At 40.1% G+C, this 121,896-nt stretch overlaps 1 protein-coding gene across 1 annotated transcript; it reads left to right on the top strand.

Moving 5' to 3' along the window:
- Nucleotides 1-59,759: 59,759 nt before the first annotated feature.
- Nucleotides 59,760-112,549, top strand: RRP15 (ribosomal RNA processing 15 homolog). Its single transcript, XM_043924227.1, has 5 exons — nucleotides 59,760-60,179; nucleotides 71,227-71,501; nucleotides 73,963-74,060; nucleotides 76,422-76,623; nucleotides 111,123-112,549. Exons 1-5 carry the CDS (start codon nucleotides 59,984-59,986, stop codon nucleotides 111,255-111,257), a joined length of 906 nt encoding a protein of 301 aa, XP_043780162.1. The 5' UTR covers nucleotides 59,760-59,983; the 3' UTR covers nucleotides 111,258-112,549.
- The last annotated feature ends 9,347 nt before the right edge of the window (nucleotides 112,550-121,896 follow it).

Genomic DNA, 121,896 nt, shown 5'->3' on the forward strand with positions numbered 1-121,896 from the left:
GATAACAGAAAACACTGGGAAGTCACCACAGAGAAATTCACATACAGAAGTAGCCCTGAAAGAAACACGCTTGTTTGAAGGACACATTTTTTTTTCCTTTCAAGCCGAAACATTTACAGAACAGCAATGCAAGTAGGAATTGCTTTCAAGAAATAACTGTTAAAGCTAAAAAGCTACTAAAATCGTATATTTCAGATGGCCAAACCGAGAATTAGAATCATAAATTGGCCTGTAACATTCTCAGAGAGCATGGTTCTCTGTTTCATTATTTTTAACCACATGCAGAAGGGGGAAATGCAGTCATATAAATTATTAAGCACCATTGCTTTAGATTTAGGCTGCAAAATACGTTGATATTCCATAGATCCTAAAGCGTGGAGCTCTTAACGGTATTTCATATAACACTGCAGATAAGAAATTTAAATAATGAAACGGCTTCTGAACCCACTGCTCTGACCCGGGCTGGATGATGCATGCTCGTGTCTACAGGTGAAGGTTCTTCGTAGGAAGGAAGCCTGCCAAGCCGGGTACCCAATGACACTGCAGATCCATATGGGCACAAGGTGCGGCTAGCCAAAATCATGGAAAGATCAGAATTTAATACAACTAACTAAAATCAATAAAAATGAATGATCCCCCATACCCTCAACCCCCACCACCGTCATACAGACTACGCAGTCTTCACGGTCATCATCTTCCTGGATAAAGGATATTTATCAAAGCAACTTAGAAGTCATCTGTCTTCTAGAATATTGCAAGCCAGGAGCTGGTACTATATAGTGATTAGCCTATGGCCAGTGAGGTCAACATAACTGGTTTCAAGTCTCAGCTTTGTTGTTTTTATATGTGTCTTAGGCAAGCTTTTTAACCTTCTAATATTCAGTGGGTTTATAATGGAGATAATAACAGTACCTGCTTCTTCAGATTATTGGGAATATTAAATAAGATAATTTATGCAAAACATTTAGTATAGTTCCTGGTCATAATTGGCCTTCCCAGATGGCACTAGAGGTAAAGAACCTGCCTTCCAATGCAGGAGATGTAAGAGATGTGGGTTTGACCACTGGGTTGGGAAGATCGCCTGGAGAAGGGCTTGGTAACCAACTCCAGTATTCTTGCCTAGAAAATCCATGGACAGAGGAGCCTGTTGGGCAGCAGTCCATTGGGGTTGCAAAGAGTCAGACAGTACTCAGTAAGTATTGACTATTCTTACTGGCTAATGCTGCACTGGCAAAGTTGTTTCAATGTATCTGAGACAGTGGTACCTAGAACCCATAAATATGAGTTGTGCCATTCACAAGAACTATTCAAATGATCATTCTGGGCTTGAGCCTTTCAGTGGCATCTATTGCTACTGTACCCTTAGAAATAGTTTTCCAACAGCAACACAGAAATGTTCACATGGAGATGAATGCTTATCTACCTCTCACAATTATTTTGATGGCTAGACAAAAGGGACTCATCAATTCAGTAAGAACTGTCCAATATGTGTTACATTGTTAAACTGTCATGCCTGTACAATTTGAGTTTCATTGTTATGATCCTTAAATATTGTTCTACCCCCATGGAAGTCATGATAATTATCCCAAATCTGTCCAGGAACTACAAGATCAACACGATACAGCTCTATAACTAGCTCTGCTACTTACAGAACGTCACAAAAGATCCTCAGGGGTATTCTACCACTCAAAATATAATTTAAAACTACTGAGGTGCTTTAGGACTTTTCTCAGATCCAAATGCAAACCTAATAGAAGGTCTGGAGGAATTTGCTTTTTGTTTTCGGCCACTCACTAATCAAGGAAAAGTGGAAATTTGCAGGAACCTTGAGGATCATCTAATCCAACCACCTTGTGTTAAAAATGAGGAAATAAGAATCAAGAGAGGAAGCTATGGGGAATTCCTTGGTGGTCCACTGGGTAGGGCTCCAATATGCCACTACAGGGAGCATGGGTTCGATCACTGGTCAGGGAAGTAAGTTCCCATTAGCCCTGTGGCATGGCCAAATAAATAAATAAATAAAAATAAAAATGACCTAGCACTTAACATTCATTACACTTAGTTGGTCTGCTTCCATGTTTGTGAAATGGGAATAATAATAATAATAATTTTTAAAAAGAGGAAGCTGTGTTTCAAGGAGCCAAGATTTAGATGGAATTTTTTTGTGGGCTGAAGGCATAGTTTCAGTGATGTGGGCGACTGCTGAAATATCCAGGAAACTCCACACATGGAGAGTTCATACTATAGAACACAAAGTATAAATCTGTATTCATCCCTTTTGTTTGATAGTCCAAAGAATAACTTAATTGCCCTTTATATGTTAACACAAATACATGTTCTTTAGTTTCTTTAAGATAAAGCATGACACCTGATCCATAGAACTCTCTTTATATACAGCATTTATGTGCATACATACATCAAGCATTCCCTTTTTCCTCTTGCTATTTCTATTTCTGAAGTCTCCAATTAACCTGTGAGATATTAGGTTCAGAAACATCTTTCCCCATTTTTAATCACCTACAACATATGGGGCATGCTTGTGATAGGTTCCCGTGATACACCACCAATGAATGAGTTCTAAAGGGAAGCATTTAAACTACTAAAGCCAATGGGCTATGAACTCAGAATTCTTAGAGGTCTTGGGAAAAAAAAAATTTTTTTTTTTTGTTTAAGGGAGACCCGAACAACCAAAGGGCAACAATTTACAATATGACCTTGGATAAGTCAATTAACCTCTTTGGATCTGGGTTTCTTCACCTGTAAAGGGTAGAAGCTGGCCAGTGAGATGTCTAAAGAGTCTTCCAGGTCCCGCCATTCCACAATGCTGTGTCACTTCATTACCGTGATCTCTCTGTACAGTGTTAGGTTATAGCCTTCACCCCTGCTAATAGCCGTTCAATCTTACTTCTAAAAGCCAGATCCCGCCGGTGTTGCTGGTGGCAGAGGTTGCACTGCTTGTTTCTAAAGCGCAGTGGAGAATTCAGTGATGGGGAACAGATGAGGATAGATGCCCCTGTTATAGCCGCAGCTGGGAAGCAATCTCCACCCTTGTACGGAGGGGCCCTTTGCTTCAGGGCTGGGGGTACTGGAGACAGCAGGAAGGAAAACAACCACTGGCAGGACGATGCCAGCACGACAGCTTCGTGTTTTGGGATGTCTTTTGCTAGCAGAACACTCCTCTCTAGTGAGTATTTTGGTCTGGAAAAAAAAAAAAAGAATATGTATCTGTCCAGTCTGATAGAGGCTTCCTTCCCATTTGGCAAAGCACAGAAATGGGTCCTGTGAAATCAGACAAGTAGACAATCTCCCCTCTGCCCCGTCCCTGGCTCCTCGCTCCAACTGAGATAAACAGCCAGCATCACGAGTTTTTTGCTCTAGCCCCAGAGACTCTCAGAGTGTTCAGAGAGTAAAAAGAAGTAAAACTTCTCTCCCAAGTCATAAAACTGGCATGAATTGAATGCCTCCACAGCAGAGAAGCAAAAAGGAGGGAAGAAAGTTGGTTTAGGCAAGAGTAGTGTGAATATTCAACCCAAATAAATCTTATTAGATGAGGAGAGAGTAAATGAAACAGCCAGAGGCAAGCAGAACAGGAAGACGCTAGAGTTGAATTCAAGAAGTTGAGGATAAAGTTCACTGGCAAAACAGGGTTACAAATAGCAGTTGCCTCCTCAGACAAATCTAATGACTCACCCAAAAGCCTAGAGAAAAGAGTCCAAGTAGAAGATTACCAGAAGTGACGACCTCCTCACCACCATGTCCTTCCTAAACACCCAAAGCTTCCCCACTAAGACATTAATGATATGATTGGATATTGGTTGCTCAGTCATTAATAATGCTGACTATTTAGCTGCAAGAATAAGTAAGGCATGAGAAAAGCATGCCTATTCTGAGAGAAAAGGATAAAAGAAAATCTCTTAGTGATGTCAATTTCAAAATTGAACAATTCCAAATGATCCCTCCTGTTCCTTTTGAAGATCACCAATTTGCTCGGAAAGGTTTTTGTGTGTGTGTTTGTTTTTAATTTAATAACAGGTTAGAAATCTCCTTGCTCATGTCCTGAACATTTTTTATCCCATTATCTTTGATATTATTCATTCATTCATTCTCTTATTCTCTCATTCTCATAATGAAACTTGAGGAGACAAAAATAATAATTAATGTAGGGTTCCTATCTTTTACTAGATTTATCAAGCTTATACCTCACTCAGACAGCAGAAGATTAGAATACTAGCTCTTTTTATAAGCCAACTGTGGGCAAGAAAACTCTTCAAGCTTCACTTTCTTCAAAAATAAAAGCTTCAAGCTTTAGTTTCTTTAAAATAAAAATAAGAAAAAAATTCTAACAGAGTGTTTTTTTAATGAGATTTTATTGGAGTGTATTTGCTTTGCAATGGGGTATTAGTTTCTGCTCTACAGCAAAGTGAATCAGCCTCACATATACATAGATCCCCTCTTTTTTGGATTTCCTTCCCATAGGTCACCATAGAGCACTAAGTAGAATTCCAGTTGAGCTATTTCAAATCCTAAAAGATGATTCTGTTAAAGTGCTGCACTTAATATGCCAGCAAGTTTGGAAAACTCAGCAGTGGCCACAGAACTGGAAAAGATAAGTTTTCATTCCAAAGAAATCAGTTTTCACTCCGAAAGAAAGGCAATGTCAAAGAATGTTCAAAGTGAAAGTGAAAGTCGCTCACGCATGTCCGACTCTTTGCGAGCCCATGGACTATACAGTCCATGGAATTCTCCAGGCCAGCATATTGGAGTGGGTAGCCTTTTCCTTCTCCAGAGGACCTTCCCAACCCAGGGATTGACCAGGTCTCAGAATGTTCAAACTGCCACACAACTGCACTCACCTCACACGCTAGTAAAGTAATACTGAAAATTCTCCAAGCCAGGCTTCATCAGTACATGAACTGTGAAATTCCATATGCTCAAGCTGAATTTAGGAAAGGCAGAGGAACCAGAGATCAAGTTGTCAACATCCGGTGGATCATAGAAAAAGCAAGAGAGTTCCAGAAAAACATCTACTTCCTCTTTATTGACTATGCCAAAGCCTTTGACTGTGTGGATCACAATAAACTATGGAAAAGTCTTAAAGTGGGAATACCAGAACACCTTACCTGCCTCCTGAGAAATCTCTATGCAGGTCAGGAAGCAACAATTAGAACCAGACATGAAACAACAGACTGGTTCCAGATTGGGAAAGAAGTATGTTACAGAGTATATTGTCACCCTGCTTATTTAACTTCTGTGCAGAGTACGTCATGAGAAATGCTGGGCTGGATGAATCACAAGCTGGAATCAAGATTGCCAGAAGAAATATCAATAACCTCAAATATGCAGATGACACCACCTTTATGGCAGAAAGCGAAGAACTAAAAAGCCTCTCGATGAAAGTGAAAGAGGAGATCGAAAAGGCTGGCTTAATACTCAACATTCAAAAAACAAAGATCATGGCATCTGGTCCCATCACTTCATGGCAAATAGATGAGGAAACAAGGGAAACAGTGACAGACTGTATTTTCTTGGGTCCAAAATCACTGCAGATGGTGACTGTAGCCATGAAATTAAAAGACGTTTACTCCTTGGAAGAAAAGCTATGACCAACCTAGACAGCATATTAAAAAGCAGAGACACTACTTCGCCGACGAAGGTCCATCTAGTCAAAGCTATGGTTTTTCTAGTAGGCATGTATGGATGTGAGAGTTGGACTATAAAGAAAGCTGAGTGCTGAAGAATTGATGTTTTTAACAGTGGTGTTGGAGAAGACTCTTGAGAGTCCCTTGGACTGCAGGGAGATCAAACCAGTCAATCCTAGAGGAAATCAGTCCTGAGTGTTCATTGAAAGGACTGATGCTGAAGCTGAAACTCCAATACTTTGGCCACCTGATTCGAAGAACTGATGCTGGGAAAGATTAAAGGCAGGAGGAGAAGGGGACACCAGAGGATGAGATGGTTGGATGGCATCACCAACTCGATGGACATGAGTCTGAGTAAGCTCCGGGAGTTGGTGATGGACAGGGAGGCCTGGTGTGCTGCAGTCCATGGTGTGGCAAAGAGGCAGACAGGACTGAGTGACTGAACTGAACTGAACTGGGAGCACTGGGTAGGGTTCCCTGAGCTACACAGGTTCTCATGCGTAGGCTCCCATACGTTGTCTATTTTATACATAGTGCCAATAGTGTATTTAAGTCAATCCCAATCTCCCAATTCATCCCACCCCTCCTTCCCTCCTTGGTGTCCATATATTTGTTCTCTACATCTGTGTCTCTATTTCTGTTTTGCAAATAAGATCATCCCTACCATTTTCAGATTCCACATATGTGTTATGATATAATATTTTTTTTTCTTTTTGACTTTCTTCACTCTGTATGACAATGTCTAGGTCCACCTGTGTCTCTACGAATGACCCAATTTTGTTTCTTTACATGGCTGAATAATATTCCATTGTACATATATAACACAACTGCTTTATCCATTCACCTGTCAATGGACATCTAGGTTGCTTCCACATCCTGGATATTATAAATAGTGCTGCAATGAACATGGGGGTACATATGTTTTTTTTTGAATTATGGTTTTTTCTGGGCCTGTGTCCCATAGTGGGATTGCTGGGTCATATGATAGTTTTTTTTCTAAGAGTGTTGTACATAAAATGCCTGGAATAGTCCTTGGTTCACAATGGGAGCTTAATAAATAAAAAATTATTATTTTAAATTATTTATTTACTTAATAATAAAATTTCATTATTATTAATTTAATTATTATTTTGTAGTGTACTTTTAGCTACCTTACAATTGTGTACAGAGTTCAACTTTAAGTTTTCAAGCACAAGAGAATAGGTTATATTATATCTGTAACAAATCATCATGATTTTCTTATCAGTTTCAAAACTGCAAAATCATTAGAACAGGAAATGTTAAATTTAGCTGAAACAATTCAGGTAGTCTGTCACCAACAGGAACATTAAAGACAAATTGTCAGGAACAATAGTACTTGTTACCATTTATTGAGCTCTTACTATACATAAGATCCATGCTAAGGAATTGATATGAATCGTTTCCTTTCATCCTTTATAAAATCCCCTATGGAACTGGTATTTTATCCCCATTTTTCAGATGAAGAACAGGGATGCTATGATGGGGAGTTGCTTGTAAAAATGCATTATCCAAATTTACATAGTTAGTAGGCAAATAAACCGAGATACGAAACTACGTCCCTCGGATGACAGTTTTACACTTGTACACAGTATTGAATGTCTAGTATTCTTCTGAAGAAATGCAGCATTTTAAGAATTCAGAGGAGAAGGGAATTTGAATCTTCATCACAAGACCATCTTTTGAGAAAAATAACTCTCTCAGTCTAGTAAAATGCTTATGGAGCCCAAAATACACTGCTTGTATTTTAATACTAGCGTGATCATTGTCTAGGTGGGTGATCTTGGGCATATAACTTCTCTGTGCCTTGGTAATCCATCTTCAACATAGGGTAATGAGATAATAATAATACATATTTCATGAAGTTATGAAGATTAAATAATTAATATATGTAGGATGTTAAGAACAGTGCCTTGGCACAGAATAAATGCTCAACAAATGTTAGCTGTTGTCATAGTCACTCTGGGTTGTTACAACAAAATACCATAGACAGTGATGTATTGTGCTCAGTCATGTCCAACTCTTTGCGACCCCATGGACTGTAGCCCACCAGGCTCCTCTGTCCTTAGGATTTCCCAAGCAAGGATACTGGAATGGGTGGCCATTTCCTTCTCCAGGGGATCGTCCTGATGGGATGGAACCCGTGTCTCTTGTGTCTCCTGCATTGACAGGCAGATTCTTTACCACTAGCGCCACCTACTTTGGATTATAACAAAATACCATAGATGGTGGCTTAAACAACCAGCATATATTTCTCACAGTTCTAGAGGCGGGGAAGTCCAAGGTCAGAGCGCAGGCAGGTTCAGTGTTTGGTAAGTGTTTTTCTTCTTGGTTTGCAGACTTATTGCTCTATCCTTGCATGATAAAGAGAAGGCTCTTTTCTCTTCTTCAGAATGGTGAGTACCTAGGGTCACACAACTTGCAGGGAGCAGAGCCCAGTTTGATTCCAGCATCTTTGCTCTTAAATGCCACACCGCAGTGCTCTTTTATAATTAAAGAGACAGCCTAAGTCTCTGACAATTCAATGGCTGTTCGTATAAACTATAATTGATGAGGATATTCAATGAGTGCTGGATGGCACTGTTTAGAAATTTGGTTGTCATATTCATGAGCATTTCCTCAGTGAGAAATAACAGTTGTTGAACCTCTGTCTCACCAAGGACTAGAAATTCATGGCACCAAACCGTTGCACTGCCCAGTCCGATAACTCAAGCATATCAGCTAGCTGGGTTTACACAGAACAAGCAACTTGCTGATTTACTGGTCTTTTCACACATCAGTGAATCGTTTGGAGTATGAAGCCATGACATGATTCAAAGGCATTGATAGAGCTTGTTTGAGAAGGCACAGATAGCTTCTGTTTGGAGGGGGAAATATGTATAGGTAGTCTAAATCTCAATTTGACCTTTTCAGCAAGTATTACATTTCCCAAAGAAAGTCTAAGCAAGCAGAAATTTCTCTAAACAGAGTAACTTAGAGAGGTGGCAGGTAAATTTCCAACTTTTATACAGCATCCTATACACAGGTGAGCAAATTAAGGCTCTACTCCTTTTGTCAATAGTGTGAAAGTATTTTCTTTCCTTTTCAAAACTCTTGCAATTATACCATTTATAGGCTCACTTTTCGGAGAAGGCAATGGCACCCCACTCCAGTACTCTTGCCTGGAAAATCCCATGGACGGAGGAGCCTGGTGGGCTGCAGTCCATGGGGTCACGAAGAGTCAGACATGACTGAGCGACTTCACTTTCACTTTTCACTTTCATGCATTGGAGAAGGAAATGGCAACCCACTCCAGTGTTCTTGCCTGGAGAATCCCAGGGACGGGGGAGCCTGGTGGGCTGCCATCTATGGAGTTGCACAGAGTCGGACACAACTGAAGTGACTTAGCAGCAGCAGGCTCACTTTTAGAAGTTATCAAAGAGAGCATGCCCCAAGTACAGTACTCCCAAGGCAGATAAGAAGTTTCCTAGAAGTCAGAGAACCTTCCTTGCTCTTCTCATATTTCCATATTTCCAAACACTCATATTTCCATTGTCCCGTATAGTCTGGTTTTTGGGCAGCATCTGCACACACAAGAGGAGATTCTATAAATGTCCCAAATCAAATGCCTCGTTTGGATCATTAAATCATTTGTCTCCAATATTTTTTTTGTTTATTGTTTATGTGGGAAGGATCCATGCTTCAATTCTCTACTGCATTCTAAATATATGCACAGGACATGAACAAAAATTCACATGGAGTGTTACTTTCAACCTTTAAGTCTCGAGTTGCCCCAGGGTAAGTTAGTTCTTCACTTGAGTTCAATCCTGTGTTGAAACTGCACGAGGATAAATGCAAATAACACACAGGCTGAATGGTGATCAACAACGTTAGAGGGGCTTCCCTGGTGGCTCAGTAGTAAAGCATCTGCCTGCCTACTCTTGAGACACAGGTTTGATCCCTGATCTGGGAAGATCACACATGCCATGGAGCAACTAAGCCCAAGTTGCTTAATGTGCCACAACTATTGAGCCTGTGCTCTAGAACCTGGGAGCCGCAACTGCTGAGGCCACGTGCCGCAGCTCCTGAAGCCTGAATGCCCTGGAGCCTGTGCGCCCCAGCAAGAGAAGCCACCACAGGGAGAAGCCTGCACACTGCGGCAGGGGAGTAGCCCTCACTTGCTGCAACTGGAGAAAGCCCGTGCACAACAATGAAGACCCAACGCAGCCAAAGATAAAAAAAAAAATATATATATATATATATATGTTTTGAAAAAGCTTGAAATGAGAAAAGTGGATCTAGAATAGAATGCCATTCACTTTATCCATTCACCCTCAATTTATCCTCATGAAAACTGGTGTAAATGCTTTTCAACAATTTGGAACTTCAGCAGGGAGAAAATCTATTAAGCTGCCGGGGAGAACTGGTCTTCTGCCATCTACAGAGCTTAGGTGCTCTGGGCAAACTTAAGATTTCTCATGTCAGTCACTTACTCACTCATCAGAGTCTAATTTAGCGAAATTTTGTGGATCAGTTATTGAAACCACACTCAGTTCATAAGCATAAAAAATATAGTTAGTATGTGCCAATCCTTGTACATATTCTATAGCAGTAGAATATACATCTAGATGAATTCTGTCCCATGGAAATAAAATAGGAGCCACATGTGTAAATTAAAGTTTTCCAATAGCCATTTGAAAAGAGTAAAATGAAACAGATGAAATTCATTTTAATATCATATTTTGTTGAGCCCATATATCCCAAGTATTCTCATTCCAATATGCGATCAATATACAAATCATTAATGAGGTATTTTATATCTTTGGTGCCAGGTCTCAATTCTGACTAGCTGTATTTCAAGTACTCAAGAGCCACACGTGGTCAGTGGCTACCTTACTGGGAAGCGAAGCTTTAGATCAGCAGTTCCCAACCTTTTTGGCACCAGGACTGGCTATATGGAATGCAATTTTTCCATGGACCTGGTGGAGGAGGGATGATTTTGGGATGATTCAAACACATTACACTTATTGTGCAGTTTATTTCTATTATTATCACATCACCTCCATCCCAGATCATCAGGCATTAGATCCCAGAGGTCAAGGACCTCTGCTCTCGATCATCAAAAGGAGGCTAAAAATCATTAAGTAAAGTTAAAATAAAGTACCTGTAGTCCAGTTTTATTTGACTCATTATTGTTTAGTTTCTACCTTAATTATATATACTATTATCCTAAAAATAAGGTTCTATGTAAACAGGAATCTATTCTCAGCTGATAAAGTCAAACTATAATGAATTTCTTTTCATAAGATCAAAGTTCAAGGATATTTCTATGGCTCACAAATGTTCTCAAGATTTTGTATTATAGTTAACAAAATGTTCCATAAAAAGTTAAAAGTGAGTAATATGGATTAGTAGTAAAGTAGCTATGTTTGATTGCTCTTCATACAAAAATAATTTACCAAATAAAAATCTTTATTATGCATACCTAGTAATTGTACAATTCTACTTGTAGAAATTTATCCTAAGGAAAGAAATTCAAAAGTATATGTTAAATGCTTTGCCTACAAAAATATTTACTTCACCACTGTGTATAAGAAAATAAAATTGTAGACAATATAAATGTCCAACAATATGAGAATGATTACATAAACTGTGATACAATAGACTATGATTCAAATATTCAAAATTATTTTGTAGATAATATGTATTGACAAGGTATTTCTGTACTTTGTTTGATGAATGAAACTGTTTACTGTTTTGCTTTTTAAGTATACACGTATATACAGTTTATGAGGTTCTCACGGCAAGCATACTCGGGTGGTTTGCCCTCCCTCCTCCAGTGGATCACATTTTGCCAGAACTCTCCACTATGACCTGTCCGTCTTGGGTGGCCTTACACAACATGGCTCATAGCTTCACTGAGTTACGCAAGCCCCTTGGCCTCGACAAGGCAGTGATCTGTGAAGATGATGGCATGCTGCAATCCATGGTGTTGCAAAGAGTTGGACACACCTGCGTGACTGAATAACAACAACAATATATATAAAAACATTAAAAACTGGCAGAATATTTGCTGTGATGTTAGTGACTCTGCGTCATAGAATTACCACTAGTCTTTCCTTTTTGCATATTTGCATTTAAATTTTTTCTCTAATATCTATTCTTTGATAAAACAAAATCAATAATTTAAAAATATATGTATATTTTTCTCTATTATATTTTTAGAAAGAGAATTAACAAAGAAATTGTACACCTGAGTTTTTTCTTTGACCCAAAGAACCCAAATGTACACCTTATCAAGGGGAAAACTAGCACAAAATTTAATTGGAATAACTAAAATACTAATAAGTCAGTTGTTTGGAGAAAAAAATGCCCTCTATAGATTCATGGATGTCAGGAATCCACGCCACAACTAAGACCTGGGGCAGCCAAATAAATAAATAAATAATTTCTTAAAAAAGGAACAAGCTACTGATAGGAGCAAAATCAAATATAGCTCAAAAACAATGTGATGAGCAGAAGAAGTATGCATCCTACATAATGACATCTATGTAATATTCTACAACAAGCATACCACGTTATAATGACAGGGTGGATTCAAAACAGCTGGATAGCCACGGGCAGCTGTCTAGAAGGAGGCATGAGGAAGGGTGAGTGATAACTGAATTGTTCCATAGATCAGCTGAGGTGGTGGTTATATTGTTGGAGAATTTCATCAAATGTCATTGGACTGAGCACTTAAAACGTGTGCACATATGAATAATAAAATAAGTTTGCAATTAAAATTTTAAGAAAGAGTAAGAGGGCAATGATCACTTCTATTCAGACTGTAGTTACTACATGTGCTTGTGTGATAGCTTCTGGTTTCTTCAACCTATTTTACAGGTACAGGTATTTTAACTCTTTGTTCATGCTCAGGATGAACAATGAAGTGTCTCTGGATGACCGTTTTCACTGAAGAGCTAGTATTAAGTGAAAATATAGATGAGGATTTGCAGTCCACTCACACTTCTCTGTCATCTACAAACATTTTATGAATTTTTGGCAGGTATTCAGTGGGGACAAGTGATTTTTCAAAGGGTAAACAACTAGTATATAAGATTCAGCACATTACACACATTTCATGGTCTCTTTACTCATCTTGAACTTGATAATTTCTGGAAATTTTGAATTGAGGGGTTTCTGGTTACTTTCCAATGACATTTAACAGTTAGACTTAAAAATACAGAAGAAAGCATTATAAGTTTTATCCAAAATGATTATGGCCATCATTTGAATAAAATACAGATTTCGCAAGCTGTAAAGCATATCATTACTACATACTGGCCTAAGTAAGGTTTGGTTCACAAACTATAGAGCTCTAACCAAGTCATTAAATCTATCTAAAAGGGCCTCATTTGAGAAGCAATAAAATTTTTAATCATTTTATTATTAAAAGAGTGTTTAATATGTAGCTAATTAAATGCCAAAGGCAGGTTATCTGAGTTTAACCTTCAAAAAGAAAATGATGTATCAAAGTCTGCCTCTGGCATCATGGGATAGAAATGTCATCCTCGTAATCATTGCGTGACAACTAGCTGGTGGCCTTTTCTAGAGCTATAGTTAAATTACCTGATTAAATTAATAGCCATTTAGATGTTTTAGGAACTGCACAGACCTATACTAAATGAAAATTAGGTCCATTACATTTTCTGAGTGGGCTAGATAGACTCTAAAATAAAACACGTATGCCATTGCCCACATTGCTTAGATTAAGCAATTAAAAGCTCTTTCTAAAAAGCGACTAATTCCCTATAAAGTACAGGCAACTGGATTTATACTAATGACCAGAGGTAAGTTTTTTTTTTCCTGCTTATTTTTCCCTATCCTCAGACAAATTCTGTGTTTATTTTAAAATAAAACATTAAATTTGAACCTATTGCCTAAATATGTAGCTAGATAGCTATTTGTAACTATATTTCTACAAGGCAAGGAATAATAATTACACATAAGTAAAACAGTAAATTAGAAAGTAAAATAGAAAATCATCCTAATTGGGAATCCACCAAATCATTATTGAAGCATTCTAAGTAACAGTTTTTAAATAGTCTTTTAAACAGTTTTTAAATAAAATATTTGGAAAGGATACAGAAAGAATTCATGCCTTCTTTCCTTGCTATGTTAATTCTTTCATATGAAATCTGAATCATCAAGTAATTAAATATGTCAGAAAATGCAAACAACATATTTATTAACTTACTCAAGAAGTAAGCTACTATCTCCTCTATATGCCTCTAGTTGCAAATGAATACAGACTGTGTGTAAATTTTAAGGACTTAAAGTGTGGTCACTGCTATGTGCTGAGTACCCAGAAAAGCATCTAACATATAATAGGTATTCTGTAAACATTTGTTGGATTGAAAGTAAGCCTGAAATATTTTCTCAGTTTTAATTAATGACATTTATTTAAAAGTCATATTGACATATCATGACCCCTTATTTTCACAGAATGCTATAAATTCAATATTTGGCAAGGAATTTTCAGTCCAGTGCCATTTGGTAGGTAACTATTTAATAAATGAACTGCATGGATGTGGGGGCTTCCTTTATTTATAATTAAGATTTTGCTCAACTTCATTTCATTTCATACTTATCAAAGATGCAAGGTTGTATCCTATTCAGCGACTTTAAGGGTTCAAAATAGATACAAACTCAACAATATTTCTTAGAATCCTTCTTGTAGCTATAAAGCTTAGATCTACTATAACATCTGGTAGTATTTACAGATAAATTTCAGCTGTGATATGTTCATTATGTTTTAAACATTAAACAGAAAGAACCAAGGCAGCATTGATATGAATGTGTAAACAAATCACTCTTTGGGAATCAACAGTGCTTATATCATAATTTGGTGGAATGTGAGTCAGTCTTTATTCATTGAATCCTCATTTATTGGGAGGCTTATGGTGTGTTTGCATTGCACTAGACACTTTGTAGAAATGCAAAGAGTAATAAAACAATCAATGTCTTTACTCTTGTGTAAATAAATAATCAACACTGAGTATGAAAAAGTAATCAAAAATGTACATGAGCAAAATGAGAAATGTGGACAAAGTACAATGACTAGAGACAGAAACGATGAACTCTCCCATGGATGATGGAGGCAAGCTGGGAACGAAGTCAAAAACGAAGACAATGTCCAGAATTATTACATGACAAAATTAAGATGGAAACTTTTTTGTGATTATGTCAAATCCAAAAATATACCCTAATCTATGGTTTTATTTTGTTAAAACCTGCTGATCATTTTTGGATGGCTAGCCAAGAAATCAAAACCTTTGACTGACTTTGGTTGTTTGTTGACTTTCAGAAGTATTTTGTATGTGTTTTATGGGGAAAAGGGTTTCCCAGGTAGCTCAGTGGTAAAGGGTCTGCCTGCCAATGCAGGAGACTAAAGTTTGATTCCTAGGTCAGGAAGATCCCCTGGAATAGGAAATGGCAACCCGCTTCAGTATTCTACCCTGGAGAATCCCACAGACCGTGGAGTCTGGCGGGCTACAGTCGGTAGGGTCATAAAGAGTCGGACAGGACTTCCTTATTGAACCACTGAGCACACAGCCATGGGGGAAAGAGAGGAAACTCTGAAATAAATCTCTGCAATCTGTAAAACTATTGTTTGATGTTCATATTGAACAGTAAAACTTTCTCTCATCTTATTGTGATTCTGTTTGCCTGTTTGTGAATCTGTCAAAAGATTTAGAGATTCCTAATGATTTTACGAGTTGAGTTGACAAGGGCAATGATGAAGTAGTTGTGTTATCTCTTTTTCTTTTAGTGATCAACCTCCATAATTACTCCATATCATGCTCTAAGTTGTCTTTGAAAGGTTCTGCCTAATAGAAGTTTCCTCCCACAGTTCAGTGAAAACAACTGCTAGGTGTTACATCAGATTTTTTTTTACCTGATTACCTAACTCACAAGTCAATGCTGAAAAATGTCTGTTGAAAGATTAATAAATAAAAAATTAACATCAGATGAATAAATAATTGGCATGTTCTTGAATTCTGGCTGCACATATAAGATGTTTTATAGATATTAGCTATAGTGACTCACTTGTAGAACTGGAAGAGAATATTGGAGACGATCATTTCTTTTATAACTAAAACTCACTCCTCCCATCCCCGCACCACTACCAATTTATGTGGTGGAAGTCAGAGAAAAGGCAGTGTCTGTTCTTTTTAAAGGAAGAGTAAGTACTTGGGAAGTTTGGGCTTTCACACTTAAAAAATTCATTAACATGGAGGAAAAAAGCATAGGGTATAAAGAAAGAAGGAACTGTTACTTTTGCTTGTTCTAAAGTAAAAGTAGCCTGAAGTTTTCCTTTGAATGTTATAGTATGGCTCTATAAACTGTAGAAGTCATCCATATCTATGATGATTCAGAAAGTGTTTTGAAGAGCTGTGAATACAGGTTGTCAAAATAGAACAAAGCAAGCAAAATCTTCACTTTACAACTGATTGTGTTGGTCAAGAATTTTGAATCTTTTATAATTATAAAATGTCAGCACGAATGTTAGTATTTGATTTACTGGCATTCTCATCCTTCCTCACACAAGTATATTGTGATTTTTAAAAATTATAGGATGTCACATTTTTGAAGCTAAAAGTGACCTAATGTTATCTGTTTCAAGCCACATCCCTTTGGAGCTAAAAGTTACCTGATACTACCTATTCCAATCCACATTCCCCTCTTTAAAAAAAAGGTTGAAGGAAAAAAAAAATTAAATTTAAGTCAAGAAGTCAGCTTAGGGACTTGCCTGGTGGTCCTGTGGTTAAGACTCCACCCTTCTGCTGCAGGCTTCATGAGTTCAATCCCTGGTTGGGGAACTAAGATCCTGCATGCAGCATAGTGCTATCAGGATAATAACAATTATAAAAATTAGTATTAGATTTATTATAATAATTATGTTATGTTTATTATTTATTATAATACTTATAATTATTGCTATTGTTATTATATTTTTAAAAACATTTTTAAGTTCCCTAATAACAGAACTTGCCTTCCTTTTTTTAATTAAGTAAAAATATAATTGAAATTTTAAAGCTTTAATTTGAAATTAGGTAACAGGCCATTATTTTGACCCTTTAAGTTCCAGGGAGCACTCTCAGCATTATCAGAACTTATAGTAAATATGCTATCTTTAAATCTGTTATTCAGTTGGCATGGCTTGAGATTTCTGTTAATTTTAAGCAGGAGCCCTTGCTTTAGCTTCTTAACTTTTCTTTGCCTTAACTTTTCTTTTGTCTCATAGGAAGTAAGTGCTTCAGCTTCAGTCTCCAAGGTCCCTGCCAGTATTTCTTCTCTGATTATAGCTTCTGTTGGATTTTTCTTCTACAAAATACTTCTTTTCTTATCCTCAAAATGGGTGAGGGGTAAAACCTATTTTCTGTATTTATCCTGGAAGTGTTTCATCCACTGAGCTGCCATTTCATTATCCAAAACTTTCTAGGAATTTCTCTTTAAAGTGACTTTTGAAGTGGAGAGTTAGAATCCATAATGAACATAGGGAAAGAGCAAGTTTAACCACCACAAAGGCGCAGGTCATGACAATGTAAAAGGATCTTGACATACATGTGTGAGTCCTCAGGTGCATCCAATTCTTTGCGAGCCTATGGACTGTAACCCGCCAGGTTCTTCTGTCCTTGGGATTTTCCAGGCAAGTTACTTGAATAGGTTGCTATTTCCTCCTCCAGGGGATCTTCTTAACCCAGGGATCAAACTTCTGTTCTGCGTTGCAAGCGGATTCTTTACTGCTAAGCCGTTGGGGAAGATCCAGTGTCACAGATACTAGTAGTAAATATCCAAGTAAAGATGCCACAAACAGCAAACATTTACTGGGAAGCTACTCTAAGTTCAGACTCATTTCCTTTTACTTAATCTCTGCGATGATCTCATCTATATCTGGACTTGAAACTACCACGTATGTCGTTAATTCATCGTACATCTTCTCTCTGAGCCTTGGATCTGCACATATTGGGAAGAATGTCCACATGTTTGTTCCACGGGCACCTCAAATACACCAAGTCCAAACTGTCCTTTCTACTCACCTTCTAGTCCCTTCCAACATTTCTCACCCATGTAAATAGGGCTACTACACCCTCCACCTTCTCATGCAATAAACATGAATGATCCTGAGGATAAGCAAAATGGAATTAGAAAAGCAGAGATAGAGAGTGGAAGATGGAGAAATGGGTGGGGAGACAGGCAAAAGAGTTTGACCAGGCATGATAGGATAAAAAGGTTTGGAATGGGAAATAGGTATGCCCACTTCATAAATGAATGAATGAATGAAGAGCTGTGTGCATGTAATTTATGCATGTGTAGTTTATTAAGAAAAATAAGACAAAGAAGAAACGGTGAAGGGAAGCATATTGATGCGCTAACTCTTAAGTCACCTAAAGACGCATGCTGTTATTAGTTCTTTTTTTAACAAGTTCATAGAAAGGTAGGCTCACTTTTATTAAAAGGGTGAAGAGAAGGTAAAATCTGAAAATTGCTACCATTTTCACACTAATGGTGGCTTGGGTCAATGTGGTTTGAGGCAAGGAGTGACAATGAAACATGCTTTCATTTACTGGGGACTCTTCTCTCATCCTCACTTGTGAAGTTTTGTGATAAGTTTTTCAAAAGGTTTGGCGTATCATACTCAGTTCTTTTTCCCTGTATCAAAACATTTGCTGACATGTCCAAAAAGGTGATATGGGCAAGCTGATCATTTTGTAGAGAATCAAATATGTTTCTCTGCCAGTTGATCAGTAGATACGAATTTTAAGTTGCATTTTATACTTTGTTATCAAAAATTACCACAAATGATTTCAAATATCACTCCCACACTCGTAATTCTCAGAATGATAAGAGGAGCCTGTCTCTTTCATACATTGAGAGTTGCTAGTTTTATGTTCCTTACTTGATCATAATCTCTGGGAAAGCAAAGGCCATGCCTTATTCATAATCTATGAGCTAAAGTTAGAGCAAAACCAATGCAGTTTCCACTCCAAGAAGTTTATCATAGAATATGTGGAGAAACATATGTGTAAACAAACCGCCATACAAGTGTTAGGTCAGTGGGTCTCAAACTTGGCCATGCATGATGATCACCTGGAAGTTGTGTTAATCCACATATTACTGGGGCCCCACTACCAGAATCACTAATACAGTAGGTGTTAGGTTGTAATAGGGGAAAACTTCTATATTCTATTACAAGTTAATCACCTCCTATAAGCTTAAATTCTACATAATGGTCTATCTCCAGAAACCCTGCCTCCCAGGTAATGAGGGTTAAGGAAAAATACCTTGTATCGCTCACAGGAAACATCCTGATCTGTGAATGGCTACAGGAAGAAAGAAACTAACGCATCCTCTAAAGAGTGTGGCTGGAAACACGTCTTCACTCCCCTCCTCTTTTAGTTTAAAAGAAGCCCGAATTCTAACAAGGGGAAGATGATCCTTCAGGACCCTAGTTCACCACCTTCTCAATCTGCTGCCTTTCCAAATAAAGTCACTATGCATTGCCCCAATAACCCTTCTCTCAATTTACTACCCTGTCATACCATGTTTGGACTTGGTAACAGGGTGATGCTAAGCCTTTGAATTTTTAACCAGTGATGCTGATTCTGCTGGTGTAGGAACCGTACTTTGAGACTAAAATACGGTGCCAGTGGTGGTAGGTGAGCTTATATTCACTCCCAAATAATCACATTCTGGTTCAGTCAGTCAGTTCAGTCTCTCAGTCGTGTCCGACTCTGCGACCCCATGAACCGCAGCACGCCAGGCCTCCCTGTCCATTACCAACTCCCGGAGTTTACCCAAACCCATGTCCATTGAGTCGGTGATGCCATCCAACCATCTCATCCTCTGTCGTCCCCTTCTCCTCCTGCCCTCGATCTTTCCCAGCATCAGGGTCTTTTCAAATGAGTCGGCTGACTTAAAATTTTAGAATTGAAAGGGAATTCTGAGATCTTCTTATTTAATCTCCCAAACATTACGTAACACAAGTCAATAGTGGTAGAACTTGAGCTTCATACTCCAGAACCAACTTCTCTCCACCATCTTTTCTGCTTCTTAGATGAGGTTTCCCAGATCTGGTACAGTCCCCCACTGGCATCCTGCCTTTGTGTCTCCCATATAAAATAGCTACAGCGGAAATAATTAAGGAATAGTGGAAATCATCAAGTTCTGTGTCTATAGCAATCTCAGAGGGTGCTTATGGATTTTATTCCATCACTAGAAACAGAAAAAAATGCACATACATTAGTTTGATTTTGGTCTCTTTGCTCTACTTTTAGAAGAAAAAAAATGAGTATGAAAATGCGTTCTTTCTGAGATTTTTCTCCCAGGTGTTTCCCTCTTTATTTCTCAGGTAAAGTAGACTGCCATCTGAATAGGAATATAAGGCCGCCCTGGCCTTTTTCACCTGCCATTATGCAGAGTCCGTTTTCCACCAGTTAGGATTTAGTGCATCTTTGGTGAAGCCTGACAGGTACACGGAGGGTCAGCGGAGAGAGGCTGGAGGAAGGTAAGAGGGCTAAGAAAGCAGCCGTCTAATTTACGGTCTTCAGGACCATGAAAGCACAGTATGCAGGTAAGGTCGAGGGTGCTGTCACGGGGCCTAGCCAGGCCTCCACAAACTACAGGGTTTTATTTCATTATCCTGTGACCTGCACGGCACTGCACAAAAGGCCCACTCTAGGGCCAGAGCTAATCTACTCTGACAGAAGAGGACAACCACTGCAGAACTCTGCCGCTTCCCTGCCCGATAACCAGGAGGCCAAATGCAAGCCACTGCACTATAGCGCTTTAGAGAAGCTTCGTGACCAGTGAGGGCATCCGGAGCTTACAGTCAGGCTCTGACTCTGTGACTTCATAATTGTGACCCTAGTGCTGCCTCGATGTTCGGGGCACGGGTTTGGGGTTCACATGTTGATTCTCCCATTTGTGAGCTGGATAACTTTGACTTCTGCCAGCAATGCACAAGATCTGGGTTCGATCTCTGGGTCAGAAAGATCCCCTGGAGAAGGGCATGGCCACCGGCTCCAGTATTCTTGCCTGGAGAATTCCATGGACAGAGGAGCCTGGCGGGCTGCAGTCCACGGGGTCACAAAGAATCAGACAGGACTGAGCGACTAACATACAATATACTTTACCTATCCTCAATTTCTATAGGTTAGGCTGATCAACTTGGCAGAACACAATAATGAAAAAATTCACACCTTGATCTAGTCATGACGATTACTGGAATAACCAAGGAAACAGTTGCAAACGTGTTCTGCAAAGGAGAGCTTAACAAAATGTGAAGCATGCATGCTGCTGCTGCTGCTAAGTCACTTCAGTTGTGCCCGACTCTTCGCGACCCCAGGGACTGCAGCCTTCCAGGCTCCTCCGTCCATGGGATTTTTCAGGCAAGAGTACTGGAGTGGGGTGCCATTGCCTTCTCCAGAAGCATGCATGGTTTCCTTATCATCAGTTCTTATTCTTCTCTTGACACAGCTCACCTCGGAATAATGTAAAAGTCACAATAAAGGTAGAACTAAAGCAAAATAATTAATTTCATGTGCTGTTTTGCTATCGATGACACATGATATTACTTACAGCAGGTCCGAAATAATATTTTACAATAAAAAATTCCACTAACATTAAAGAAATGCTACCTAGACTCTGCAAACCAACTTCCTCCTTCAGATTGGTCTGTGTATCAATGAGTTCTTCTGCTGGTGGACAAGGAAATAAAGATATCAGTGCATTCATGCTTTCCTTTGTAGATTTGAAAAGAAAATGATCCGTGGGGATGTTTTTGATCTACAGTGAAACATAATATTCCGCTCAGGAGTTGACATTAGCATCATTATATTGGGGAAGGGGGGCAGGTGGGGCCCTGCATATTTTTTCCTTGTTTCCTCTCTCATCAACTGGAAACATGACAATGTTAGCACCTTATGTTCTATCTGGTATATAAAAACCAAGCATCTCGGCATTTTTGAGTGATAATTCAATGGAATTAAATTACACTCATGTGACAGCTCAACTTCACTAATGAGGTAAGTTTCAGTAAACTGTTGACAGAACTGTCTGGAAGGTTTCTTTAATTTACCAACATGTAACAACATGGGAAAAGCATTAGTCAACTAGATGAAGATGAATAAGCAGTGAGGTCTAAGGGTATTTTACATTAATACCTGACAACCTGAAAGGGTTTTTGTCACCTGCTCTATTTAGCCCAAGGCAGGCATAGAATTGCTGGTACCCGTTAGTGTGATTGACTTCCCAAAGCAATGAAAGGAATTATCTTGAAGAGGGCTGAGTGGAAAAAATGTCAGGGAAATTTCTTTTCCTTCCAGTTAACAGGAAGCATGTTCTTTGCAAAGCAGGAGAATGGTTGCACTAAAGTTGAAAGAATGTTTCAAATCTTTACAGATGGCTTACAAGAACACATTTCATTTTTCAAATGCTTTGAGTTTGTCCTTATAGATGAAAAAAATTTGTATGTATTTCTAGCCTAGTGTTGATTGGGAATAATGGAAGGTTATCCTTATGCAACTAAGTAATTTATTCCAAGGCGAGAAAAGAAAGAAAACATAGGAAACATGAAAGAACAGTAAATAGGAGACAAAAAAAATGCTTACAAGGCATCAAATGCTTATTGAAAGCAATCATTTGCATTCTTTGAAAATTGACCTGAAACTAATCTTGTAGTGTCTGGCAAGCGATATGTTTAAAGAGAAAAAGTAAATTATCTAAATGGATAAACACAGCAACCATTAGGGGGCGCTACAGATTCCAAAATACTATTTACATACCAAAGTCTACCAGTTTCAGTAGCCTCAGAGACAAAGAACACACACTTACCCTTACCAAAAGGGAAAAGTGGGCAGGATAAATTAGGAATTTGGGATTAAAATATACACAGTACTATATATAAAATTGATAATCGGCAAGGACCTACTATTTAGTACAGGGAACTATATTCAGTTCAGTTCAGTTCAGTCGTTCAGTCATGTCCCACTCTTTGCGAGCGCATGGACTATAGCATGCCAGGCCTCCCTGCCCATCACCAACTCCTGGAGTTTACTCAAACTCATGTCCATTGAGTCGGTGACGCCATCCAACCATCTCATCCTCTGTCGTCCCCTTCTCCTCCTGCCTTCAATCTTTCCCAGCATCAGGGTCTTTTCAAATGAGTCACCTCTACGCATCAGGTGGCCAAACTATTGGAATTTCAGCTCCAACATCAGTCTTTCTAATGAACATTCAGGACTGATTTCCTTTAGGATGGACTGGTTGGATCTCCTTGCAGTCCAAGGGACTCTCAAGAGTCTTCTCCAACACCATAGTTCAAAAGCATCAATTCTTCTGCACTCAGCTTCCTTTATAGTCCAACTCTTACTTCCATACGTGACTACTGAAAAACCATAGCATTGCCTATATGAACCTTTTTGGCAAAGTAATGTCTTTGCTTTTTAATGCACTGTCTAGGTTTGTCATAGTTTTCCTTCCAAGGAGTAAGCATCTTTTTATTTCATAGCTGCAGTCACCACCTGCAGTGATTTTGGAGCCGCGCAAAATAAAGTCAGCCACTGTTTCCACTGTTTCTCCATCTATTTGCCATGAAGTGATGGGACCGGATGCCATGATCTTTGTTTTCTGAATGTTGAACTTTAAGCCAACTTTTTCACTCTCCTCTTTCACTTTCATCAAGAGGCTCTTTAGTTCTTCTTCACTTTCTGCCATAAGGGTGGTATCATCTGCATATCTGAGGTGACTGATATTTCTCCCAGCAATCTTGATTCCAACCTGTGCTTCCTCCAGCCCAGCGTTTCTCATGATGTACTCTGCATATAAGTTAAATAAGCAGGGTGACAATATACAGCCTTGACGTACACCTTTTCCTATTTGGAACCAGTCTGTTGTTTCATGTCCAGTTCTAACTGTTGATTCCTGACCTGCATATATGTTTCTCAAGAGACAGGTCAGGTGGTCTGGTATTCCCATCTCTTTCAGAATTTTCCACAGTTTATTGTGACCCACACAGTCAAAGGCTTTGGCACAGTCAATAAAGCAGAAGTAGATGTTTTTCTGGAACTCTCTTGCTTTTTCGATGATCCAGCGGATGTTGGCAATTTGATCTCTGGTTCCTCTGCCTTTTCAAAAACCAGCTTGAACATCTGGCAGTTCATGGTTCACATATTGCTGAAGCCTGGCTTGGAGAATTTTGAGCATTATTTTGCTAGCATGTGAGATGAGTGTAATCACGTGGTAGTTAGAACATTCCTTGGCATTGCCTTTCTTTGGGATTGGAATGAAAACTGACATTTTCCAGTCATGTGGCCACTGCTGAGTTTTCCAAATTTGCTGGCATATTGAATGCAGCATTTTCACAGCGTCATCTTTTAGGATTTAAAATAGCTCAACTGGAATTCCTTCACCTCCACTAGCTTTGTTCATAGTGATGCTTCCTAAGGCCCACTTGACTTCACATTCCAGGATGGCTGGTTCTAGGTGAGTGATCACACCATCATGATTATCTGGGTATTGAAGATCTTTTTTTGTACAGTTCTTCTGTGTATGCTTGCAACCTCTTCTTAATGTCTTCTGCTTCTGTTAGGTCCATACAATTTCTGTCCTTCATTGAGCCCATCTTTGCATGAAGTGTTCCCTTGGTATCTCTAATTTTCTTGAAGAGAGCTCTAGTCTTTCCCATTCTATTGTTTTCCTCTATTTCTTCTATCTAGTATCTCATAGACCTACTATCTAGCACAGGGAACAATATTAGCATCTTATAATAACCTATAATAGAAAAGAATCTAAAAAACAATAAATACGTGGGTGTATGTACAACTCAATCACTTTTCTGTACACCTAAAGCTAACACAACTTATAAATCAGCTATATTTCAATAAAAATTTTAAAAATAAATAAAATATTATGAAAAATAGTTTTCTCCATACCTAATCATCCTAGTCACGTTAATGTAGCGACATAGTCTCAAGGGAAGCTGTGCCACAAAGAAGATGCAGAAGCAAAGACAGAAATAGTTTCTTACTACACCTGCTGGCCGGAAAACTCAAAACCACTGAGTTAATCATAAGAATTAGGAGAAAAAAGAAGGCATGATACCTTTACCTTTTTTTTTCCTGGATGTGGATCATTTTTAAAGTCTTTATGAATCTGTTACAACATTGCTTCTGTTTTATGTTTTGGTTTTATGACCCCGAGGCATGTGGGATTTTTGGCCCCCCCACCAGAGACTGACCCTGCACCCCCTGCATTGGAAGGTGAAGTCTTAACCACTGGACCACCAGAGAAGTCTCTAACTTGAGTATCAAACACATTAAATAGGATTGTCAGTTTAGCTAGCCCAAACTATCAACTAATCCATAAACCACATCTGTTTAGCTTTGAGGGAAGAATGAAGTTTATTGGGATTCTTCACAGCAAGTTACACTTCTCATTTCATCTTGATATGACAAATATTCTAGTGATTTTGCATTTTCAGAATACACAGTGATTTGTCAGAGGCCCTTGCAAGACAATCCCCAAGAAAAAGAAATGCTAACAGGCAAAGTGGGGAGGCCTAACAAATAGCTGAGAAAAGAAGAGAAGTGAAAGGCAAAGGAGAAATGGAAAGATATACCCATCTGAATGCAGAGTTCCAAAGAATAGCAAGGAGAGATAAGAAAGACTTCATCAGTGATCAATGCAAAGAAACAGAAGAAAACAATAGAATGGGAAGGACTAGAGATCTCTTTAAGAAACTTAGAGACACCAAGGGAACATTTCATGCAAAGATGGGCACAATAAAGGATAGAAATGATATGGACACAACAGAAGTAGAAGATATTAAGAAAAGGTGGCAAGAATACACAGAAGAACTATACAAAAAAGATCTTCATGACCCAGGTAACCATGATGGTGTGATCACTGGACTAGAGCCAGATATCCTGGAATGTGAAGTCTAGTGAGTCTTAGGAAGCATCACAAACAAAGCTAGAGGAGGTGATGGAATTCCAGCTGAGTTATTTCAAATCCTAAAAGACGATGCTGTGAAAGTGCTGCACTCAACATGCCAGTACATTTGGAAAACTCAGCAGTGGCCACAGGACTGGAAAAGGTCAGCTTCATTCCAATCCCAAAGAAGGGCAATGCCAAAGAATGTTCAAACGACACCATAATTGCACTCATCTCACACGCTGGTAAAGTAATGCTCAAAATTCTCCAAGCCAGGCTCCAACAGTACATGAACTGAGAACTTTCAAATGTTCAAGCTGGATTTAGAAAGGGCAGAGAAACCAGAGATCAAATAGCCAACATCTGTTGGATCATAGAAAAAACAATAGAGTTCCAGAAAAACATCTACTTCTGCTTTATTGACTACGCCAAAGCCTTTGACTGTGTGGATCACAACAAACGATGGAAAATTCTGAAAGAAGTGGGAATACCAGACAACCTTACCTGCCTCCTGAGAAATCTGTATGCAGCTCAAGAAGCAACAGTTAGAACTGGACATGAAACAACAGACTGGTTCCAAATTGGGAAAGGAGTACGTCAAGGCTATATATTGTCACCCTGCTTATTTAACTCCTATGCAGAGTACATCATGAGAAATGCCAGGCTGGGTGAAACACAAGCTGGAATTGCTAGGAGAAATGCCAACAACCTAGGATTTACAGATGGCACAACTGTTACCATAGAAAGCAAAGAGGAACTGAAGAGCCTGTTGTTGAAAGTGAAAGAGGAGAGTGGAAAGGCTGGCTTAAAACTCAGCATTCAGAAAACAAAGATCATGGCATCCAGTTCCATCACTTCATGGCAAATAGATGGGGAACCAATGGAAACAGTAACAGACTTTATTTTCTTGGACTCCAAAATCACTGCAGATGGTGACTGCAGCCATGAAATTAAAAGATGCTTACTCCTTGGAAGGAAAATTATGACCAAGCTAGATGGCACATTAAAAAGCAGAGACATTACTTTGCCAACAAAGGTCCATCTAGTCAAAGCTATGTTTATTTCAGTAGTCATGTATGGATGTGAAAGTTGGACTATAAACAAAGCTGAGTGCTGAAGAATTGATGCTTTTGAACTGTGGTGTTGGAGAAGACTCTTGAGAGTCCCTTGGACTGCAGGGAGATCAAACCAGTCCATCCTAAAGAAAATCAACCCTGAATATTCACTAAAGGATTGATGCTGAAGCTGAAGCTCCAATACTTTGGCCACCTGATGCAAAAAGCCAACTCATTGGAAAAGACCCCAATGTTCGGAAAGATTGAAGGTTGGAGGAGAAGGGGACGACAGAGGAAGAGATGGTTGGATGGCATCACTGACTCAATGGATATGAGTTTGAGTAAGTTCCTGGGAGGTGGTGATGGACAGGGAAGCCTGGCGCGCTGCAGTCCGTGGAGTGGCAAAGATTCGGATATGACTGAGTGACTGAACTGACTGACTGATTTGCAAGACAGGCTAGTAGGAAGATCATTGTGCGTGCTTAGTCGCTTCAGTCGTTTCTGATTCTTTTCGATCTGTTGGGCTATAGCTCACCAGGCTCCTCTGTCCATGGGAGATTCTCCAGGCAGGAATACTGGAGTGGGCTATGTATCCTCCTCCAGGGGATTTCCTGACCCAGGGATAGAACCTGCATCTCTTATGTCTCTGGCACTGGCAGGCAGCTTCTTTATCACTAGTGCCACCTGGCAAGCCCAGGAGGAAGATCATGGAAAAAGAAAAAGAAAATCACCTAAAAAGAAATTTAAAAAGAAACTGAATTTTCACAGTTTCAGCTGTCACCTCTAAGTATCGACCTGAGTGGTAACAAAGGTGTGAAAACCATTCAGTGTTATTGTCAACACACACATATACATCTATAATTTCAAACTGAACCGTGGAGTAAGACGCAAATTCTGCCAATGGAAAAGCTCTAGGTTGGTCTGAACATATTGACAAAGGATCTGCTGGACAGAATGGGAAGTACAACAAAAGGGCCAGTTAATTCCAGAGATGACTTCTTTTGCTGGCCTCAGATACTACCTCCGACTCAACATTGTTTCCAGTCTCTAAGAAAATCCTAATAACAATAATTGCTAAACTCTTTCCCATGTTCTGTTATTTACAAAGACTCCTATCAGTTCATTTGCTTCTGTGAGATAGGTAGGGTCAGTATTTTTATAAAACCTGACAGACGAAGACGCTGACTTCGGCAACTCCCCAGAGTGCAAAGCAACTGAATAAGTTGCAAACTCAAGCCCTGGGACTCCAGATCCTAGTACTTTTATTTTATTTTTTCCACTGAGTTGAAATGTCATGGAACATCTAGGGGCAAAGTTGCAGGTTTTGAGGTGGGCTGGTACATTCCAAGTGGAAACTGAATATCCCAAAGGGCTTTGATCTGAGTGGTCCTCATAAAGAATTCAAGAGAATGGATTCCAGCCTTCCACAGTCAGACTAGGCACAGGGAGACAACTAACTTGATTCCTTCCTTTACTTTTCTCTTAACTATGTAAAAAACATGTGCCTAGAGGGTTCCAAAGTAGGGAAGGCCAAACATTCTTTTTGAGTTCTTTTTTCCCTCGCTCTATTACTTTTTTATTAGTAGAAGCAATATAACAAAAATATGAGTAACAGTATTTGTAGATTTTTCCAAATATCTGTTATATAAATTTCTAAAGTAGAACCACTGGGTTCAAAGATATGAACATTTAATGTTTGACATATAGTTAAAATGCTTTCCTTTGAAATTCTTTTATTTTTTGAATTGAAGTGTAGTTGATTTATAATACCGTGTCAGTTTCAGGTGTAGAGCAAAGTGATTTGGTTTTATATATATTCTTTTTTTTTCTATTCTTTTCCATTACAGTTTATTACAAGATATTGAATATAGTTTCCTGTGCTATACAGTAAAATCCTTGCTGTTAATCTCTTCTATGTGGTAGTATATATCGGTTAATTCCATACGTGAATCCTTTCACATTATAGAATAATATAAAGTTAACAATAAAAGCAAATGAGCAACAGTGAAAGAAATGGCTTCACACCTACAAAATATTTTACCATAAGATCTCAGTTGAAAATGCTTATCTGAATAGTAATACTTTTCTCACCTAACAAGGTATATATATATATATACATATATATATATATATATATATATATATATATATAGTGGTTGCTGAAACTTGAACCTTAGCTAGTTATAAGACAGTTCTAAACAGTGTTAGGTCAAACGAATTGCCTGGCCATTATTCTGACTAGGTAAAAATAGCCAAGTCATAGATTGTTGGAAACGGTTTTAAACTAAAAATGAACAATCAAATTTTGTCTGGGATTGACTCAGCTATCGAGTCATTTTGTAAAATCTAAATAATATTAATAACTAATGATAGTTAAATTTTTTTGACTGCTTAGTGTGAGCCAGAAACTGCATTTACAAACGTTACATAATTTCGTTCCCGTACAGTTACATGAATGCCGATACTGTTACTAGCCACATAGAAAAGATGTAAAAAACAGACTGAGTGCCTAGGTAACTTGTCCACATTATACAGCTACTAATCAGCTGAACTATCACTTGAATCCAGGTCTGTGGTGTTCCAGAGTCTAAACCTTTTACTATGTCCACTTGACTCAAACTTAGCCAGATCCTCTGTCTCAGCTAACTTCCTAATGTTCTGCTATATTCCTAATTCTGGTTATCAAACCCAAAGACAGCTTACTTTGGAAAGATAGAATTAAGTTAAATCAACTGAGAGCAAAATGGAATACATACTAACAGGAAAGCCTGCTTTCTATAATGAGGAAGTTTGGCGCCAAGCTGAGTAACCAATGCATGACCAGGAATTGTATCAGAGTGATTCTTTTCAAATAAGAAATTAATCTTCTGGATATACTTGAATTCAAACATAAAAATGTATTACAAAGAATTTAAAATTGTGTGTCATAGGAAAAGACAAAAAATTTAGATGGAGCCAGAAGAATAAATAAATTATGACAAATACATACAAGAAAGTACTGGCAACCTCAAAAGAAATTAGACATATAAGTGTATGCTAAGAGATCAGTCACTAAGACATATAGTTATGTGAAAAATCAAAGATCTGACTAGCATGACCCGTATGTTACCAAGTGGATCTCAAAATATAGACATACAAATTCATACAAAATAGAATATCACTGGGAAGAGCTACAAGATCCTGGCATTGTCTTTGAAGACAGAGTACTTCAGGGTAACCTACTATTTCCCCAAATATGTGCTTGGCCATCAACACACCCAAGTGTTGGACTGAGGTTACAGACTGCAACTCCTGGACAGCCCGCCCAGTGGATTAATTGTCCACAATCAGCAGGAACATTTCTAGGTGAAGTGCAAATTGCTTTCCCTCGTGCTTGACCCTTCCAAGCCATAATGATAACTGCTGCTGTGTTGCAAGCGAGGCTTATGAACAAAGCAAGGGTTAGCACCTTCCCCTCAGGAAAGCCACCAAGAAGCAGGGACTGCACGCATCTGATTGTGACAAATGCCCATCTTACCTGCTAATCAGTGCCTAGTAGTAGCTATCTTGTAATCTCACCAAGGCAGAAAACATCACACCGCTCAGCTCAAAAACACACACACACACACACACACACACACACACACACACATCAAATCTTCTGCTTCTATATATTTCTGTTAACAAATGAAATAGGTTCAATTTTAATCATATGAGCAGTCAATCAAATATCAAATTGAAAACAATGAACTACAAAAAGCCTCCTCGAAGTCACTTAGCATTGATAAATTAGTAATGTATTATTAAATTATTCATATCTTTTTTTCTTCAGACTATAATGATATACTGTACACAGCACTGATAATTTACTTAGGCTGAGTCCATTCATTTAATTATGCTGCTAAACTTGGTAGGCCAATTGGTCATCATGAGAGTTTCCAGGCAAGCTAATCACAAATATATAGAACATGTTCCTTATTGTCCCCAGCGGCTAAGTGCTAAAATGCTATTTAGTGCTCAGAAGGTTAATGTCCTGCTTATGTAAATTGTCCAATTTAACATTCAGCAGCAGTATCATAAATTCTGGCTCCAGGATTTCATTAAACGTATGTTCAAACTAGTTGACCTTAAAGGTTAACAAGCACAAGTTAAACAGGACAATTATTTAACTCACTTCTTATCAAGAGACTGAAGTGTACTAGCCATTTAATAGCTCTGCAGACTCACAATTAGAATTCTTCGAAGGTCTCTGATAAAATGGCAGGTCATGAATTTTCATAAGGATGTCAGATAATAACTATTTATAGGCACTTGTTTTTCTTTCTTATAAACTTAAACTTTGATCTTAACATTCAATTAGAAATAATTCCACAGAGAAGGACTAGGTGACTCAAGTTGCTAGGGTTCGCCTTCATTTGGGTGTGCAGGAGGACTTAAAACCTCATCTCTGCCTTGTCATTCATGGAAATTAACATGAAAGTCAGGGCCTCTCCATTAAGGGTGCAGAGCTCAGATGAAGCACAGAACCCAACACTGAGAAACAACATCACCCACTGGTTTGGGACATTCCACTGAAACGTTTGATTTTTATCTTATAAGACCCCCAAATGTCTATTAACCTCTTGGAAAAAAAATGCATTCACCTTTGCATTTATATTATGAGGGGTTTTAATACAGTAGCAAGTTAGAGGATTCAAGATGTCCTTTTCCTCACCAGTCTGGTTTCTTCTTCTACTCTCCTTGAGCGTTATTTTTGTGAAAGGGGAGCGAATCACTGGACATGCTCAATATGGCTCTGCTCCCTACGCTGGGGTGAAGCTTGCAGCAATGTCCCTGGGCTGACATTTCCAGGTGCTTCTCTCTGCATCAGGATCAGGCAGTCGCTTCGGGGATGCATTAAATTGGTAACCACACAATCTCAATATTGGACAGCCACTGTCCACCAGGAAAAGGCCCAGAAGTGTTCTCTCCTTGCACGTTTAACTGCTCAGACTGCAGGCTCTTTGGAAGATAAAGCAGCAAAGAAGAACAAATGGGACTTTATTAATAAATCATGAGCTGAATTTCTGTTAGGAGCTGAAATGGAGAAAAAAAATGTGTCCGAATTGCCTGTGGGTATGTTTATGAGGGGTGTGATAAATAATTTTTAAAATTTTGTAATTTACCTTTGGTTAAAGTAATTAGATGCAATGATAGAAAAGGAATAGATAGATAGATAAATGTTAAATAATACCTATGCTTGACCCAGTTCCTCTTTGTGCATTTCTCATTTGCCCAGAGGTTACTTATTTTTAGGAGCTGTTTAAAAAAATGATATAAGGAAGATATATTTTCTAGCATGAAAATATGTGACAGTGTTTTATATCCTCTTGTGTTGCTCTTCATCCAAACTTCATCTTTTGAATATTGGCTTCAAATCCTGCCTGAAAGGGGACATAAATAAAGCGAAATGGCTAATGGACTAAAAACACTTATGATCAGGTTTTCATAACTAACATTATTGATAGCTTCTCCCTCGCAGGCACCCACATTCAGTGCAATATCCATTTCTAAAGTAAGATTTAGAGCTCTATTTGCAATAAAAAAAAAGCTAGCACATGCAAATAAAGAATGCTAGAGTGAGGCCAAGAATGCACCCCCTCCCCCTCCCAAGAGATGGGGGAAAGACCTCTTTCCAAAGCAGAACTGACCAAGGGGGACACAGAACTCTTTTTTCAGATTTCAGATGTGGCTGTGCATTTAATGGTGCTCTGGAAAAGTCTTCAGGGACAGGAAATTGTTAAGTCCTGAATCTGGAAGCAACCATTGCTGTCTTCTCAGTAGCATTAGTATTTGCACTTGGTCAGGTAAATAAATCTGCATGTCTGTACATTGAAACAATAACAAGATTGCCCTGCAGTAAATGTAACATAGCGCAAATAAGGAAGCAGGCAAGATGGGAGTATTTTCAGGGAGTCTGGTGATTTCCGTGTCCATTTTCATGTGACTTTCCTGTTGTCGTTTTTCTTTTTACTCCAAGGATTTCTATTTTAGAAAAGAGAGTGGAAGAAAAGCCTTTCCGATGACTGGAAATTTATTTTGTGTTTAAAAATTTTTTTATCAATAACTCTCTCTTTTAAAATATTCTATCTTAGTAACAATAAGAGGATACTAACAAAGCAGAAAGTTTTTTATCTGCTTCTTGCTATTTAGATGTGATTTAGGGAGTCACAATTTTCTTCTCTTTTAGTTCTTACTGTTCCCATCTCAGCAGAAAAGAATTTTTTTCTTCAAACTCTGTACTTTATTATTTAAAATTAAAAAATTAAGTTCAGATTGACCTTGGGTGGCTTCAGCCTGCAGTGACTCAGAGCAGGGCTTGGGCTGCAGGTCAGAGATTGAGGATGGGTCACAGCGGTGAGGGCATCAAATTCCAGCCACTAGACCAAAGGTCAAGGCTGAGGTCCCTCAGCTTGGCAGAAATGAATTCCCTCAAAGATGAAAAGTAGAGAAATAAGTATAGTATGTATTAGGAGGAATAAAAGCACAGGAGATGTGGACAGATTGAGAGAGAGAGAGTTGCTGAGTCGTGCTCTCACGACATTTACATGGGGCATTTCTTCTGGGTTTCTTTTGGCTGATCATTTGACTTGCTCGGTTCTGAGTCCATATTTAGTATATCTCAGGATCCTCCCATGCATCTCTCAGCCAAGATGGGTTCTACAGAAGAAGCATATGGGCAAAGCATCTCTTAACATTACTTCCCTTTCGACCTCCAAAGAGCCTTTCTGCGCATGTGTGGGCGGGGAGGTCTCCTGACTTGAGATTGAGAACTATGTGGTCTGAGCAGGGTCCAGCCTCCTCTCTCCACTGTCCTGCTATTCTTGTCTTGGTGTTTCAGTCCACAGGGAATGAAACTCCAATTGCTTTACTCTTGGGGGTTGGTGGGGAGGGGAATACCTACCTCCTGCCTCAAGATTACAAAGAAAACAGTAAATCATGGCCTTATTAAATTAATTCAAAAGAGGACTGGATTTGTGGGACTGATATAGTTACTCAGGTCTACAGCTTCTACTATGGAAGAATCCCCTCCTTCAATTATATTGGAAATCTGAAAACAGTAGAATCCAGTATATGGTCCCCCTGGGTCCCTTCCCCTCTTGGCACTGTCTATTAATACTAGAGATTATCACTTCTGTACTCTAAAGAATAAGGATGGTTTCAAACTATACAGCAATCAATAGCAAAACCTCTCTACCTCCCTTCAGAATCACATGGTCCTGAAAAGTATTAGTGAGAAAGAAAAATGTTTTATACAGGAAATGGCAAAGATTTCAAGCCCAAGTGCTGGGACATAGTTGTGAGTCCCTATTATCTTCCTCTCTTTTGTCTGAATTTGAGAATAACAGAGAATGAAGAATGACGTGAAAAGGAGGATGTGGAATCACTGCACACTCTTCGTAAATGGCATAGTCGTTGCTCAGAGGCAAGCTGAGGCCTCACTGCTGATGACAGACACCACCCAGATGCCAGATGCAATTGATGCTACCTGGGAGCAGGGGGGTGTGGGGCTGGGAATGATGAGAGAAGTGTGACCCTATCTCCCCACTCCCTCACCCCACCCACTCCCACCTGTTGAGCAAAGAAGGGCCAGCAGTCCACATTGCAAATCCAACCTGCTACAGGCCAGCGCTCATCCAGAGAGTGTCCCTAATGGGAGAGACAAGGGGATACTGAAGTGGATGCTCAGCTCAAGGGGACACTCAGGTCATGGGACAGCGAGGGTGGTGAAACACCAGGAATGAGTGGCGGCTAGGTGAAGAACGGTGGAAGGCACGCTAGCCTAAGAGAAGGAAGGAGGTTGTCATGAGTTGAACTGTCTCCCCCAGAAGGATCCGCTCAAGTCCTCATTTTGGTCTCAGTGGTGTGAGCTTATTCAGAGATAGGGTCTAGGCAGATGAAGTCAAGTTAAGGTGAAGGACTCAACAAGGCCCTACTCTGCAGCACGGGGAACTCTGCCCGATGTCCTGTGGCAGCCTGGATGGGGCAGAGGCCGGGGGAGCATGGATACGTGTGTAAGTAGGGCTGAGTCACTTTGCCGTGCGCCTGGAACCATCACAGCACTGTCAACTGGTTACACGCCAACACAAAATAAAAGGCTTTGATAAAATTAAAAAAAAAAACCACAATAAAATGGTCAGGTTGTACGGGATTAGAGGGTGCCCTAAATCCAATAACTGGCGCTCTTATCAAGAGAGAGAAATTCAGAGATACAGAGAGAATATCACGTGATGACGGAGGCAGGGAACAGAGTGGCATGTATCCAAGCCAGGGAACTCCCAGGATGACAACCTCCCACCAGAAGTTAGGAGAGGGACATGGAACACCTGTCTCAGAGCACACAGAAGAAACCAGCCCTGCTGACACCCTGATTTCAAATGTCTGGTCTCCAGTATGATGAAAGAATACATTTCTGTTAATTTAAGCCGCCATCTAGTATGTGGTACTTGGTGTCAGCCCTAGGAAACTAATTGTTGTTGTTCACTCGCTCAGCCATGTCTGACTCTTTTCAACTCCATGGACTGCAGCACACCAGGCTCCCCTGTCCTTCACTGTCTCCCAGAGTTTGCTCAACCTCATGTCCATTGAGTCAGTGATGCCATCCACCCATCACATCCTCTGTATCCCCTTTCTCCTCTTGCCGTCAATCTTTCCCAGCATCAGGGTGTTTTCCAGTGAGTTGGCTCTTTGCATCAGGGGGCCAAGTGATTGGAGCTTCAGTTTTAGCATCAGTCCTTCCAATGAATATTCAGGATTGAATTCCTTTAGGATTGACTGGTTTGATCTCCTTGCAGTCCAAGGGACTCTCCAGTACCACAGTTTGAAAGCATCAAACTAATACAGGTAGGAACTTGATCTCCTTCCTTGCTCCCAGTTCCTCCCAGCAGTCCACTGGGTCAGAATGTGCTTGTATCTTGCATACTCTCCTGAACAGACCCCTCAGATCAACTGGCACTGATTACACTAAACGCAAGGATCACCACTCAGAAGTCCCGAGGTCCTTTCTCAAACTGGACCTGCCCCTCAGTCAGCGAGGCCACTGAGATTTGATTTTGTTCTAGTGTCTGAGAACAGATTTTCAACTTCTATTCATTTCTCTTTCTATCCCCAAGTTAAAAAGTAGTTCTTAGCTTTTCTCCTGCTTCTCCCATATCTTTCTCTAAAAGCAGTCCTTGGCTTGCTTGGGCCCACTTCCCACTCATCTTCTAAAAGTTTACCAAATATCATACTCTTTATGGTTGGCAGGAACAGGCAAATGTAACTGTTTGATTGCATTCAGAGCTTAGGTTTGGAGCTTAGACACTTTTGATGGAGTTTAAGGGAAAATGAATCTGGCAGTTTCGGTTAGCCTATCCCCAGACACTACGTCATTGTCTCCTGCAGGGCTGATGCCTAAGAGCTTTTCAGACAAGATTCCCTGGCAGTAGCACTCAGTTTAAGGTTAGATAATCATAACCACGTCAATTTTGGCAACATGTGCAATTGCCACTATCTGTATCATCCACAAATTACAGTTAATGACTCCAAAAGAACAGGGTTTGGAATTATGAAGGGCAGACCACTTTGTATTAGGTTTCTAATGCTCATGACTAGTCCAGGGCTGGATTGACATGACATGAATACCGGGACTAATTTTTTTCCCATAATATAACTATTCAAACTAAGTTACTAATGACATAGCATATATACATGTATATATCTTCTTGACACCACTACAATTATTCATATACTGTATACATAACTCTTATAATATCTTTTCCCCAAAGAATTCTTTAAAAATTTTTTTTTTGCTTTTTACATGATTTTAAAAGTTACTCTCATCTACAGTTACTACAAATATTGGCTATATTCCCCATGTTGTATAATACATCCTTGATACTGTCTTATACCCAATAATTTATACCTTCTCCTCCACCCCCACACTGGTAACCACTAGTTTGTTCCCTAAATCTATGAATCTGCTTCTTTTTTTTGTTTTGTTTTATTCACTAGTTTGTTTTATTTTTAAGGGTTCACACATAAGTTATATCATACAGTAGTCTTTCTCTGTCTGACTTACTTCATTTAGTATAATGCCCTCCAGATCCAACCATATTGCTAAAAATGGCAAAATGTTGTTCTTTTTCATGGCTGAGCAGTATTCCATTATAGATGTGTGTGCTTCTACTTTATCCATTTATCTCATGATGAACACTTAGGTTGCTCCCATATCTTGGCAAGTGTAAATCTTGCTGCTATGAACACTGGGGTACATGTATCTTTTTGAATTACTGTTTTTGTTTTTAAAAGAACTCGTTTCAACCATTTAAGGGGAACAAAATACCTTGTTGTATAATTTCCACTTTGCTAACTTGCATGACTCTGCTTCCAAAAGTCAACTACAGTTAACAGCCAAAGCATTTCATGGAACTTATAAAACCATCAAACCCTTCACAACTAATGAGGGAGGTCTCATTTACTTAAATTTAGGTGTATAGTTGTGAAAATGAAACATAGTTTTAAAGGTCTCCTTCTGCTATGTAAGTTTTCCTCTGTTAGATAACTTCTGTGTAAAACTGAATACTCTTTGCCGTTAACAGGGGTGCACAGGGATTCATTAAAGAACAGCCTGTTATTCCGGGGGCTTCTAAGTAGCTGAAGGGAGAGGGCGAGAAACAGAACCATGGGCATTCCTTTTGCTTCGCCTATGTGGCTCTTTCCCTCTGCTTTTTCTTTTTTGTCTGTGCTGGGTCTTCCGTGTGGCCTTCAGGCTTCTCTAGTTGTGGCTCTGGGGTTTAGTTGCTCCAGGGTATGTGGTACCTTAGTTCTCTGACCGGGGATCAAACCTACAACCCCTGCATTGGAGGGCAGATTCTTTTTTTTTTTTTTTTTATTAGTTGGAGGCTATGGAGGACAGATTCTTAAAGGCTGGACCACCAAGGAAGTCCCTCTCCTTTCCTCTTATAAACCTCCTTCTTATACCTCATAGATTAGCCACCTCATAGACAAACAGACATTAAGTGAAGGCAAGCATGAAACCATTTAAGGCTGTGATATGAAAGAAGGAGTGTGAACTTGGAAGGCTGGAAATCCTAGCACATCACTTTGTAAGCTGTGACCTTTGGCAAGGAAGTTTATTCATTCATTCAGCAAATATACAATGACCACCCACTCTCAGCTGACCACTGGAGTTATGACAATAACAAAGTCAGGTATGGGCCCTTCACTCAAAAGCTTTCACTCTATTTAACTATCTTCATTGGAAAAGACCCTGAGGCTGGGAAAGATTGAAGACAGGAGGAGAAGGGGATAACAGAGGATGAGATGGTTGGGGGCATCACCTACTGGATGGACATGAGTTTAAGCAAGCTCTGGGAGCTGGTGATGGACAGGGAAGCCTGGTGTGCTGCCGTCCATGGGGTCGCAAAGAGTCAGACACGACTGAGCAACTGAACTGAACTGAACTGAACTACCTGCTCCAAAGCTCAGCTTCCACCTCTGTTAATTCAGTGTAATAATAACACCTAATTCATGGAGAAAGTAGGAGGGAATGGATGAGATACAATAGGTGTGAAGGAATTATGAAGCCCGGTAAAGTTAGCTATTATTTCCACTGAATAGGAAGTTCTTCAAGAGTAAAAAGTATTTGCTATTTACTTTGGTATCCCCTGCACCTTGCACAATGCTTGGCATTTAGTAGATACTTAGTGAAAAAATGGTTGTATGACTATGAACACCAATAGAGATCAAATTAGTCACTTTCTCTTCTGCTCTGGACAAATGATACAGCACTTTGAATGATATACCAGGGGAGAGCGTGTTGTGTTCACCTTAGTATTCCCCTCACCCTTCTTTACCTGACACAGTTACTGGAGCATAGAGGGGGCTTGCAATGTATTTGAGCAAAATGTCTGCCAGTTAATAATCATTTCAAATAGAAAACTTGAGAGGGGGAGGGTCAGTACTCAGCCATGTCTGCATCAAGCTGCCCACAACCTGTGTCCACCACAGCCCTCTCCACCGACCGGCTGCCAATACTCTAGATTTTAGCTTCCACTTTCTTTTTCTTTTTTTGGCCACACCACATAGCATATGGGATCTTAGCTCTCCCATCAGGTAAAGATTTCAGAATCAGCCCTAATTAGATTTGAAAATGACCCTAACCACGCCTGTTAGTATATAAGAGATTGGGTGGACACTGGTCAAGGTTTCCCTGTGAAAGGGACTCCTAGAGAAACATTCAGATGATGTGTGAGGGGAATTTTAGGGGAGAGAGTAATAGCCTTCAGAGAAAATAACAGACACACAGGACTGAAAACGGGAAAGATGGAAAATTTGTGAAATAAAAATCGAGCACGCTTGAAGAATGAGTCAGGAAGAGAGTGGTTCAAGATGAGGGTAAGGGGTGGGCAGGGACTAGGGCTGGGTTGGCAACCTCTGCGCTTGACATTTGGGGCCAGAAAATTCTCTGATGTGGAGTTCTTTCCTGTGTCTTTGCTTTTTGGTCGGTCACCAAGTCGTGTCTGACTATTTGTGACCCCGGGGACTGTGGCATACCAGGTTTCTCCTTCCTTCACTGTCTCTCAGAGTTCATTCAAACTCGTGTCCACTGAGTAGATAATGCCACCCAGCCATCTGATCCACTGTCACCCCCTTCTCCTGCCCTCAGTCTTCGCCGGCATCAGGGTCTTTTCCAAAGGCCTCAGATGGCCAAAGTATCAGAGCTTCAGTTTCAGCATCAGTCCTTCTATTGAATATTCAGGGTCCTCAGGCTTGTGGATGTGTAATTGAGCAGGACACCTCTCCCCTCTTAACCTCTGCCTTTGCTCCTCTCTGTGGTACCTAGATAAGAGTGTTTGATACACATTTCCTGAGTTGTTTTGCAAATGTGAAAACCCTGGAACCAAACTGAAGATGTTAACTACTTGTTGACCTGAGCACACAGCCCCAGGCCTTCTGGAGCCTAAGGACTGGTGTCATAAACCCCTGTGACCCCATGCTGTTTTCTCACCATCAGCCAATCAGACAGTTGTGCAGGATCTGAGCTCTGACCCGGTGACACTCCTTTCTCATCTAGCTTTGTTGAAAGCTAGGGGTGGTGGGGTAGAGTGGAGGTGGAACTCAAGGCTGTTTTTGGCTGGGGGGTAGGAGGCATCCCAGGTGGCACAGTGCTAAAGAATCCACCTGCTAATGCAGGAGATGCAAGAGACGTGGGTTTGATCTCTGGATCGGGAAGATCCCATGGAGTTGGAAATGTCAACCCACTCCAGTATTCTTGCGTGGAGAATCCCATGGACAGAGGAGCCTGACAAGTTACAGTTTATGAGGCTGCAAAGAGTAGGACATGACTGAGCACACACACATACCCTGACAGCTTTTTAGGGCACGAGCCACCTTATCTCCTTGCAAGGCCCTGCAGTAAACCTTTTTCTGCTCCCAGTTCAGTTCAGTTCAGTTGCTCAGTCGTGCCTGACTCTTTGTGACCCCGTGAACTGCAGCACACCAGGCCTCCTTGTCCATCACCGACTCCCAGAGTTTACGCAAACTCATGTCCATTGAATTGGTGATGCCGTCCAGCCATCTCATCCTCTGATGAGATGCTCCAGACTCCGATGCTTCAGTTTGCTTGGCCTCACCGTGTGTTAGGTGTATGAATTTGCATTAAGAGATGGTTAGAGCACAAACACTGGATGCCAACAGCCTGCCCCAATGGGATGGCCACAGCCCTCTCTAGATACCGCCAGAAGGCTCCTTGAGAGACAAGCTTCTGAGAATCAGAACCACTGGGCCCTAGGCCATGGCAGGGCCTTGCAGGTCACACAAGGAAGTGTAGGAGATCACTATGACCTGACTTGCATTTTGAAGAAATTACTATCTGCTCAATCTATGCAGAGAGACCAACTGGGAGGCCATGGTAAGGAGTCCACTCAAGGGCAGTGGAGGTTTTGACTAAGATGGTGGCAGTCACATGGACAAAAACTGATAGAGTCAAGGGATGTTAGGGAGTAGAATCCAAGTAGTATTAATAATCTTGCTCTGCATCTTTTTTTTTGACCATTTTCACTGTTCTATTGGACTCTACTCAATGCTTGAGGAAACATCAGCAGAGCAGGTCTTCTTGTTAATACCTGTCTGATTTCAATTGGTTAGATCCTTTTCCTGACTCAGGAGCCCTCCTTGCTTACTATTTATTGCTATAATTTCTAACTGTGAAAGACACGGCTTGCATTTTCTTTTGAAGTGAAGCCCAGGTCATACATGCCCCTTTTGATTATCTTACCTGTCTTTCCTGGGGGCAGGATTACCAAAAGGTTGCCGAAGCAGTTCCCATCCTTCCATTGATCCCCATTTTACAAGGAAACTCAGGGAGAAATCCCAAGTTTAAAGGGGAAAAAAATTACCATGGATGAGTCTACCACAGTCTGAGCACTTGCTGAAGTCAACAGAATTGCCTTTTGGTTATGTCACAGAAAAATCAACAGTCATCAGACTATATTTATTACCCTATTTAGTGGATTTCAGTAACAATCTCATTATGACCCCCCTCACACAGTATAAGGTCTTTTCCATTAGTATAAGGAGGAACAAAAGGTCAGCGCTACCCTGCAACGTCCACCCACTAATTAGAGAGAGAGACCCTTTACACCGTGAAGCTGAACATAATTGGGCCATTACCTAATCCCATTATAAGATAAAAAATACACAATTTCATTTTTGTTGGTTTTTCTATCAGTGAGACACAGATCATCAATGGGTCTTCAAGGCGCAGCAAGACTATTAATGATGGGTTTTCTAAGTGTGAGTTTCCAGCTTCAGTATGCTATTTCTATGCCTCACATTAAAGAAACTGAATGGACAAGTCACCATTTGGGACCTACTTCTGATCCAAAGCCATTGTAAATATCTAGTCTTACCACGGTGAACCCTATTCAATGGCAAGTTTAGGAAAAAATACTGATGCTGAGAGGAAAACTCTTCAGTAAAGGCACCAAGACTTCCTTAAAGCCAACCATATTCCAGGAACAATTTAATAGCACTTCTTCCAAAAAAAAACCCCTTGGGTAAATATGTGCTGTGCTGTGCTTAGTCACTTAGTTGCTCAGTCATGTCCAACTCTGTGCAACCCCATGGACTGTAGCCCGCCAGACTCCACTGTCCATGGGATTCTCCAGGCAAGAATACTGGAGTGGGTTGCCATGCCCTCCTCCAGGGGATCTTTCTGATCCAGGGTTCAGTTCCTGGGTTGGGAAGATCCATGGGTAAATACACACAGAGACAAAGTCATGGTACTTACTTCAACCTAGAGCTGTATGAACACAACTAGATTAGGACCTGGAAATCTGATCTCAAGTCACTAGAGAACCACTAGCTTCGTGGAGACAACTTCTTTGGAGTTGAAGCTAGCTATGAATTCTGTTGCAAACTCCCACATTCTCCACCCTTTCCTCATCTTCTGTGCAAAATCAAGACCCAAGGGCACTGAGTTCAATACTGTTGTTGTTGCCAAATGTTGCCCAGTTTCCATCTTAAAAAACTTAAATTTCATGTTTTCTATTTTCATATGAATGAGTCTATTGGAAATCACAAAATGAACAAAGTTTGGAATAAAATTAGAAAAGCAAGTAGGCAATGTGCTCTATCTTACCTCAAGAAATATTTGTGATGATAATGGCCATTTTTTGTTTGTTTGTGACAATGACTAAAGTTAGACTTGATTAAAAAAAAAGGACTATCCCTATTTTTTTTAAAGGAAAGTTATATCTATTTAATACCACAACAGCTTCTCAAAGTTGTTGTTCAGTTGCCAAGTCATCTCCAACTCTTTTCAACCCCATGAACTGCAGCACACCAGGCTTCCCTGTCCTTCACTGTCTCCTGGAGTTTACTCAAATTCATACCACTGAGTCAGCGATGCTATCTAACCATCTCATCCTCTGCCACCCTCTTCTCCTTTGGCCTTCAGTCTTTTCTAGCATCAAGAACTTTTCCAGTGAGTCATCTGTTTCAATCAGCTGGCCAAAGGATTGGAGCTTCAGCTTCAGCATCAGTCCTTCCAATGGATATTCAGGGTTGATTTCTTTTAGGAATGACTGGTTTGATCTCCCTGCAGTCCAAGAGACTCTCAAGAGTCTTCTCCAGCACTATAGTTTGAAAGCATCAATTCTTTGGTGTTCAGCCTTCTTTATGGTCCAACTCTCACATCCATACATGACTACTGGAAAATCCATAACTTCGACTATATGGACCTTTGTCAGCAAAGTGATATATTTGCTTTTTAATACACTGTCTAATGTTGTCATAGCTTTCCTTCCAAGGAGCAAGTGTCTTTTAATTTCATGGCTGCAGTGATTTTGGAGCTCAAAAAAATAAAATAAAATCTGTCACGACTTCTCAAGCTGCGTATGTGCTAAGTTGCTTCAGTCATGTCCAACTCTTTGCAACCCTATGGACTATAGTCCGCCAGCCTCTTCTGTCCATGGAATTCTCCAGGCAAAATTACTGGAGTGGGTTGCCATACCCTTCTCTAGGAGATCTTCCTAACCCAGGGACAGAATCCACATCTCTTGGGCTTCCCTTGTGGCTCAGCTGGTAAAGAATCTGCCTGCAATGCAGGAGACCGGGGTTCAATCGCTGGATTGGGAAGATTCCCTGGAGAAGGGGAAGGCTACCCGCTCCAGTATTCTGGCCTGGAGAATTCCATGGACCATAGAGTCCACAGGGTTGCAAAGAGTCAGACACGACTGAGTGACTTTCTCTTTCACTTTCGCTTATGTCTCTTACATTGCAGGAGGTTTTTTTGTTTTTGTTTTTTTTTTAATCACTAGCACCACCTGGGAAGCCCACTCAAAGTAGTGGAGTCCAAAAAACTGGAAAGGTACTATTTCAGTAGAGCCTGAAAAGGACAACCTTCTTAGCCGTGGAGAGGCAACTTGGTGCTGAAGAAAGCATGCAGAGCTGGGAGTCAGGCCCATGAACGCTGGACAGTTCCTCTCCCTTCGTGGTCTTGGTCATAATCGGTATCAACCCACTCAAGTCTCATACATCTCAGGCTTTGTCAGGCATTAAAATTCTATGACTGGGGACTTCCTTGGTGGTCCAGTGGTTAGGACTCCATGCTCCCACTGTCAGGGGCTCAGGTTTGATCCCTAGTTGGGGGGCTAAGATCTCACAGAGCCATATGGCCAGAAAAAAAAAAATGATTAACAGAAAAAGAATTCACAAGATTACATGCTTCTTGTAATCCTCCATGGCTTCATATGACCATGAGAGGCAGAGGAGAAACAAACCCGCTTGCTGAGAAAGGGGAGGTTGGCTTTGGGTGATTTGAGTCCCCTAATCTCTCTCTTAACTAGAGAACTCAGTCTCCAGACACTGCATATTGGCGTCCTTTTCTGCACAGACCTGAGATCATTCTGAAAATAGGCATGTTTTTCTCACACCATCAGGCAGCAAGTGCTCAGAACAAGACTGAAAGACTATACAAATCTCTCCATTGTCTAAAAGTCAGGATTCTTGTTATGACCCATCTGTGAATCAGAGATTCAGAAAAGAGAATCCTTGTTTTCTGTGACAAAGAAGTCTGAAGGCTGAGTGGTGAATTGTGCCGCATGCTGAGTCCATATTTTGAACCCAGCAAGTGCAACCAATCCCCATAAATTCAATAAGAAATAAACACTGAAAAACTCTGTAGGGTAATAGCATCAGTCCTCTGTGCTTAGCATCCTTTCCAGGTACTAAGAGGGAAACACATTCAGTGTTGAAATGATGCAGTGAAATGGCAGAGAATCTGAAGACAAAAGCCTTATAATATGACATTTAGAAGAGAAGTAATAAATATAATTATGCTCCAAATTATATTTAAATATAATTTTTTCTTTATATGCATCCTCTCCAAAATTATTACAGTGAAATTTTATTTTCTTGTAAAAATACAACAAATTCCATTTCGAAAACATAGAAATAGTAAGCAAATCTGTGCAAGCTGAGAAGTCACTCAGTTTTAATTTGTATTTTTTCAAAACTTTATGCATAGATTAATGACTTTGACTTGTTGTGCCAAAAATTTACATGTTTTTTGCTAAGCACAGGAGAGGTGGCTCTTATATTACAGCATTCAAATGCTCTCTTACTCATGTGTGTGTGTGTGTGTGTGTGTGTGTATGTGTGTGTGTGTGTGTGTGTGTGTGTGTGTGTGACATCATGGGGCAAATGAGAAGACTAGGAATAAAAACCACAAAATCCCAGCCTTCAGTGTCATAGCACTTGGCATTATATGAATATTTGCCTGCTGCTGCTGCTGCTAAGTCGCTTCAGTTGTGTCCGACTCTGTGCGGCCCCATAGATGGCAGCCCACCAGGCTCCTCCATCCCTGGGATTCTCCAGGCAAGAACACTGGAGTGGGTTGCCATTTCCTTCTCCAATGCAGGAAAGTGAAAAGTGAAAGTGAAGTCGCTCAGTCTTGTCTGACTCCCAGCGACCCCATGGACTGCAGCCCACCAGGCTCGTCTGTCCATGGGAGTTTCTGGGCAAGAGTACTGGAGTGGGTTGCCATTGCCTTCTCCAGAATATTTGCCTACAGTACTTAATTGTGCAATTTACAAAAGTGGGGCAGGTGGTTTTAAAATAACTAGTTTAAAAACATTATATCTTTGCAGATAAAGCTGAATGTGGTCATCTTTACTGAATCAATGGGATGGTGTTAAGGAAATTATAATTACAGATTCAATAAAAATAGAACTTAAATACAAAAGACTATGTACTGTGTGCTCGGTTGCTCAGCCATGTCCAACTCTTTGTGATCCCATGAACTGTAGCCTGCCAGGATCCTCTCTCCATGGGATTTTCCAGGCAAGAATACTAGAAGTGCATTGCCACTTCCTTCTCCAGGAGATCTTCCCAATCTAGGGATTGAACCCCTGTCTCTTGAGCTGCATTCTTTGCAGGCAGATTCGTTACCACTGTGCCATCTGGGAAGTCTATGTACTACACATTTCTATTTATATGAAATTGTAGAAAAGGCAAAACTAGGGTGTCTAAACGGCATTCAGCTGTTGTTAGGGCCTGGTGGCTGATTGAGGGGATCTAATATAAAGGAACACAAGAACACTTTAGGGTCATATCTTAATTATTGTGCTGACATAATTCTATTCAAGCACTCATTAAACTGTACTTTTAAAATTGGTTAGTTTTATTGCATGTAAATAATACCTTAATAAACATAATTGAGGAGGAAATGGACAAGATTTGCCTAAGCCTATTTAGGCTTTTGAGGCAAGATCTTAGGTTCTGGAGAGGGGACAAGCGGCAGCATTTACCACACATGGTAAAAATTCCATGAATGATCTGTAAGAGATTCATTAACTGGCATCTTCCTTGTTTATTTCTTGGTGGTTGATGGCATTTTGTTCACTCAGTCCCATAAGAATATAATCTCCACAAGAATGTCCTAACTTGTCTTGTTCTTAGCCTTGAAGTGAAAGTCGCTCAGTCGTGTCCGACTCTTTGCAATCCCATGAACAATGCACTCCATGGAATTCTCCAGGCCAGAATACTGGAGTGAGTAGCCTTTCCCTTCTCCAGGGGATCTTTCCAACGCAGGGATCGAACCCAGCTCTCCTGCATTACAGGCAGATTCTTTACCAGCTGAGCCACAAGGGAAGCCCAAGAAGAGTGGGGTGGGTAGCCTATCTTTTCTCCAGCAGATCTTCCTGACTCAGGAATCGAACCAGGGTCTCCTGCATTGCAGGTGGATTTTTTACTAACTGAGCTATCAGGGAAGCCCAGTTCTTAGCCTTAGCCATATTTTAAGCACTTAGGAGTCCAGCATATAAAAAGTACTCCCCAAATATTTTTTGATTGATTGAAATCAATAAATACATAAGATAACTTCAGGTTCCAGTAAGTGCTATAAGGATTCTTTATAAGGAAGGTTTTCAATTAAATTTGCCCAAACAAAGTATTTTCTGCATGGTGAGTCCAGATAATAATTTTGAGATATTAATTTATGTTTTTCTCTCTAAGCTCCTCCCTTCTCTTTATTTTTTAAAAATTATTTATTTGGGCTTCCCTGGTGGCTCAAATGGTAAAGAACATGTTTGCACAGCAGACCTGGGGTTGATCCCTGGGTCAGGTAGATCCCCTGGGGAAGGAAATGGCAACCCACTCCAGTATGCTTACCTGGAGAATCCCATGGACAGAGGAGCCTGGTGCGCTATAGTCCATGGGGTGGCAAAGAGTGGGACATGACTGAGCAATTAACACTTTCACTTTAATTTTCAATTAAACTTAGCTGAACAAAGTATTTTCTGTATGGTGAGTCCAGATAATTTTGAGTCATTAATTTATGTTCTTCTTTCTAGACTCTTCCCTTCTTTTTATTTTTTAAAAATTATGAATCCATTCTAGTGAGATGGATGAAACTGGAGCACATTATACAGAGTGAAGTAAGCCAGAAGGATAAAGACCAATACAGTATACTAATGCATATATATGGAATTTTTAAAGATGGTAACAATAATCCTATGTGCAAAACAGAAAAAGAGACACAGATGTCCAGAACAGATTTTGGGACTCTGTGGGAGAAGGCAAGGCTGGGATGTTCTGAGAGAATAGCATTGAAACAAGTATACTATCAAGGGTGAAACAGACCACCAGCCCAGGTTGGATGCATGAGACAAGCGCTCAGGGCTGGTGCACTGGGAAGACCCAGAGGGATGGGATGGGGAGGGAGGCAGGAGTGGGGATCAGGATGGGGAACACATGTAAATCTATGGCTGATTCCTGTCAATGTATGACAAAAACCACTACAATATTGTAAAGTAATTAGCCTCCAACTAATAAAAATAAATGAAAATAATAATAATAATTTACTTTAGAGGCATCGTGTGGTATTCTGGATCTCAGTCCCCAGTCAGGGATGGAACTTGAACCCCCTGCAGTGAAAGCTCAGAGTTGTAAGCATTGGACCGGCAGGAAGTCCCATCCTCCCCTCTTTTTAGTTGCAATAAGGTAACTAGGCCTTTGTATTTTACTGACCCTGAGACTTACAGCATGATAAGCAAGTTGCTGGGAAGAGAGGGGAATACCTTTCAGTGACAAAGGAGAGAAGAGAAATATCCTGTGGACTGGAAACAGGGAGTTACCCTAAGGTAGCAACAAGGGAATGCTGTGACTGGATGAGAATGTATCACCCCCAAGCCAGCAGACCACTTTTCCCAGGTGAGATGGCCCCTTGCCTAGATTGCTATAGGATTTCATAATTTCTCAGTGAGTCCATGTCTACCAAAAAAAGACTCTTGAGCTGTATCTGAATTTTGCTCCTTTTACTAGCTGGTGATCGGATTAGCTCCATCATGAATGCGTCTCCCTGTTTCCCCCCCCCGTTACCCCGTCTCACCCAGACACTTCTCCTGTGCTGCTTGGAAAATCTCTGATCTGATGCCCTCTCTCTTCTGCCATCCTCTCAAACCCTCCTCCTGGGCCCTACATCAACCAAACCCTGCCGTCAGCAAATTTCCTATATCTCAACCTCTTCCCTCAGGATTCCTTTTATATCCTCTTCATGTGAAATTTGACGACCTTAGAAATCTCTTATAGGGAGGCTGCTTTTTTTTTTTCCCTCCGGTCACACCTGATGTGGCCAAAATATTCTTCTTGCTCCTCTTTGCCAAACCCGCTTCTCCTTTTTAACACCACGTCTTCCTGGGACTTCCCTGGTGGTACAGTGGTTAAGAATCTGCCTGCAAAGGTAGGGGACACAAGTTCGATCCCTGGTCTGGAATGATTCCACATGCCGTGGGGCAATCAAAGCCCGTGTGCTGCCACTACCGAAGCCTGCGTGCCTAGAGCCCGGGTTCCACTATGAGAGAAGCCACCGCAGGGAGAAGCCCTCGCACCACAACTAGAGAAAGCAACAAAGACCCAGTGCAACCAAAAACAAATAATAAACACTGAGAACCACACCTTCCTGAAACATTTGCTCCCATTCACCTTGCTCTGTCATCCTTCAATCTCAGCGCCTCATTCATTATGGGTTTTAGCACCTCTTACCATCACTGGTGACTTCATGGCTCTGAACCTTATTGAATATCAGAGTGAACTGAAATGCTTCCTGAAAACACCAGGGCTGGTGCCCTCTCCCCAGAGATGGGGGTTTAGTGATCCTAGAATAGGACTCATCTCTCAGGAGGAAGAGGATCCCCCACCTCAGTGCTCTCCTATCTGCCCCAACGAAGGCAGTAGTGCACCAGTCTTCCTGTCCAGTTCAGTTCAGTCACTCAGTCATGTCTAACTCTTTGCGATCCCACAGACTGCAGCATGCTAGGCCTCCCTGTCCATCACCAACTCCTGGAGTTTACTCAAACTCATGCCCATTGAGTCAGTGATGCCATCCAACCATCTCACCCTCTGCCGTCCCCTTCTTCTCCCACCCTCAATCTTTCCCAGCATCAGGGTCTTTTCCAGTGAGTCAGTTCTTCCCATCAGGTGGCCAAAGTGTTGGAGTTTCAGCTTTAACGTCAGTCCTTCCAATGAACATTCAGGACTGACTTCCTTTAGGATAGACTGGTTGGATCTCCTTGCAGTCCAAGGGACTCTCAAGAGTCTTCTCCAACACCACAGTTCAAAAGCATCAATTCTTCGGCACTCAATTTCTTTATGTCGAACTCTCACATCCATACATGACTACTGGAAAAATCATAGCCTTGACTAGACAGACCTTTGTTGGCAAAGTAATGTCTCTGCTTTTAAATATGCTGTCGAGGTGGTGTACAAAGAACAGGGAACCGATTTTCCTTCCAGTGCCTGATGGGAGTAGGCAGTGCTTCGAGGCCTGCCCATGGTGTCAAGGGCTACGTGAGGAGCTGCTGTCTGCCCCCACTCTGCCAGGCAGTGCCCTGGTTTCCTCACCAGGACAGTGCAGCAAAGCCCAGGAGACAGCAGCACCTCCGCTCCCATCTGGCAGCGAGGAGGTGGGACAAGGCAGAGGGAGGCGGGAGGAGGGCAGGTCTAGGGTCCGTGGGGTCCAGCAGCCACAAAGCTTATGTCAAATCTCTACTCCCCCTTCCCTGACGTCAGCAGTGCCCAATAGTGAGCTGAGCTGACACCTCCATTCAGAAACAACTGAGCGACATGAATGAGTTCTACTTTTGCTGGAGTGAGATCAGAGGATTCAGCAGGAAGCAACACACATGGCTGGTTGGCCCTATGTTACACCTCAACAGGGGCACGGTCAGCTAAATAAAGAAGATTAAACAGGATCCAGTCTTATAAAATTCCAAATATTCAATAGGGTCTGGAGTGTCACAATATTATACCCTAACTGTCCAAAATACAACTTTAAAAATAATAACAACCAGGAGCATTTACACCTCGAGTGAGAGAAGCAATCAATAGACTCTGAGATGATGATGATTCAGATCTTGGAAGTATGACAAAGATTTTAAAAAGAGTCATCGGGACTTCCCTTGCAATCCAGCATTTAAGATTCTGCACTTGCAATGCAGGCGGCGCAGGTTCAATCCCTGGTTGGGAAACTAAGGTCCCACAGGCTGCACAGCATGGCCAAAAGTAAATAAATAAAATATATTTTAAAATAAATAGAAACATTCCTCACAAAATGCCTCAACAATAACTATGAATTTCTTGAAACAAATAAAAAAATAGAAAATCTTGAGAAATAACTATGTTATTTTTTAAAAGGAAAAGTGGAAATTATAAAACAGAAAAACATTGGGTTGGCCAAAAAGGTTATGTGGGTTTTTAAAAACGGTTACAGAAAAACCCAAATGAACTTTTTGACCAATCCAATCCAATAGTCAAAATAAAAAGCCAGCTGGATTCGTTTAATAGTAGATTGGATACAGTGGAAGATAGAAGAAGACAGACTATATTAATATCAGGTAAAGTGGACTTCAGAGCAAAGAAAGTCACTAGAGACAGACATTACACTAGAGACAGACATTACATAATGATAAATGATTAATCCACCAGGAAGACATTGACAGTCCTAAATTGGTGCATATCAAGTAACAGAGACTCAAAAATACCTGAAGCAATAACTGATGGAGCTAAAATCTTGATTCTGGGTATGTCACAGATTATTTTTGAGCCACTATATCCTTATTTGTCAGAGGATGAGATGGCTGGATGGCATCACTGATGCGGTGGATATGAGCTTGGGCAAACTGCTGGAGATGGTGAGGAACAGGGAGGCCTGGCGTGCTGCAGTTCATGGGTGGCAAAGAGTTGGACACGACTGGGCGACTAAACAACAGCAACAACCCTTGTTTGTAAGATGGGATTATTAAACACCTGTCACTTTGCCTGGTACAAGGGCTCGTAAATAGAGCACTGGAAATCTTAGCTTCCCACGGCCATGTGAGAAGCCTTACAAAATGGTTCAGATCACCTGACCTGTTTTACTCAGAGGAAGTCTCTCCTTGCACCATAAAGCACCTCAGGATTCAGGCTTCAGCTCAGAGAAGTCAGGGCTGTTCCAGCCAAGGGCTGCATGGCCTCAGCAAAGTTGGGTTTCCAGTTCCTGGCATGGCTGAGTAAAGAGAGCACTCTTCACATCCCAAAGGAGATTCAGGTGCCCAGCTGGCTGTTGGTCTTGGTAGCAAAGCCTCTGGTTATGTCAGTGTAGACTTCAAAGACCACCATGTCTGCCTAATAGGCCAGTAGGAAAGCCCCAGCCCGCAAACAGGAAGGCTGACAACTAATGCTGGCCAGACTCAGGGCAGGCTCCTGGTACATCCTTCCCTACCCAGGGCCCTCCAGGAGTGGGCAGGTCTCAGTAAGTGCTGGGAACCCCAGGGAAGAGGCAAAGGGGATGGGGTGAGGACTGTGGTCTCTATGTGGTTGAGTCTTCCTGCAGCTCGGCATTCGTTCTCCTCTGTGGAAGGGGCATGGTCCCGCCCTCTCAGCCTGATGATGAAAATATTCCCCCTGTGGCATTCCCACCATCTCTTTGAGATGGATGAGATCAGAGAAGAGATTTCTACTTTGAAAATACGCTATGAGCACAATCTTGTTCCCACCTACTCTGACCTCAGATTTAACCAAGATGATACTTGCTTCCTTTTGAAACACTTTTCTCCTTTGATTTCTTAATTTCCAAGTTCTTTCTACTTTCTGGCTATACATTTTCATGCATGGACTCCTCATCTCCTAATACTGGAGTTTCTGCAACCTGAGCTGTAGCCTCCATTTTTCTCTTCCATCTGGAAAAGCTCCGCCATCCCAGGATGTTAAAACCCACCAATAGGAGGTCTTCTGTTATCAAATTTTAGACCTCATATCTCTAACCCTGGCCTCTCTCTTGAGATTCAACTACTTATTCAACATTTTGACTTAGCTGTCAAGATCTTAAACCTGATAAGTCCAAGTAGAAACAACTGACTTTTCCCATGAAGCTGTTCTTCCCAGCCTTCCCCTTATCAGCAAATGACACCATCATCCACTTAGCTACTAAACAGAAAAATCTAGGCCTAATTTCTAATTTATTGTCCCTCACTTCCTATATCCAAACCACCAACAGCTGTCTCCATATCTAAAATATACCCTTACTATGTCAATTGTCATTTATCTCCACCCCAGTCTGAATGACCATTATTTCTCACATAGAATTTTAGAGTTGCCTCCTAACTGGTCTGTGTATTGGCACTCTGATCCCCACATTTTCCAAAGGAACTTAAAGCCTCTTTGAGAAGTGAGTTCTGATCCTGTTATTGCCCTGTTTAAAACAGTACCATGCCTCCCCACTTTTCTTGACATAAATTCGAATGTCTTTGCCATGACCTATAAGGACACATTTCATCTAGCCTCTTTTTAACCCTCTTATCTCAGCATGTCCTGCATCTCCCCTGCTCACTATGCTTTTGTTCCTCAAAAGAGCTTGCTTTCTCCTGAAAATTTTTCCCCAGATTGCCACATGACTGTCTCAGTCACACCATTCACATCCCAGCTCAAATGTCATCCTTTGGAGTTGCTCTGACCTCTATCTAAGGTACTCCACTTCAGCCATTACCCTATCCCCAAATCAGTCTCTATTACATGACCCTGTTTTACTATCTTCCTGACACTATAATCTGTAGCTATTTATTTTATTTTTTTATTTACTTATTTATTGGTGTCTCCCTCACATAGAATGTAAGCATCAATAAGAACAAGGACTTTGGTTGTTTTTTTTAGGAATCCCTGGTGCCTCAAACAGAACCTAGTGCCTGGTAAGCACTCATTAAATATTTGATGAATAAATGAATGAACGGATGTCATGTCTGGGAAGGCTAGAGCCTGGGACCTTACCACTGGACAATCACTTGTCTTGGATGATGAAGCCATTCAACTTCAGAAGGATGAAATAAGAAGGCCAAGCTCTTAAGACCTCTTTCATCTTTATCTCTGGTCTATTAAGGATGCGTAGATTGAGTTCAACTGTCACCATGGAGAGGAAGCAGCAGTTCCTTGTATAATGCTCGGGACGCACTTGATACTAGCACCAGTGAGCATCTGAAAGTCTAGAAGGATTGAGGAAGCCCACTTTCATCTTTCGGTTGCTTGATCATTCAGAAATCCAGGGCAAATTCTGTCACGGCTGATGACTACTGCCTAAGAGACTGTTAGCTCCCACAGGGAGGTGAGTATTTAATGGGAAGGCTTTATGCAAGGTGGAATACATCTTCTTGATGCATGATAGTAGCCATCTTACTAATGCGGGCTCTGAGACCAGGAGTCCAAGAGTAATTTGTTCAAATGAAATAATGCCTGTTAGTCTTGCCAGTAGGCCCCTGCTTCGTGGTTTAACACCAACCGAATGATGTAATCAGTCCCTTTCTTGTTTACAAGGGTGTTTCTAAAGAGGCAATCTAACATTGCCTCAGTCTGATTACGAATAATGAAGCCACTGCTTGGGTCTGAATTCTACCACTGGCAGAAGTCCAGTGCTAGAGGAGAAGAAAGACAGAGGGAAAGCTATCCTCCTCTTAAGATGTTCCAAAGGATTCAGAGGCATGTGTCCATTTTAAAATAATTTTATTCATTTATTTTTGGCTCTGCTGGGTCTTCATTGCTGCACAGGCTTTTCTCTAGCTGTGGAGAGTGGGGGCCACTCTCCAGTTGCAGTGTGCAGGCTTCTCATTGCAGTGGCTTCCCCTGTTGCAGAGCACAGGCCCTAGGCATTTTGGTCTGCAGCAGCAGCAGCATGTGGGCTCGGTTTGTGAGGCTTCTGGGCTCGAGAGCACAGGGTCAATAGCTGTGGCTCATGGGCTTAGTTGCACCATGGCAGGTGGGACCTTCTCCGATCAGGGATCCAACCCTTGTCTCCTGCATTGGCCAGTAGATTCTTTACCACTGAACCACCAGGGACACCCTGAAACGTGTCCTTAAAATAAAGATGATAAGATTCAGAAACAGCCACATGAACAGGAGTTTGGAATACGTGGGCTTTGTGGGGAGTTCCACTTTTTCTTTAGAAAGCAAAGTTACCTGGTTTGAGAGGAAATGGTGTTCTAGTTAGCTGCTCCTTCAGTTCAGTTCAGTTGCTCAGTCGTGTCCGACTCTTTGCGACCCCATGAATCGCAGCACGCCAGGTCTCTCTGTCCATCACCAACTCCCAGAGCTTACTCAAACTCATGCCAATCAAGTCGGTGATGCCATCCAGCCATCTCATCCTCTGTCGTCCCCTTCTCCTCCTGTCCCCAATCCCTTCCAGCATCAGGGTCTTTTCTAATGAGTCAACTCTTCGCATGAGGTGGCCAAAGTACTGGAGCTTCAGCTTCAGCATCAGTCCTTCCAATGAACACCCAGGACTGATCTCCTTTAGGATGGACTGGTTGGATCTCCTTGCAGTCCAAGGGACTCTCAAGAGTCTTCTCCAACACCACAGTTCAAAAGCATCAATTTTTCGGCTCTCAGCTTTCTTCACAGTCTAACTCTCACATCCATACATGACCACTGGAAAAACCATAGCCTTGAGCAGATGGACCTTTGTTGGCAAAGTAACGTCTCTGCTTTTTAATGTGCTATCTAGGTTGGTCATCACTTTCCTTCCAAGGAGTAAGCATCTTAGTGAATTTCAAAAGCCTTAAGGTGACTCACATGAATGATCATTACAAGTAATTTCTTCTGTCCTTAGCATCAATCTCCAGAGGCATCTAAATTCCATGAGTCCTCTTTTCCCACAAAGGAAGACTCCTTTTCTGTGTTCAGAGTCTTTCTATACAGAAGAACTTGTGTTCATCTTTATATTCTTTCTACTCTGCTATACTCCAAAAAAAAAAAAAAAAAACAGAGTTCAGAACCAAAAATTATTATTATTACTATTAATTTTAGATCACCCTATCTAACTAACTTTGGAACTAACTAACTAACTTTTCCGCTAACTTTGGAAAAGTTATCAAGTAACTTTGCATATCAGTATTGAATAATAGATTTTGGGTGAAGAGGGGATGGTTTGGGAAAACAAAGCCTTCCTGGAAGTGTATTCTATAATAGCATAGAAATGTAAGTTGAAAAAATTTTCAGAGTTTATTTAGTCCCTTATTTTTAACATGAGGCAATTGAAACACATTTACCTCTGTGAAAGTAAGCAACTTGACTAAGGTCATATAGTATATCTAGCGCAATGCTTTCTGGATACAAAGAACAGAAAACTTGACTTATTACAAACTTCCTAAATTATGACTCAATTTATCTCACTAAAAGTTAGGATAGATACATGGTGAGAGTAAGTGGCTCAGTGGTAAAGAATCCACCTGCCAATGCAGGAGATGTGGATTGGACCCCTGGGTGGGGAAGGTCCCCTGGAGAAGGAAATGGTAACCCACTCCAGTATCGTTGCCTCGGAAATCCCACGGACAGAGGCCCCTGGCGGGTTACAGTCCACAGGGTCACAAAAGAATCGGATATGACTTAGTGACTAAACAACAGCAACAGCAAAATTAGTTTTCTTGGGCTGTCATAGCAAAATATCACAGACTCAGTGGCTTAAATAACACATGCTTATATTCTCACAGTTGGATGGCTGGATGGCATCACCGACTCAATGGACATGAGCTTGAGCAAGCTCTGGGAGTTGGTGATAGAGACAGGGAGGCCTGGCGTGCTGCAGCCCATGGGGTCAAGAAGAGTTGGACATGACTGAGTGACTGAACTGAACTGAATTGAAGAGGCTTTGAGATGCCAGCAGGGGTGGCTTCTCCTGAAGTCCATCTCTTTGGCTTGTAAGTAGCCACCTTCTCTGTATATGCATCACTTCTGTCTTCTCTTCTTTTAAGGACACCAGTCCTATTGGCTTGAGGCCCACTCATTCGCTGTTGCTCAGCTGTTATTCATGTCTGACTCTTCCTACCAAACATTGGCTGCAACTTGCCAGGCTCCTCTGCCCTTTACCATCTCCTGGAGTTTGCTCCAAGAGGCCCACTCATATGCCCTGATTTAACTTTAATTATCTCTTTGAAAGCTCTATCTCTAAATATAGTCACATTGGCAGTTAGAGTCTCAACTTATGAACTTTGGGAACCCAATTCAATCCATAACGGTGAATACAGTTGGGCCTGATGTTTTCTATTTAGGGAGACTACTAATTATTGATTCTGTTTATTTAATAGAGAGCGGCCTAGTCAGACTGTCTATTCTTGTGTGAATCTGGAGAAAACACTTTTAAAGAAATTGGTCCATTTAATCTAGGTTATCAAATTTGTGAGCATAGAGTTGTTCACTGTATTCTGTCACTATCTTTTTTACATTCATAGGATCTAATGATGTCCTCTTTTTTGTTTCCAATATTAGTAATTTTTGAACTTCTTTTTCTCTTAGCCTGGCTAGAGATTTATCCAGAGAAGCAGCTTTTGGTTTCATCAATTTTCTTTTTTGAGATGCTTGTTTCAATTTTATTGATTCCTGCTCTAATGCTTATTATTTCTTTTCTTCTATTTTGATTTAATTTGCTTTTCTCTTTCTAATTTCCTAAGGTGGAAACTTAGATGATTGATTTTAGAGATTTCTTCTTTTATATGCTTATAAATGTATGCATTTGATGCTATAAATTTTCTTCTAAGCACTACTTTTTCCTGTATCCCACAAATTTTGATAAGTTGTTTTTCATTTTCATTTAGTTCAAAATATTTTAATTTTTCTCTCAAGATTTCTTCTTTAGCCCATATGTTATTTAGAAGCTTGCTGTTTAATCTTTACATGTTTTTGGATTTTTCATTTATCTTTCTGCCATTGATTTCTAGTTTAATTCCATCGTGATCCAGGAACAGACATTGCATTATTTCTATTCCTTTAAATCTATTAGGGCTTCCCTGGTGGCTCAGACAGTAAAGAATCCGCCTGCAATGCAGGAGACCTGGGATGACCTCTGGGTTGGGAAGATCCCCTGGAGGAGGGTTTGCAATCCACTCCATATTCTTGCCTGGAGAATTCCTATGGACAGAGGAGCCTGGCAGGCTACAGCGCTAATTTATTAAGTTGTGTTTTATGGCTGAGAATGTGGTCCATGTGATCTTGAGAGGAATTCTGCTATTGTTGGATAAAGGAGTCTATATATAGCAATTACATCCTTTTGGTTGATGGTGCTCTGAATTCAACTGTGTTCTTCTTCCTGATTTTCTGTCCCCTGAATCTCTGCATTTCTGATGGAGGTGTGTTGACATCTCCAGCTATGATTGGTGAACTCATCCACTTCTCTTTGCAATTCTAATAGTTTTTGCCTCACATAGTTTGACAGTTGGTGTTAGGTAAATACACATTAACAGTTGTTATGTCTTCTTAGAGAATTATCTTTTTGTGATTATATAATGCCCTTCTTTATCCTTGATAACTTTTCTTGCTTTGAATTGTGCTGGTGTGAAATTAATATAGCTACTCCTACTTTCTTTTGATGTGACTTTTCTTTTCCTTCTCTAGTGTCTTTCAAAGAGCAGGTTTTTAACTTTGATAAGGTCTAATTTTTCAATTTGTTCTCTGTGGATCATGTTTTTGGTGCTGTACCAAAGAGTTTGCCTAACTCAAGGACACAACGGTTTCCTCCTATGATTTCTTATAGAAAATTTTGCCTAACTCAGGGGCACAATGGATTTCTCCTATGGTTTCTTATTCAAAATTTATAGTTGTATGTTTAGGCCTACTCACTTTTGAATAAATTTTTATGTGTTGTGCAAGGTATGAATTGAAGTGCACCTTTTTGCACCTGGATATCCAATTGTTCCAACAACACTGGTTGGAAATACTGTCCTTTTTCTGTTAATGTGACTTTGCACTTTTGCCAAAAATCAATTTTCCATATACATGTGTGTATGTATTTATTTTCTGACTTTCTATTTTGTTCTGTTGATCTGTTTGTCTACTTGATGGTAATACTACACTGTATTGGTAGCTGTAGGTTTATAATGCTTTGAAATTATACAGTGCTAACTCTTCAACTTTGTTCTTCTTTTTCATTTATTTTGTTGTCCTAGGTTTTTTGAATTTTCATAAGGATTTTATAATCAGCTTGTCAATTTCCACAAAAAGTCTGTTGGAATTTTGCTTGAAACTTCAATAAATGTATTGACCGCTTTGGGAAGAAGTGATAATAATGTTGCATCTTCTGATCCATGAACATGGTGTGAAAGTGAAAGCGTTAGTCAGTCCTGTGGGAGGACTCTTTTGCAGCCTCATGGACTGTATCCCCACCAGGATCCTCTGTTTATGGGATTTCCCAGGCAAGAATACTGGAGAGGGTTCCCATTTCCTACTCCAGGTAATCTTCCTGACCCAAGGATCCAACTGGAGTCTCTTGCATCTCCTGCATTGGCAGGCAGATTCTTTATAACTGCCACCTGGGAAGCCCCCTTAATACCTCTCACTCTTTAAAAAATGAATAACCTTTAGTGGGACTTTTAACAGTGCTGTAGGCTGGCAGGGACAGTAGTTGGGAACTGATAGTATTTCCATCACAACATCCATTCTAACTTTGTATCAGTCAAGGCAATCATGAGATGGATACCACTTAGGAAACTGATCACAAATTTTAATGTAAGTTTGAGCTCTGTGGCTCAGACAGTAAAGAATCTGCCTGCAATGCAGGAGACCTGGGTTCAGTCCCTTGGTTGGGAAGATCCCGTGAATTCCACAGAGGATCGGAATAACAAGGGACTGGGCTAATAAGTGAAGAGAACTCTAAAGAATATAATAATAGCAGTTAAAAGAAGCAGAGAGATACAGCACCCAAAGAAAAAGTGTGCTCCCTCCCCCTTTAGAAATTTTGGGTATTAAAAAAAAACAAGAAGAAATGCTCTTCCAAGAAAATGCTAAGCTTTCAGAAAGCCTTTAGACTATGTCCGGCCTATGGAACACGATGTAAGAATATGCTACATTATCCCTTCGACTCATTAACTTTGTGAACGGTATTTGTCATTCATTCACTTATCGCTTCTAAAAATGGATGTCCGAGTTCCTACCTTGGGCCAGGCCCCGTTGCTGGCCTTGGGGGTAGGATGGTGAATGAACTATGGTCCTTACTGACGAGGAGCCGACAAGTCAGGGAAAAGAAGTAGCGGCGGATTGTGGTAGCAGCTTTGGGGAAAGCGGGGCGCCCGGGAAAGCAGGCGACAAAGGCTGACCTCGGGGAGAAGCTGGCCCCGGGAGGGAGGCAGGGGCACCTCGCCAAGGGCAGAGCTGTTCCAGCCTCGGTCTACACCGCGCGGGCGGAGCTAGGTCCGAGGCAGGAGGATGTGGCTGGAGTTCTTCACACCCAGGACCCCGGGGAAGAAATCCAGATTCTTGTCGGTGTGCAATTGGAAGCCACTCAGGGGTTAATCACAGCGAGATTTATCTGATCCGTTTTAAGTAAGATCTGGCGTGTTATGCATCTTTGCTGGTGGTGATCCGGGCAGAAGGGAGGACATTCTCATACTCTTAATTATCATCCCACCGTGCGAATTTCCTCGCTTCCTATCTTCTAACGCATTTAGTGGGCACGTTCGGGACATTCGTCGAGCCCCATAAACAAACAAGAAATAAGGCGGCAGATACGGAAGCGGCCACCGGGGGAAAGTGGACTGGGTCGGGTTGGGGGCAGAGTGGGGCGGCGGGCCAGGACCAGGGCGAGCTGGCAGACTCAGCGGAGAACTGACACTCACTGATTTATTATTATTAATTATTATTATTATTTATTGGAGCCGGTAGCTCGGGAAGACAACCAACAAGTCCTCTTTCCCCGCATTCTGAAGCTCCAGCCATCGATCGAACTCCCGCTAGATGTCCCTGCCCCGGAACCTTGTTACACCGGAACTTTGTTTTACTGGAATCTTGTTTCAGCCGAACTAGATGCCGAAGTTCCCGTTACTGCCGGACGCAAATGTAACGGGCCGCTTCCGGTTAGGAATCATGGCCGCGGCCTTTGGGGACTCACGTGTGAGTGCGGGGAAAAAGCTGAAAAATTCACTAACGAAGAAGAAGAGGATGAAAATGGTAGTAGCATCGGAGCTGGGAGATAAGGACAAAGACGCTTCCGATAATGAAGGTAACGTACCTGGGCTGAGCTTTGGCTGCTCAGAGAAAAGGCCGGGCTGAGTTTGCGGGAAGCAGGGGGTGCGAGTGAATTTCCCGCTGGCAGCCCGAATTTCATCTCCCCAGAACGGCGAAGGAGCGAGTTTGGCTCCGTGTGCGAAGGTTTGAGAAAGTGGTGTTCAGGGGAAGGTCGCTATCGCTTGTTAAAGCTTCCAAGTTCTTTTATTAGATATTTTCATTGTCACTGTAATTAACTAAGATGAATCTGTTGCTTTTTTAATAGCAGCAAAAAAAAAAAAAAGCTTATCGTAGCAAGGAGCGAAAGGAAGGGCGATATCTAAAATTACAAGAATGAGTTGGGTCTCCTAGGGAGCAAGGAGGGAAAGTCCGAGAGAGGCTCATAGGGAGCAAGGAGGAAAAGGCAGAAAGAGGAAGACGGCTGGTATACTTGAATTTTCTTGTGCAGTAAGTGCGTGCGTGTGTTGGGGAATTAGGGATGAGATACTAGTGAGGGAACCGTAGATGGTTAAAGTAGAATAAATAAAAGTAGCGGTTGATAAAGATGTCTTTCAGAGACGTTTATACTGAAAGGAAGGAAATGTATTTTGAGGCTTTCAACTGTGGTGTGTCCATGCTGCTATTCTTTACCATCGTTCTTGGCACTGGCTTCTCAGGTTACAAGGGGTCGCAGACGACCCCTGACCTGCTCAGAGATTGCTCCTTAATATATTGAGAGGTAGTTACAAAGGTAGTTCTCATGATCCTGGTCCAGTTAACAGTAAGGATGGAGACAGAAAAATCCATATCCTGTAGAATCCAGTCGAGGCATTGCTTCCTTCAGTCTTACACATAAACCTCATATTGTATGATTATTTTTCTTTTAACGTGTCTCTCTCCTTATGGATACAAGTTATTCAAGTGCTGAAACATGTCTTCTTTATCTTTATTCTCATGGGGCCTCCCTTATACATTTTGGTACTAAATATAAGTTTTCTTGCTGAATAAATAAATAAGGAATCATTTCATCATATCCAATGGAGAATGGAATCATTTCATCATATCCAATGGAGAATCCAAGGATATGGGCCTTAGTTTTCTAAGTCTGGGGGTGGAGAGCACAGTGTCCTCAGACATAGGGAAAGCACACATAGTGCCATGTAGTCTCCTGAAACACATGGCTAGTTAGGTTGAAATGAATTGTTGGCTGTGGCCCTAGCTATTCAGAGGTGTTATTGAGACTAGGAACAGGATAAAGCCAGATTGTAAAGGATCCTGCGTGCCCTATGAAGAAGATTGGATTCTCTATCCGTAGACAGTATGGAGCTCTTGAGACATTTTAAGCAAGAGAATGACACTTCTTTATAAAAATCACTTCTAACTGTGTGGCGACTGCCGTAGAGTGCCAGAACAATTAGGCAAAGTTGCAAAGCTCTGCTAGGGTTTGCATTAGGAAAGTACAGTGAAGACAGGAGGTCCCCCCCCCCCCCCCCCCGAAATGTTTTTCAGAAGGAAATTATTAAATTTTCTAGACAACCAACTTCCAAATAAATTTGTAGCACCATCAATTTGGGGTATATTCCTTTTAGCAGAAGTAGGTAGTAATAATAATAGTTGAGATACTGTATCACTTTAATTCTCATAACAATCCTGTAAGACAGGGTTATTGTTAATATTATCCTCATTTTACTTGTAAGAAACTGAGGTGGAGAGAGTTTACATCTTGCTCCCACAGTGCATAAGCTGATAAGTTGATAGAGGACACCACTAGTATTGGAGCTTGCTCTGTAGTTTTTACTCTGACCCCTAACTCCCTGATGCGGTTGAGGAACCAGGAGGACAGAAATGATCAAACAAAACAATACTTTCTGGAAAGTAAAAGAGCAGGGCCACAGAATCTTAAGCAAGAATTGGATATGAGCAGACCATGGTCTTGAGACAGGTTTTTGTTCTACTCTCTAAGGTTCTATCACTAAGGGGTGTTTTTGTGGTCAGATTTTATAGCACTCTTACCACCATTTATAACTGTAGTCTTCCTTCCTTCCTCTCTTCTCCCATCCTTTCCTTTCTTTTCTCCTAAAATCTGTGTATTATCTCCAGAAATAAATGATCACTCTTTTCTCAGTTGTGTAAGAGGCATCTGTGTTTGTGCTGCTTTTCAGAGGGACTTTGGGCTCCTTATGAGGGAACTTTTCTCAGTTCATCCATAAAATGGAGGTGGTAATAGTGTCTCCTCAGGATTGTTGTGAAGATTCAGTGGGCTTATGTATGTGAAGCATTTAATTTAATGGTTGGTACATGGTAACCATAAAATAAATACCATACCCTTTCAGCTCAGTGGTAAAGAATCCGCCTGCCAGTGCAGGAGATGCAGATTTGATCCCTGGGTTGGGAAGATCCCCTGGAGACGAAAATGACAACCTACTCCAATATCCTTGCTTGGGAAATCTCATGGACAGAGGAGCCTGGTGAGCTACAGTCCATAGGTTTGCAAAGAGCCAGGCACTATTTAGCGACTTAACAACAACAGCCTGCTCATAAACATTTGGAGTCATGATCGTGACATCTTTTCTGATCTAACAAAACTGCTAATCCCATCTCTAGGCCACCCAATAAGCCTTCCAGCCTTTGATAACAGCGATGTTTATAAGCTGGTGCTTTCTCCAGAAAAGAGGTTAGAATTTCCTCAGGTAACCCTACAAGGGAGCTGATGGCCTTTCTGTTTTCCAGATGAGGAGACAGAGGCTTGGTGATACTGTTTTCCATTATAGTAGAAAGCCTCTCAGTGGAAAACTTTTCAGTCCATAGATGCCAGATGTTATCTCTTAATTCTGTCCTTATTACTCTATAATTAACCATTCAATCATGTTTTCTTGGTAAAATTAGGTGTTAATAGTGGTTCTATTTATTTTTCAGTGATAGTGATTTTGACAGTCATGGATTGTCTCTGCCTAGTTGTTCTGTAGATAGCGTGCACTTAATATTTGCCAAGCTGAGTTCATGATTTCATCTTCAAAACAGAATCCAGGGAATAAGGAGGATGGCCCATGTCCCTGTGCACCGGTGATCTGCATGTGACCTGACGGCTGTTTACTCCTCTGGGCACACATCTTGTTGCTGCCTAGCTTGCTGGTGACGCAGTGTCTGAACTCACCTCTTGAACATGTTTGCTCTCCTCTCTTCTCACCATGCCTATGCTGGCCCACTAGCTACTCTTTTTTTCCCTTCACTTTGTCTTAACCAGCTTCTCTAGATTTCTATTTAGTTGTCTCCCTCTGCCTTTTCTTTCAGGATTTAGAATGTGTCTGTTCAATAAAGACAAATATTAAAAGGCCTTTTATTTAATAAATTCAGTAATGTAGGCCCTTTGGATGGAGATGTTTTCCTTTGATTTAACTCAGCATTTTCTATTTACTGTAAGAAATGGATTTTTTTTTTCCTCCTGTGAAATCAGATATTTCTGGGAAGGTGATGCATGAAAACAGCTTTTCTCTTTTTTAAAAAATTTATTTATTTATTTGGCTGCTTCGAGTATTAATTGCAGCAAGCGGGTTTAGCTGCCCCACAATATGCAGGATCTTAGCTCCCTGCCAGGGATTGAACCGTGTCCCCTGCATTGTAAAGCAGATTGTTAACCACTGGACCACCAGGAAAGTCCCCGGAAATAGCTTTTCTAGCTCAGATATTTGTGTACATGTGGCCTTGGCAGAACTATATTATCAAAAATGAACAGAGCCTGGGTTCTGAGAGACTATAAAGGCAGGCGATTGAAGCGGACTTCAGACACATGAGGAATCAGCATGCACATTACAGGCTTGTTATTGAAGTGTACCAGCTCATTTTGTCAGGAAATTGAGTCAGAGACTTATCTTTGAATTTTAATTGGTTCATAAAAATTGATAAGGATGTGCCTTATATCAACATTTGAAAGCAGCTTCCTTCAGCAAGATGCTACTTATATTTCCTAGAAAAACATGAGTATAGCCTATGTGTTGTTTGCACTTTTATTTTTTATCTTCTGACTTTAATTTCTTTTGACATGTTGTTTAAGAAAGGTAGAAAATTGTGCTTTCATGAGTGTAAAACTCTTGGATATTATTTGTCAGCCTTTGCAGAAGTTTCCTAGTTCTGTTACCTTAAAGCCTTGGTAAAAGCTGTGTTTCAGAACTTGGCATGAATCCTGATATGTGATGGAGTACTTGATATCCATTTATTATAAAATTGGAAACTTCTCTTAATGTGATTTTTACACTCTTTTCTCATGTGCCAGATATCATTGAGGTTACAGATTAGCAGAAGTCATATGAGATATAAACTTGAATGATAGCAAAATGATTCAGACTGTAAGTTTTGGTAAATTGTAATACTTACTCTTCAGTAGGGTTTGAACTTTGGTCATAGTAAAATTGCGAATGATCCCAAATCAGAGATATGTGTAAGGTAAGATGCTGTAGTCAGCATTCGAGTAATACATAAATGGCAAGCATTATAAAGGAGAGGATGACACCCCTAAATGAGTTAACCTGGAACTACTCAGATTTTTGAATTAATACCTTGGTGGTGGTTTAGATACCGTGTGTGCTTGGCTCTTAGGTTTGTAGTCTAAATAAAAAACACAGCCTTTCCAGTCAGTAGATCAATTCAGGTGAAAAAATGAAAACAGTGGTGATGATATCAAGTATTATAAAGAGCAGTCATGGCAACCCGTTCCAGTTTTCTTGCCTGGGAAATCCCATGGACATAGGAGCTTTGTGGGCTATAGTTCACGAGCTTGCAAAATGTGACTTAGTGACTAAACAACAACAATGATAACCTCTACCTCTGAGCTGCTGAATTACTCAGATCTACAGAATTTATGCACTGTTGGAGGTTTATATGCAGTGCCTACTTGCTTAAGATTGTAATATTTATTTAAAAAAAAAAGCTCTAGTCAGTAAATCAACCCATGTAAAAAAAGCCTTGGTCCAGTGCCATCAAGTGATTGACTGCTCCCGCATAGCATGTGCCCATATGTCTATAAACTAGTAGGGAGGAATGGTAATTTCGTTTTTTTTTTTTGAATTATTCTGGTCACATATTTGAATAATGGCTATATACTTCTAAAACAAGACTTGATAACAATCCAGGTTAGAAGGTCCTAGGAGCAATCCTTTCCTTTTTTAATAAACTACAAAGCAGTATTTAAGATATGATAACCTAGCAAGTAAATAAACTTTTCATCAAACTGTAGCTTATAACCTCCTGCATCCTTTAAGTTACTTAAAATAGCAAAGGAACATACCTAAGAAACGAAGTATATCATAGTCCTACTTGAGTGGTTTAGCAATTTATAGAACAGGCTCAGGAAACAGACTACTTCCAGGCTCTGTCTGGCTTGCCCAGATAGCACATAGTAATCACATCCGACAGTTTGTCCCGTGGTAAAACTTTCATTTTATTTTTGGTTATTTTTATGGAAACCTGAGTAACTTAATTTTTTTTTTTTTAGAGGTAAATGCTTTTTAAAAAAGTTTTCAAGTATCAATTTTGAATACTCTAAATTAAGTAGTAAAGGGCAAGAAAGAGCACGTGGCGTGATAGAACAGATGCTTTATACCTGGACTGGGGAGCAGTGGTTTCCTGGAGCTCTGTATGACTAGGGGTGAAATGAGAATGGGATGTGAGCACTGGCTGTTCTGGTTAGCTGTGGCTTAGAGAGAAATTCCTCTTTTAATTCAGGCTTTATTAAGCTATTGAGTTGGCCAAAAAGTTTGTTCAGGTTTTTGGTAGGATAAACCCAGATGAAGTTTTTGGCCAATCCAATGTGTTGTGGCTGTTCTCTGCATTAGTTCAGTGTGCATTAGTCTGAGTTGAATCTTGGAATCAGAACTGTGTAGTGCCTTAGGAATCAGCACCCTGTCACCCTGCCTTGTTCACCTTGTGGATCTGGACATTTTAAAAACTTTCCTAAGCTTCAGAACCAGTCTGTTTGTAAATAGAATAATAATAGCATCTCAGAGAGTGTTGTGAGGATTAAGTGATAATGCATAAAAAGCCTTTTAAATAGTACCTAGCCCTAAACACTTTTTGGCTAGTTAATATTCATCACTGTTTTAGAGTGCTTGGAAAGCTGTAGGACAGAGACATTGACCGCTTCTGAAATAGAATCAAAGGTGTCTTGCTCACCATGAACACCTGGCATATGGCTTAGAGGATAGCCAAGACTGGGTGGAATTATAGTGGAAGGAAAATTTATTCCCCCTCCCCCTGTCTTTTGTCAGTCCTTTTTAGGACTTGTGGGATGCCTCCCTGCGCTGGCTCCCAAGTTCGTAGTCTCCTTGTCTGTCTTCTGATGATTGTCATCTGTTTAATGCCTGCTGTGTGCCAGAGCTGTGCTGAGTGCTTTTCTGTTTTATCCCATTTAATCATCATAACAGCCTAGTGAGATAGGTACTGTTTTTCTTCCCAGATTACCGAGACACAGGGGGTTAGGTAACTTGCCCAAGGTTATGCTAATAGGAAGTAATGGAAATGGGGCATAACTCCACGTCTGCTCCTTTTATATTGAGTGCTTAACCCATGTGCTGTAAAGCTTTCCATTCAGCACCTCGTGAGTCCTGTAGATTCCAGCCACTAGAGCTGTTTGTTCTTTGCTCCGGTCTTCTCTGCAGCCACATTGTGTATGTCCTGAGGGGCATGGGAGTGGGGGGCAGGGAGGGGTGTAATTGACATGTAAACGGTCCCTATGGGCTAGGCACTCTTTTAAGAAGCTGAGTTAATTACCATAAAACCCCATGAAGTAGGTGCTGTTTTATTGCCATTTTTACAGACGAGGAAACTAAGATTGAGAAGGTAAAAACCTTCAGAAAAGTCACGTAGGTTTGTGTCTGGAGTTAAGATTGAATCAGGCAGCCTGAGTTCTGTGTCTTTACTCTTTAACCACTACTAACTGATCTCAAATTTTTATAAGTTCTGTCTGATTTAGAGTAAACTATAACGGTGTGACGTAAGATCAAGGTTAAGCAATATCCTTAATGCTCCCAGATGATAATTGTATTTTAAAAGAACGACCTTCTTAATCCAGTAGAGAGACTTTCTTAGAAGGAGATAGCTGAGGTAAGTGGGAGGTGAAAATAGCATTAGCAGTTTGGCTGCTTGCTGGAAGTACACACCTGTAGTGCAGAACCTGGGGCTTGATGTATGTTTTTTTTCTTGGATGATAAATCAGACCGGCTTATTTATATAAACTAACCAGCTTTTCATACCCGGTTCTTACTATTCAATCCCCACATCTCCAGTTTCAGCCTGTACGAACTTCTTTATATTTTATAGATATCTTACCTTCTTCAACATCCCCATGCTTTTTGGACATGCTGGTTTCTTCTGCCTGGAGTGTTGTAGTAATGATTACAATACTAATTTTAATTTTATTACAGAACATTGACTCAAATTTAGCATGTTTCGGTTCTAGATTCATTGATCTTGCCCATGCCTCTTTCGGTTGTAGAATTTTACTTCTTTGGCCTTTTCCTTCTCTTGTCATTCCAGCTCTTACTTTACCTTTAAGAAATAACTTGAAATCATCTTTGTAAAAGATACCCCTAATCCTTTTCTTCGTTATTTTTCTATTAGAAGAATGCTTACAAATTTTAAACCAAAATTTTCTATTAGTATCCTGCTAAATATTTGACTTCTTCAAGGGGAAAATCTAGATTTTTCATTTGCTCCTTCATCTTCGTTCACGAGTACTTGGTAAATATTGAAGGACGGTGAGTTTTTTAAAAAACTTTATCCCAGTTCCAAAGGCTAAGGAAAATAACTCACTTTTCTGCCAGCAGCTCACTGTATCTGGGATGACGGACAGATGGCAAGTTTGAAAGGCTAGTGGAAGTTTGGAGAAAGTGCAGCAAGAGATGGAGAGATGCCTCTGCCTACCTGGTTACTTCAGAAGTCTAACCTTGCCCTGCCCAATGTGGCCACTAGTCACGCTGAAGTAAATAAAACTTCGTCAAGTTAAAAAAAAATTCAGTGACTTCATTGTACTAGCCACATGTGAAGGACCCACTAGGCTCTTGTGGTTGGTGGGCAGCGGTGATAAGAGAACATTTCCATAAGCACAATGTTCTGTTGGAACCGTTAGTTATTACTTCCAGTAAGCATTCTTTGTCGCCCTTCCTTAATTTCCAGGTTTTTAAAATAGAATGCAAAATTAGAGTTAATGTTTAAAACAACACCCAGGACTTCAAAGGAATTTTTTGCTTATCTGGGGCCTTTAGATCCCTGGGTTACATCCACTTCTGTTGAATATCAGTTTGTCGTAAATTCAAAAAAATCTCGTCTTCACTGGCCACGGTAAATTTTTAAGGGTCAGTTCTATTTTCTGACTTGTGTAGTGATTTGCTTTGGTATTCCAAAAGAAAACTTTGTTTTGTAGTATGCTAGCTGACCGCATAACATTGACATATTTAAATTTATTTCTAGAAAATACCATCATTTCCATTGGTCATGAGTGCATGACTGAAAACTTCTGAGTTAGGGTGTCTTAAAATTATAATAAAAAGCCATGATTGCAGCAAATTCTTCTGGAATTTTTTTTCTTAATTGGTGGGGTAAGTGCAGGTTGTATGAAATGGTATTATAAAACTTCATGAATTTATTGTGTCCGTAGCATGCATGTTGTGGTAGTCAAACTGGGTAAGAAACCAACCAAAGAAAAATAGCCCAGGTTTAGAAATGGAGAACTGCAGTGGCTTATACAACCAGAAAGTCTTTGGCTGCCTTTACAGTGTTGGTGAAAATGTGAAATTCACTGCAGTTTGTGTGTGACTTCATTAGGACAAAACACTAGGTGTCAGTGTTGTAGTTTTGACATTTTTTACTGGGAACTAGGAAAAACCTCTGCTGCTGATCACTCAGATTCTTCATTGACACAAACCCTTGTGCCTCTTAACATTTAGATGAATGCGTGCCTACAAGAAGTACTTTTCAAAAAATTGTTTATTTTGTTGTTAGTACCTGTCCAGTGCTGCTGACTCTGAGGAATAAACATATTCTGTATTAACATACATGTTTTTCACCTAACTACATTCCCCAGAGTGTTTCTCAGTGTACTTTCCAGGGAACGCTGGTCCTAGGAGATGCTTCTGGGCTTTGGAATCTGGCATATAGTAGACACACAGATTTTCATTGAATAGTAGTGCTTTCAGCTTTTGTTTGGCAAAATTTGTATACTTTCTCTTACATTGCAGAGAGTGAGCGTTTTTATATCACCTAAATCTGCATGTCACATCCTTGTCACCCTCTCAGATTTCTTAAATTTGTCAGGCATACAGGATATAGTGGAGGCTTCAAATTATGTGTCAAATTAAGTTCTCTTTCAAAATTTTTCTTTTTTAAGAAATATGCAACACATTAGGGCAGTAGAATTATTAATGATTCTTGCTTCTTTTGGAGAAGGAAATGGCAACCCACTCCAGTATTCTTGCCTGGAGAATCCCAGGGACAGAGGAGCCTAGTGGGCTGCCATCTATGAGGTCGCACAGAGTCGGACATGACTGAAGCGACTTAGCAGCAGCAGTAGCAGCTTGTTTCTTTATCATTTCCTTTAATTTTTTTGATACCATTAACATACTTTATGTAAGATCATGCTTTTTTAAAGTATTATTTTGCTCTCCGTGTTTAATTTTATGTATTGTTCTGTTACTTTTTGAAGATACTTCATTTTTACTCCTATGCTTGAGACTCATTTTATATATGTATAAACATCAGTTTTATATATTTTTATTTGCCATTTTCTAATATGCTGCAAATTTTTGTTTGAAATGTATTAAATAGTTTTCCATCTTTTTGTTTCATGAGTTCTCAGCAATCAAAAAAACAAAGAGATTAGTCAAATGTAATACCAGAAAGCAAGTGTAGTGATGACTAAGTCAAGTCATTAAAGCAGTTCTGTCTTAGTTCATGACTTCAAGTCAAGAGGTTAGGGAGGGTCACAGAGTGGAAGAGCTGACTATACAGTCAGTTCCATTCTCTTTGATCGTAGCCGTGAGCTAATATAAAACTACTTTTGAAGTATTTCTTAATTAGCTCCGCAGGTTTTTGAAGAGCCAAGCAGAAGCGCCTCAGCAGGCTCTGGTATACAGTTGCACACAGATTTCGCTGGCGCTTGTGCTCTTGTTAAGCTACCGTGAGCTTCAGAATTTGAGACAGACTGCAAAACTTAAAGTACCCAGGGGTTCTCAGCAAGTTGGTTTTCAAGCGAGGCCACCAGCTGGATTGTGTTTTGGCCACCCCTCTGATCTCAGCTGTTTTAATCTTGCAGATGACATAGTATCATGTGTATGCTTCTTTGGGTGGTTCTGGGTGGTCTGCATGGTACACCTCCACAGCATACAAATTTGTATCCTTCACTCAAAACTTGATATTTTCATTTGGCCGTCCAGCAGTGCAGTCAGATTTGGGGCACATATCACTTCATTAGATTATTTTAAAAAAATGTTGCAACACCCAGTTTATTAATGTTATAGGCAGATTCTATAAAAGGAAACAAGTGTTTAGATTTTTCCATACCGGGATTCAGGATTTTAAGCATCAGGACCAAAGCCCTCAGAGAACTTACTCTGACTTCTCTGTGCCATGGAAACACTATTCCATTTTTTTGACAGATTGAAGTTTTTTGTTGTTACTTGTTTTTAAGATAATATTTGTTAGTCTCTTCAAGTAGTTTAATAACGCAGTTAAAAGCCTGTGGGTTTGCACACACCTTGCAGCAGCCCCAGGGCAGCATCTGTCACCACTGACCACAGGACGCCCTGAGGCTGTTGGATTTACTTCCATTCCCTGGGGCCTGGGTGCTGATGCTGTGGTGGCCTCCCCTGGCCGCATGGCCGCGCCAGGTCTTTGCGGGTAGGTGACAGGAGGATGGAGGGTCCTCCATTCTCCACTGTCACTGCAGCTGTGGCCCTTGGAAATAAGGATGGAGACAGATGGAGAACCATTAGCCTTAGGAAGGCACCTGGGGGTCTCACCGTGGCCTTGCCAAACTCTGCCTCCAGTATTAAAGTTCAGTTTGTTTCTACTGTTAGGTTCTCTTGGAAGCTGTGGATTGGAAAAAGATCGCTTTTCCTCTGGTGATGACGCAGTAGAAGCTGACAACGAAGATGAAGCTGAACCCCGCGAGGATGACAATGCCAGTGCTGCAGAGGCTGGTGTGGGGACTAACGCGGGCTGGGCAGATGCCATGGCTAGAATCCTGAACAAGAAGATTCCCGAGAGCAAACCCACCATCCTGGTCAGAAACAGAGAGCTGGAAAAGGAAAAAGAGAAGTTAAAACGAGAGAGACTAGAGAAAAGGAAACAGGTGTGTCCTACCAATTGTTCTGTTCATTGGGGTGTCAAGGCTAGTTCTCATTGGTACCGAATTGTTCCTTCAGTGTTTGTCCAGTTAACGTTCCAGTTTATAACTTGTGTTGTATCTGTGAGTGGATAAACCAAGGTTGTGTTCAGAAACCTAGTCTGAATCGTTCTCTTGAGCACGTTTTTTATTCATCTAAGCAAAACAATAAAAATGTGAACTCCAAGGAAATGTATCCTTTTCAAAGTGAAGTACTTATACATGTGCCAGTGACTCCTGGGTTTGAATATTTTATTCAACTTACCTGTCCAGATGCTAACTTTATTAATAAAGTTAACTCTGAACTAATAGAATCATATTAGTTACTTTTAGCTTAAAATCTATTTTATGATATAAATCTGTGATGATGTCATTGACAGGGTTGGTTGCAGTTCTGAAAACAAACCATTTTACTGATGGATAAACTTGAGTTCATTATATCTTTTGTTAAACCACTGATGGAAGAAGCTAGACTGGTGCTGTCTGCTAATGAAAGGCCAGAAGTTGGAGTTTAAGTTTGCTGTTGTGTATTACAAAGATAAACAATAATAAATGAACAGTAGAACAATAATACGTCTAAACTATTTGGCTGCTGAAATAGGTATTATTTTTTAATGAAAGAAAAATAACTTTATACAGTCATACTGACAATATAAAAGTACTTATTTCCAAGAGGTACTTTATCCATAAAAAGGAGAGAAAACTTAAGTTCCAGTTGGCGTTTGTTTCCTTTTAAGTTCACCACCCCCTTATCTTATTTCAAGATGAATGTTTTCCTTGTTCCTAATACTGGGTGCTCTCTGTTGGAGGCTGTATAAAGATGGAACTTTTCAAGTGCTGCTCTTAGAACGTACTCTATTACTAATTCAATATTCTCATTGTACTTTCTTTAAGATCAACTTTGTCTCTAAGTCTTACTGACAGCTTTTCGACTTAAAATTTGAACCTTTGTTTTTCTTTTTAATCTGGCAAAAACTAGAGGAGGCTTTAAAAATATCAGAATCCTTAATTACCCCTAGTGCCAATGTTTCAGTAAGAGAACAACATTTTAAAGCCAACAGAAAGAAATTCCTGACTCTGCTCTGGGCCAAAGCTTTGCGTGCTAGAGCTGATGCTGTCCACGTAATGCGTGAAAGCACGCGTGTTCATACCAGAAACATGACCTAGCAGCCATAAATGCTCTGGAGTATGTATTTCTGGGTAGAGTTTGTATAAATTGTGTTTGTTTCTTAATGTTAAGTATTATTGGCTTCCAGAATATTGGCTACCTATTTCTAATTATAAGTAGGGAAATACCTTTCAGAGTTAAAAAATACCTGGGGATCATGCATGCCTGTCATCCCCTGGGTACAAGAGATAATTAAGGATTGACTATTTTAAACTTAAAAATAAGGTTTTTTATTTCTGGTATAATCTGACAGTGAATTTCATTATAGCTAAAATATCCGATTTGGGGAAGAAGCTATTTCTTTACAAAGGCTTCAGAGTATAGCAAGAGCAAAGATTTGGTTTTACTGTGAACAGATGTTTTCATTAATACAAAGTGAGAGATCAGATGAATGAAGAAAAGGAAAAGATAAAAAGGAGACTTTTCCCCACTGGTTCTTCCTGATTTTGATGCTTATTACCAGCTTCTTGATAATTAGTTCATCATATTCAGTATATTTAACGTTTGGTGATATGTTGACCTGAGCGGGGGACCTGGAGAATCAAGTGTATCAAATCAAGGACCTGAGACCAGGAAACCCCCTGAGAACAGTTTTGAATGAGATGATGTTGTCTGTGGGATATTCTTATTTCCTAATCCATTTCTATATCTGCATTATCACAGGGAGTCAGCTTGCTGTAGTTTGTGACTGATAAGCCATATACGGCAAGGACAGTGGCCAGATGTGCCATAAGAGGAAAGAAGAACAGTCACTGTTTAAATAGGTTCTATCTATTACAGTGCTAATAGGACCCAATGCTGTTCTTTTAAAAGCTGATACAAGTTCTTAATAATTCCGGCCGCTGGGGAAGTCAGTTTCTAAAAATAAAGAGACGCGGTGTTTAAGCTCGTGGTTACGGAAGAGGGTGGTTTGGCGCCTTGCTGATGCTGCCTTCTGAGGCTTCTGGCGATGGCAGGTTGGGCACAGGGCTCCCTCACCCCCAGCCTGGCCCTCCTGGCTCCGCACACTGGCGGTGCTCCAGGCCCCTGCTGTCGGAGAGCCTGCCGGCTGCTCACTGGGTGCGTCTCACATGACACGCCGCGTGCTAACCGCAGGCTCCCAGAGCCAGACCCCTGAAAGGGTGGGCTTCTGAAAGGCCCTGTGACGACTAGAGCTCGAGTGATTTATTACCTTTGTCCTTTCACAGAGTATCATATCAAAGTGTGCTGTGCTTTCAAAAATGCCTAATGTTCTTTCACATAACACTATTTATAACACAGCTTGATAAGAAGCGGGAATGGGAAATGATGTGCAGAGTAAAGCCAGATGTTGTCAAAGACAAAGAAACGGAGAGAAATCTTCAGAGAATTGCTACGAGGTAAGGCAGTGTTCTTGCCCTTTAAAAACTAAGTGCACTAAAGCTTTGTAGTGATCCATTTCTGACGAGGTTTGATTCTTAAGCTCTGCCTGGTCAGAGCCAAGTGATTTACATCTCAGCCTGCCTGCCTAATACTGGATTCAGCCACAGATTTTGGACATCTCGTGAGGCAAGTGTCTAATGGGCTAAATGTGTATTTGGTATGAACCTATTTCAGATCATCTTGTGTTTTATGGTTACGAGAACATTATAATCAGACCTCTACCTGTGTTTCTCTTAGGATGCTTATCTAAGTTTATGGCATGAGGTGATTGTTTTTGTTATTTTGCACTATATTTATGACCTAACAGATTACACATTATAGCAGCTTTGTGCTGTCCTTTCACTCAGCATTTTTTTTTTTTAAATATTGGCACCAACATTTAGTGGATGCCCTCTGTGCCCAGAGATAAATAGAATCTGGTGGCTGCTGCACGGTCCCTGCCCACTTGCCTGTGGGGGTTCTAGTCTCTTTGGGAGTAAAGCTATGTCCTGTGTTTTGGGAGCATCTGATGGGAGGTTGTGTATGGAGTTGAGGAAGGCTCCATGAAGGAGGTAGCAGTTGGGTTACCATTTAAAGAATACAGCAGTGACATTCAGTGAAATCCCCTTTAACTTTGAGCTGCCTATGGCAGTCCGTCTGGGTGTTGGATGGTGAGCCAGTGAGGCTGGATGGTTGAGGGAGTGAGGGCAGAGCCAGACTGCCAGCCGATCCCAGCGCTGACTGACTAGCTGGGTGTCCTGGGGCAGTTACTTAATTTCCTTCTGTCTCAGTTTATTTATCCGTGGAAACAGAGAACGTTATACCTACGCCATAGGATTTCTCTGAGAATTACATGAATTAATACCCACGCAGAGCTGAGAAGAGTACAGGATGGGTGCCAGAGAGTAAGTGCCCTTACGTTTTATACCCTGGGCATCTCCCTCTCAGCGCCGTGGTCCCAGCCCCGCTGTGAAGCATATGGAATTTTACCCATCTTACAGACAAATAAGCTAGGCTGGCGAGGTTTCTTGGATGCTGGCAGAGGACAGACGCTTGTAGATCAGAGACGAAGGACTGTTACTCACGGCTGAAGCCGTCGCCAGAGCTCCACATCCCCACCGGTTCCCTGTGTCCCCGGGGGCAGCGCAGGTGCCCTCGATCCATGCCTGTGTGTGCGGCGGGTTGTGTTACAGGAGAGGAACTCTGTACCTGGGGATCCGTTGCTTTTATGGGGAACGGTAACAAGCCTGCTCTTTGTCTGGGGGGAGACATTACCTCATCTCTCAAGGTTGCGTACCGCAGACACAGCCCCGAGAGACGGCTGGTAAAGAGCAGTCAGGCCTTGTGCTCCTCCGAACCCAGCAAGAGCGTGCGGGGATGCTCAGCACTGTGGCGGGGCGCCTCCCCCGATGATGGTTACAGCAGCAACATGAAAAGATGGCAGAAGCTCAGAGCTGGAAGGGGTGTCGGTGGTGTGAAGCAGTGCTGGCCAGCAGAAATCGACTAGAAATCCACTGTGAGCCACACATGCAGCTTAAAATTTTCTGAGCGCCTCCTTGAAAAAAGTAAAAACAAAGAAGTGAAATTAAAGTCAATGATTAATTTTGTTTACCTTAATATATTTAAATTATTTCAACATGTAATAAATATAAAACAAGTATTAATGAAATTAAAAATTTTTTTTCTCATACTGTCTTTAAAATCTAGTGTATATTTTAAACTTGGAGCACACTGCAACATTGTTCTGGTTATGTAGGTTATGTGTTCACTTGCTGCATGTGGCCTGTGACTACTATAATGGACACCACAAGTCTTAATCTTCAGAATTTCAATGAGTTTAACTGCAGAACAAAGTACTTCAAATAAACTTTAAAAAAAATTAGTTTTATATAATAAGACTTGCTGAATACTTTCTAAGCTTCTTAGTATTATTTTTTCCATTCACAGGTAAAATCAAGATCCAGGAGATCTTTGTAGCGTCAGATAATCAGATAGCTAACTGTAAAGCCTGTGCTCATCCCATTGACACTTAAAGTCTTCAGCCATTATATAATTAGATTTTGAGAAGTAGATGTTTGTTCCAAAGTTGATTAGAAAGATTGAAGCTGAGAAAAACCACACATCAACTCACATGTATTTATCCTCTATTCAGATACTTACATTCATTCATTGAAATGTATGTTCGCTTTGCAGATTTTTTCCGTGCTCTTCACTTGAGCGTGTATTAGATGACTGCCTGTTTTCTGAGCAGTGAAAATAGATCGCGCCTGTCCTCAAGAGTTTGTGTTCTAGTGTAATTGTTACGTAATGACATTATTCTGGTCATTTGTGTTCCATAGGGGTGTGGTGCAGTTATTTAATGCCGTTCAAAAGCATCAAAAGAATGTAGATGAGAAGGTTAAAGAAGCTGGAGGCTCTATTAGAAAACGAGCTAAGTTGATATCCTCGGTTTCCAAGAAGGACTTCATCAATGTTCTGAGAGGGATGGATGGAAATGCAAGTGAGAAGACTTCTGCTGGGAAGAACTCGAAAGCCAAACAGGTAAGACTTCTACAGAAGATTCAGCACATCAGATGGATGTCGGCTCTTAGAGTTTGGAGGTTGAAAAGCATACTGTACCTGCGTGCCACAACCAAGACCTGACGCAGCCAAATTAAAGCATACTATGGAATTAATATTTTTTTTCTTTTCAGATGTTATTAAGATTTCCACATGCCCACAGCCTGCTTTAACTCTGTATTCTTATGTTTCATGATGACTTATTCAATATGGAAGTTGCCAGTTACAGATGCCAGGGCCTTGCTGTTAAAACTCAGGAACTGGTAGATTTAGGTAAATTTTTTAGAGATAGGACGGTCTCCTATCTGAAATCCTGCATTTTGTGCATTTTGTAGAATAGAAGGCCAAGTGAGGAATACAGCTTCAATTGAGACTGTTAACCCACAGAGGTAATTGCCATGGTGCATAGTTCTAAAATGAAGAATTGGAGCTTTAGGAAGTATGATGAGAACTCTTGTGCTGAGGCAGCTTTGATGATACTCGGCTGGTTGGGAGATAACTTAAATGCTTTTCATGATCTTTGGCATGCAGCTCTGCTTCTCCACCCCTCTGACCTATGAATCCCAATAGCTTTCTCTTTACTGTACCAGGTGAAAGGTTCTGAAATGTGCTTTACTCTCAAAAGGGCTTATTTACTTTTTAAATTAAAGCAAAGTACATAGTAGTATTTGAAGGCTTGGTTTCTGTTGCCAACAAACAGAACTTCAATCAGGAAGCTAGAGTTTCTGTCATAAGTTTTTGTTTGTATTTTGGGAAAACAAACTCTGGCAAGAAGGGCATTTAGGAATTTCATGCTCTTCTAGAGTTGAAGTGTTTTTCAAGTTTCTTGATTAAGTTGCTATTTTATCTAATTTTGACAAAAATTTTCTAAGCTGTTTGAATTTGATTTATCTTCTGAATATGAAAAGGACTTTTGATATTTATGTAAGTGTGCTCACTAGTGCTGCCTTTCAAAGTTTGTCAGAAGTAATTATGAAGACATGAGTGCTATGATTGGGCATTTATACTTTTTAGTTAAAAAAGTCTTAACAGACTGTCCTCACTCATGATAAAGAATGTTTTATGGTAAGAATTGGAGAAATATTGAGCAGCACTGAATGAGAAAGAGCTGATGGAAAAGGAAAAAGGTTTTTTTTCCCCTTTTCCTTGTTGGTTTCAAAATAACTTTTAATAGAAACATTTGTTTTTGCTTTGGGATTAATTTTTTCATGAGTTATGAAAATACATGAAGGGTTCTTTTCAGTGGCATCATTGTATTTTCTTTGTTACCATTTGCTTTTTTGCTCTTGACCTTCAGTTTTTCCTACTTTAGTGATCACAGGCATGGTAGTAATCTGCGACAAGGTAGAAAACTGCTTGAGATGTTAACCAAAGTGGCTTGGCTTTAAAAATTTATTTCTAGGGCTACCTACCGCACACCAGTGATAACTCTGGCACATTTTCTTTCTTTTAAAAATGTTTGTTTCCTTACATTTATAGGAAAACTTTTAAGTACCTATTTGTACCTGGTGCTGTCCTGTATCTTTTAAAGACTTACAATTCAGGTAGACATACAACCTCAAGGAAATAAGTAAATAGGAGTAGTATGACAACATAGAGATTCTAAACTGGTCCGTTTAGATTGTTTGTTATTGTCAGTTACACTGAGTATAACAGCTGTAATTAAGTGGCTTTCCCTATTTGTGCAGAGAAGTTCAAAGTAGCCAATATCCATTTAGGACATAGAGCAGTTTAGTCTGTGTCTAGTTGAAGTAGGTGGACTTTTAAGGCAACTGAAGAGGCGGAAGGAAGGCCAAAGTGGGAATAGATTTGGTGTGCCAGTGAGTCAGACATTAATGAACTGGATAAAGGAGGATATTAATTAAGTAGAGAGTAAGATTTCCCTTTTCTATTTCACCTTGTCCTAGCACCATTGCTGCTACACAATTTCCTAATAGCCTCTCCTTCTCTCCTCATACAGGCTTGCCAGAAGAGCTTTTATGGAAGCTGCTCATTGTCCCTCTCTGGGTGTATTCAGAACACAGGCTTTTAATCTCATATTCTTAATATTGTGCAATCTTCAGATTCCATTCACCTACAAAGTGGATTCACTGGCAGATATCTTCCCAGACACCAGTCTGGATTATATCTTGAACTCCTATACCTGGTTACACCGGTTATTTATGGTTGTGACATTTATAAAGTTCAAAAATGAAAAGGAGCCAGTAGTGTTACATTAAGCAAACCCGGGTAGAGTTATAATAATGTAACATAGAGGGTGGATCTGTGAGTCAGCCTACTTCAGGAGTGCTGTTGGTCGGGTGTGTGGTTCTCATTTGATTGTTTGTATTTGACTTCTTAGGAAGACTTACGACTTTGGAAACTTATTAATTTTTTTTGAAGAATCCTGTTTCAAGAATTTCCATACTCCTGCAAGCTGTTAGAAACTTTGAGACATTGTGACAAATATTTCTTAACTGTGTCATGGCCCTGAACAAATTCCTTTTCTCAGAACCTTTTCTTTTTTTGCTGCATCATTATATTTTGTTTAATTTTGTTTTCAAAGCAGTAGGAACACAGTTTCAAAATAAAATAGCCAGTACCCTTCCCCATCCACCTCTACTCCTTGTTTCATTCCCTTACCCCAAAGTAATGATAGTAAATCTTTCTACATATCTACCTCCGTATATTAAATAATATTTATACTATCTCACTCTCAATGTTATTATCTTTAATGGAAGATGAAGAATTGGCATTCTTAATATTCCTTCACCCCCACACATCTAATATTTGGTCTTTCTAACATGATATATTCATATTTTGGCTGAATCAGTATTCACTGCGAACACTGTTCATTGCTGTGCAGCGTAATGCACGGTAATATTATTTTCTTTATTTTCTTGTAGTTTCTGTTTTCCTGGGACTAATGGCTGCCTCTTCTCATTTGCTTAGTCGTATGCACCGGAGCCTTCCTACACTCTGCAGAAGGAACCCTTAACCCCGCTCAGTCCTGCTTTCTCCATGGCCGCCCTGCTGCAGGCCAGATGGGTGGTCTCCGCCTGGTGCACACGGTCTGCCCGCAGCTCTGCTTTATTGCTGTCCTGGGCGTTCCCTGTCTCTTTCCTGGGCAGCAGCCTCTGCTTCTGGGACTAAATGTCGTCTTTTCTCTTGACTTTCTCTCTCATTTGGATAGTTATATTTACCAGTAGCTTTCTGGGAAAGGGTTTAGGTATCCTCATGTTTTTAATTGATGTATTGGGTGGATACATGCAGTGGGTTGAATGGTGGTTGTTCACTCGCTCAGTTGTGTCCGACTCTTTGCATCCCTGTGGACTGCAGCACACCAGGCTTCCCTGTCATTCACTGTCTCCTGGAGTTTGCTCAAACTCATGTCCATTGAGTTGGTGATACCATCCAACCATCTCATCCTCTGTCACCTCCCTCTCCTCCTGCCCTCAGTCTTTCCCAACATCAGGGTCTTTTCCAGTGAGTTGGCTGTTCACATCAGATGGCCAGAGTATTGGAGTTACAGCTTGAGCATCAGTCCTTCTCATGAATATTCACAGTTGATTTCCTTTAGGATTGACTGGTTTGATTACCTTGCTGTCCAAGGGACTCTCAAGAGTCTTCTCTAGCACTGCAGTTCAAAAGCATCAGTTCTTCAGTGCTCAGCCTTCTTTTATGGTCCAACTCTCACATCTGTGCATGACTACTGGAAAACCGTAGCTTTTGACTAGACGGATCTTTGTCCAAAGTGATGTTTCTGCTTTTTAATACGCTGTCTAGATTTGTCATTGCATTTCTTGTAAAGAGCAAGCGTCTTTCAATTTCATGGCTGCAGTCATTGTCCACAGTAATTTTGGAGCCCACAAAAATGAAATCTGACATTGTTTCCATATTTCCCCATCTGTTTGCCGTGAAGTGATAAGACCAGATGCCACGATCTTCTTTTTGTTTTTTAAGTGTGTATTTTATTTTTTAAAATTTTTATTAAAGTATAGTTGGATTCTTTTCCCATATAGGTCATTACAAAGTATCAGATAGACTTCTCTGTGCTGTATAGCAGGTCCTTATCAGTTACCCATTTCATGTACAGTAGTGTGTGTGTCAGTGCTAATCTCCCAGTGTATCCCTCCTTCCCCTTTCTCCTCAGGTAATCAGATCGTAAGTTTGTTTTCTACATCTGTGCCTCTGCTTCTATTTTGTGTATAAGTTCATTTGTGACATTTTTTTTACATTCCACATGTAAGCGATACCATATCACTGTCTTTCTCTGTCCCACTTAACTTCACTCCGTATGATTTCCTTCTGTGTATCCCTAAGCTGCAGACACTAGGAAGCTAAGAACCGTGATTCTCAGATTTCCTTGAATTAAGGAGTCAGACTAGTTTTCTTCAAATTAAAGCACACTTGCAAGAATTGGAGAAAAGATAGCAAGGAGAGGCAAGGTGGGGGCCATCTTCCTGCTTCTTGGGACGTTGCTGATGGCAGATGCGGTAATGACAGGTAAGAAAGTTGATCTTCCACAGCTCCAGCTCCATGACCACGGCAGGTGTGCCTATGTGGGGGCCAGACTCGCCCTTCCAGTGTTCAGTCACCCCGCAGCCATCTGAAGGGCCAGTTAGAGTAATAGCAGCTATAGACAGATGCTACAAGTCTGTTATTGTGCTCGTTTGTTTAATTTTGTTTAATTATGAGCCTTTTCAAGGATACACAAGAGTTGAAAGTATTGTAGAGTGAATATCCATATAGACACCACCCAGATCCTCCCACTGCTAACATGTTATTTTTGGTTTATCACATGTCCACCATACATAGATGCATTACTCCTTATTTTTCTGATGCATGGACAGTGCATGTTTTAATTTACCAGTTCTATTGGTGGCCTCCTACTCCCCTCCAGGCCCAGGCAGTGGCTCCCCTAGAGGACCAGTGCCCCGACTTGCCCTTAGATGACCACTCCAGAGTCCCCTCCAGCCCTCTGGCAATTCTATACGGCCCTCACTCCATGTACAGTCTGTTCTGCCAGGAGGCTTTTTTTTTTCTCCTTTCTATTCCTATTTTTTGAATTAATTTTTTTTATTGAAGGATAATTGCTTTACAGAATTTTGTTGTTTCCTGTCAAACCTCAACATGAATCAGCCATAAGTATATATATATATCCCCTCCCTTTTGAACCTCCTTCCCATCTCCCTCCCCAGCCCACCCCTCTAGGCTAATACAGAGCCCCTGTTTGAGTTTCCTGAGCTATACAGCAAATTTCCACTGGCTATCTATTTTACATATGGTAATGTAAGTTTCCATACATCTCACCCTCTCCTCCCCTCTCCCCATGTCCGTAACTCTATTCTTTGTATCTGTTCATTACTACCCTGTAAATAAATTCTTGAGAACCATTTTTCTAGATTCTGTGTATGTGTTTTGGAATACGGTATTTATCTTTCACTTTCTGACTCACTTCACTCTATGTAATAGATTCTAGGTTCATCCACCTTATCAGAACTGACTCAAATATGTTACTTTTTATGGCTGAGTAATATTCCATTGTGTATATGTGTCAAAACTTTATCCATTCATCTGTCGATGGCCATCTTGGTTGCTTCCATGTTCTAGCTATTGTAAATAGTGCTGCGATGAACAATGGGACACATGTGCCTTTTTCAACCATGGTTTCCGCAGGGTGTATGCCTAGGAGTGGGATTGCTGGGACACATGGTGGTTTTGTTTCTACTTTTTTAAGGAATATCCATACTGTCTTCCATAGTGGCTATATCAGTTTACATCTCCACCAACAATGCAAGAGCTGTTGCTTTTCTCCACACCCTCTCCAGCATTTATTGTTTGTAGACTTTTTGATGATGGCCATTCTGACTGGGGTGAGGTGATAGCTCATTTGGTTTTGATTTGCATTTCTCTAATAATAAGCAGTGTTGATCATCTTTTCATGTGTTTTTTTAGCCATCTGTATGTCTTCTTTGGAGGAAAGTCTGTTGAGGTCTTTTTTCCCACTTTTTGATTGGGTGTTTGTTTTTCTGGTATTGAGTTGTATTAGCTGCTTGTATATTTTGGAAATTAATCCTTTGTCAGTTGTTTCATTTTCTGTTATTTTCTCCCATTCTGAGGGTTGTCTTTTCACCTTGTTTATAGCTTCCTTTGCTGTGCAAAAGCTGTTAAGTTTAATCAGGTCCCGCTTGTTTACTTGTGTTTTTATTTCCATGACTCTAGAAGGCGGGTCATAGAGGATCTTGCTTAGATTTATGTCATCGAGTGTTCTGCCTACTATGTTTTCCTCTAAGAGTTTTATAGTTTCTGATCTTACATTTAGGTCTTTAATCCATTTTGAGTTTATCTTTGTGTACGGTGTTAGGAATTGTTCTAATTTCATTTTTTTACATGTAGTTGTCCAGTTTTCCCAGCACCATTTATTGAAGAGGCTGTCTTTGCCCCATTGTATATTCTTGCCTCCTTTGTCAAAAATAAGATACCCATAAGTGCATGGGTTTATTTCTGGGCTTTCTGTCTTGTTCCATTGGTCTGTGTTTCTGTTTTTGTGCCAGCACCATGCTGTCTTGATGACTGTAGCTTTGTAGTATAATCTGAGGTCAGGAAGGTTGATTCCTCCAGCTCCATTCTTCTTTCTCAAGACTGCTTTGGCTATTTGGGGTCTTTTGTGTTTCCATATGAACTGTGAAATTTTTTATTGTAGTTCTGTGAAAAACGTCATTGGTAATTTGATAGGGATCACATTGAATCTGTAGATTGCTTTTGGTAGTATAGTCATTTCCACTTATTGATTCTTCTTACCCAGGAACATGGATAATCTCTCCATCTGTTTATGCCATCTTTGATTTCTTTCATCAGTGTCTTATAATTTTCTGTGTACAGTTCTTTCATCTCCTTAGGTAAGTTTATTCCTAGATATTTAATTCTTTTTGTTGCAGTGGTGAATGGGATTGATTCCTTACTTTCTCTTTCTGATTTTTCATTGTTAGTATATACAAATGCAAGTGATTTCTGTGAATTTTGTATCCTGCAACTTTGCTAAATTCACTGATTAGTTCTAGTAATTTTCTGATACTCTTTAGGGTTTTCTATGTACAGTATCATGTCATCTGCAAACAGTGAGAGCTTTACTTCTTTTCTGATCTAGATTCCTTTTATTTCTTTTTCTTCTCTGATTGCTGTAGCTAGGACTTCTAGAACTATGTTGAATAATAGTGGTAAAAGTGGGCAGCCTTGTCTTGTTACTGATCTTAGGGGGAATGTTTTCAGTTTTTCACCATTGACAATAATGTTTGCTGTAGGCTTATCATATATGGCCTTTACTATGTTGAGGTAGGTTCCTTCTGTGCCGACTTTTGAAGAGTTTTAATCATAAATGGGTGCTGAATTTCATCAAAGGCTTTTTTTGCATATCTTTTGAGTATCATATCATTTTTATCTTTCAATTTGTTAATATGATGTATCACATTGATTGATTAGTGTATATTGAAGAATCTTTGCATCCCTGGAATAAACCCAGCTTGATCATGGTGTATGAGCTTTTTGATGTGTTGCTGAATTTTGTTTGCTAAAATTTTGTTGAGGATTTTTGCATCTGTTCATCAGTGATACTGGCCTGAGTTTTTTTGTATTGTCTTTGGTTTTGGGATCAGGGTGACCTTGGCCTCATAGAATGAATTTGGCTGTGTTCCTTCCTCTGCAACTTTTTGAAAGAGTTTTAGGAGAATAGGCATTAGCTCATTTCTAAATGTTAGAATTTCTCCTGTGCAGCCATCTAATCCTGGGCTTTTGTGTTTTGGTAAGTTTTTGATCACAACTTCTTTTCTGTGTTTCTAGTTTGTTCCTTCATTTGTGTAGTATTTCTCTGCCTTTTCATTATTTATTTTTTTAGCTTACTGCGTTTGAGGTCTCCTTTTCACAGGCTTCAAAGTTGAATTCTTCCTTTTGGTTTCTGCCCTCCCGAGGTTGGTCCAGTGGTTTGTGTAAGGTTCATATAGGGTGAGATTTCTGCTGACTTTTTTGTCTGTTTCTTTGTTTTACCTCTGAGGGTAAGGCTGAGTGAGGTGGTAATCCTGTCTGCTGATGACTGGGTTTGTATTTTTGTTTTGTTTATTGTTTAGATGAGGTGTCCTGCACAGGGTGCTACTGGTGGTGGGGTGATGTTGGATCTTGTATTCAAGTGGTTTCCTTTGTGAGATTGCTCACTGTTTAATACTTCCTACATTTAGTTCTCTGGTAGTCTAGAGTGTTGGAGTCAGTGCTCCCACTCCAAAAGCTCAGAGCTTGATCTCTGATCAGGAACAAAGATTCCACAAGTGGTCTGTTATGGCATTAACTGAGATTAAAACAAATACCCAGAAATGAGAAACCAAGATGAACCCCAGACAAGTGGCAGTTACAAAATCAGGCAAATGATAATTAAAATAATGGAATATATACACACACACATATATATACACACTCCCATAAGCAAAGTCAAAACAGTCTAACAAAAATAAAGTACAGATTGACTTGGCAAACAAAGTAAATCAAAAATTATATTTACCAGTTAAGAACAAAACTAATTAAAGCACAAAGTGGAAAAACTAAAGCAAGGTGCCAGGTGGGGAATAAAGCAATGAAAACAAAACTAACAAATGAGAGAAAAGAAAAGGAGGAATAGATATGCAAAGTTAAATAGAGGTAGATGAAGAAGGTTTATATCCATTAAAGATTAACTGCTGGGGGGAAAGAACAGTAGGAAAGGCAAACAAAGGAATAAATGCAGAAAAAATGTAATGGGTTTAAAGAGAAAGAAAAAGAAGAAGAAAGAAAAATAAAGTATAAGAGATTGACCTGGCGAACAAAGGAAACCAAAAATTATTTCTACTAGTTAAGAACAAAGCTAACTAAAGCACAAACTGGAAAACACAACTAAAGCATGCTGCCAATTGGGAAATAAAACAATGAAAATAAAGCCAACAAATACATTGAGAGGAGAGGAAAGAAAGAAAAGAAAGAATTGATATGCAAAGTTAAATAGAGGTAGATAAAAAAGATTTATATACATTAAAGATTAATTGCAAGGGGAAAAGAGCAGTAGGAAAAAAAAACAAAGGAACAGATGTAGAAGGAAGAATAAATTTAAGAAATTAAAATTTAAGAAATTAAAATTTAAGGAAGAAAGAGAAAGAAGAAAAAATCCATAGAATTGCCACAGCCCAATGAAGAGGCAGAAGTATATAACAATAATAAAAAATGTGACTGAGGAAAAAAAAGCTCACAATCTTAATTAGATTTCATAGTGCCAATAAAATCAATAACTGCAACAAAGGGGGTTAGGGGAAGGGAGGAAAAAAAGATAAAATCCAAAAGGATATACAGAGTAAGTCAAAACATAAGAAAAACAAATATTTTCTTGAGTCACTGCTGTCAGAGTCCTTTCCCTTGCTGGCAGTCACAGTCCACCTCACCTCCCTAGGACGCCCTCCAACACTGTGCTGGTCTCTGGACCCGCTGTGGGGGCAGCTCAGATTCTAACCTGGTCCTACTCCTGTGTGTCCTTGCCTCCAGTGTCCACAGGTGTCAGAACTAGTGCGTTTTCTTTTGTGGGAGCTCTCAGTGCCATTTTGAATATTCCATAGACACAGAGTCTGCCTAATTGATAGTGTGGATTTGATCTGCAGCTTGTCCAGCCGGTGGGAAGGTTTTGGGTCTTCTTCCTTAGCCACAGTGCTTCTGGGTTTCAATTGTGGCTTTATTTCCACCTCTGCATGTGGGTCGTCCACTGGGGTTTGCTCCTGAGTCTGCCTTGGAGGACTTGGGTTTGCCCCTGTGAGGGCCAGGTGTGGAGGTGGTGCAGCTGCTTGGGCCACAGGGGTTCTGGCAGCATCAGGTACTCAGGGAGGTGGCTGCTAGGACAGCAGGAAATACAGTGCTCTAGAAGGGTATGGCAACCAGTACTGGCCAATACGCTCCAGTATTCTTGCCTGGAGAATCCCCCTGACAGAGAAGCCTGGCAGTCCATGGTTTACAGGGTCGCAAAGAGTTTTTCTCGACCGAAGCGACCCTGCATGCATAGACGAAGACTTTTTTTGCCTGTGGCAGCTCTACCCCAGTGAGAGTCGAGTGTGAAGGTAGCGCGGTTTCTTGGCTTCCGAGGGCCCTGGCGGCGCCAAGTGTGCAGGGACACGGACCGCCTCCTGTGCAGGAGCCATGGCCTTGTCAGAGTCTTTTTTCGAGCCTCTTGTGGCTGGTGATCAGAAGGCCTCTCTGGCCAGTCTTTCTCCGTAGCTCCGCCCCTTTAGGCACTCAGAGGCCCTTCTCTGTTGTTCAGTGCTCCAGTCACATACAGGGCCCCCCTGCCTGGGGTCCTTCTCTGCAGAATGGAGCGTCAGGCACTTAAAGGGGCCCCCTGGGTGGGGTCCTACTCTGTAGTTGTGTATCAGGCATTTGATGGGCCAGCCTCTATTGTTCAGCTGCCGATGCTGGCTGTGGGGGGAGAGAGGCTATGGTGATGGCTCCACCCCCTCACGTGACTCAGCAGTATCACCTTGCTTCCATGGCTGCCTGGCTTTCCTCCACAGGCATTTCCTATCACAATCTCCTCCCTCACATCCCCTCAACCTGTCTCTCTGGACTCCGCAGCAGCCCTCGCCCTGGGATTTCTCCACAATCCCTAGACTTCAGCTCCCAACCGCTGCACCTTCCAGCAGACTTGCATCCCTGTCCAGGGAATGTATGACTGCGGCAAGGACTGTCTGATTCTCATTCCATTTAGGCTGCCACAGATCAGCTGTTTGACTCTCAGCCTTAAATGTTTCTCCTCTGACTCAGACAATTGCCTGGATGTGGGGTTCAGACCCCTGCTTTAGTTCCCCCACCCTCTGAGGGCAGGTCCAGTCCTCCTAACACTCCCGTTTTTCCCCCTAGTTCCTTCATCCTACCGAGTTTTGCGTGAGTCTGTATGTTCTTTTCCGCTGGTCAGGTAATCCTGTCCACTCTCAGCTGGTGTTCTACATGCACTTCTGTGCCTGAAGGTGTTTTCCTGATGCATCCGTGGGGAGAGATGCACTCCACATCTACCTACTCCTCCACCACCTTGTTGCTCTGATCTTCGTTTTTTGAATGTTGAGTTTTAAGCCAGCTTTTTCACTCTCTTCTTTTACCTTCATCAAGAGGCTCTTTAGTTCCTCTCTATTTTCTGCCATTAAAGTGTCATCTGCATATCTGAGGTTTTTGATATTTCTCCCAGCAATCTTGATTCCAGCTTGTGATTCATTCAGCCCAGCATTTCGCATGATGTACTCTGCATATAAGTTAAATAAACAGGGTGACTGTATATAGCCTTGCCATACTCCTTTCCCAGTTTTGAACCAGTTCACCGTTCCATATCTGGTTCTAACTGTTGCTTCCTGACTTGCATACAGGTTTCTCAGGAGGCAGGTAAGGTGACGGCCAAGGCAGAGGCTGGAGTGATTGCCACGAGGCAGAGCGTGCCTGTAGTCCCAGGAGGGGCGGCCTGGGCAGACTCTGAACTGTGGGGAGTGTGTGCTGCTGTTGGAAGCCGCCCAGTTGGCAATCATATGGCAGCCGTGGGAAACTAATACCATATAGATGTGTGTGTTAGAAATAATTCTCCCTCAGAACTTTGAAGTTACTGTTTCATTTTCTTTTTTTTTTTTTTTTGCTGGTTAGAGGTCTGGTGCTACTCTGGTTTTGGGCTCTTTACTCTTGGAAACCTTTTGGGTCGTCTCTTTATCTCTGCTGTTCCCTAGCTTGGCAGTGATGTGCCCTGTGCAGCTTGTTCACTCCTTGTGCTGGACTGTGACGGCCCTGTCTACCCAGTGAGAAATTCATGTTCCTCCCTTCTCTACACATTGTTTGGTTTGTTTGAATTAATAACTTTGATTATTTTTGCCCCCTTTTTTTTCTGTGTTCCCTTTCTGGAGCTTCTGCTAATTGGTTGTTAGATCTTCTGGATTGATCCTCTTATTCTCACAACACTTTCCCCTCTAATTCTCTCTCTGACACCTTCTGGGGAAGTTCTTTGGTTTCTAGTCCTTACGTTGAATTTTTAAAGTATGTGACTTCATGTTTTTTAGTTTTGAAGAACTCTTTTTTTGTTGTTCTTTTGATTTTGTTCTTGGGACCCTGTTGTTTCACAAATGCACTGTCTGTTCTCTGTGGGGAATTAATTATAGGCATCTTAAATTTTTCTCTTTCTCTGCCTTGTTTTAATCTCTTCTGAGTTCATTCATGCTGTTTGTCTTGGCCTCACTCAGCAGTTGGAGGCCTTCCTTAGTACATGGTGATCCTCACTGTCCATTCGTATTTAAGAGTAAAGAGGATGGATTGAACATTCCAGCATGAGCCCAGAGTTTACTGGTTGGTTAACTCAGCTGTGGAAGAATCAAGAGGGTGGGTTCTTTCATTGGGGAATGTCCAAATGTCAGTTTTCTGTAGGACTTTCTTCTGGAAACTTATCTTTTCTAGAGAAGACTCTTAACAATCTGCTGCCTATGTATGGGTTAAGAGCTTGCTGCCGGTATTGTTGGAACAGAATATGGGAATAGTCTTCAGGGCTCCAGCATTCAGTATGAAGGCTTTATTCAGTATAAGCTGTTTGTGTTAATCAATGTTCTGGAGTCCAAGACCTCTCTGATTTAATATCTTCAGGGAGTAAACTACTGTCTGTGTTAGAGTCAGTCACTGCCTCCGTTGGCTGGAGAGGGAACCTAGAGGATTAATAACTGCTTCTTACATGGACTATCAGCTCATCTTCTGTTTTTATCACATACTTTGCTCCCCACCTCTGCCCATTTCTTCCAGTTTCTGAGCATAGATCCACTGGTTTTCACTTAAATGTCAATTTATTTTTCTGTTAGTTGCTGCTACTCTGTCTAGTTTTCATTCCTCCTCCAAATTAATTGGCTTATTGTGTTTACTCTTATTTTCTGTGTTGTTTCCTTGTATGTTTATAGCTTTTATACCTTTATTTTAATTAAAATTTTCCATAAAAATTGGAGATAAATGCATGGCTGATGTTTAAATGGAAGACTTCCTTTTTATTTTGACAGCAAAAAGGTTGATCTTATCATATTAATAGAATTGTTGGTAGTATTAAGTTGATTATAAGGTATTTCACAAACAGTAAACCTTGAAATTTTGATAATGGACATTTTAAGTGAAGTGAATTAATTAAAAAAAATACTTCCTAAAATTTTAGCTATAAAGAAGGGATGTCCACAGAAAGCAGGTATATACACCTCGATTCTCTGGGTTTTTTTCTTCTTTGGAAACAGTCTTTGAGATTATCTCTATTCTTTTGAAAGTCTTTAGATATTTAGATTCATGCTCTGGCACATGTGTGTTTAGCATTTTTTCTTAGAAAATAAGGAAGGAAAGAGTGTATGCCTTTTAAAATTTTTGACTAGTCTGATAATTTTTGTTATCTAGTCTGATAAATAGAATTACTAATTCATTTCTTTATAAGTCATATATCTGATTTATAAGTTTCTTTATTCACTATATACATCTACAGTTGACTTATTTCATGTTTTCATATTTACTGTTTTTGTGAGCTACAGCTTAGCTATTTAAACTCTGCTTATTTCATTTAAAACCATGATCATCTTTAAGGCTTTTGGTACGTAGATTGGAGTACTTTTTGATATGTTCTAAAGACTGCCATTCATATCATTAGCTGTTTATCAGGACATTTTTCATCCTCTGATCCTGCTGAGCTGAACAATATTATTGCTCTTAGAGTTACCCCCGCCCCCACCCCTGCCCCAATTATGCCCTGGTAGTCATTATTCTGCAGAAGAGCACGTGGGAACTCGTGTTAGAAAGCCTTCCTTAGGGCAGAAAAGGTATGACTGCTTTTCCAAGACCAGTTTTAGGGAAGGAGATTTTGAAATGGTTTGTAAGTATTTTAAAACATGTCACACAGATATATTAAGTTAGATGTGAGTCATTAACTACTATACTCCTTGGAGCTGAGCTGGGGTACTGCGAATTAAAGCAAAAAGGTGCTTGATGGGCTCATTTCAGAAGAGATAACAGTTAATACTGTAAATCAAAAAAGCCTTCATTTGTGCTTGGGGCAGTTATTATTCTGAGTATTTTTCATCTCTAAAAAATGAGCTGTTTCTTCAGTTAAATATGTATGGCTTATTTTTGTTTTCTTAATAATTTTGTATCTCTTTCATCATGTTAAGCCAGGTCCTTTGTACAGAGGATGTATTAAAAGTTCCTAATATTGTAAAGCTTATGTGCAGAAATATATCACTTACTGGTGAGTTCGCTACACAGTATTCACTTCTCAGTAATGCCCCTTGTTTTCTCTTTTCCCTATCATTAAATACAGCAGGCTTATTTTATTTTTATTCTTTATTTTATTAATTTTTTGTAAGATAGGGCTATGAAAAGGAGCATCATTAGTGAAAGTGAGAAAGCCTAAGAAAGGAGTGATTCTTACCTGAAAAAATAGAAATTTTGGATAAAGTATCAAATATCAAATTCAGTAGATGGAGGTTTGGTTCTTTGAATGAATCAGTCCACCAAATAGTTCATATAGAAACAAGAAGAGAAACCATTTGGAAAATTGATTTAGTATGTGTTCCAGGCAGTACAGATATTTGCTTATGAAATTAAAGTCTTAAATATTGGAAAGGTTATGGTGTGAGAATGTTCATAGAAAATGTCACTCGAGGAATGTGTTTGGAAGACTAAGGACCTTAGCTTTGATTTTGGTGTCATGAAGAATACATAGTCATGGCACTAGCTCATCCATGGGACCAACCTAGTCTGTAGGTGAAGGAAGTGCTTGGAGTAACTGAAAAAGCGTCTTTTATTGTGTGAATCAGATGATAACAGGGGAAGAAGCAGCAGTGAGTGATACTTCTGTTGAAGTGTTTACCTTCAAACAGAAGTATTTCATAAAGTCACAAAGAACAAGTTTTCAATGTTGCTGAAACCAGCCTGCATTGAGACAGTCTTTGAAAACACTTAAATAAGCATCAGAGAATGAAGCCGTAATCAGTAGACGTTTTCACTACTGTTAATTTAAGGAAAAGGAGCTAGTGCATCTCATTTTTACTTCATTGGTCAGGGAAAAAAGAATTGCCAATCACTGTACTACTCGAAGGCAGAAAAGCCTAACAGTTTTCCCGGTTTTCACATTCTTTATCATTTTCTTTTTTTCCTCTTTTCTTCCTCCATAGAGGTTGGGATATAGGGTGTTTACTGATAGTTGACAGTGAAAGTCGCTCAGTCGAGTCTTTGCAATGGGGAGCTGGAAAAGGGGATTCTGAGGAAGTTGGGACCAGATTTTTTAGTCTTGTGCCTTTAGTTAAGGAATCTGGACTTTATCCTTTAGGCATTTGGGCACCAGTTGTAATTTTTCATCAGGTAAGTGATGATCAGAGTTGATTATTTTTAAGAAAAGGAAGGCTGAAGGATGTAAAACCTGTATCAGAAGACCAACAAGTGGGACAGGCTCTTGCAGTAATCAGAGCAAGAGGGGAGAACTAAGGTTGTGTAAGATGGGGTGGTTGGGGGGTGAATAGAAAAGGGGAAGCAGGCTTGAAAGGCAGTTTGGAGGCTGCGTGAGTCTAGGACTGACAGGATTTAGAAGATGAAGGAGAGGGAGGGACTGTGAGGGTGACAGCTCCGAGTCAGAAGTGGTGACAGCTTTCACCAAATGGAGACTGTAAGAAGTGGAATGTGTCTGAGAGGTCAAGACTTGCGGAGGCAGTGCCTGCTCCAGGTTGTAATCGGAAATGAGATGAATGACAATAAGTAACGATCAGGTTAAAAACATCAAATGTGGGGAGAGGTCCTGGGTTAGTGCAGGAAACATGACACAAAGAAGCAGGCAGCCTGGATGGCTGAGTGTATGTGTGTGTCTGTGTGTGTGGTGTGTGTGCGTGTGCGGGGGGGCCAATTTTTCTGTCTCTGTAGGGTCCCAGGCACCTGGGGAACAATTAGCCAGTTTACACAGTCAGAGTATGTCAGTAGTATATTTTAGAAATGTTAACATTTTTAGGTTCAAATAAGTAATTGTCACCTATTTGGAGGGAATTCTTTAATCTATAATCTATGAATCCCTCTGTTGGACCAAATAAACGAACTGTACCAGCCACATACCAGCACATGGCAGGGCACACTGGCTGCTTCCTTGATGTTGACTTGAGTGAATTTTTTTTTAAACAAAGATTAAATTGTATTTAGGACACTCTGTCTAAGGAAGCAACAAAAACTTACATTTTGTGTAAGAAAGATTTGTTTTACTCCGTAAGGAAATTGTACTTTCTTACCCTCATTTCAGAACACATACCAGTCTAGAGTGACCTGTTGAATAACCCAAGATTTTGGTAATTAGAGTTGCTCATGTTTTTCCCTACCTTTAAAGTTATGATTTTTCCTTTTCTTTTCCTGAAAAGTTGACTGAAATTCAGTCAGATTTCTTGGCATTTAAGTGCCTGTTTCCTTAAAGGTGGCACTGAAGCAAGCATGATGCAATTTAAATCTGTAAGTCGCTTAAGGAGACTATATTGGCTGCTGTTAGGAGATCATTGACTAACTGTTACTTAACACTCTTGAGTTACAGACTTTCTGCAAGGTTTTCATCTATTTGAAATTGCCAGTATATCCATTTTGACTTTTGTGATAATGAAACTACAATGATAATCTTGTAGTAAGGGAAAGTGCCAGCTAGTTTCTGTTAGAAAGTAGCTTCCCTAGTGATTACAGGGCAGCAAATTTCAATCAAAATCAAGGGCAGAAGTTACTAGAAGAGATAAGGTGTTTACTTGTTTCTGATTTTGTGATAGCGCAAACACAGAGATAAGTTAGGGGACTCTGTTTCTCATAAATGGCAGCCATGTAATTTCTTCAGAGCTAGATACTTAGTGGTGGGAATACTTTTGAAATACCTGGCTTCTTTGGTATCTTGGTAACTTAGACCTAGACTCTTAATTGCTGTGTACTTTTAAAATTGTGCATTCATGCTGGTTCCTAGACCTTTTGAATTCCTGCTCCCAAAGGAGAATGCCTCAGAATGGAGGGACTCCTCACACATGTCCCTCAGTGGTCCCCCAGCCATTTTCAGGCCTCAGTTTTTAAAAGGAGTTGGGGGTGTGGACGGCAGGCGGGGTGAGGGTGGGGGGTGTAGAGAAAGACGCTGTCCTTAAGTTGCCCCTACATTGCAAGGCAACAGTATTTTACTCTCACATAAAAGCTGCTCTGACAGGAATGTGTGGAATGCTAACTTTGTAAATAATTCAGCTTAATGTTTGTTTACTGAAAATGCCTAAATAGATTAGAGTTTAGACAAAAGAGAGACTCTGGAGTTTGAGATGAGAACGCACGTGACTGTGCACACTGCTGTTGATGGGAACAGTTTAAAGCCAGTTTCTCTTTGTCCTCACTCCTTTTAAAATACACTGTTTAATTTTAATGTAGGGCGGCTTCTGATGTGAACAGCAGTTGTAATCACAGTGAACTTAAGTTTGGCAGTATGGTAACGTGCAGCATTGACATGGGGAAAATACGGGTATAAGTGAAGAACATAGTTATGGAGTGCTGTGGAAATTTTCAGTTACTGTTAAAATAAAAATTAGTAATGGTGCCATACATCTTCTGGCCCTCTTTGAAGAAATGTTCTATTTGAAGTTGCTGAAGTGGCTGCCTGCATAGAATTTTCATCAGTGAGATTGAGGCTTTTTTAAAAATTTAAATGTCCTGCATAAAGTATGTCTTGTAGCATGTGTTTGCACTTATGGTGCATTTTTTAAAATCAAAAGAATATTTTATTTCTCGCTAAAAACCATTGTTTCTGTGTTGTAGGCAGTTGAGTATGTGTATAGGGATGGATCGTGTATTACACATAGTGGCAGAGATGCCAGACTCCAGAGCCAGACCAACTGGGTTCCAAATACTTGGTCTACACTTGGTGAAGGAAGGTTGCTTAGCCTCACCAAACTTCAGGTTTTTCCTCTGTTTGAGACAGTCATTCTAGGGGTTATAATCACCTCACAGAGATAACTGTGAGGGTCAAGTGAATTAGTATTTGTAAAGTGTTTAGAATTAGAACAATGCTTGGCATCTGGTTAGCGCTATATAAATGTTTGCAACTGCATGTCATTATTAGAATGAATTTCTTATATTCAGTTCTTATTTTTTTCTAACGAATAGGCAAAGATGAATCTAAAGTTGGAAGCTAGTTTGAAGGGAAACTGTTGTTACTTCTGCTGAACTACAAGATAGTCCAAAAATTATCCAATAATTGAATTAAAATTGTGTTCGGAAAATTGTCTCTCATTTTGCACTTCCCTGGAGGCTCAGTGGTAAAGAACTCACCCGCCAATGCAGGGGACACGGGTTCATTCCCTGGGTTGGGAAGATCCCCTGGAGAAGGAAATGGCAACCCACTCCAGTACTGACTGGGAAATCCCATGGACAGAGGAGCCTGGTGGGCTACAGTCCCTGGGGTTGCAAAGAGTCAGACACGACTCAAACAACTAAACAACTACTACTCTCGTTTTAGGTGTATCTGGTTTACTCATGCGTAATTCTTAGCAAAATAATAGAGCTAGATTTGAGGACCTAGAAATGTGTCCACTTTTTCTTACCCCTCACTTCAAGCTGTGGTTGAAATATATTACCCAAAAGATTTTCTTTACCAGGGAGGCTTTGATTTCTAAGTGTGTGCTTTCCTACTATTTGAGCATTCTCATCATTGTGAGCAAAGCACAGGGCATCATTAGAATATCACAGATGTCCTGAGTTGGGAGTTCTGTGTGTGCGTGACAACTCAAGGCATTTCTAGGTAGGAATTGTGGTAGTGGGGCTGGGAGGGGCTGTCTTATTGTTTGCACCAGATACTATGGAAGGTGTTTTTCTGTAATTATCACTTTAAGAGATACTAGAACTTCCATTTTAGAGTTGAGAAACCCAAAGTGAGATTAAATGGCCTGCCCCAGGTCCCACTGATAATAATGGACAGACTCTGGATCAAAACCCAGTCTGTGTTGCTTCAGAACCCTCTTTTAGCTGTCAGTGCCTATGTGCTTAGGGTAGTGAGGTACTTTTTTAGAAGCAAAACAGAAAACTCTCCATTCTCTCACCTAGATAACCTGGAAAGAAGGGGGCTGCCTGGCGAGCCACAGTGTCACCTGCCCAGACTGGACCAAGTTGGGAGCCGGGCAGCTTGCTGAGTTCTCCTGAGTCTTAGCTCCCCTTCGCTGGTTGCTTGGTAGCACTTGGGAATGACTCATTTTAAAATCTTATTCCTCAAAACTGGTAAGAAGGAAGCAAGATAAAAACATTATCATAGTGAAACACTTCAGAATAATGAAATTTATTAAACTCATTTGGTAGATTCTTTAGGGAATTCCCTCATTGTCCAGTGCTTAAGACTCTGCGCTTTTACTGCGCTGGGCCTGGGTTCAGTTCCTGGTCAGGAAACTGAGATCTAGCTAGTCACGCAGTGTGGCCAAAGAAGAGAAAATTCTTTATAAGTTTACTGTTGAAATTGACTTTCCATTCATTTATCAAGAAATTTTGTAAAGTTACTGGATATCATTTAATCGTTTGCCTAATAGAAATTTTAGAATCCTTTTTTTCCCCTCAGTTATTTTATAGAAGATTTTTAAACAGGAAAAAAGTATGAAAGACCACTATTTCTCTCACCTCGTTGCTGAAGTTGTTAGCAGTTGTCCATGTGTTTTTTTTATACAGCTGTCTGCCTATTCTCTCTCCATCTGGGTTTTGTTTGTTTGGGGGGATTACTTGAAGATACTCTCTATACTGTCTCAGAGACTCTTTTTTAAAGAAAGAGCTTTATTGAGATGTGATTCACATACCACAAAATTCAAAGAATTCCTTTGTAACTTTGAGACCCAGAATCCAGTCAGGGTTCACACCTCACGTTTGGTTCTGTTAACCTTGGTCCCTCCCTCCTCTTCCTGACCAGTCCCTGGTCCTCCCCATCCCACGTGCGCCCCCTCCCCTTTTAAGGAGACCCTATGTATAGAGAGAAACCAGTTGTCTTGAAGATGAATCCAGATTCTGAATTCATCTGATTATTTTGTCATGATGTCTTCTACTAACTTGTTCCTCTGTGTCCTTTTTACATAAGCCGGAAGTTAGGACTGAAGGTTAGGATTTAGGGTAGGCTCTCGGCCTGTTTCGTAGGTGTGATACTTAAACACTCTGTACTTGCTGTTGCATCACATCTCATATTAGTGATGGTGGTTTCTCATTTGGTTAAAGTGGTAATAAATAGTCCCTTATTAAGGGTACCTTTCCCCCCTACAGTTATAAAGTTATTTCTGGGGTGTGTACTTGAAAGGAGCTGGTATCTAGTATACCTTTCCCCTGTGTATCTTTGCCTTTTAGCATCAATTGATTATTCTTGCCTAAAACAGTTAATAATGACGATGACTTTCTCATTTACTTTTTGTTTGTTTTTCTAGGACTGAATTTAAGTTCCTAAAGGTGGGGGCTAAGATTCCTTTCCCTTTAATTATTGCTTTCTGGAGTGGGAAGTTGGTTTAACAGTCATCTCCAGTTGTCACAAGTGAACCTTCTTTCCCTCCCCTTTTGCCTTTGGTTTTTGTTTTTTTTGTTGTTTGTTTTTTTTAATGTCATGGACACAGGAGTTATTATTTGTTCAGTCCTTTACAATCATTGTGCTTTTTGACACGTAAATTCACAAATGAGGTAATGAGAACCAGTGCATACTAACCCTCATGGCCTTTTGACGTGACCTCATTTTTCTTTGAGTGCTTTCTTGCTTTCTGGGACAGGAAGATGTCCCGCACTGAACCTTGAACTTCCTGTATCCCAGACTTGGAATTACCTGTTTGTACAGGGAACTCTAGTGAGACAATACATTTATTTTTAGATATTTTCTTGACTTTAGTAGATTGACACTACGCATGTTATCTACCAGATAAAACTTCATTTCGTTTGTATAGCTTTTCATGATCTTACAAAGAACTTAAAAAAATTTTTTTTTTTTTGCATTTTTTTGTTTGTTGATACCTTGTCTCATTAACTACAGTGCTGGACTAGCAAGAATTCTCTGCATTCTGTTGCTGCAAGGGCCATGATGGTGTTCTTCAACAAGTTAAAGAGAAGAATGGAGGGAGAATCATCATGTATTACATTTAAAAGACTGACAAGGAGTCTGTTTGGTGGTAAAAGCAGCCATGTGTTTATAATCAGTGACCTATATGGCTGGCTGTGCATGTAATATGTGAGAGAGGGGGTATTTATTATCATCCCTCACATTTCAGAAGAGGGAATTGTCAGGTCACATATTCTTTCAGCCCATTCAGACTGCTACACCAGATTATCACAGACTGGGTGGCTTAAAAACAACAGACATTCATTTCTCACGATGCTGGGGGCTGGGAGTCCAAGATCAGGGCACTGGGAGATTTGGTATCTGGAGAGGACCTGCTTCCTGGATCATTAGAGGTGCCTTCTTGCTATGTTCTCACACAGAAGAGAGGCTTATGTATGTTTGTGTCATTTAAGGTTTTAACAGTTTGTGATACTAAAACATTGGTATCTGTTTTCTAGATAAATTCACAGCTCTGCTCATTTGTTATAAATCTGAATTCTCATTGATATGTACTGTGTAATGTAGCAAATAAAAAAATAATGATGTACTTTAAGAGACTGGGGGAGTGTATTCTGAATATCTCATGTTCCTAATTAAGTATGAAAGTGTATAGAGGGCTTGTGTCAAAAGATTCCTTGAGATGTTACTTTTGTCCTTTTAGGCAGTTTTGTCAACTTTAACTTATTAGCAATCCTTCAGAGATTATACACAATGAAGAAAATCAGAGTTGCAGGAATGTTTCCTAAAATTTAATTCTGTGGAGCTGGATGGATGCAAGTTAGAATAGAAGAAACCAGAAAGAGTCTTTGTTGAGCAAGGACGTAAGTGTTAATTAAGTCCATAGTTAAGTCAAGGGCAGCAAATGGAATTAAAAAATAAAAAACAGTATGTGGATGAAAAAAAAATGCATTGAAGAAGCGTGTTTTCCAGGAGCATGAGGCCTGAATTCTTGGAAAGCCAGGCAGAATTTGTTTTTCTTAGAGAGCTCTGTACATTTAATGTATGCTTAGGCTATAATTAAAGGTGATGTGATTTCAGCATCTTGATCTTTTTTTACCTGGGATATACTCCTAAATGCTTTTTTCTAGTTTGCTAGGATCTTAGAAATTATCCATCTGAATTGGTAATCTATATGAGAATCTGGAAACAACAAAAAGTTAATAAAAATGAAGCTCAGGTGGGCTTGTTGACAGAATACCATCATGGTAAGACAGTTAAAAGAACTGAAAAAAAAAGCCTGTGAAGGAAGGAGAAGGCAAAAATTGATCAAGACAGTTGTTCAGTCACTTAGTTGTGTCCGACTGCGAACCTGTGGACTGCAGCACACCGGGCTTCCCTGTCCTTCACTGTCTGCTGGAATTTGCTCAAACTCATGTCCATTGAGTCGATGATGCCATACAATCATCTCATCCTCTGTTGCCCCCTTCTCCTGCCCTCAGTCTTTCACAGTATCAGGGTCTTTTCCAATGAGTAGATTCTTCGCATCAGGTGGTCAAAGGCTTGGAGCTTCAGCTTCAGCATCAGTGCTTCCAATGAATATTCAGGATTGATTTCCTTTAGGATTCACTGGTTTGATCTTGCTGTCCAAAGGACTCTGAAGAATCTTCTCCAGCACCACAGTTTGAAAACATCAATTCTGTGGTGCTCAGCCTTCTTTATGGTCCAACTCTCACATCCGAAGTACATGACTACTGGAAAAACATAGCTTTCGCTAGATGTTGTTTTGTCGGCAAAGTGATGTTTCTGCTTTTTAATGCACTCTCTAGGTTTGTCATAGCTTTTCTTCCAAGGAGCAAGCTTTTAATTTCATGGCTGCAGTCACCATCTGCAGTGATTTTGGAGCCCAAGAAAATAAAATCTGCCACTGTTTCCACTTCTTCCCTATCTATTTGCCATGAAGTGGTGGGACCAGATGTCATTTTCTTGGTTTTTGAATGTTAGTTTTAAGACAGCTTTTCCCCCTCTCTTTCACTTTCATCAAGAGGCTGTTTAGTTGCTCTTCACTTGGGAATTGCTTATTCTTATCTCAAAGAATTCTTTGAGAATTAAAGAAAAGTTGTTTGCTTAAACATGGGATCTTCCATATAATCTTGAATCAGTAGGCTCTTCATTGAAATTCTCTTATATTCAAGATTGAAAATATTCAGTTCTTATGATTAAATTTTCAATTCTTTAGTGGGATGTCACAGTGTCTTCCACAGTTAGAAAATCATTGATGTTCTTACTCAAATTCTAAAGATTTGGCGCTATATTTTACTGCTGTTGATTTCTACCAGAATACGTTTTTTAATATGAAGGGGTTTTTTGTATGTTCTTAATTTCATAGGCAGAACTTTAAGATAGTATCTTTCACCACCACCACCACCTCTCAACGCAGAAGGCTGCAAATAAGAAAAGAGTTTATTTGCTGGATCTTAAGAATTACAATTTGAGGGAGGCAGATTTGGATAATCTTGGAAGAGAAAGAGATAGGGACTTAACAAAAGTCACCCACCAAGAATTGTGATTGACTGACTCGAGTCAGAGATTTGTCCTTAAGGAATCATGAGTTGTTTCAGCGTAGGAGGTCCAACAAGTAGATAAGACTCTGCTGTCATGAGTTTCTGACAAATGTCCTGAATGGCTTCATCCGATCAGAAGGTCAGATTCCATCCAGACAGAGGTGTGCATGAGTCATACTTCTAATGGCTTCTTGGCTCCGTTTTAGAGGGCTCTCTCAGCACACTGCTGATTCCATTTTGATTGCCTTTCACACATGTAGGGGAGATTTACTAACTGCAGTTGTAAATCGTGTAAAAAAATTTGCAGCAGCAAAGGTATTATGAATTTAGCCAGTAGTGTGAACCTTTTTTAGTTTAGGTGAAAATAAATTAAAATGAAAACATAACAGTCTTCTTAGGGAAAGCAATGAAATCAGCTGTTGCTGATGGCTAAATATAGATATGATTATCATGTTTATTTTTTTAGGATTTGACTTTAATTTTTCCCCCTTCAAAACTGAAATGAGTTTAAGCTCTTAGTTATTAGGTATTAAACTAATGAATAATCCCAAAATTCTGTTTTCAGTTTTCCTTTTCAGTAGCTGCCAGTGTATGTTTGATCCATGAAATGGAAGCTGATTAACATTTTGAAGGGTTGTCTGCATCTTCAAAATCAACACAGACTGCTTCTGTATGATCGTGATTAAATGTTTGTACAGAGCCAGGCCAGTGAGGGTGGGGACTATTTTGTTTCCATGTGTCATATGGTTTTCATTAAGTTTTTGCATTTAAGTCAGTTTTATTTTTCAGTTGATGTAGGCACAGAGAGTTGTCTTGTAGGTTGCTTTAGGTCATTGAGTCATTGTTGCCATGCAGTAAATCTGACAAACTTCATAAGCTGGTAAATTTTGGTCAGTCAACACAACTTCATCTGACGGAGGTAAATGTCTGAGTCTCATGTGTACAGTGTGGGTACTTGTCTCTTACATTATATTAATATCAAGGTGAAGAATGGGAAGGACATTTAGTTTCTTTCCAGTCTTAGACCTCTGTCTAAACTTTCTCATTTGTAGTGTTGTTGTAGTCAGCAGTTAACCAGTAATTCAAATCCAGAACTCTCTGGGTTTTTTATTCCTTTTGTAATCATATTACATCAGTTTGCCATTGCTTCTGTTTTACAAACAAAACAAAAGCTTTTAATTCTCATGATGTCTCAAAATTTAATGAACTCTCTCTAGGGATTGGACTTCCCTGGTGGCTCACAGGTAAAGAATCTGCCTGCAATGCAGGGGAGGAGAGTTGGATCCCTGGGTCAGGAAGATCCTTCGGAGAAGGAAATGGCAACCCCCCTAGTGGGAAATCCCATGGACAGAGGAGCCAGACGGGCTGTAGTCAGTGGGGGTCACAAAGAGTCAGACACGACTCAGTGACTGAACAGCAACAGTATCGGAATCACCTTAGGCAAATTTTACCAACGAATAACACATTTGGAATTTGTCTCATGCTTTTTCTCTTTCTCTTATATTAACGTCTGATCCACTTTTTCTTTGTGGGTGCTTCATTTTTTTAAGGAAGTTTTATACTTAATGGTGAGACATCTTTATGGAAAAGATCCAGTAAGTTGCAATTATGTATATCTGTTGTGTGAGATAATTTGCCCAACTTCTGACTTTCATAGAAATTAAAGTGTGCTTCAGTTCTCAGTGTATTTTAGTACTCATTCTACTGTGTAATTTTTAGGTTATAACAGATGATTTAGTAGTATGTTGTGTTCATGTGTGGTGTTGGAGAAGACTCTTGAGAGTCCCTTATGCAAGGAGATCCAACCAATCCATCCTAAAGGAAATCAGTCCTGAATATTCATTGGAAGGATTTATGTTGAAGCTGAAACTCCAATACTTTGGCCACCTGGCGCAAAGAGCTGACTCATTTGAAAAGACCCTGATGCTGGAAAGACTGAAGGCAGGAGGAGAAGGGGATGACAGAGGATGAGATGGTTGGTCGGCATCACTGACTTGATGGACATGAGTTTCAGTGGACTCTGGGAGTTGGTGATGGACAGGGAGGCCTGGCGTGCTGCAGTCCATGGGGTCGCAAAGAATTGGACACGACTGAGCGACTGAACTGAACTGAGCTGTGTTCATACTGATTAAGTTTTACAGCAGTTTAGTGTTGTGGAAAGAACTTGGACTTTGGAGTCAAGTGGATCTGGATTTAAGTATTGATTCAGCCATTTATTAACTCTGACTTAACTAAGTTGCTTCTCTTCTTTGAGTCTTAGTTTCCTTATTAAAGATGAGAAAGATGATAGCTTTCTGGCTAAGAATCTTAAGAGCATTAGAAGCAAGACAATATTATGTAAAGTGTCTGGCACATAATAGCTTCATAGTATATAGTTCGTAGTATTAATATAATTCTTTTGTTATTGAAGAAGTTAGACAGGAAAAGAGAAACATTATAGTTAATAAAACCAGAAAGGTTTCTTGGTGGAGATCTTTTAGGAAGGCTTTGGAGGAAACTGATAAAACTTATTTGTGGAAATGATTGAAGAATAGTTGGTTTTCTCCTTGTTGTCCTTTAAATTAATTTCTACTTCTGCATGTAGTTTAAAAGACCACATTTTGCCAGAAAGTCTGTTATGTTAGATGAAGCAGGTTTCTGCCCCATTCTGTCCGCTTCGCACAGTTCTGACCCGAGGGCCACCTGGGCAGCCGGGGCAGCCAGCTCCTGTGGCTGCGGCTCTGCCGGCCCTTAGACACCTCCCAGCTATCACAGAGTCAGGTCTTTTCACTTGTCAATTTGAGGTATTACCTGCTGGCTTTCTGTTGTTGTAGGCCAAGATTTCAATCTCTTACACTGTCTGTTTCTTCCCCTCCATCCTTTTCAATATAGTTAGTCTGTAATAGTTTGCTAATTCTGTATTCACCATATATCATTATGCCTAATCAAGTATTATTTATAGCTGAAAGTTATAATATTCCTTACTTTTAAGGAAGACAAATAGAAGGGAAACTAATAATTGCCTTGATTTTTCATATTTAACTTACAAAATTTTAGTCTTTCAAAATCAAATTGCGTCAGGTAATGTATCTACTATAATAACTTCCTTGGAGACATTCTTTCCTAGAGTCCTCTATTTTCCTTTTTCTGGGCTGGTTGCTCTCTTGGGCCACTTCACAGTGGTCATCCCTGGGACATAAATTTCTTATGATCCTGGGAATGTCTCCAGGGTTAGATTCCGTTTCCTGGATCTGGTGTCCTCTTCTTCCTTGGTTTACTCCCACTGTTTTTTGTTTGTTTGTTTGCCACTTTATTTTTTTAATGGAAGGATAGTTGTTTTACAGAATTGTGTGCTTTTCTGTCAAACATCCGGAAGAATCAGCAGGAGGTACACCCATGTCCCCTCCCGTCTCGCTCCCCATCCCACCCTTCTAGATTGTCACGGAGCCACCGTTTGAGTTCCCTGAGTCATTCAGCAGACTCCCACTGCTATCTGTTTTACACATGGTAATGTAAGTTTCCGTGTTACTGTCTTCATACATCTCACCCTCTCCCTCCTCGCCTCCCCCGTCCTTAGGTCTGTTCTCTGTGTCTGTTTCTCCATTGCTGCCCTGAAAATAACTTCATCAGTACCATCTTTTTAGATTCCATATATATGTGTTGGTATACAATACTTATATTTCTCTTTCTGACTTACTTCATGCTGTATAATAGGCTCTAGGTTCGTCCACCTCAATGACTGAGTAGTATTCCATTGTATGTATGTACCACAGCTTCTTTATCCATTCATCTGTTGATGGACATCACGGTTGCTTCCATGTTCTAGCTGTTGTAAATAGTGCTGCAGTGAATATTGGGGTACACGTCTAATTTTCAATTTTGCTTTCCTCAAGGCATGTGCCTACTAGTGGGATAGCTGGGTCATATGGTGGTTTTATTTTTTTAAAGGAATCTCCATACTGTCTTGAGTCGTTGAGTCGTTCAGTCTTGTCCGACTCTTTGCAACCCATGGACTGCAACATACCAGGCTTCCCTGTCCATCATCAACTCCTGGGAGCTTGCTAAAGCTCACGTCCATGCAGTCGGTGTTGCCATCCAACCGTTTCATCCTCTGTCATCTCCTTCTCCTCCTGCCTTCAATCTTTTCCAGCATTGGGGTCTTTTCCAGTGAGTCAGTTCTTCACATCAGGTGGCCAAAGACTTGGAGCTTTAAGCTTCAGCATCAGTCCTTCCAGTGAACATTCAGGACTGATTTCCTTTAGGATGGACTGGCTGGACAGTCCAAAGGACTCTCAAGAGTCTTCTCCAACACCACGGTTCAAGAGCATCAATTCTTTGGTGCTCAGCTTTCTTTATGGTCTAGCTCTCACATCCATACATGACTACTGGAAAAACCATAGCTTTGATTAGATGGACCTTTGTCAGCAAAGTGATGTCTCTGCTGTTTAATGCACTGTCTAGGCTTATCATAGCTTTTCTTCCAAGGAACAAGCTTCTTTTAATTTCATGGCTGCATTCACCATTTGCAGTGATTTTGGAGGCCAAGGAAATAAAGTCTGTCACTGTTTCCATTGTTTCGCCATCTATTTGCGGTGAAGTTATGGGGCCAGATGCCATGATCTTTGTTTTTTGAATATTGAGTCTTAAGTTAGCTTTTTTACTCTCCTCTTTCACTTGCATCAAGAGGCTCTTTAGTTCCTCTTCCCTTTCTGTCATAAGGGTGGTACCGTCTGCATAACTTAGGTTATTGATATATCTCCTGGCAATCTCGATTCCAACTTGTGCTTCCTCTAGCCCGGCATTTCGCATAATGTACTCTGCATGTAAGTTAAATAAGCAGGTGACAATATGCAGCCTTGACGTACTCCTTTCCCGATTTGGAACCAGTCTGTTGTTCTGTGTCCAGTTCTAACTGTTGCTTCCTGACCTGCATACAGATTTCTCAGGAGGCAGGTAAGGTAGTAGTCTGGTATTCTCTTCTCTTAAAGAATGTTTTGCAGTTTGTTGTGATCCGCACAAAGGCTTTGGTGTAGTCAATAAAGCAGAAATAAATGTTTTTGTGGAATTCTCTTACTTTTTCTGTGATCCATTGGATGCTGTCTATTTGATCTCTGGTTCCTCTGCCTTTCCTAAATCCAGCTTGAATATCTGGAAGTTCTCGGTTCACGTACTGTTGAACCCTACCTTGGAGAATTTTGAGCATTACCTTGTTAGCATGTGAGATGAGTGCAATTGTGCTGTAGTTTGAACATTCTTTGGTATTGCCTTTTTTTGGGATTGGAATGAAAACTGACCTTTTCCAGTCCCGTGGCCACTGCTGAGTTTTCCAGATTTGCTGACATATTGAGTGCAGCACTTTCACAGCATCATCTTTTAGGATTTCAAATAGCTGAGCTGGAATTCCATCAGCTCCACTATCCATCACCTCCATTAGCTTTGTTCATAGTGATACCTCCTAAGGCCTACTTGACTTTGTTTTCCAGGATATGTGGTTAGTGATCACTCCATCGTAATTACCTGGGTCATTAAGATCTTTTTTGTATAGTTCTTCTGTGTATTCTTGCCACCTCTTCTTAATATCTCCTGCTTCTGTTAGGTCCATCCCATTTCTGTCCTTTATTGTGCCCATCCTTGCATGAAATGTTCCCTTTGTGTATCCAGTTTTCTTGAAGAGATTTCTAGTCTTTCCCATTCTGTTGTTTTCCTCTATTTCTTTGCATTGATCATTGAGGAAAGCCTTCTTATCTCTCTTGGCTATTCTTTGGAACTATATTCACATGGGTATATCTTGCCTTTTCGCCTTTGTCTTTGGCTTCTCTGCTTTTCACAGCTATTTGTAAGACCTCCTTGCTACTGCTACTACTAAGTCACTTTAGTCGTGTCCGACTCTGTGTGACCCCATCCCTGGGATTCTCCAGGCAAGAACACTGGAGTGGGTTGCCATTTCCTTCTCCAATGCAGAAAAGTGAAAGTGAAGTCGCTCAGTCATGTCTGACTCTTCGCAACCCCATGGACTGCAGCCTACCAGGCTCCTCCGTCCATGGGATTTTCCAGGCAAGAGTACTGGAGTGGGGTGCCATTGCCTTGTCCGAAGACCTCCTTAGACAACCATTTTGCCTTTTTGCATTTCTTTTTCTTGGCGATGGTCTTGATCACTGCCTCCTGTACAGTGTCACCAACCTCCCATAGTTCTTCAGGCACTCTGTCAGATCTAATCCCTTGAATCTTTTTGTCACTTTCACTGTATAATTGTAAGGAATTTGATTTAGGTCATACCTGAATGGTTGAGTGGTTTTCCCTGCTTTTAAATTTAAGTCCGAATTTTGCAATAAGAAGTTCATGATCTGAGCCACAATCAGTTCTTGGTCTTGTTTTTGCTGACTGTATAGAGCTTCTCCATCTTCAGCTGCAAGGAATGTAATCAATCTGATTTTGGTATTGACCACCTGATAATGTCCATGTGTAGAGTCATCTCTTGTGTTGTTGGAAGAGGGTGTTTGCTATGACCAGTGTGTTCTCTTGGCAAAACTCTATTAACCTTTGCCCTGCTTCATTCTGTACTCCAAAGCCAAATTTGCCTGTTACTCCAGCTATCTCTTGACTTCTCACTTTTGCATTCCAGTCCCCTATGATGAGAAGGACATCTTTTTTTGATGTTAGTTCTAGAAGGTCTTGTAAGTCATCATAGCACTGTTCAACTTCAGTTTCTTTGGCATTAGTGGTTGGGGTATATGTTCAACCTCAGCTTCTTCAGCATTAGTGGTTGGGGCATAGACTTGGATTACTGTGATACTGAATGGTTTGCCTTGGAAACGAACAGAGATCATTCTGTCGTTTTTGAGATTGCACCCATGTACTACTCAGCTGGTCAAGAATCCACCTGCAATGCTGGAGACCTGGGTTTGATCCCTGCATTATGAAGATCCCCTGGTGAAGGGAACAGCTACCCACCTCAGTAGTCTAGCCTGGAGAATTCTATGGACTGTATAGTACATGGGGTAACAAAGAGTTGGACACAACTGAGCAACTTCACCATCTTCCATAGTGCCCTGTGTAAGTGGTGCTGGGAAAACTGAACAGCTCGGTTGAAAAGAATGAAATTAAAACACTTCCTAATGCCATACACAAAGATAAAGACCTAAATGTAAGACCGGAAACTATAAAACATGAAAACATAGGTAGAACCCTCCATAACATAAATCAAAGCAAGATCATCTGTGACCCTTCTCCTAGAATAATGGAAATAAAAACAAAAATAAACAAGTGGGATGTAATTAAACTTGAAGGCTTTTGCACAGCAAAATAAATTACAAACAAGGTGAAAAGGAAACCCTCAGAATGGGAGAAAATAATAGCAAGGGAAACAACTGACAGAGAATTAATTTACAAAATATACAAGCAGCTCATACAACTCAATACTGGAAAAACAAACTGCCCATCAAAAAGTGGGAAAAAAAGACCTAAACAGACATTTCTCCAAAGAAGACATACAAGTGGCTAACAAACACACGAAAAGATGCTCAACACCACTCATTGTTAGAGAAGTGCAAATCAAAACTACAATGAGATACCACCACACATCAGTCAGAATGGCCATCATCAAAAAGTCTACCAACAATAAACTCTGGAGAGGGTGTGGGGAAAAGGGAACCCTCTTGTGTTGCTGGTAAAAGTCAAATGCTGGAGAGGGTGTGGAGAGAAGGGAACCTTCCTGCATAGCTGGTGGGAATGTAAATTGATACCCCCACTATTTTGGTAAAGCATACGAAACCCCATGAACAGGGGAGCCTGGTGGGCTTCAGGCCATGGGGTCGCAGAGTCGGACACGACTTGGTGACTGAGCAGCAGCCCCCAGGGGTTTTGTCTTCCTCGAGGCCACTGTTCAGGCTTTCCTCCTGCCTGACTGTAGTCGCCACGCTGGAGTCTCCCAGGCTGTTCTTCAGTTAGCCTACTTTTTCTAATGTTTTTCATCACTTTTTTCCTTCTGCATGATTTTCTTAGCTTTGTCTTCTCACCTTTATACTTTTTTTTTTCAGCCATCATGCTTTTGTTTCTAAGCTCTTTGTTATTCTCTTAATGTTTCTTTTAAAATAGCAACTGTTCTCATCTTGTAGATATAATATAATCTCCTAACTCTTCAGGGATATTAATGGTATTTTCCCGTAAGGTTTTCTTTTCTTAGTTGAATAGTTTCTTTTTCTTAGAAGTTGCTTTTTAAATGTTTGTTTATATTATTCTTCCTCTTCTTTTTGATAAATCTTATTTGTTCATGATTAGAACAAATAATCCTAGAAAAGTTGACTGGACGCTCTGAATATGTGGAGTTTGTCCTCATGACGTGAGCTTTAATGTAGCCTTCTCTTAGTGTGTTATTTATTAGTTACTGGTTAGATTTTCTATGGTGTATTCCTGACCTGCTCCCTGGAGGAAAAAGCTCTGGCTACCAGCATTTTGGGAGTCCACCATGAGAAGAAGGCTGGGACTCATCATTGGAGGTGAAGTGTATGTGCCTGTGTGTGACTTAATGCCCTGGTTTTGGTACTGCGCCTGCGCTTCCATCTGTGACCGCCCATTACCCCTCCAGAGGTTAAGCCTCTAGTCTTCTGCCAGGGGAGTGGGGAGGGGCATCCAGGGGAAACAGTCTGATTGTTTCCCAGTCTAACTTTCACCCGGTTGTCTTTATCTTGATTCCTCCATTCTACCCTTCCAAAAGTACCAGAACTGCCCATTCCTAGGTTTTGGTTTTTTCCCCTGAAGAGTCTGCAGGTTGAATTGGGTTAGTTGTCAGACTGACAGTTGGAGTTGTAGGATTCACCTTCCTTGGCTTTGCCAAGACATGGTCCATCTGCTTCCACCTTCTAAAATCGTGTTGCTGTTTTCTGTTTGGATCTTGTCCTCATGGATTGAGCTTCCCAGGTGGCACAGTGGTAAAAAAATCCACTTGCCAATGCAGGAGCCCAGGGACCAAACCCGTGTCTCCTACGTGGGTTTGATCCCTGGGTCAGGAAGATCCCCTGGAGAAGGAAGTGGCAACCCAACCCAGTATTCTTGCCCCTGGGAAATCCCATGAACAGAGGAGCCTGGTGGGTTACACTCCATGGGGTCGCAAAGTGTCCGATGGCCTGGAGAATTCCATGGACTGTATATAGTCCATGGGGTCGCAGAGGGTCAGATATGACTGAGTGACTTTCACTTCACTAGTGACTAAACAACAAATACCAGGAAGCATATACTTTTTAGAATTTATTTGAAAGCCTTGAATAATTAATTTGGCAGAGGTGTTACAGTTAATGGTTCAAAGTGGATCTCTGTTCATTGGGAACAACTCTCGCTTATTTAAGTAAGGTGAGATTGGCAGGGAAAACTTTAGCTGACTCAGGGAACATGGCCTCTTATTCAGTTAGGTAGCTTAATCTAACAGAATCAGAAGTCCTTTAGGAATGTGGGTTTGGGCCTGCAGAGAGGAGGGATGGAGGCGTGTCCGCGTCCTCCAGCAGCAGCGTTATAAATTGCCTTTCTGCTTTGTTGCTCTGTCAGTGCGGCCCAGAAAGCCTTGGAACTGTTCTATGGTGGGTTTTTAACCAACACAGATGGCTCTTGTTTCTTCATGCTGGTTAAATTATAGTACCAAGTGTACTGTTTGATTCATGAAGTCAGTTCTGAGATCTTTGTTCACATTTATATGCTCTCCAGTCTTCAGGTTCTATTTAGGAAAAAGCTTTGACGAGTAAGCCAAGAGGACATTTTTTTCCTGTTTGTGATAGCATCCTTTAAAAAAAAATGGTATTACTGTTTCAGGGCTGTATTTTTTTAAATTAAAAAAAAAAAATGGCTTCAACAGAATTAGATAAGTAACCTCTTAACCCTGTAAGTGTTTTTAACGTCTTTTCTCCTAATAATTGCTTTTTATAGGTTAGTAGGCTCCCATAAAGTAACTGTTTTCTCTAACCAAATGGGTTTTTGTATATTTAGATTTTTTCCCCACATTGTGTATTTCTGTGCATGGAGTAAGTAGAAAAGCACAGACTGTTAGCTCCATGAAGACAGGGACTTTATTTTGTTCATCATTCTTTCTAACACTCAGGACAGTGTTTGATACGCAGTTCTCAGTGAATATTTGCGAAATGAAGAAAAGAAACTAGTTCAGCATCCTGCACTACTTAATTAATGCCACAAGGTGGTACTGTTGTACTGTGAAATAAAAGACTGTAATTCTTGCATAGTTTTATATAAATCCTATGAATAAACAAAATGAATTGACTACCATTATGTTTATTGCCTGCTTTGGTTATTTATGGTTTTAGCGTGTGACTAGTCTTTTAAGTCCATGATTTGAGGAGGCAGTGAGATCATAACTTATATAACATTTGGTTCAGCTTTTTATCACATTTTAAATGTGATAGCATCTATAAACACCTAGCACAGTATCAGGTGAGTTTCATTTTTCACTGTTTTAATTAATTTTGGATTAAAATACTTTGTTAAAAATTTCTCTGTGTGTTAAAATAATTTGCCAAATGTTTTCTAATAGGTTATCACTGAATGTTAAATAACATTTTATGTCTGTTTTGATTGTCAGAAGATTTGAAAAATTGATCCCAAACCTAGACTTTACTATATCACCACAAACAACCCCCCCCGACACACACACACATACACACACTGCAAATAAAAAATGTAATTCTGCTTCTGTGGTTCTTGTATCAGGCCCACATTTCTTAACACAGCACTACATATGTGTATGTATACGATCATAATGTGTATAGTTAATCTATAGTTTGTCTTGGTTTCACTCCTATTATAAAACAAAGTGTTGACAAGTTTGTTTTGTAGCCTAGAGTTTTAAATTTCCTTATGGTAAAATTGACTTTTGAATATTTTGATCATGTGCTTTCCCTTAGACTGAAGCAAAATCAGAAGAGGGCCCAGGATGGACGATCTTGCGTGATGATTTCATGATGGGCGCATCCATGAAAGACTGGGACAAAGAAAGTGATGGAGCAGATGACAGCAGACCAGGGTCTGGGAGTGACTGACACATAAAGCTACATAAGAAGCTCAGTTTACATTTTACTTTCCTGGGAAAACAGTTCATACTCTGAAGGTTGGGAAATTATAAAGATTGCATTTGTAAGAAAGCCAAAAGACTTCCATTATTACCAACTTTGGTGTTTCCTTTTTTCATGTAAACTTTGTTAAAATTATATTTCAAACCTTATATGATTTTAAGCATTGTTCCTTAGAACATTTGTAAAAAGAAATATTTCTACTTGAGAGGTGCATTTTGCTAGGTTTACTATAGGTTTACATACTGCCCTTGGATATTGGTATTTCATTCAGCTATCACCAGTGTTTGTGGAAATGCAACATCAATTTATAATTAAAATGAACTCCTTGATGTTAGTATTTTTTAGCCTCTAACTTACATACTTGTATATGTATATTTTTTGTGGGAAAGGGTTGGTGGCTGTTTTGGTGAGGTATTGAGAAAACCTATGTATTAATAACAATTTTTAAATCATAGCATTTCTGATTTGGGGTAATGATTTTATTTATAGATACTCTGGCAAATAATGATTTAAGAAGTATCAAATTTCTACTTTTATATTGTCTTTTATATGCTAAGTAATGTATATAAATAATGACTTAGATTTATTTTAAATGTTAGTTTATTTTTGTATGAGAGATTTACTGAGGTGGAAATTCTCATATTTAACTTATACAGTGAGGCATAGTTTCTTAGGAAGCATAGTTGACATGTTCTAGTTTCTCTTATTTTCCCTATTTTTGAGGTTTTTTTTCCCTTTTTTCTCTATATTTGAGTCAGCTTAAATTCTCTTTTATGGATGGACTGACAAGTGAAATGGTAGACAATAGATGCGTATGTGTGTGCTTAATCACTTCAGTCTTATCTGATTCTTTGCAACCCTATGGACTGTAGCCCACCGTGTTCCTCTGTCCATGGCATTCTCTAGGCAAGAATACTGGAGTGGATTGCCATGCCCTCCTCCAGAGGATCTTTCCTACCCAGGGATCGAACCATCATCTTCTGCGGCTCCTGACTTGCAGGCAGGTTCTTTACCACTGAGCTAGCAGGGAAGCCCAGACAGTAGATAGTCTGCATCAGAAAGCTGCATCTGAGTTGAAGCTTGATTGCTTATAGTAGCCTTAAAGATTACTAAATTGGGTGACTTTTAGTCTAGATGTTAAACAGAAAGAGATGAGAAAGCAGGACTATTTAAATACCATTCCAAAATTTCTGTGATACTGGGCCTAAGCTGCAAAGTTTGTAGGGGAATTATTAATAAAAGTGATCTCTTCTTTTTTATGATTCATCTCTTTTGCCATCTTTCCATAATAAAAATAGTTGCCTCCTACTATCCAGTTGCACTTGTTTGCGTGTGTTATATGTGGAAGGATAATCCTCCCCTTAGAACTATGCTAGAGCAGAGATGTTTATATTTGCAAACCCATTTGAGTGTTACAAGTATTATGTAACCAGAGTCAAATTAGTCCATGGCCTGATATTTGTTATCCTAAAAGGAAGGTATACATTCAAGATATCAAATGCTTAAACCAGCAGAGCTCAAAATGCACTTTTATATTTATCCAAACTTTTGAAATTTAGTGTCTTCTTGAATTTTAGGACCTGCTGTTTTGTCAGTGTAATATAAATAAATGTGAACAGATATTACTCAGTAGTAACATGAGCACCTGAATATCTCAATATAACTTAACACACATAAATATTTCAGTGCAACCTAATATGTGGATAATTCTGAGAAATTTGCAGCACCTAAAAACTACCTTCTCACAATCAAAGATTTTAAATTTTTTTTTTTGCTATTAATATGTTTCTGAATCATATTAAAGCTTTGCAGAAATTCTCCTGTACTAACATCAAGTGATAGAAATGGGTAAATAACTTCTCATTTAGTTTAAAAAAAAAGTTGTTTTTGTATAGTCCTGATAGTAAGAGAATATATTTGTAGATTTTCTTCTCTCAGAAGTTATTTTATTCCAAAATAAAATTTGAAGTGCTGTTGTAAGGAAAACATGTATCACTTATGCTAAATGGCTATAAAGCATATTTAAATTATGTGAAATAATTTTTATCATAAAGATGGAATGTGTATTAGTATTTCTGTATATTGACTATCAGATAATTGAGCAAAATACCACCATACTTGAATCCAAGGATTAGCATATTATTTTAGAAACTAAGTGTGTATCTTTAGGTGAATGTTTTAAGTAATCTTTCATCTCTACCCTAAATATTTTATCCTACAACATTTAAATTCTGACACCTAAAATATAACAGTATTTGGGTATATGTTTTGGTTAACTGTTTAGGGTAATAGTAATTAATAGATTTTATTTTTGTTTAGAAAGAACAATGGAAAATAGTTATCCAAGAATCCAATTACTAGGTATTATCATATTCCCTTATCTGGATGTTCAGATCGCTAGGGAGAATATTCTCAGTATTAGCATAGTTTAGAATTAACTTATTTTTTTGTTTTCAGGCTTTGCAATCTCACAAAGTTATAGACTGACAGTAACTTAGAATCATTACAGTAGTTTAGTACTTTAATTTAAAATACTGAATTTTTTAAGTTACTTAAGACTTCTACTAGATCAGATATTACTCTATTCATTAAAAAATGTATCTGGGAAACACTTTGGGTGGACTAGTTTGAAGGCTCACTTTCAGTACTTATAACCTGAAATGATTCTGTAGGAAGTTGTAGGTTTATTGAAGGGTAAGTCCAATCCTTCTAAAATATTTTGTCTTTTATAATAAGTGGGTGAAGGGAATGTTTAAATTGTGGAAAACCTCTTAGGACTTTTTATTGTGTTTTTGCACATATGAACATACTTAATATTTGGTGGCTATCAACTAGCCCAATCTATGGCCACCCATGCTGGTCTTGAGGACCATGAAGTACTGAACCGTGAAGCCATTTAATTACAGTTTATAGACACTCAAAGATGTCCCTGTCAAACATACAACAGCAGAGAAGTCCTAAGGTTGAAGTGTGAACAGGAACATGGGCAAACTGAAGACAAATTGTGTTGCTGAGGGGTGAAAGGAATTATAAGGCCTAAGAAGACGCCTGTAAAAGACTTCATAAGGCATAAATATTTCTTTAAAAGAGATAGGAGGTCAAATAAGTTGACACTTTGGCATCTTCTGGATAAATTTTTTTCCTCTATATGTTTACTTATTTTTGTCACAGATTTTTATGAATATAAGTGTTGAAGGAGTCATCAGTGAAATGGGATGGGAGTTTTGTTTTTTCAGGCTTTTTAAATGCCCGCAGAGGACCATTAGTGTGCTTAGTACATTATTTATTATTAATACATCTGTGCCACATGAATCTCACTTTTAAAACAAACATTTGAAGAAATCAGTAAGCATTTTTTGACATTTGTGATTTCTTAAGGAAGTGGGGGTGGAGTGTGTGTCCTAGTCCAGGCTGCTGTGCCAGATACCGTAGACTGGGCGGCAAAGACAACCAACAGTTCTCGTGGTTCTGGAGGTTGGGAAGTCCAGGGTCAAGGTGCTGGCAGACTTGATGTCTGATGAGCACCCTCCTCCTGGTTTGTCAACAGCTGACCTCTAGCTGTGTCTTTACTTGAGGGAGAGAGTGTCTTTCTCAGTGTCTCTTACAAGGGCACCTCCCTCATGACCCAGTTATCTCCTCAAGGACTCCACCTCTGATATTATCACATCAGGAACAGAGCTTCAACATAGGAAGTGGAGAACACACTGCAGGGAGGATGCACAATTCCAGTCCATAGCAGTGTATAAAATAGCAAACGGTACATTTTTACATTGGCATGAAATAACTTTAGCTGCCCTTGTTTTTCTTAACTTAAATTTCCTAATAATTAAATTTTTTAATAGAATTAGAAAGTGAAGTGAAACATTGATCTGGCATTCATTGAGTACCTGTTCCAAGAACTGTGCTAGAATTATTTGAGTGATGATATTATTTATGCAAAATAAGGGATAATTTTACTCCTTTAAAGATCAAAAAGTCGAACCTCCTCTTCTTTTCCAAAGTTGACTTCCTGCAGTAAGTACCCACTGTGTGATTTGAATCTTGTGGCAGTTTGGATTAACAGTGATAACTTGAAGTAAATCAGTTATCTACCGTGACTTAAAAAATACTTGTTAAAAAAATAATCTTTTAAAGATTATAGTGGATGTTGCACAGATTAAAGATTCAGATTAAATTGCACATTAAAAGTCTGTTACAATAGAATTGTATAATAACTGTACAGAAACAGGTCCTGGAATAACGGAGCTTGTCTGTACTCAGTGGATTAGGTCTGTAAATAGATTAATTTGTCAGTACACTATTGACATTAAGTTCATTTTTACTTGGAAACAATTTTCAGTTGAGGGAAGCAGAGTTCATAACTGCTCTTTCCTTAAATTCATCTGTTAAGATCAATGGGACTAGTGTTTATCTCCACTCCGGGTATCAGTGATAGGTAGAGAGTATCAGTGATAGGTAGAGAGTCTGTTAAGTTCTGCAGAAACAGTATGAAGACTGTTTGAGGTGAATTGGCAGTTAGAACAAATTTTGGAAATAGGAGAGAGGACGCATTCATGTCGACAGAAAGCTCTCAATCCCTCCCCCAAGAAAGCAGGAATCTATAATTTTGGGCCAGCTGGATAGATGAATCTTACTACTTCAGTACAGTTAGGCCCCCTGGTGAATTTTTCCTTTGGGTGAGCTTTTCTGAAACTTGACTAAAAATATCAATCATGAGGGGCTTCCCAGGTGGTGCTAGTGGTAAAGAAACCACCTGCCAATGCAGGAGACGCGAGAGATGGTTCAATCCCTGGGTTGGGAAGGTCCCCTGGTGGAGGAAATGGCAACTGGTGGGCTCCAGTCCATGGGGGTCACAAAGAGTTAGACATGACGGCACACACACATCATCTATAAAAACTGAGGCTTCAAAAATCAGTCATCAGAATCCTTGAACACATTGGGAAATAAAACCGTGTCTGAGATAGGTGGCAAGATGTTTAGAATAATGACTGGTGGTTAATTAAGTCCTAAGAGTTGTAATGAATCTAATCAGAACTCTGTAGATTGAAAAGGTATCTTCCAGCAATTCTTAAACAATTTTAGGTCCTTTAAAGGACATTTTCTAGCTTAGAACCACACTTAACTATTCTTCATCTGGTCTAGTGAGCATCCTTCCAGGGAGTTATGACTTCGGGCTTTTTATGGAGGTGTGTGATGAGCCTTCTGTACTTAGATGAGGTGTACTAGGAGACAGAGTTACAAAGTATGTTTAGTTAACAATATCTGGCCCAACATTGCTCCCCTCACTCACACACACCCCCAACCCACAGTAGCAGGTGTGTGTATTTCTGTTAGTGCTGTTTGGTTTTTCCCTGCATCTTTGAACAAGGGTATATGCTGGAAAAGTGAGTTTAATTTCTTACAGGTGTAGTCCCTACCTCAGTACTGCCCAGTAGCACTTTGTGTGATGATGGGAATGTATCTCCATTGCCCAATGTGGGAGCCCAAGTGGCTGTTGAGCATCTCCAATGTGGCCGAGGATACAAAGAAGGTATTTTTCACTTCACATAATTACTTTAAAAGTTTTAAAAGCTGCATGTGGCTAGTGGTAGTATGTCTATCTGTGAAGAGAATAAAGTTACAGAGCATACACTTAGTCTAATGAAACATCAGCCAATTTTGGAATCAGAATAAAGTTACAGAGCATATACTTAGTCTAATAAAACATCAGCCAATTTTGGAATCATCAGTCTACCTCGAATTCTCCCATAAACTGTGATAGATACAATTTATACATACAAATACTGGTGTGATTTTATTGACTAAATTATGGTTGATGTCTTTTGCACTACTTGTATTTTTTAAAGAGATATGTTAAGTTGCTTTATAATTACTTCCTGAGGTGTAACTATTATCCTTACCTGTTAGGCCACTGTGCATAACAAATAGCATTTGAGTCTTTAGTACTATCACCTGCGGCTTTCAGAATGCACACACTGAACTTTTAAGTCTCGTTGCTGTGTGCTGAAAGAATAGGTGTTAGGTGTGTGATACCCAGAAAAGGACCTGGAGGACTGCAGGAGCAGTGGATAGCAGGTACCATCTCAGCCAGTGCATCCCAGTGCTGGGGAGTTTGGTCAGGAGCCTCCTTATTTTGGGGGTCTCCGGAGGAAGTGCCTTTGGTGGCAGGGCTCCCGAGGTGTCCGGCAGCTCTGATCTGTCCCAGCGCACACTGGACATCCTGCCCGAGCAAATGTAGCTTGCAGATTGGGGCAAAAAAAACCCCAAAAAACAACAGAAAACAAAGTGCACCATGAGCATTATTAGCACAGCCAGCTTAAAATGATGAGGTGTTAACCGCATTTGTATAAATAACAGTTTCTCTAACCCCTGAATCATTACCCTGCATCTTTAATGCAATCGGTTCATAAACATCAAAGCAGGAACACCAGATTTGTATGGGGTCAGGACCAACTGGGGCTCTGAATGGAGAGACAGCTGAGAGCTGTGTCCTTTGCGTGGGCGGCCTTGCAGCTGTTAATTCACCCCGGAGCTACTAGACAGTTGCCTCTGCACACTCACAGAACCAGTCTTCAGTCTGAGGTAAAAATGGATCCCCTCCCCTGGGATGGACATAAACAATGGGTTGACATCAGCTCTCAAAACATCAGCGAGGCAGCCAGACACAGCAGTTACCCTGAAATACTGAGGAGTACCAAGCATAACATCAGGGCTGTTTCTGCATAATATTTGTCTTTGTATAATAACACTGGGCTCTCTTTAAGTGTATAGTAAATAAGCTCGAGAGTTCAGAAAGTTCAAGGTGACATTGTCCTTCTTTACAAATGGTAGAAATGATAGGAATATCTATTGCATGACAGAACTGCCATATTTTGTCCTTCATGAGGACTCCCAAGTATGCTTTTTAATGATAAATGAACCTATAATTTACATGGAATATTTTTAAAAATACCAGTATTCATTGTTAAAAATGACAAAAGGCATAATTTTGGAATCAAAACTAAGTTCAGAATTCAGTTTGGACTCTTATTAAGCCATGTGTCCTTGCAAAAATGTGAAAACTTTTTGAGGCTAGTTTGTAGCTCAGACTTCCCTGGTGGCTCAGATGGTAAAGAATCCACCTACAATGCTGGAGACCTGGGTTCAGTCCCTGGATTGGGAAGATCCCCTGGAGGAGGGCATGGCAACCCACTCTAGCATTCTTGCCTGGAGAATCCCCATGGACAGAGGACCCGGGTGGGCTACAGTCCATAGGGTCGCAAAGAGACACAGCTGAGCGAATAAGCCCATCACACATGTGGCCCAGGCATAGGGATCCATTTGTTTACATTGGAGGGAGTGGAATCATGCATGCTCAGTGGCTGTCTAGCCCAGTGCCTGCTCTGTAGGAGGGGAATTCTGAAGAAACAGTGTTATGTAGTTGGAGAACTAGGTGGTGTGCATGTAGATACAGTATTCATTTCTGAGCTATGTAATCCTAAGTATTCCTCTTCTCGATAATGAGTTCCCCCCATAAAAGTTTAAAGCCTTGCAGACAGTAGGTACTTGTGAACACCCAGTGAATCTATTTCTAAAAACCCTTCACAGGAAAAGATCTCAATTATAGAAACTACTGAGTGAACAATATAATATTATTTTTAACAGCAACAAATTATAGACAAGTTCAGTGAAAGGAGGACACATAGAAATGTCAATCAACTATGGTAACTTCCACGTGTGTGCTACCATTTAACATGAAGGCTGTGAAGACTGGTGAAATCACATGTCAAGAATGCATGTAGACTGAACCTTAAGATTAAAAGCATTATGGCTAGCTTAAGTACATTTTTCAAATGCCAGAAATTCACCAGATGAATATAAGAACATAATGCATTCTCTTTTTAAGACAATAACTTTTGATGGTCTGAAAAGACAAGTCTCACACTGAATACCAAGATTCTGACATTTAAATGAGAGCCTAAGACATATTTACTGCCCACTTCAGCTGTTCCAGAACCCAAACTCTAAATACTAAATACTGTCTTAATACAACATTCTAAGGGTTGACAGTTGTTGTTTTAGTTGCTAAGTTTGCCTCCCCATGGACTGTACCGCGCCAGGCTTCTCTGTCCATGGGATTTCCCAGGCAAGAATATTCAACCGGTTGCCATTTCCTCCTCCAGGGGATCTTCCCTATCCAGGGATCAAATCCATGTCTCCTGCTTGGCAGGCGGATTCTTTATCACTGGAGAGATGCAATTGGTGACTGCATGAAGACTGTCCCATCAACCCTTCCAATATGAGTTGGAAGAATAAGTGATAACAGCAAATCTTTATACAGTAATTACCATGTTCCAGATACTATCTAACATTTTATAATACCTTTAACTCATCCAGTCTGTATTCCTATAACCTTGTGAAGGAGGTGCTGTTATTATCCCCAACATACAGTTAAGGGAACAGGCAGTAGTAGGTTAAATAACTTGCCTCAGCATACAAAGCCAACTAATACAACCCAAATTCCAGTCATAGACCCTGTTAAACACAACAATGATTTACTCACATTTTAGATGATATTAATGTCTTAAAGAAAGTGAGATTCTAGAAATGTATGCTTTGTTCTGGGGAAAAAAAGCATATTACATTTTTTAGTCTCATATACTCATGACATGAACCTATGGCTAGTGGAAGGTAGGGGTGGACAGCACATATCAAAAGACATTTTCTTGGGCGTTAAACAATTTCAAGACAGGCTTTATTTTGGTCAGTTTATTATGCAACATGCTATTGGAGAATTTATTATAGATCTTCTTTGAGTATGTCTGACAACTAAAATTTACTACTATCTGATTATCTGGATGCTGCAGAAATGGAACCACCTTAACTACTGGAGTGGTATCTATTGGAACATGACTGTAGCTCCTTTTATACTAAAATATGATATAACTCTGGTTGTTATACTTCATAACATTAGATGGCTCATGAAAGTGTAAGGGCTGACATTTTTGCTATTAAGAATTTAGGTATTCAAACTGCTTTCAGAGTAGATTTTAGTTTAGAATATTATTGGCCAGGGGATAACAGGTAACTAAAACTTTATAAGTTTTCCTCTGGAAAAGAAGTCAGTGGAAAATATTCTTGAGGTGATGCTTAATTGCAGTTTTTCTGTTTAAAGTATAGCCCAGTGACATCGTATGATTGTTTAACAGGCTGTGAGGAAAACATCCAGGGAAACGGAGCATGTCAGTTTTCTCCACGAGTAGGAAGTTGTGAGACATACCGCCTTTCTCCTCTAGGTGGCGTGAGTTAGGCTCTCATTGAATTAACTGATTTTTTTTTTCTTTTTTTTCCCCCTCAACAACAGGAGTGTTGATTCCATTTAATTGTTGTAACTGGTCACATAACCAGATTGATCTTATAACAATATGTAGTTTAGTGACTGTAAGTAACTTAATTAACAAGGACTTCTTAAAAAACAAAAACTTGTTATCTCTAATAACTAGGTAACTAAAATCATTTTTATGTATTGCTGAAGTCTCTGCCTCCTAGCATGCACTCTTTTCTGAATTTATTTCTTTGGTCTTTGGTAAACAGCTTGCCATTTGATAGGAACTGCCTTTGTACTTGGAAAGACACATAGATATAGCTGAAACAATCCAAAAAAACAGAAGTAGAGGTGGTGCAGTTCTCAGGCATACCTGGTTTTGTTGCAGCCTTTACTGTTTACTAAACTGGAAAGATCAACATGTAAAAAGTCAGTATGACATGACCCGGAAGCAGCAAATGACACAAACATTCTGTTCTTTTTTTCTGTACACTAAAATGGGAAGAGGACACTTTATTTTTACCTTGCAGATTCTTTCTCTGTTGCTCACGTTCCAAAATTTAAAAGTGAGGTTGGCTGTACCCAGAATCTTGTTACAAGAAACACTTGTTAATCCCCAGTCATTTTCATCTTCATCTTCTTCTTCCTGTCCATGTGGCAGATGGGCTTTCATTGAGCTCAGAAGAATCTTGACCAGGTACCTTTCAGGGGCTTCACCTTGGGGGTGATGCATGTTTATATAAAGGCTACAATCATACAATTCAGCATTTTCAAATTATAGCTCTGATAGTGATTGCTAGAATCAGTAGCACAGGCAAAGAAAAGCTTTAAAATATGCAAAATACTGATATATCCCTCTTGTAGCCGAGAAAAGGTGGAAATTTAACTGATGCATTGTTACAGGTTCAGATTTGAAGGTAGCTTCGTTTTAGGGCGACAACCTGGGATGGTCCTGGTTTCTTCCTGTTGTCCCACGTGTTGATGAAAAGCGTCCTCTTCCCTCTTGAAGGTATTCAGGTTTGTGTGATGAATTATACTGTTGCCCTCGATGTGAGGACTAACCTTTTCTGAGACTTGAAACAAACATCGGGAAAAGTTTGTGGCCCTTAGTCTCCATTTTTACAAACCATTACTACCGTATGACTTTGCTTTTTACAATATTTATTAAAATATATTTACACTTTGCTTTTTAAAGGACGTATTTGCTAGGTCTTCCTCCTAATGTTTAGAAAAACTACATCCAGGTTTTCTGTTCATGTGCAGTTGCTACTGCCTGTTGGTTCTTGTTTTATTTTCATTGTT

The sequence above is a fragment of the Cervus elaphus genome, chromosome 14 (assembly GCF_910594005.1).
Source record: "Cervus elaphus chromosome 14, mCerEla1.1, whole genome shotgun sequence".
In the NCBI taxonomy this organism is placed as follows: Eukaryota; Metazoa; Chordata; class Mammalia; order Artiodactyla; family Cervidae; genus Cervus; species Cervus elaphus.

Excerpts from the sequence above, each read along its gene's own strand:
- RRP15 (XM_043924227.1), top strand. The coding sequence starts at position 59,984 with ATGCCGAAGTTCCCGTTACTGCCGGACGCAAATGTAACGGGCCGCTTC. Across the intron at positions 71,502-73,962 it reads GACTAGAGAAAAGGAAACAG|CTTGATAAGAAGCGGGAATG; the intron begins GTGTGTCCTACC and ends TTTATAACACAG. Across the intron at positions 76,624-111,122 it reads AGAACTCGAAAGCCAAACAG|ACTGAAGCAAAATCAGAAGA; the intron begins GTAAGACTTCTA and ends GCTTTCCCTTAG.